Source organism: Crassostrea angulata, chromosome 10 (assembly GCF_025612915.1).
Source record: "Crassostrea angulata isolate pt1a10 chromosome 10, ASM2561291v2, whole genome shotgun sequence".
NCBI lineage: Eukaryota > Metazoa > Mollusca > Bivalvia > Ostreida > Ostreidae > Magallana > Magallana angulata.
The window spans coordinates 15,565,434-15,685,498 of NC_069120.1; the positions used below are offsets into that span (position 1 = coordinate 15,565,434).

At 33.9% G+C, this 120,065-nt stretch overlaps 12 protein-coding genes across 16 annotated transcripts; 8 read left to right on the top strand and 4 right to left on the bottom strand.

Annotated features, from left to right (window-relative positions):
• Positions 1–3,170: 3,170 nt before the first annotated feature.
• Positions 3,171–9,512, top strand: LOC128165871 (ras-related protein Rab-10-like). Its single transcript, XM_052830783.1, has 6 exons — positions 3,171–3,537; positions 4,545–4,605; positions 5,578–5,716; positions 6,078–6,167; positions 6,706–6,807; positions 6,995–9,512. The coding sequence occupies exons 1-6, from the start codon at positions 3,411–3,413 to the stop codon at positions 7,073–7,075; spliced, it is 600 nt and encodes a 199-aa protein (XP_052686743.1). The 5' UTR covers positions 3,171–3,410; the 3' UTR covers positions 7,076–9,512.
• Positions 9,513–10,476: 964 nt separating this feature from the next.
• LOC128165870 (uncharacterized) lies at positions 10,477–16,094 on the top strand. Its single transcript, XM_052830782.1, has 10 exons — positions 10,477–10,832; positions 11,162–11,270; positions 11,388–11,549; positions 11,656–11,826; positions 12,903–12,976; positions 13,097–13,294; positions 13,933–14,026; positions 14,402–14,535; positions 14,799–14,942; positions 15,067–16,094. The coding sequence occupies exons 1-10, from the start codon at positions 10,608–10,610 to the stop codon at positions 15,187–15,189; spliced, it is 1,434 nt and encodes a 477-aa protein (XP_052686742.1). The 5' UTR covers positions 10,477–10,607; the 3' UTR covers positions 15,190–16,094.
• A 7,143-nt stretch (positions 16,095–23,237) lies between these two features.
• On the bottom strand, positions 23,238–28,821 carry LOC128167390 (uncharacterized). The gene is made up of 10 exons (XM_052833091.1): positions 28,690–28,821; positions 28,495–28,591; positions 27,944–27,999; positions 25,649–25,859; positions 25,097–25,392; positions 24,821–24,967; positions 24,608–24,707; positions 24,211–24,303; positions 23,871–24,016; positions 23,238–23,630 (listed from the first exon to the last, which is right to left on the bottom strand). Exons 1-10 carry the CDS (start codon positions 28,819–28,821, stop codon positions 23,295–23,297), a joined length of 1,614 nt encoding a protein of 537 aa, XP_052689051.1. The 3' UTR covers positions 23,238–23,294.
• A 220-nt stretch (positions 28,822–29,041) lies between these two features.
• LOC128166807 (1-acyl-sn-glycerol-3-phosphate acyltransferase epsilon-like) lies at positions 29,042–34,055 on the top strand. The gene is made up of 8 exons (XM_052832192.1): positions 29,042–29,326; positions 30,293–30,371; positions 30,841–30,956; positions 31,143–31,229; positions 31,418–31,508; positions 32,446–32,607; positions 32,806–32,929; positions 33,174–34,055. Exons 1-8 carry the CDS (start codon positions 29,111–29,113, stop codon positions 33,400–33,402), a joined length of 1,104 nt encoding a protein of 367 aa, XP_052688152.1. The 5' UTR covers positions 29,042–29,110; the 3' UTR covers positions 33,403–34,055.
• Positions 34,056–35,312: 1,257 nt separating this feature from the next.
• Positions 35,313–37,894, bottom strand: LOC128166808 (E3 ubiquitin-protein ligase rnf146-like). The gene is made up of 2 exons (XM_052832193.1): positions 37,730–37,894; positions 35,313–37,262 (listed from the first exon to the last, which is right to left on the bottom strand). The coding sequence occupies exons 1-2, from the start codon at positions 37,794–37,796 to the stop codon at positions 36,340–36,342; spliced, it is 990 nt and encodes a 329-aa protein (XP_052688153.1). The 5' UTR covers positions 37,797–37,894; the 3' UTR covers positions 35,313–36,339.
• Positions 37,895–38,096: 202 nt separating this feature from the next.
• On the top strand, positions 38,097–45,102 carry LOC128168158 (eukaryotic translation initiation factor 3 subunit E-like). Its single transcript, XM_052834271.1, has 13 exons — positions 38,097–38,230; positions 40,058–40,175; positions 40,981–41,098; positions 41,187–41,229; positions 41,358–41,462; positions 41,833–41,958; positions 42,213–42,337; positions 42,546–42,666; positions 43,253–43,354; positions 43,631–43,740; positions 44,060–44,162; positions 44,356–44,487; positions 44,886–45,102. Exons 1-13 carry the CDS (start codon positions 38,141–38,143, stop codon positions 44,907–44,909), a joined length of 1,317 nt encoding a protein of 438 aa, XP_052690231.1. The 5' UTR covers positions 38,097–38,140; the 3' UTR covers positions 44,910–45,102.
• A 3,028-nt stretch (positions 45,103–48,130) lies between these two features.
• Positions 48,131–66,445, top strand: LOC128168107 (R-spondin-2-like). The gene is made up of 5 exons (XM_052834212.1): positions 48,131–48,537; positions 58,481–58,663; positions 61,033–61,182; positions 63,035–63,220; positions 65,781–66,445. The coding sequence occupies exons 1-5, from the start codon at positions 48,447–48,449 to the stop codon at positions 66,059–66,061; spliced, it is 891 nt and encodes a 296-aa protein (XP_052690172.1). The 5' UTR covers positions 48,131–48,446; the 3' UTR covers positions 66,062–66,445.
• Positions 66,446–67,304: 859 nt separating this feature from the next.
• Positions 67,305–73,445, bottom strand: LOC128167863 (IQ motif and ankyrin repeat domain-containing protein 1-like). 2 transcript variants are annotated; one of them, XM_052833809.1, is made up of 15 exons: positions 73,344–73,445; positions 73,071–73,192; positions 72,411–72,616; positions 70,830–70,994; positions 70,591–70,720; positions 70,261–70,385; positions 70,078–70,140; positions 69,610–69,749; positions 69,333–69,387; positions 69,023–69,115; positions 68,603–68,717; positions 68,411–68,507; positions 68,174–68,308; positions 67,830–67,958; positions 67,305–67,712 (listed from the first exon to the last, which is right to left on the bottom strand). In XM_052833809.1, the coding sequence occupies exons 2-15, from the start codon at positions 73,189–73,191 to the stop codon at positions 67,547–67,549; spliced, it is 1,740 nt and encodes a 579-aa protein (XP_052689769.1). In that variant the 5' UTR covers position 73,192; positions 73,344–73,445; the 3' UTR covers positions 67,305–67,546. The 2 variants fall into 2 exon arrangements, with proteins under 2 accessions (XP_052689769.1, XP_052689768.1); XM_052833808.1 differs by having other exon boundaries at positions 73,326–73,360.
• A 935-nt stretch (positions 73,446–74,380) lies between these two features.
• On the top strand, positions 74,381–78,286 carry LOC128166595 (IQ motif and ankyrin repeat domain-containing protein 1-like). The gene is made up of 5 exons (XM_052831868.1): positions 74,381–74,681; positions 75,194–75,296; positions 75,813–75,950; positions 76,470–76,598; positions 77,918–78,286. Exons 1-5 carry the CDS (start codon positions 74,546–74,548, stop codon positions 78,069–78,071), a joined length of 660 nt encoding a protein of 219 aa, XP_052687828.1. The 5' UTR covers positions 74,381–74,545; the 3' UTR covers positions 78,072–78,286.
• A 6,251-nt stretch (positions 78,287–84,537) lies between these two features.
• Positions 84,538–87,868, top strand: LOC128165397 (uncharacterized). Of its 3 annotated transcripts, none has more exons than XM_052829904.1 (2): positions 84,538–84,691; positions 85,896–87,868. In XM_052829904.1, the coding sequence occupies exon 2, from the start codon at positions 85,968–85,970 to the stop codon at positions 87,630–87,632; it is 1,665 nt and encodes a 554-aa protein (XP_052685864.1). In that variant the 5' UTR covers positions 84,538–84,691; positions 85,896–85,967; the 3' UTR covers positions 87,633–87,868. The 3 variants fall into 3 exon arrangements, with proteins under 3 accessions (XP_052685864.1, XP_052685863.1, XP_052685865.1); XM_052829903.1 differs by lacking the exon at positions 84,538–84,691 and adding an exon at positions 84,923–85,101; XM_052829905.1 differs by lacking the exon at positions 84,538–84,691 and adding an exon at positions 85,604–85,727.
• A 471-nt stretch (positions 87,869–88,339) lies between these two features.
• On the bottom strand, positions 88,340–94,719 carry LOC128165398 (RAB7A-interacting MON1-CCZ1 complex subunit 1-like). The gene is made up of 6 exons (XM_052829906.1): positions 94,590–94,719; positions 94,117–94,308; positions 93,281–93,342; positions 92,699–92,833; positions 90,984–91,092; positions 88,340–89,677 (listed from the first exon to the last, which is right to left on the bottom strand). Exons 1-6 carry the CDS (start codon positions 94,654–94,656, stop codon positions 89,439–89,441), a joined length of 804 nt encoding a protein of 267 aa, XP_052685866.1. The 5' UTR covers positions 94,657–94,719; the 3' UTR covers positions 88,340–89,438.
• Positions 92,753–115,913, top strand: LOC128165396 (TBC1 domain family member 2B-like). 2 transcript variants are annotated; one of them, XM_052829902.1, is made up of 19 exons: positions 92,753–92,885; positions 96,929–97,055; positions 101,472–101,721; positions 101,905–102,122; positions 102,445–102,572; positions 102,854–102,985; positions 103,207–103,423; positions 103,772–103,878; positions 103,969–104,054; positions 104,139–104,238; positions 104,529–104,655; positions 104,841–104,986; positions 106,311–106,419; positions 106,862–106,993; positions 109,020–109,157; positions 109,783–109,959; positions 112,650–112,784; positions 113,290–113,367; positions 113,847–115,912. In XM_052829902.1, exons 2-19 carry the CDS (start codon positions 96,975–96,977, stop codon positions 113,946–113,948), a joined length of 2,463 nt encoding a protein of 820 aa, XP_052685862.1. In that variant the 5' UTR covers positions 92,753–92,885; positions 96,929–96,974; the 3' UTR covers positions 113,949–115,912. The 2 variants fall into 2 exon arrangements, with proteins under 2 accessions (XP_052685862.1, XP_052685861.1); XM_052829901.1 differs by lacking the exon at positions 92,753–92,885 and adding an exon at positions 94,849–95,465 and having other exon boundaries at positions 113,847–115,913.
• Positions 115,914–120,065: the final 4,152 nt, after the last annotated feature.

The window sequence follows — 120,065 nt, forward strand, 5'->3', positions numbered from 1 at the left end:
AAAGTTTAACATAGAAAGATATATTGAAAATGTTTTTAAAAAGTTTTTCTCGAGAACTATAATGCTACAGTTTGTGAGATTATTATGCAAGGATCCTCAAATTGTGTAAACTCTAATGTAGTGGAACCAAGAGTTATCTTTCTTGATGTTCTGTACAGTCTGAGAGTTATTTCTCTTGAAGTGGAACTCTGCTACGTTCAGTTTTTCAGGTTGTGTACGTGCGGTCCTACCGCAGTGCTACACATTTTCATTCCTATGTTACTGTTTATGTTGTTCAAGCCAACCATAAACCTCGGACCATAACTGGGTCCCCAGAAAGGGGTTCAATGTTTAAAATAGAAAAAGCATATGCTACGAAATGTAATGTTACAAGGAACTGCTGTTCAGGTGAGCGATGTGGCCCATGGGCCTCTTGTTTAAAAGCACATCAGTTACACAATGAAGGCAGAGACGATCACGACACGGTCACCACAAAAGAAAGTGACATCAGTCCTTCATGCTGCACTAAGGATTAATACTTACATGTAATTTAAAGTCGGCGATCGGGTGATTAAAATTTTGACAAAGTCACAATACATTGTGATAAACTTGATCAAAAATTTGTCATTTAGGTAGGTATTTTACGGTTTGAATAATAGACCTGTTTCAAAACGCCTATTATCTTTAGTCACATGCAGTTGGTTTCCGCTGGGGTATCAGTGTTTCATATATAATTACACATTCTTTTAAAATTCAACATTTTCCTTACACATACAGTATGTAAAATTGTAAGAGCATCGGGAGTCTTGAAATTTTAAAGAAAATATTCGAAGAGTACCAGGTAAATAATGTTTGTCTCGGAATTCAGCAACTTTTGTTCATATTTATTGGAATCATAATACTTAAAATATATCATATTTTTAAGGCTGTTTTGTCATTCAAATAACATAAAATCCAGGGGCTTCAGGGGGCTTCGCCCCCCGGGCCCCCACCAGGGCTCTGCCCTGGACCTACTGGGGGCCTCAAGGCGGCCCCCAGACCCCTTACCTTTTTTGAATACAGCAAATTAAAAGGTAACTACGCCACTGTAGGGTACTCCATTTCACTGGATGCGTTAAGTAGTGTTTATCAATTCAGGGTTGACATGGATTATAGATACAGTTCACATAAAAGAAAACCCTGTTTGCTGTCACATTGACAGCTTTTTACCTGTTTAAAGTTTTTTGGAATGGTAATTACAGTTCTTCAACAGTAACGGGTCACTTTTCTAACAAAGATTTATGTACATAATTTACTATGAGCAGAGTCGCACTCGTGTATAGTTATTTGCACAAAAATATTTGTTTATTCTCAACAATTTTTCACAAAATTTATATGCATAACTATGAAACGTTTTTTGGTATACACAGTTGTAAAACATAGATGAAAAAAGGGACGTATTGTATTGGTGCTAGCTGCTTGTTCGGAAGAAAAGTCGGGAAATAGTTATACAGAAGGTACATGTATATTTTTGAAATATTAACTTTCACCTACAAGTATTTAGATTTACGAATACTTGCTGCAAATAAATGTTGTGAGTTTAAAAAAACAATATGTGTACTGTTTATTTGAAACATTATATTGGAGTTTATTCTTCATTTGGGTTAGTTGAATTATTTTCACGCGTTTAAAATGAGGCATGATTTAATACTCATGATTTTCAATGTTGGGTCCACGATTATTCAGTAGCATTCCAATAATCGAGCTATAAAGTGAACTTTTCATCTAATGTTTTGTCCGACCGTCTGTCTATCTGTAAACTGTTTACATTTTAGTTCTTCTACAGAGCCCTCAAATTCAACCAAAGCTGGCATAAAACATCCTTTGGTGAAGACACCTGTAAAGGAGAAATTATAAGGAAATGTTACAGGAGAAATAGGGTATTAAAGGTGTTATAAATTATATCTTAGAACCCAATCGCCAATAATGTAAATTATATGGACTTCCTTATAAATGATACATTGAATTTAAATTCATGCATAAACTATCAAGGAACTCTTTTGAAGATATTGTGAAAATGGATTTGAACAGTGCAAACTATAATGATTTTTTAACAAAACCTCTGGATTAGAAATAATCAAAATCCCGTTCAAACCTTTACCCAGAGTGGTTCAACAAAATCTTGATATATGTATAAATATAACAACTCTGATAAATATGTTGTAAATAAATCAAATTGAGAAATAAAAAATGATTCAAGCTCTTGTAGTAAAAGTTGCATGTGTGTGTCAAGGATATAAATAAATGTACATGTATGGTTAATAACAAAAAATCAAGTCTTTTCATAATTGTTATCGATAACACATATTTACATGTACTTAAAGTGTAAAAAAAAATTCAAAGACTTATTATAAATCCTTGCCTCCAAAACTTCCCTATATAAGAGAGTTTAATCGTATGGATTTTTTCCTTCATGACTCTGGACGGCAGTAGACTTTTTTTGTTTTGTTTTTTCTTGGGGGGGGGGGGGCATACTTTTAATTTTTGTACCTTTCGTTGCATTATAGTATAATGTTTCGCGTATAATAGTCCTGCTTGCAGGCTATATATGATATAATAATTAATATCATCACAGCGTACCTATAATTTCTTCATATAACATAAATTTCACTGTTATTTTTCTCCCTTTCAATTCCATTTTCATATGCTCCTAAACTGCCAAATAAGTGGGGGCCAACTCCATGTTGATTTACCTTTTTATATGTCAATTCTTAAAGAAAATGTTTGCTGCGAGAAAAAGTGGGGAGTATTTTCAGTTTAGATTGAAAAGCCATGTTTGCGGCGGTGTGTGCAAAAATCGTGAGGCTAGATTTTTTCTTTATTCCAAATATAAACATTTCTTATTTCAAAGAACAACATATTAATTTAGAAAAATCAGAGACAATAACTAAGAAAATATATAAATGTTATTTATGTCTCTGGAAAAATTGTATAACAGTTACTGAGTCAGACTGTGTAACGTTACCCTACTGTATGAAAATTAAATCATGATATTTATTGACTAAATTATTCTAAAAAATAAATAAGTTTGAAATGATTAAAAAAAAAATTTCGACCATGACTAATGAACTAATGCGTTGTTACATATGTCGAGGTCGTACCACCCCACCCATTTGTAATTCGGAATTATTTGGTTTTTATAATACGTTTTACCGGAAGTGACGCCATTTCAATCCTTTGCCATCACTGTTATCCTTATTGATCATTTAATGGCTAATAATAGGCAAAGTTTTAATGTTTAGATCAACACCTATTCATGGACATGATTCTTGAGAAGAAAATAACTTTCTGATTTGAATTGGGAGTGAAATTGATATTTACTACGATTAATTAGAAGGTCGATCCGCCATCTTTTGACAAATATTTCGGGAGTTGAATGAGGAAAGATCAAGATGGCGAAAAAAACATACGATTTGTTATTTAAATTGCTTCTTATTGGTGACTCTGGTGTTGGGAAAACGTGTCTCTTATTCAGATTCTCCGACGACGCTTTCAACACAACTTTTATTTCCACCATTGGTAAGTTGATGATGTTGGGTGCTACCAGTTTACCCACTTCCTTTTCTGGACGGCTGCAGTAATATGATATTGTGTAGATCAAATGATCCAGCATTCAAATCATGAACTGTCTATTGGGATGTTGCTGGGTGTCTGTTTTCAATAGAAAACAAATTGTATTGTGTATAATCAATGTACTTCATGGGAATTTAAATTAAAACTATCAGAGGTTAATAGCTGTAGGCTAGGATTAATAGACTACAGATTGAATAAATTGCTTTTGTTACAACTTTTTAAAAAAAATATGATCATGAATTTTATCTACATACTTTCCTACGCAGTTAGGTGTATTAAGTATTATTAGTAACAATATTCGAGTCTGACTACCCAAATAATGAAATTGATAGAAATTCTTTAGCCTGGCTGTCAAAATTATAAAAGAATATTAGGTTCAATAGTTACTGGAATGTGAAGCTAAACAAGATATTTCCTCCATTTTTAGTTTAATAAAGGGTCATTTGGCTTTTAAATCTAGCTCTCAATCAAGTTTAATAATTAAGAGTAACAGCATATATGTTGTATTCAATTCCCACTTTACCATATGTTCTTTTAAGTCAGTCTCAGTGGTAAAGAAATGAGATAGGACACTTAAAAATTGTATGACAAAAGAGTCAGTGTAACTGAGACAAAAACAGCATCTGCTTGGGGTTTTGAATCTAGATAATACAGCCTACAGAACTGTTGATCCACCACCTGCATAGGGTTTTGAATCTAGATAATACAGCCTACAGAACTGTTGATCCACCACCTGCATAGCTAGTGGTAGATACAAGTTTGGCAGGAGTACATATCATAAAACTTATCAATAAACATATCTGTTGTTTGTCAATTTGTTTTAAACCTCAAGAATATTGCTTAACTTATGTTTAAACAGAACTGATATAAGGTTTTTACTGTTAATTTATGTAAATAATCATGATATATGGAAGTATTTAAAGGATTTTTAATTTTCATGTTTTTCTTTGTAGGAATAGATTTTAAAATCAAAACAGTTGAACTTGGTGGAAAGAAAATAAAGTTACAGATATGGTAAGATTTCTTTGAGAGTTTAAGGTAAGGTTTGTGGTTACAGGGAGATAACTCACACATTTTCATTGTGACGTAACACCAACTACCCTTTATTTCAGTTATGACGTCAAAATTTATATGACGTCATAATTGATTTCAGGTTTTTTTATTTCGCGGGGTTTTTTAGTTTCAATGAAAAAATAGGAGGACACAAGCATTTTATCAATTTCTACGAAAACAAAATCCTCATCATATGGTTTTGAATAGTGTTTTAGAAACATCAGATTACACATATTCTAAGATACGTTTTTCCTGAAATTGGTGGACTTCGAAAGGTTTCAAATAAGATGTTTTCGTTTACATAATAGTAGTCCAAAATTAAGACTTTCGTTGCATTTTATTCTATTTTTAGATAGTTCATCAGAAATTAATAAAAGTGAATCATGATATTAATAGTGATATTATTTTCAAACATTTTAAGCATAAATAACCCCCATAATAGTCACATAATAGTCACATATTAAATGTACAAATTTTCACGAAATTGTTTACATTTCATCAAAATGAAAATTGGAAACCATGAACTTTGACCTTTTGTAGTTATAAAACGGGACCGAAACGGGTTTCATTTGAATTTCATGATAAAAAAAGACTTTAGCATGGTGAACAAAATGTTATGTAACTTTGGTACAACCTCTAAAAAATGCAAGCCGCAAACCTTTACCTTAAGTTGTTTAATATGTTCAAACAATCTTAATGGTTGGTTCTCCATTGTTTCCTTTCCTAGCAATTGCATTTTTTATGAAATTCGTTCATTGATCTAAAGTGATCAAGTAAATCAATGATATGGTTTATCATCTGTCTGTGCAGTGACAGGTTGTAAACTTGTTTTAGTACTTAATAAAAAATGATTTCACAATTATTATTTCTATATATGGATTGCTTTCAATTGCTACTTTGTTGCTCATCAAAGTCCTTTTGATCTGTGAATAGGGATACAGCAGGACAGGAGAGATTCCACACCATCACCACCTCTTACTACAGAGGTGCCATGGGCATCATGCTGGTGTATGACATCACCAATCCCAAAACCTTTGAAAACATCTCCAAGTGGCTACGGAATATTGATGAGGTGAGGCCAATGTTTTGTTGTTGTTTAAGTTAGTGGACCAAAACAAGAACTCATATTTTGTCAGATTCTTACCATGATTTAGTTACTGTGTATTATTTTGATTACTTATGCAGTGTCTGCATGTTAAAAAAAAATGTGACAAATGACTGCATGATTAATGATGATTGATGAGATCAATTATTTTCATTTTCTCAATTTTAATGCATAGATAACCATATTTTAATACAAGTACATTGTATTACATGTTCTTCATAACATCTCATGAACTGCAGATCACAGGGGATCATAATCAGTTTTGAAGTATGTATGCCTCATATCATAGTCATCTTCATCAGCTACTTACATGTCTCTTATTTTACAGCATGCTAATGAGGATGTAGAAAAGATGATTTTGGGAAACAAATGTGACATGGAGAACAAACGACAGGTGTCCAAAGACCGTGGAGAGGCGGTGAGTGTACACATGTGTAGATGTACACTATCTGTGTGTCACATCTGTACCACTTAGAGTGTATAGGAAATTGAAATAATGGTGCTTGTCAGCTTCTCATGCATATGGCTGTAAAATAGATTTTGATAGATTGGAGTTTAGTGAAAATCAGTAGTATTTACCAGGACTGGAAATACCGGTATTTACTACGTTGATTGAGTATAAATTTTAAAGCCTTTGGTTTCATGCACATGGTTGGAATATATCAGTAATGAGATGAGATAGGATAGGTCATGCTCAGCTGGACAGCTTTAAATGGTTCTTGATAATATAATTTGTATAGTTTAAGAAGAGTACATACATACACCTAACCCCTGACTGACAGTACATGTGTATATAATTACTGTAAGGTTGATTGGGATAAAAAGAATTTTCTTCATTCAATAGAAATAAAGCAGGAGTTTTGAAGTAAAAAGAAATATGGACCTGGCAACTTTATCTATTTCAGATAGTTCTTTTAGACTGTATTGAAAGGAATTGTTTCTATTTTGTCTTGTAGATTGCCAAAGAACATGAAATTCCATTCCTAGAAACAAGTGCAAAAGCCAATATTAATGTAGAGAAAGCCTTCATGGATTTAGCACAAGCAATATTGAATAAGGTATATTCAATTTAACTTCTTATTCCTTCATAAGTATTTTAATGATATGAGTTCTCTATTGAATTTTTGTATTGTTGCAATTCTTTTTCTGTATTTTACGTAGAGTTAAAGTATTTTTTCATTTATTTGAGTGTTATAATTTGCCTAATATAACTGTGTTGGATTTTATTGAACATTTTGGTTTCAGTCACCATCTAGGGATACAAGACCAGAAGGACAAGTGATAAATGGAGGGAGCCGGCCTAACCACTCCAGTAAATGTTGTTAAAAGACTTCTGTATCTGTATTTATGGGGACATCACTGTTTTTGTCATGTGAATAAAAACAAAGCTTAAGTAGCCACATGGTTCTGGAGATTCTGTTCTGGAGCTTCAGGAGTCGGGAATCTTATCCCCTTCACAGCCGGGTCTCCCATTATTTAATTAAACACAATAATCCACAGCAGGTATCTAATAAAATGTACTGGTAGTCAAGCATTAATATATAAGAATGCTATGAACTTAATAAATCATATAACTAATAAAATAAGTAAAATATGAGAAGTGGCTGGTAACACAATGTGATAAAGTAAAATTAATTGCTGATACATTGTACCGTTTACTTCTAGCTTTTGCAAGAAGTCTATAAAGATAGTTGGTCAGAATTTATTTTTGTTCATGTTTTCAACTAAATCAAATTTAATGATTTATTTAAAAAGTACCGTTTAATTTGTCTCTTAACTGCACACTAATTTTGGGGTACTTGCCTGCAATAATATAATACATTATTTGATGAAAAAATAATTAAACTTCAGCAACACTAGAAAAAAAAGCTGGATAATCTAATTATGTCCCAAATGTTTCTGCAATTATTAAAATTATTTTTTTTTAAATATAAGAGTGAATATTAAAAGACTGTGGAAGTTGCAAAAACAATCTTTCAGAAATGGAACAACATGATGTTTGAATGTTTTACTGATATGAAAGATATTTTATGCCTCTTGTTGGTTTTAGAGAACGAAAGATGTAAGGAAGAATATTATCTTATTGGTGATTCATTTCACTATGCCTTGCTTGCACAGAATTGTTATGATTTGGTGTTGCTGTTTCACACAAGCGTATTTGTTAAATTGTTAGAGGTAGGGGTGAGAGGGGAGGAGGTATATGGACTTGATAAGGTTTCCTGTATCTATTTCCCAAACACTTTACTTAATTGTGTTAATAAAAGTACAAGAAATTGATATGAAGATTTTTTTAATACTAAGGTTTGGTCTATTTCCTGCTATAAATTTATAGCTTTATCAAATATATAAGAAAGATATGATTTGTTATTTAATTTACAATTTTTGACCTCTGTGGATTATAAAAGAAATGTTATTTGTTCTTAAAAGTAAGTAGCTGAAATCTGTATAAAAACAGCCAACAATGCTATTTGCAGTATTGGGCTATGTGTACAAGTTATGTAAATTAAGTTTCGATAAGAATAAGTTTAGTGATTTTGAAAACTGCTGCTTAATATGCAAGTTGTAACCTGTATTGAAAATGCAGTACATTGTGTTTGTGTTCATATATTTTGATTTCATGTGAATGGTATTTGTTTAATCTCGACTTTAGAGTCATTCAGATACGTGTATACACATACCTTGTATTTCAATCTACAAAGATTACAAATATGGATATTGGAGACAAGAACAATATCCATGCTGAAGGGAACCATTTTGTTAATTTGTTCACTAATTTGTAAATAATTATTTTAATATGGCAAAATTTTTGTTTTTCATTCATGCAATGTTTATTTTTGTCATTGAAATGAAATTGATGGACGCTTTGTACTTTGACACACACTTTGATTTCATGGTATCTAATGATATCTCTGTTGGTGCCTAGTCTTTTGTTTTAGACTGTGTTGTCAGTTTTTATTTGGTGTGAGGTGAGGTTTACATGACTGTTACATTGGTGTGTGGTATACGTTGATGAGAGGTATACATTGAGGTATACGTTGATGAGAGGTATACATTGAGGTATATTCTGAGAGGTATACACTGAGGTATACACTAATGAAGAGTATGGAAGGCCAAATGTGATTAGGGCGGTATGAGTGGGGAGATTGAGGGATACACTTCAACATTTTTCTTCATCTGGATTTCAACTTTTGTTTCAACTTTCTTTATAAAAATGGATAACAGAATCTATATACATGTATATTGAATGTGTGTCTTTATTTTAAAAAAAACCCAGAATCATTAGTGCGTGCAATCAGATTGGACCATTCTGAAGATTGTCAAAGAAATTGTTCATTCAAATATGTACAAGAATAGGCCTGTAAATACAACCAGTAACTTAGTCCAATCCAAGTATGTGTGCTTCTGTGGCTGTCATCAGTGTTCAGTGTGTGTGAAGATTCTGTTTAGTAATAAAGCAGCTTTTGATGTGGACCAGAGGGCTAAGTACATGTAGTATAATTAACTCTGTGGCAAAACGTCTTCCCTGTTTTGGCGAATCGGAGGTCTTGCCACAATATGGTGATTTAGTATTCAGAAGTCAAAGAATGGTGTCAGAGTTGACCATTTCATTTTGTGTACATATACATGTATCTCAGTGTTAAGTTACCAGCCTACCGTTTTGTATTTGATTATATAGACTTGTTCTCAATCTAGGCTATTCATTTTGCTTCTGATATCCACTCCTAATTTTATTCTGAAATAAACTTTGAAAGATAAAGTTAAACGTGTGTCATTGTTCCTTGATATACGGATTTGCATGCAGGGCCGATACTCCATATTAGGGTAATTGTAGATGCCTCATTAGTTTACGTCACCATAATGAGTCGTGGACTCGCCAGCCGGCTCTCAAAGACGTCAATTTGAGACGGACGTCAGCAAAGCTGGATCCGGTGGGTCAAAGTTACATGCGAAAGAAATTTGACTTTTTACATGTATCCGTGTTGAATTCGAAACATTGTGGATGATTAATTAATCATTCTTTTATATACTAGTAAATGTATACTGTTTGCAAGGACTTTATAGCACTTTTAGAATTATTCTAAGCATATTCTTGAAAATGATCGACCTTCAGAATCGCTGTTGCAATTTTTTGTTGTTCAGATTTGAGGATGAATCTACAATCTATAACTTGAAATGAAAGAAATAAGAGTTACTTGTATATAAATATATTTTCAATATTGTTATAAACGTAAGTAAAAAATCTAGAGCAATGCTGAAAAATTTAATAGGTCGTATGTATTCTAACTTAGTAAGCTATTCAGAATATAGTCAATCAGTAAAGTTGCGGATGCGTATGATTTCATTATTAAAAATATTATATATATTACATGTATATTATTAAAGTTCACCCCGATAATCGAATGCAGACTGTCCTTTTTTAGCTACATGCTTTGTTTAAGATGTCGATGGTTCGTACAATGTAGTTTAATAAATTTTCTAAACAATACCATAAGGCTATTGTTTTTTTGATTTTCAAGGCTTTTATTTCCCTGTTAGTACGGCCTGTAACAGAAATGTAACAAAATTCAAAATACATGAGAAACATTCGGGATTAATTATATTTTTATTTTATTGACTTCTAAAATATTTATTTGTTAATCATGACAGATGAATCCCCCCTATCTCAATCTTTTTATAAATTTTAACGGGAAACAAACCACTTCCGCGTTGTCGGGAAGGACCAAGTTATTGACACGTTGTACAACAGGAGTTGTCCCGCTTAGTTTAGTCTTCCGTATTGTCGGTGTTTGTTTACCATCTCATTATGGAATGACAATTACTGTCGGTTTGTTGGCCGCAATTTAGAACAAGCTAGAGAATGGAACTAAAAGGACAGGTGGTAGTATACTCCATTGTGGGGTGCCCTCATTGCATGAAGGCAAAAAATACTCTACAAGAAAAGGGAATTCCCTACACCGACATCAGCTTGGATAAATTCCCCAAGTGTAGGGAGGAACTCATCTCAAAAACCGGCAAGAAGACCGTTCCTCAGATATTCTTTAATGCTACTCATGTCGGAGGAAACGATGACCTGCAATCGCTGGTAAGTTTAATGTGGCTTAAAATTGTGGGGGTGGGGGTGGGTTATGAAATGTAAATTTTTAGGAAAAATTAAGGAAAAATATTTTGGCAGGATGAGGAATCGAATCCAGGACCTGTTTTGGAATATTTCTATAGTCATGTGCTCTGTTACTGAGCTGTCAAAGCTGATATCAAGTTAAACATTGATTTTAGTAATTTTAACACATTCAAGTTTGAAAACAAATTTATAGGCTAAATTAAACCACTAATAATATTAAACAAAAACAAAAACCCAGTTTCTTGAACATTCAATTCGTTGTTTCCTGAACATTCAATTTGTGTGTTGTATAGATCAATGACAAGGAGAGATTTGATGCATTGCTTAATGATGTCATCACTAATGAAGCTCCTCCAGATGCCCCCCAAATTCCAGATCCGGATACTGCAGTTCCAGATTCAGGTACAGCGCTTTACTTTCAAGTTTCAAGCAAGCTAGGATTTCAACATTTAGTTCAGAAACAGAAGAGATTCTTCAGTCTGGGTACATTGATTATTGCTCCCAGTGATTTGTTTACAGATGTGGGAGATTTCACCTGTGAGCCGGACGAGTATGCAGTCCTGGTAAAGAATCTCAGAGCCAGTGGCCTGATCAAGGACCACCGGAGATTTTTGTTGGTCCAGAAGAACACCTTTGTGGGGAAAGAGTTTGTAGACTGGATCGTCAAAACCAAGGGACTAGGTAAACTGTTATTGGGACACATCTGATCCATGTGAAGAAAACCCACATTTCATCCAGATCTATGGTATGAATACATGTATTCGTTAATTGTGAACTCTTCTCATAGACAGATCTGTAGCAGTAGAGATGGGACAGAAGCTGATTGATCAACATTTTGGACACAACCTAAAATCCAATCAGATGTTTGAGGACTCGGACACTCTGTACAGGCTGATGGATGATGATGAGTCTACGGCTCTAAATGCTGGGGAGATGTCAACATGTGAACCAAGACCAGGTAAGATGTCATTCTGTGAACGAGGACCAGGTCAGATGTCATTCTGTGAACCAGGACCAAGTAGTAAGATGTCATTCTGTGAACCAGGACCAGGTAAGATGTCATTCTGTGAACCAGGACAAGGTATGATGTCATTCTGTGAACCAGGACCAGGTATGATGTCATTCTGTCAACTAAAACCAGGTAAGATGTCATTCTATGAACCAGGACAAGGTAAGGTGTCATTCTGTGAACCAGGACCAGGTAAGATGTCATTTTGTGAACCAGGACAAGGTAAACAGTCATTCTGTGAACCAGGACCAGGTAAGATTTCATTCTTTGAACCAGGACCAGGTATGATGTCATTTTGTCAACCAAGACCAGGTAAGATGTCATTCTGTGCACCAGGACAAGGTAAAATGTCATTCTGTGAATCAGGACCAGGTAAGATGTCATTCTGTGAACCAGGACAAGGTAAGGTGTTATTCTGTGAATCAGGACCAGGTAAGATGTCGTTCTGTGAACCAGGACCAGGTATGATGTCATTCTGTCAACCAAGACCAGGTAAGATGTCATTCTGTGAACCAGGACAAGGTAAGGTGTCATTCTGTGAATCAGGACCAGGTAAGATGTCGTTCTGTGAACCAGGACCAGGTATGATGTCATTCTGTGAACCATGACCAGGTATGATGTCATTCTGTCAACCAAGACCAGGTATGATGTCATTCTGTGAATCAGGACCAGGTAATATGTCAGAGCCATGTAAGCTATAATTTTATGAACCAAAGACCAGGTAGATATGCACCAATTTTAGTAAGCTAGGGACACTGTATGAAACAAAAACAGGAAAAGATGTTACTAATCGAACCAAGACCAGATTGAATGTCACTGTGATTCAGTATCAGGTAAGTCATCCTGGCCATCAAAGCTGGGTAATATGTCAAATTATTTACAAATATAGTTAGAGAATGCAAATTTTCTCTGTGTGAAGAAAGATCAGATAGGATGTCAATTTGTACAGAACAATATAATTCATGATTGAGATGCTTCTTGCTTATTTATGTTTTTAATACTTTTCTACTTGTCTTATGTTTCAGCTGGTGAGTTGGGAGAAGATATCAGAAAGCTTATATTAAAGATATACGCAGCCTTCTTGTCGTCTGATGGTAAGGTAAGTACTAATTCATACAAGAATTCACAGCTGCAGCAAGTAGAACTTTGAGATGATTTTTATAAAGAAAATCTGTCGTTAAAAAAATTGTAATTCTAGTTTTACTATTATCTCTGACAGAAAGTGAACTACAAAGGAATTGCTGGCAGTGATGAATTTAAGAAGTATGTACGTCTTACCAAAGAGTTGCAGCGAGTGAATGTCGTTGATGCCAGCGGGAATGAGAAAGTGGCCTTCTTCATCAATATCTACAATGCTCTTGTCATTCATGCTAATGTTGCCTTTGGACCTCCTGTAAATCTGTGGCAGCGATACAAGGTAAGGGAGTAAATAGATATAAGTACTCAATACATGTATAGAAATTGTCAGGTACACATACCATACATACTCAATATACATACAGTTACTATTGTACTACATGTATTTTAAAAATGTAGACTTTGAGGTGGTAAAATATAAACAGGGGCTGTAAAATCAGTGATTTTAATTATCATCCCAAATATATCAAAAGCATGGCTCTAGGATGAAAGATTCTTATGTAGACGTGCAGGGCTCCATTGGTCATGTATTGAAAATGCATAAAAACTTCAGGTATAGATAATCTTATCTACTAATGTGAATCTAGCAGACAAACTATGTAGAAGATAATGATGAACAAGAGTGTTTCTAGTACAGATGTGAAATTCCTGTCCCCAGGGTCAGGGGCTCTGGTTTAGGATGAGATTCTATTAGTAGTACATTCATAATTGCATTGAATCTAGAAAAATCTTCATCTAATAATATCAGACACCAAGAAGAAAAACTGAATGCAAGATATTAAACCAAGGAAAATGATGAGATTCAGTTTTGGTATTTAGATTTTAAATCAATTATAGGTATACATGTATTTGATGTGTTATCACCCTGCCCCCACACCTTGATGATTCTCTATATATCCGATTCTTTAAATTTTGCAGTTTTTCAATACTGTCCGTTATATCATTGGTGGACATGCTTACTCACTGCAAGATATAGAGAATGGAGTATTGCGAGCAAATAGAAAAGGAGTGGGTAAGTTTTGAGAGAGAGAGAGAGAGAGAGAGAGAGAGAGAGAGAGAGAGAGAGAGAGAGAGAGAGAGAGAGAGCTTCTTTACTTAATGACACCAGGAAAGAAAACAAATGTTTTTAATTTAAATGTGCATATACATCTGTAAGTACAGTAAAGGGAAGTTAAAAAATGATGCTCACTGAAATGATAAAATGATTGGTATTCATTTAAGTAATACCAACTTGACTGCATAAAAACAGGTGTTTGCACAACAGTGAAGCCAATGTAGGAAGTGTTTTTTGATTTGAGGCCCAGGTGTCCTTCGAGGCAGTATTTTGTTCACAAGAAGAATATAAATTACAGAAAGTGCAAAGTCCAAGGACACGGTTTTGTTGTAGGAATGCTGTTTCGTCCTTTCTCCCAGTCTGATCCACGCCTGAAGGTCGCCTTAGAAGAGCCGGAGCCTTTCATTCACTTTGCTCTTGTGTGTGGAGCCAAAAGCTGTCCCCCCATCAAAACATACTCCACTGATGTAAGAAATAGATTGGTCTGATGCATACAATGTACATCCTACAAAAGTCTGATTCCATCTTTAAACTGTTTTACCAAGCAGTCATAATTTTTTTATTATATAACTTTGCAAAATGTTTTACATATTAAAAAGCATTTCTTAAATATCTGAACCATCCAATAGATATATACATATTACTTTGTATACCTTACTGATATAATGGGATGTGCATGATTATTATTTCATTATGTGATTAAGATTGATTTATTATTTATGCTTATTAGGGGTTAGAGGATCAACTGAAACTGGCCGCTGAAGCTTTCTTGGACAGTGAAGATGGCCTCACCATTGACATGAACAAAAAACAAATCTTTCTCACCAAAATTCTCAGCTGGTATCAAGAAGATTTTGGGAAAAACAAAGAAGAGGTCAATTCATTTCGTTTTCTAATTATTTTCTCAGAACTTTCCAATTAAAAAAGTAGAATAAAAAAAAGCCTGACTTCGAATAATTGTTTGAATTAAGAATTTAATATTGAATGGTTTGTTACAGGTTTTACAGTGGATTCTAGCCAATCTGTCCGATGGGGAGAGGAAATCTCAGTTGAAAGAGCTATTGGATGGAAAGTCGTACAAAGTGGGATACAAGCATTATGACTGGGGACTCAATTCATAATCCAGAAACTCCCGACTCTCTCAATGTTTACCGATTGATATCTCCTTGTGTGTTCTCTTACCATATGTTGTAACTGTGTTTTTTGGTCATATTTTACCCTGCATACATACCAAGTTCTTTGGGGTTTTTCATTCTATTTATTTTTTCAAATTGTATTACATTACATTTTCAATGCCACAAATCACATTTGCAATATCTGATGCCATCCTTTAAACCATGATTTTTTTTAAAACTAGGAATTTATATAACATGCAACCATATCTACTGCAATATTAATTCAATATGTTCTGTGATGTTGCTGATTTGTTACATGTACAACTAACCAAACTGTTTTGTAATCCTACATGTAATAAAATGCATGAAAACAGAGTTTCAGCCAATGAAATCTTATGGATATTGACAATTTTATATTTTGTGTGCCTGTATATATTGTACCAGGTGCAGTTCCGTTAAGTGGATGTGTTGGTTGTTGAACATTGTTGTGTATTTGTTTTGTCTGTTTATAAAAGCAAGTATATTTTTTTAAACCAAAGTACTCGATGCTGTTGATTCCATTGAAAGCTGGGGATACCAGTTCACTTATCAGGATCTGTAACCATATCCAGCATAATATACAGGTGAACAAGATAGCAACCATATTATTATTTCAAGTATCATTCCTGTCAATATCATTATGTATGTACAATGATTTTGTGATTGTTCCATGACAAGTGCTTATTTATACATTTAGTGATTTGTACATGTCCATTTGTGAATTCAGTTTTAGTAATATGATAAGTTATAGAATATTTTCCTTAAAAATTACCAAATTATATTCTTTTATTCATTTATTTTTTTCTAATAAAGTTGTGAGTGAAGATGTATCAAAGTGATTGTTCTGAAAAGTGAATAGAGAAAAATACATAAAAAAGCTACTCAACAACATCCTGTTCAGTAATTTATTGTTTACAACAATGACTCCTGCACACTCTACTTTCTGTTCAGTAAAGCCCAGAGTCCAATATAACTATACTTGAGACGAGTCAAGAGCAGAAAGGAGGGGTTGATGAAATAACAAGTGTTTGCATGTCAGATTATTTTTTACCCGACATCCCCCTTAAAAAATGGAAGGGGCTAAATTATTGCAGCTAAGTGCAAGTGTGTTTCTATGAATTGGAACTAATGACTCATATTAATTATTACATGGCACTTTTTATATCGCATCCTTTATTAGCCTGAGATCGCTTACAGCTTTTAATTTAAAATTCAGACATGTAGCATCGTTTCTGAGAGGGGGCAGACTCATCCAAAAAATCTTGACTAACAAAAAAAAAATGAATTAAAAAAAAGACAACTTCCCCAAATCATGAAAATCCTATTCCGTTTGGGGTGTGTGTGTGTGTGTGTGTGTGTGTGTGTGTGTGTGTTGGGGGGGGGGGTTAGCGTAGTATACTTATAACTTCCAACTTCACTCAAAATTTTCTTATTTTTTTCTTCAATTTTTAACATACTCCCAAAGAAGTGGAGGAGGGGGGCACTCAATGATAATTCAATTTTTATATGTAAATCTAAAAAAAATTTTGCTGCGAGAAAAAGTTTATGGGGGGGGGGGGGGGGGTTTACATACCTGAAGTTATAACACTCCCAAGGTTTATATTACACGTGTAGGGAAAATATCGGTTGACTTGTTCAAGGACATTGTATCATATTAACAAATCAAATAACACAGTATATGTTTTGTTACAATATCGTGTTTACATACTTATATTTCAAACCAGAGGAATACACGCGCGTTTCCCTCACAAGCAACTTGTGCCAACAACTGATCAAAATATTATAAAATCGTAATATGACGAATTTCTTTTCTTCGTTCAATTCGTTTCAGTTCATTTATATTTTTTCATAAAACCATATAAATGGTACAAGAGCTACAATATTTATTACATACATGTATTAACAAACAGTTTGTATGACGAAGAGCAAGGTAGATTTGGGGGGTTGAGGAGAACATGCAGACAATCTCAGATATTTTGGTTTTAAAACGACAAAGCTTTCCAAGACCAAGAAATACAAAATTGGTTTTTATCATCCAGTTACACAATTTTATAGCATTTGTTTAACGTATTAGCGTCTTTTTGAATTGAAGACGTTGCGTTATAACGAAACAAGTAATGAACGATCGAGCTCATTCTCGAGTTGAATTTTCATTCCTTTGTTGTAAGGCTTGTTCTGAATTTGGAACGGATGATTATTTGTGTCTTGGAGTTGTTCCGTTTGGTTCAGTATAACTGTCATTGACAAATGATAATATACCCTCCACATACAATATGCAATGGTCTCAATAGTGCTCTTTAATTTTCATCGAATTAAAAATTTGTAAAAATTCAATTCCGCGTGACAATGCTTCTCTTGTTCTCGTGAGTATTCGCTGTATTGTAGAGCATGTAATTATCAGACTGAGAGGATGTACTAAATATTGTGACAAATATATAGAACGAGTGCACTGAAATCACTGTGTATGCCTTAATGTTTCTATATTCAATGTACCTGCTACGTCCCTCAAAAAAGTCTTTAATTTTTTTTTTCATTGGTAGTCCATGAACATGTTACTAAATCTGTATATTACGTAAAAGTTACTGTAAAATAAATTCAGCAACAAAGCATGCACATGTTAAGTGTGGGACGATATGCACTGATAACGTTCAACCTCTCTACATGCCGACAAAATCTAGTTTTGAACTGAAGCTGACTAAGCCAGCGTAAGTTATTTACTTTCACAACAACCTAATTCCGTTCATCTTAACTTTGTTTAAAAAACTTAGTGCACTTTAAAAAATGAACACATTTCTATGGTGTTTCTGTTTCCCTGATATAAACACCGTTTCCTGTACTCAATCAATAATTGACTAACTAATACATCCTAATGAAGGTGATCATCGCTTTCCTGTCATATTAGACACTATACAGTCGTAACCGTTTCATCTATCGCTAATTACGATATGTGAATATTGACGACACTAAATAACGTCGAAACATATTTGATAGATTATTTGATAGATTTGTGAAAATCTACAATGTATCTAAATTAATGTAAGAGAGTTTTGTGGTAGAGAAAACCAGTGCACTATGCAGTGTTATCATTTTGCACAATAATTATTAATGCATATGTACATCTTGATGAACAGTTTTGAAGAGTTTATATTTGCATTTTTATAAATAATCGACCGAGTCCACCATAAAACATGCTTCATTATACCTGCTTGAATTGACTAAAATGGTGTTTTAATTCACTACATAATCATTGTACATTCCAAAATAAAATCTTTTTATTTTCATATATTTACATTTTCAACTGTCTTTGTCTGTGATAACATCAATTTTGAACCCGAAAACCCAACTTCATAAAACATGAGTGACACAAAATTGGCGTGTCTTATAGCATCTTATAGCATAACCGACCGCTACTCTCACCCGTTAAAAAATATCCAAAACAAAAAATTACTCTGCATATTTTCTATAAACCAATAGAAGTACTTACAAATTTCAGCATATAAATATGTGCATTAAACCCTCTTGATTTTTTATTAGAAATTAATGTGCATAAAACCCTATACTGTTTCCTTATTAGAAATTAATGTTCATCTAACATACTATTATGACAATATTTCACCACGGTCTGAATTCGATAATTTCGCCGGGTCGGTAAACAAGAGACTACAACAAAAGAGTACACACACATCTTAATCCGTATAAGGGGATCACGATGACAAACCTTTAAAAATAATAGACATTCTAAAAAGTTAGATAAAAGGCAAAAACTTTGTGGAAATTCTACACGAGGGTTCACAAAGCAGTGATACCATCAGCTCATCAGCGGGTTTTTTCAGTCTGACCTACTCTTTTTATTTTTACAGCGTCCGTTGTTTGAGGCACGAAAACTGAATTATTTTCAGTATGTTCAAGCTAAGTTTCTGAAATTGGTCGCCGTGTAAAGATCGACTGACCTCCGGTGACAGTTACATGTAGCTGTTCCATTGTCTGTTGAAAGTTTGGGGGCTTCAGAAACAGAATTCCTGTTTTGCAGTTGATATATTATATATAACTGTATATCGGTAGATTTTTGGACGTTATACTGGTATTCTTTATTTGTCTGTTTTCATTGAATATTAGATCTACATGAATGTTTTGTTGTTGTTGTTTCTTCATGTTACGCTTTGGCGATGTCACAACATATCTGCTGGCACTGGCCATTAAAAAGCAAAATTATCCAAAGGAATTCTTGATTTTATTCTTTTACTTCACAAATTGAAAAATGAATTATCATTCATCACTCATGGAGCAAAGATTGTCAAAGGAACACAGGCACACATAGTTTGAGCAAACTTAGGGCCTTGTGGGTGTAAAGCAGTTTCAGAGGAATCAAGTTTCATGAGACAATGCAAAAGAAATTAATGGGTTTTTTTTGTGTTCTGAAAAGGTTTTTAGTTTAAAGATGTAGAAATTATGTAAAGTTATCAAGAAGTGAAAAACCGCCCTATAACCATATTACTGAAGACTCTCGGGAAATAGAGACACAGTCTTTGTAAGCATATACCGGTATATGCATCGTGGCAATATTTTTATCAGACAATTGAAATAGTTAATGTGACGAAAGTACACGTAGAATCTGCCTCTATATTTCTTCGGAATTATTATTAAATACATACATGTACATGCAGAATGCCCGTTGTGAATAGCTGCTGAATGGTTAGCCCCGTTTTAACGTGTACTATTGAATTAAGTTCGAGATCTAAATTCGAGGTTTTGGAGGTACGAATATTGATGTCTAAAAAATAACTACAGACTTTGAAAAATGTTTAAAAACATGCATCAAAGGCAAAGTTATAAATATATTTTGCCCAAATATTCAAAAGTAATGTTTTCATCACCTGAACGTCATATAGCTCGATGTTACGCAATCAGCAAATAAAATTCATGACACGAAAATTGGCCTCCTCGAATTCAAATGTTTTCACAGTATACACAGATCACATTTAGTTTTCCGTCGGTTCTCTTTTAATCACGTGAGTGAAGGTGTCCATATGTAAGGCTGCAGCAATGACCTCTAGGGCTCGTTTATCCAGGTCTTTGGTGTCCAGTTCACGGCTTCCGCCGGTGTCCACGCTGTATTCCGGTTCATTGACGATCTCTGTAGCGTGTTCTATCGCCTCTTTTTCCGATCTGCTGAAGGATGAACACTGCTGGATCAGTATTTTCTCGTCGTGGTGAAAACTGCCTATTTTGGCCAGTTCTAATGCTTCCTCCAAAAATCCAACAGAAATTTTGTAGTTTTTCTGATGGTTATGGTATTTTGCTCTGGCTCGATAGAAATGCATGCGTCTGCGAATGTCCATCACTGAATCGAGTTGCTCGGCTTCTTGTAAACAATCCTTGGCCCTATCCAGATCCTCCTCACTAACAACGGCACCTTCGATAGGTTTGCCATCACTGTTCAGTCCTAGGTAACAACACGTTTTCTTATCTAAATAAATACAACGCCAATTATTTCGAGTATCCTCGTTTTCGTTCTCGAAATATCGAATCCCTAACTCAACGGAATCGAGAATCTCCTTTTTTAACTCGTCATCCGGATTTTGGGCATACAGTTCAAGTTTGATATTCACAAGAGCAAATAAAATATTCCCAATATCTTTACCAGACAGAAATAAGTTTGCATCACCTAATGCTGATGAAATATACTGCAATCCTTTATCGGTTTCACCTCCTTGAAATAAAGACACACCGTAGCGACTTTGGTAACGAATCCGTGTCAGTGATGGGTGCGCTGTTTTAGAGATGAGATACTCCATGTTTTTAAACTCTTTCTTACCAAACACGGACTGCCGATCCAGACTGTGTGTACGATACAGAACAACTAATGCATCAAGCAACACAAAACAACAGTCTGCATATTTGCGCTCCTCGCTCAGACTCAAGCTTCCACGTTGGATGGCTTTCAGCAAAGTCTCGCTCCAAACATCGAACTTTGTTATACAGTCTTTAGCTTCAGCGTTATGGATTTTCATTTTCACACGATCTGAAAAGTTCTCGATGAGTTTCTGACTGTCTAAATAAAGACCACAGGCGGGCGGTGTTGCGTACATCTTGTGTTTCTGTACAGGAATTGAACCGCTTTCCATGTCATTGCAAAGCTCTTCATGACCTGAGTCCTTTAAGCATTGAAACATTATCCCTGGGTTACAAATCTTGTACAGTTTTAACAACAGTTTTGCACAATCCTCTCTGGTGTTCTTCTGTAGCAAGACATTGTAATCATCACGTTTGATGACACCTCTGTCTACGAGCACCTTGCCGAAAGACGACAGCCGAATGTTCTCTGCAAGATGGGAATGATATTTTAACGAAATTGTTTTACTTTGATCAACCATCTCGTACATCCATATGCATTTAAAAGGAGTGGCACACGTCTCTTTTTTTAAAATAATTTATAACAACACGTTTATAACACACGGAATCTCTTGTCTGTAACTTAAACGTAAAGAGGTTTATATAGTAAGAGCATTTTTCTCGTTGGCTCTTGCATGTCACAACAGAAGAAAACACTTGAACGTCTTTGCACACTTGTAAATCAACACGACTGCTTATTGGGCTTATATTGAGATCCCTGAAATACGGCAGGCATTGTAAAATGTGTCCTTAATTGATATTATTACGTACAGTTTCACAAACGTTCAGTTTTAACCCATGCAGAAACAAAACTTCCGCAAAGGTCCTCGTCACATGACTGGAAATAATTGAATGAATGAAGAGACCAGCCACTGTGAACCCTTTCTTTCACGGCGCCGCTTGACTGGTTGACCTTAGCCAAGGGTATCCCGGTGTACATATGATATCATATATACCCAGATGTATAGAATGTGCCGCAACTTTTGCAGCCAATGGTGTGGCCAGAGCCTATACTTTCACAAATTAATTTTAAAAAGGACAAACACGATCATAGCAAACGTAGAATTTGTTTTAGAACGAGTTTAATCACAGGCCTCTGAATTTCTATCAATAAGCTGTTAATGTATGAAGAGAGATATATATACCATATCTATATATAAATACGGATATATAAGTACACCTGATGTATTTATATATAGATATGGTATATATATATATATATCTCATCCCATACATTTAACAGCTTATTGATAGAAATTCAGAGGCCTGTGATTTAATGGATGGAGATTGATTAAATTTCCTGGTAAAAATTTCCCTTACAACCAGTAAAACAAACAGTCACACCTGATGGTTAAATATTTTTGTTAAATGTAAGCCATTGGAGCAATTCATACATGTGGATTTCAATACCCAACATGCAGCTAGTTCATGCATGGCAACACGTCTTTGGAGATGAAACGGTGCTTAGTGTCAGGATCATTGAGATGTTAAGTTACAGTCCTTGGATTTATGGCTTTGACTTTCATCTCGATATTTAAATGCAAATTCAAACAAGATGTCACACTTCAAAACAATCTGTTGATTGTAATGGTTCTCAAATAAAGGCGTTTCACGATGTACACCATATCGCTATTTATGATTCGGTCCATATACCGGTTTTAGAAAGAATATTATGAAGAATGCATTAATAAGCAAGAAGCGTTTAAAATTTATCTGGGTTTTCTTATTTTAAGAGAGCTGTGTTCAGCACCGTGGCGGGGTAATGACATTCACAACACACACCTTTTCTTCTCATAGTGTACCCAGGGAGAGCCTTTCTCTTGTAGTGTGTGTGTCACATGTGAAGCTCAAAACTCATTAGCCTTGGAATACATACACAAAAATGTCCTAATTGCAAACAACCACTTTGTAGGACTTTTCCATAAGAAAGAAGAAAGAGGACATTTTAATACGCTTTTAACATCATTAATTCCAATCAGTTTCATGTTTTCTTATTAATGTGCCATTATGTGTGTTCTTCATACACATTGAAGTCTTTAATAAAAAAAATAAACATTGCCCATATTTGCATATCTTTTATTTTATCTCCCCAGCTGTCTTGTGAGTGAAAGTTAAAAAAAAATACAGAAATTATATCACTTTAATACAAAATATAACTTAAATTTACTCCCGCAGATTTGTTAATTCAGACTGGATGCACACCGTAGTTCAGCATCCGGTGTGGAAAGGTTTCGAACCAAGTTTGGACTGCCGCACGATCTGGGAGACCATATTGTCTGGTGATTCATGGGAAGGATCCTGCGCCTGTTGTACACACACGGGCCCGGCATCCAAGGACACACCACGAATGCTTCCTCTTCTTTGTGGGGAGAGTAGGCTCGATACACGGTGCGGAAATTCTCAAGCATTTTTTTGGGACGGATGGTATCAGCGTAAAGCTTTTCCCAGTGTTCCAGGGAATGCACAACGCATGCCTTTTGCATGTTGTGATAGAACTCACCCATTGCTTTTCGGGCCTATATGAATGAAAAAAAATACAGTTCCTTTTTAATCTGAAATTTATTAGATTAATTAACACATATAAATACTGATATCACATAATACATATGTACCAATTGAATCTTTGTACACGAGAATTCCTGATTAGCATACATGACAGATGACTATGCAATTAATGACTTGATAAGAAATATTCTATTAAGTATCAAGTAATAGGGGATATCTCGCTGTCGAGGAAAACAGTAAGTCTGGCTGACCTGTTCTCTTATGTTGGGAAGATCATCAATGGTGGGGCGATTTTTGGGGTACTTTATTTTCAAAACAGGGAGAGGGACAAAGACTTGTTCAATCTTTGGAACGGTCCAGCCACAGTGAGAATGGGTCTTCTTCCTACTTCCATTCGCTAAAAGGTAAAAATGTCTAGAATACTAAATGTTCCATATAGATAAAAATATATTTTCGTGGAAAATTCCTGTTTAGTAAAAAAAAAAAAAATAGAATATAGCCAAACTTAATCTGTCGTAAATCTCTTTTCTCTAATTCATATTAAAAAAAGAGAATAGAATAGAAAAATAAATAAGAAATCTATTTGCCTACCCTTTGGTTGTTTCTCCACTTTAGCATTTTCAATAGGGGAAGGTCTGATTCCTAGGGCTAGATTTAACTGCTTTGAAGTAATGGCTTTATTCACTGCAAAGAGTTTAAGGCATACGAAATAACGTATTTATATTAGAAATATTTTGAATGGCAATTAAAATATATCATTCTAAAATGTAATTACTATAACATATAGAACATGGAATCATTGATATTTTCCATTAAAAAACAATATCATTTAGTATTAGGTTAATTAAAATGATACGCTATCAAATAACTTCAAAATCATGAAATGTTCTCGCAAAGAAGAACTCGAATTTATCAAATCAACGATAAAAATTATGTAAATGATTTAACCCCGCCCCCTCCTCACGTCGCCCTGTAATCACTGACTTACTGATCTGTGTCTTGATCTTGTTGATTAAATCCCCGCCAGGAAGTTTATTAACGATGCTCTCCCGCATTATTCTGGTTGGGAACGATTTTAAAGGTATCTCCTGAAAAATTGAAATTCCTTATGTAACAAGAGTGTTGGTATTTATAGAGACATGTGACTGATAATAGTGAAAATGCTTTAACATCAATATAAAGATTGTTTTATATTTTGTACTTTTTCCGTGCGCACTGAATCGGCATTCACTGGCCCGGGGTGTATTGGTCCGGGGTGCGGGTGCTCTGGTTTAGACCTTGTGGGAAGGACAGCGGAGACAGGGGCCGTATTCAGCTTGTACTTACTGCTGAAGTCCTTGTTCCGATACTGAAAAAGAATCAATTCATAACTCTATACAAACATTCCAAAAAGCCAATTAAAGAAATTACAAAATGCAATGGGAAATTAAAGAAAATGAAATAAGATTTTACTTTTCCGAACAATATACATATGTACCTGGCCTGGTCTGTGCATGGTTTTCATGCCAGAAGTCTGAGAGACAAACTGCAGAGGCTTCGCATACGGTGAATCAGTGTTGGCGGACTTTTCCTGCATCTTCTTCATTTGGAGCGCCAGCTGGCGATCAGTCAGACCTATGAGGCGCAGGCCCGCGGTGTAGTGGCTCAGTACGTGCGGTTGACGCTTGGTGATGTACCGGAAGTCCTCTCCAAGGCTTCTCTTCAAGGAGAACTGGGTTATGGCCGTGAAGAACAATCTTTGGCGACGGGAAAAGGTCCCCTTCCTTTTCTTTTCTGGGTTTTAAGAAATTGAGAACATCTGATTTCAACTGTATTATATGATGTATCAATTTGCTCTTATACGTACTGTCAAAACAGTGCGCGAACCATTGCTTTCATACTACGTTTATTGCAATACTTCCAATATTGAATTTCTACCGATTTTCACCATAAATATCCGGCTAGGTTTTTGTACATACTGAGAAACTGTACATATCTCTCGGAGATTACACAGAATCGCCGTTTTGAGGCACCAGAAATCCATACTTACCATCCCCTCCCAGACCCTCCAGCAGGTCCCCCTGGGTCATGTGGAACAGGAACTCATCGAAGTTAATCTCGCCGTTGCCGTCCTTGTCCAGCTTCTTGAGCGCGGCCTCCACCTCTTCCCGCGTGATCTCGCTGTCCACGCGCCTCAGGCCCTCGTACAGATCGTCCGCATTCAGGGTGCCGGTGTGGGCGGCATCCAGCATGTCAAACAGCTGGGGGAGGGAGCATGATATATGCATAGGCGTCGGAACCGGGGGGCTAGGGGGGGCTTAGCCCCCCCCCCCCCCACTTTTTTTGCAAAGTTATACCTAACCATTAGAAACATAGCATGATAGAGGGTTCAGCCCCCCCCCCCACTTTTTCTCGCAGGAAAGATTAATGTTCCTAAATTTACTTTGAAAGATTGAGAAGTTGGATTCAGAAGCATACTAGCCCCCCCCCCCCCCCCCCCCCCCCCCCCCCCCCCGCACGGATTAGGAATTTCATGATTTTGGGAAAAAATAATTTGGGTTAGTAATTTTTTTTTTCTTATGGAAGTATAGCCCCCCCCCCCCCCACGGATTAGGATTTCCATGATTTTGGGAATTACTTTTTTCTTACCCCCCCCCCCCCCCACTTTCAATTTGCTTCCGACGCCAGTGATATGTGTTGTATATCGTATACTTAAGGAGTTGAACAGTGTTATATAAAATATTACAGGAGATGGGCAGTTTATATATTAAATTACATAGGAGATCATCAGATGGACATGCAGTGGTATATAACAAATATCACAGGAGATGGACAGTAATATATATCACACAGGAGGAACCTCTGTCATTCAGTCAACTGGAAGGTAACTGAAAGGTGACTGAATGGCATAGCTATGACATTCAGTCACCTTTCCAGACCATTTAGTTACATTCAGTTGACTGAATGGCAGAGCTTCATTCTGTGTCATGACATACATGTATATAGAAGTGGAAGGCATCGGGAGGGAGGGGGGAGGGTACTTACTTTAATAGAGGTATAATATGTTAGCTGTAGGTCTGTAGCTCCCTGTCTGAAAAAAAATTGGATTAGTCGTCCATCCGAATTTTTTCAGACCGGGAGCTACAGACATGTATACAAAGAAGAGAGATATTCGAGATGACTTGTTTTGGCAATTGATGTCTGTATTTTTTATTGTGTAATACCTTGCAATCAGTTGTGTGTTTTTAGTTTTATATAGTGTTACAATACCATAATTATAGTTTAGATACAAGTAACAAGTGTAAACACTTGATGAACTATTCCTTTTTATTAAGAACGTTAATCGATAGCAAACGACACTAACTATATCGCTGTATTGGATTTCCGCTTCCGTTTTTTTTTTTATATTGAATGTATTATTTTTGCGCAAAAATTAATTAACTAGACACAAATAAGACTTAGCAGGAAATTAATTGATCAACAGCGCGACACAGAAAATCCTCAAGATGGGAAGTTATTTAACAGTGTATAATATATAGGGAAAGAGAAAAGCTGTTGGTGAGATAGATTTACGGTAGTGTGAATTTTGTCACGACCTTTCGTAATCTGCCAGGTATGAAACCATAAACAGGAATTCGTCTTTATCTAATTAAAGTTTTTATTGCAGGAAATAGAAATTCCTTAGAAGAAAAGCATATACGTTTATTCAAATTCATGCCCTGAAGACGAAACTGATATTAAAACCAAACGCCGAAAAATTTCAACTACAGAAATTGGCGGTCAGTATAAAAACAAATTTAGATTATTGTAAAATACAAATTGGTATCTTATTTGGTCTAATTGTTATCATATAACTGTATATATTTTCCTGCTTCAGAAGTTAATCAAATTAATTTTGTCTAGTATTTATCATTAGACACCAATTATGCCTTCATGCCATATCTGTATACATGTATATTGTTATATAATTATATATGTGCAATTGTGCATGACATTATATACTTGTATTTCTGTAACAAATTTTCCTCGGACATTATTTGTTACACTGTATACTGTTCTGAACCTCAAAAACCATCTTTAGTATCGTCTGAGAGAATAAACTGAGCTTGAACTTGAACCAATAGACACAAATAAAAGACATGGTTTTTTTTTTCCAAACTGACCAATTTGACTTGAGCGAGTAACGATAAAAAAGCAAAATATTAATGATAATAATAATAAGAAGAAACCAATATTTTATTTTTTCTTTGTGGTGGAAATGATGTAGAATAGAATCTTTGTAACTTAATTCTATAAACTTCATCGGGATCAACTCTGCCAGACGGAGAAGTTTAAATGTACTTACATCTTTGAAGGCGGACACATTATCATCGGTCAGATCCTCGAACCATTCCGGCAAGTCTACATGAATTAAAAAAATACGAGAACAAGTGTACATTAATTTGCCTTACACACTCTAAATTTTAGAAAGGAATGACAAATGCATACTGAAGATTGTAGTAATCAACTCTTTTCCATCTTTTCTTTTTTATTTTGTTTCTTTTTAAATCTTTTTAAAATGATCATATAATTTACAGTAATACAAAATATTTCATGCGCGTAAATGTAAAAATCTTCAATATCATATTATATTTATATCCATGAATTAAATTAATAAAGTTAGGCGAAGAAAGGCAAACATGTCACAAAACAGATTACATGTATTTACCGATAAACAGACATCTTAGATTTTCATTGCATAAAAATTGCGTTTTCAAAGGGTGTCCATAATTTATGTATAAATTTAAATATATATTAATGCAAACTCAATACTTCAATTTCTACACATTGAAATATCCTATCGCATGATGCATGGGATCAATGATGATTGAAAACACATCTATTATAATATTATACCTCCATTGTAACAGGACATTGTGGATGGTGCCTGATTCTGAAGGCACCATCGCGAGACACCAACCTGGGTTCCTGACGTCTCATGATCGTCAAAAACCTAAAAAAAAAAAATATGACAAAAAAATATTCAACAGAACAAATCATGGAATGATAGTACACGATTAAACCATAAAAGTCCTAATAGGGTAAACAAACCGTTTTGCTTTTGGCAGTGTTGGTCAACTTGCGAAGCAAACCGATGGGATCGACATCGTCTACTTTCTCTTTTCTGACTTTTTTGGATTTGGATTTCCTTTTATTAGATCTTACTGGTTGTTCCTTAGCCATGATTATGTTTCTAATCTGTACAGCTATGACGTCATCCTATTATGACGTTCAACTAATTTTATTTTTTAATTCCGAACGGCTATAAGTTTACGCAACTATTTCTCCAAAAACTGCAATGATTGTCTATATTTAAAATTTTGATTAATTGATTTGAAATAATCTTAACATAGAACTTTCCTTATATCGTATTTTAAGAATGATTCAGTGTTAAACTTATCTATACGCTTTCATACCGGAAGTAGCACATGTTATAACCCTAAACAAACTCGAAGTTGGATGGGGAAATGCGATGTTGTCAATATTGGTTCATGCACAATCTGTACGATGGCTTTTTCCCGCGGCTGCAATGCTCAGTGCAGCTCCCATACATATCACAGTTTGGACCGCCGTGCGGTTGCTGACTTTGCCGTTACCCCGGAGGGTTTATAGAGCTTTGGATGATTCCCTATACTCTACTTACCAAAGATATGTCTTGTTCTTTATGCGTTGTTATACTGGTGCAGAGGTAATTAATTTCTCCAGAAAGGGAAAAAATGTTTAAAAAAATTTAATAAATGTTTTAAATGACTCGGTTTTTTTTAGCTAGTCTATATTTTAGCGGTAGTTTTTTTGCACGACCTTACAAATGATCAACATTGTCATTCCGTTTATTACATCACCATGCAACGTATTAGTTTTTGTTTCAATTCCAAGACATATTCCAGTATTGAATAATCGGCCAGATGTATATACTTACAGGGTTTAACTCGGGGGGTGGGGGGGGGGGGGGGGGGGGGGGGTGGGGGTTGTTCTTTGCCTTTTGTTTTTTAACAGATTAGGGGGATGTCTACAGGAGACTCAACTACAAACCCCTTAGTTTTAAAAACAATGCTTTACCGACTGAGCTGAAGGGCTAACTCACTAGTTAATGCCAGTAGGGATGTGGCTGATTGAGTCTTTATTATATACCTAATATACACAATCTTTATTTTTTTTCCTCTTGTTACTGAGGATGTGTTTCAAATAAATTTTGAATTATACACAGTTAATAGATTTCAATAAAAGCAACAACAAAAAAATAAATAAATAAAAAATTTGAAAAAAAAGATAAATAAACAGCTGATATATTGCAAAAAAATGTTGATTTTTTTTTTAAGATAGTATTTTTTTTAGATAGTATATTAAAGATTTTGTTCTGATGTAATTGATGACATTACATGTACCAATATATGTGATGGAAATTATAATTCACCAATGAGATCCCACATCTTGAGATATTGCTAGACTTGCACTTAAAAATTGCAAACCCTCTTAGTATATTGTCTCTGAATTTGAAAAATTAAAGATAAATTTAAAACATCTTAACTCTTAAGTTAACTCACTTAGATTGTTAAATATTGATTGTGGGGTTTTTTTGTTTGATAATAGATGCACATCTTAAGAGAATTTTATTAAATATTGAATTTAAGTATTTTTCAATTTTACTCTTTAGATATACACTTATGGTGATACAGATGATGCAGCTGATCACAAAGAAAATGCAGTTTTCATCTGCAATCACCAGTCAACCAGTAAGAAATCATGTTGCACATAACATATTTATGACTTATATTCTACTACCATTCTTCTACTTAGATTCTCTTTCTAGTTTTCATCAAAGCATCCTCTTAACCATTGTCCAGAGTCTGTCTAAAGCTTCTAAATGTACTACTGACTATTTGATCACATAAAGCATCATATATTTTTTACTTTGAATATGTAACTTGTTACATGATGTCATTTTAAACCTGTTTAATTAATAGATGTCAGTAATGTATTTGCTTTAAAGTTTTATTATGGATATGGAATTATGGATAACTTTCAATATTATATTCAATTAAATTGTACTAGTAAATGGATATTTTCCTCTATTAAATAAATGCAACAATGACCAGATATGAGAGGATCATAAGCTTTTATTTGGTTTGGATTGTGATCATGCTATTGTAATGTACTGTAGATGCATCATGTACATTAATTTTTTTTTTCTTGTTCACTCAGTGGATTGGGTGGTTGCCAACATGGTTGCCTTACAACACAAATCTCTTGGACATGTTAGATATGTGATAAAAGATGGACTGAAATATTTCCCACTCTATGGGTTTTATTTTAAGCAAGTAAGTTCGTTGGGAATAAACATGAAATAAAATATGTGTACCAGTTTATCACAGAGGTCTGGAGTGATTGTGTTTGAAATACATGAAATTAATTTTTCATTCCATACATACGAGAGTGTCAGACCATTTACAGAGTTTTGATGGTATCTTTGTTGTCCTCCGACATGGTAAATCTTCTATTTTCAGCATGATTGTATATTTGTTAGAAGAGGGAATTTTAGTAAAGAATCCATGGAGAAACAGGTGAAGAGGATAGCAAAGAGAAAGGAACCGGTGAGTTGTGTGTGATTATCAAAGAGAAAGGAACCGGTGAGTTGTGTGTGATTAACAAAGAGAAAGGAACCGGTGAGTTGTGTGTGATTATCAAGCCAGAAACCAGGAAATAATTTGAAATGAGCGTAGTTCTAATATTTTGTGATGTTATTTACATTTGTTTTGATACGTTTTAAATTTTAATCAAGGTATGGATGATAATTTTCCCTGAAGGAACAAGGTTTAACCCAATGAACAAAGAATCCATAAAGAAGTCGAGAACATTGGCAGAAAAGAAAGGTACACAATGATGATCAGAAATACTGGTTCTGGTCTCACTAAATAAGTGTAAGGATTGGTAAGGGGTTGATAATCCTTCTATCCTCTGTACAACATTTGTATGTAGCCGTTTCCATTTCCTATAAGCCCTTGTTTCACCAAACTCCCACAGAGCAAGAAATTGATACTGACAGCCAGCACAGAATAACCAAGACTCCACAGAATAACAGAATAATCAAGACTCCATATTGTAGTTGAACAGTAACAAATGTATGACTTTCTAAGTCAGCTCTTAAATAGTGTGAAATTTCAACCTCTGAATTTAACACTGATGAAAGCATTGTATTTTGATTAATACTATTTACTTGTAAATAGATTTCACTGTTTTGATTTAATATTTAATACTGGAAAGTACCGGTATATAAATTTTTGGTGTGGTTTTTTTTTATCAGATTTTTATAGAACCAGCAAAAAATCAGTGATAGTAGTTATACTGAAAATTATAAGCATTTTTAGATGCATAAATAGTTATGCTGAGATCCATGTCTGATGTATTCTATAAATACAGAGACAGATTGGCATATATATTCTATAAATGCAGAGACAGATTGGCATATATATACTCTATAAATGCAGAGACAGATTGGCATATATACTCTATAAATACAGAGACAGATTGGCATATATACTCTATAAATACAGAGACAGATTGGCATATATACTCTATAAATACAGAGACTGATTGGCATATATACTCTATAAATACAGAGACAGATTGGCATATATACTCTATAAGTACAGAGACAGATTGGCATATATACTCTATAAATACAGAGACAGAGTGGCATATATACTCTATAAATACAGAGACAGAGTGGCATACATATTCTACCAGACAAAAGGAACACCATCAGTGAATGTTTGTTATACTCGTTTTCTCATTAATTAATCCTTGCAGGTGTGGTTCCAATGGAGCATGTCCTTCCACCAAAGATGGGAGCAATGCATGTTTGTCTAGAACAGCTGAGGGGTCATGCTACAGTTATCTATGATGTCACGATTGCCTTCAGTAACACCACGACGGGGTCAGGACAGAGGACAGAGTCCCCCGGGATGCCAGGTAGGATAATATTAGCAAGCGGATTGTTAATATCTCTATAGAGCTGTTTCTTGTAGATTTTATTATGGCCTTCAATGTATGGGTTTTGTTTTATAAAGTGTAACAAATTTTTTTATAGTAAATTGTGCATTAATATTATTTTTATAGTGTGTACTTGTCAGAAAATATATTGTTTCATACTATAAGATTTGTTTTCAGAATTTCTGATGCAAGCTTCCCCTGAGATCCATCTGAATGTAGAGAAAATAAAGATAACAGATGTCCCGACTGACGGGGACCAGTTACAGGCCTGGTTAGATCAACAATTCCAGAAGAAAGACAGGTATGGGTTGAGTCTGGCAATACAGCTAGTGATTTATCGTTTCGTAGCCCAAAGATAAAAGAAAGAGAGACATAACATACTAAAAAAGTGGTAATAGTCTTTATTGATGGAAATACTGGTATCTTTGTGAGTGTGAAGGCCAGTAGGCGTATTAATGGGTGTAAAAATTATTTTGTTTTCATTCTTACAATGCTGATCGGCTTGCATACCGATATTTTAATAAATGTCATATTGAATTTATCAGATTGCTGTCTCATTTCTACTCTTTGGACAAAGACAAAGCTGGCAAGTTTCCAGGAAAGAAGAATCATCTGCAGATCACCCTTGCACAGACTGTGCCAGCAGCCATCTTTTATAATGGCTGCCTGTGCTTGATGCTGACAACTCCCGCGACTCGTTCATTATACTGGAAAATCTCCCTGTTTGGAACTGTGTTAGGATGTGTCTGGATGTCATTCAGATCCCAAGCATAGACTTTGTCGAGTGTGTGTAAAAGCAGATGTGTGATATTTACTTTTTCCTGATTAACTCCCATCGATTTGCTACAAGTTTTATTTGGAATGAATGTGTTTTTTAAAGTATGATTTTTTACAAAGTATATTTGTCATAACGTTTGCTGTAAACTTGAAGATACTTTTTTTCTTAATATGATCAGCAACTTACAAAATATATTGCAACTGCTTGTGTTCAGTTAAAGTGATATTAAGGTTTATTTTGGAAATTTGAAGAAATTTTATTCTACTACCTCTTTCTTCACTATGATCTGTTTTTGGCCTTGTTATAAATCTGTAACATCTTCCAGACATTTGGACTGCTTCTTTTGTGTTTTGCTGTGTTTGCCTGCGCTAGATTTACACCATTTGCATTTTTATTCTGTGAAACAGACTAACAGTACATGTTTTTGTTATGTATTTTTAAAATTTTTATATCCGTCTGGTTAGGATTCATACATGCAGCTTTTGATTTAAAATAGGCTTTAATTTTGTATCAGATACATTTAGTGAATACATAGAAATGAAAGTAGTAATTTGATTATCACTTACTGTGATAACCAGTAAAAGATTTGCTATGTATGTTTTTTCTTTGTATGGAGTTTACAAAAGATAAAGATCTTGTTTAATTCATATGTATGAGTTGTCGTTTTTCAGTTATATCTTCAACTATGCAAATTTTTGTTCTTTGAAAGCCAAACTATATGGCTACAATGTGTGTCACAAACACTTTTCCCAGGTTCATGCTGGTATGTATGCGATATGAGATGAAGCATTATTACTGAAGGTATTCATTCTAAACCTATACCTTGTATTCAAAAGGCATTCATTCAAAACCTATACATTGTATTCTGGGTAATATCTTGACCTTTACTTTTCAAATTCTGTTCATGTCTCTTTCACTTTGCAATTTAAAATAATATGGGAAAAAATTATCTTATGCGCACCACATATAATCTTGCGTGCATAACATATTATCTCGCCGACATGACATATTATCTTATATATATACGACATATATCTCATGGGCATGACATCATCTCATGTTCATGACTAATTAATTATCTACAGTAGTATGCACAGCATATTATCTCGTACACACAACATATTATCTTGTGTGCACAATATATTATCTCATGTGCAAAACATGATCAAATGACATTTAGAAAATAAATGTTATAAGTACCGGTATACCAAATTACAGTTATTTAAAAGTTTTAATTTCTCCTCGTTTATAAGTACATTTTGCGCTTAGTTATAGTTAAAAGAAATTAAAAAGAAATTGTAGTGACTTCTGATAAGGAATTTTTCTCCATTTCAAAATGAGTATCGTAAATACCTAATGTTACACGGAATGAAACAAGACAATTCATATGCTTTAAAATCCAGTTAAAAGTATTTCATAATGATCTCTTTCCTTCTACATATACATACTTCATTGATATTCGACAAAGTATTTGATAATATCACAATCATAAGTTGTGCACACAAGATATGCTCTTTGCATGGGATGTGTTGTGCGCACAAGATAATATATTGTGCTAATGAGACAATAATGGTATGTTGTGGGAATGAGAGAAAATTGTGCATATGTGATAGTACAGTAAAACCTTGGTATCTTTAAAAAGATGAGATTGGGACTTACAAATCACATATCCACATGATATTGATATTCTAGATACCGAAGTTCAACTGTATGTCCTGCACACAAGTTATTAATGTTGTGCAAGAGATATTATGTCATGCACAAAAGATAATACTGTAGGTTGTGCAAAGGGCAACTGAAATAAATTCTTGCACACAAGATGAATAAGGAATAAATTTGTTTTTTTATGCCTGAAGAACAAAGAGAAATTGAGGGATGGAACTGAAAGAAAAGGAAAACACTCAAAGAAATTAAACAAGCACTTTTTTAATCACTTGAACTTTGTATCACACACAGAGAAATAGTTCATGTATACATATCCTCTACATAAATAATGCATTTCATGCCAATAAACCAACTACACAGCTTTTGTAAATAAAATATTCTAAGGGAAAATAAACATTTGAACAAATAAACACAATAAAATCTGCACTATATGACACACTGATATTACAACAGTGGTGTGAACATGTAATTTCTTATATGAAGATAAATTTTGTCTGATACAGAAAACAACACTGAATATTGGGGTCACAAAAGTACAAAAACTAATTTTAAGAAGCACTTTTGTTTCCATTCATTTTTAAAAAATAAACACCTGGAATGGAATAAGAATTGTACAGTTAAAAGAAATTCTGATATAATCTTTTTTAAAAATGCCCCTGTAATTAATGGTACTGGTGACTTAAACGATTGCAGATGCAATATATATGTACACAATTTCAGCCAAACAAAACTTAAACAAGAGCTCTAGTTGCATGCAGGTGTAGGAACAAAAAATAACAATAAATTAATGGTATAGGGTTTGCTCAAACTTTCATGTCAATATAAATAGGTGTAACAATACTGAGACATGAAATTCGGTACAAATAAATATGCCCTAATAAACCATGATTTACAAAACTATTAAAAAAAATTGTTTTAATTTAGGAAAATCAAATCAAAGAGATTTCCAATGCTAATGATGGAATGGTAAACTAAAGAAATAAATCTACAAAATATCTAAAGAACTTCTCTATATGCTACTGTATAATACATGTACCAACAAAACACTGTGACTGATAAGGCTTCTTATAGATCAACATAAAGATCAATATTTTGTCTACAAAGTATTTTCTATTGCAACTATTTAGTGAACCACAGTCTACAAAATGAATAATACAGGTAATTAATTTTCCCCGAAAACGAGAAAATATTACCTTTTTTTTTTTTCCTATTATGGCAAAGTTTACAATATATATCTTCCACTAACTCACAACATGAATTCTAAGGTTTCACACAATATCTTCATCACTGGAATCAGAATCACTGTACTGTTCATTCTGATCGCTCCTATTACTCCTTGGGTTTGTTGGACGGACTGTGTCATGACTCCGGGTTCTAGACGACGGAGGGCTATTTTCATTACTTCCTGTTGGGACATGCCTCACCATTGCCACATCATTCGTGTCAGAGTCATCACTTTGCAGGTTAAGATTTTGTAGCTGACTGGTGAGATCTTGTTGGGAGGACTGAACACTGCTGGGTGGACTGTCTACAGGAGTATTAGGGGTCTGTGGGGTGTTACTGGGGGTGCGGGGCACAGAGGGCTGACCATGAGAAATGCGGGGTTGACGATTTTGAGTCAAAGTTCTGGATGTTTGATTTTGGTTAGGATTACCAGGATTGGTTTGATGAGACTGCTCGTTGCCATCTCCGACAGGTCTACCATGGGAGGGGGAGGCAGACTTTGAATATTTCAATCCTGCGACACCCTTAACCCCAGGAATAGATACAAGATCGCGACGAATTTTCCTTTTCCTTGATCTGTCATTGCGTCTCACCTGTACCATATTCTCAAAGTCAATTATGTAAAGGAATCCTGCAATTAAGATTTCAAAAACCTTTTCTCCATTTTTGTGTTTGGATTCCAATTCTTGACTTGTTCTATCATCATATTGCCACCAACCATTTCCACCTTGATAAAACCACTGGTACTGATTGTCATATTTTTTGGTCTGTTCTAAATCTTCATACCGTAACAGTGTTGGATTATCAAAGAATTCTGACTCTATATCCTGACGACACAAAGCACATCTCTTGCTTCGGTGAGCAGCTCCTTTGACACAAAGGAAGCAGAAAATGTGTTTACAGGGCAACTGGACAGGATGGATACAAGGTTGAAGACAAACAGCACATTCCACTGGGCAAACTGGTTCTAAAATGTAATAACACAATTTTGATCTTCCAATAAACAAAATTAATGTTGTATATAACTGGAGGCCTGTTCAACAGAGCAAGTGAATAGGGAATTTTGTCAAGCGCTCGCTCTGTTGAACACGCCTTTTAATCAATCGGACATTATTTTACACAGAACTTTTACAACTTTTTAAATGGATTATTTTGTTGTTTACATGACATTAAATATGCACTAGGCCTACAATTTAGTATCATGTTTACATGAACAATGATTAAAATTTGTTTTTTAAAAGGGTGGTCAGTACTTATAGAAATCAAATCTAATGAGCTTAACTTATATTAAATGCATTTGTTAATTTACCTTACTATAAAATATTAACTGAACGTGATAAAACAATTGAAAAACATATTGATCGGAGTATATGAAAACTACTGAATACACAAATACTGAAAACAGATTCAATTCCCATATTGATTATTGTTTACCTTCTTTTGAACCACATTTCTCATGTAATTGCACCCTATTCTCAACTTCGATCTCTGTATCCTCCATTGTCCACTAAATACAAAGTCAGTGCCGTCAAATACCCGCCATTCTTGTTCTTGTTACTTCTGCATTTTTCTGAAGAAATGTAGTTTTGACCATGACCTTCCTTGGAGAATGTAAATTTTATAGATAAGTCGTACATGTACGTACATCTATAACAATGTCTTTGTGCAAAAATTTGTTGTTGTTGTATTTTTCGGTTTTTCATTTTGAAACATCAATAGACAATAGACTATAAAATATTTCTGTGAATTCTTATTAAGAATTTTATTGAAATTAAAACATTTTTCCGAATCCGGATCATTTGTATCCACGGAAATTTTTTCTCCTTTATCTTCCTTTCAGGCAAGATGGCGGAATTCGACTTGACCACGCGTATGGGCCAATACTTAGATCGGCACTTAGTTTTTCCTTTATTAGAATTTTTATCTGTTAAAGAGGTAACTATAGCTTTCGTTACGTAGATAATGTTTGAATATATACCAGTGGATTTAAATAATATTGAAATCAGATTGCCGGTGTGACAACATATGACACCCAAATTCACAGTACCGGTACTTGTTATTATGACCCAGAGTGTATAAAATTAAGCAATGGGTACAAATCAAACCAAGACCTCGTCATATCGAAACTTTACGGAAAAGTCAAATAGAAACTTGATTACTTCAACCACAGGCACCTGAATTTTTATCAATCAGTCGCTCAATAAGCCAAATATAAAAAAAATTATACCCCATACTATATATATAGTAGCAATTAGTAGGGGTAGAATTTTTCGATATTTGACTTATTAAGCGTCTGATTGATAAAAATTCAGGTGCCTGGGCATCGACACTTAATACAATTTATTGTTGGCCACTTTCTTGATGGGTTCTCTGTTGTTATTTGCGGCTCCCCACATCTTAAACTAGATACCTATGACTCCAAATTCTCAATATTTCAATCTTTACAAGGTACATGTAAATTTCAGATCAATTATGTTTGCTGCAAGAAAAAGTGGGGGGGGGAGCCTAACCCTCTATTGTGCTAGGGCTAAGCCCCCCCCCCCACCACATCACAGGACAGTCCTTTAATTTGTTTTACGGTGAATTACTTGAAATTGAAATCTTGGATTGTTTTTAAACGCGTTTAGGGGCGATATATCTGTACATTTAAAAGATTCAATCAGTTAGAGATCGAGTTGTCTTTGTCAAACAAAATATGGCCAATATGACGCTCATGAGCTGGAAGAAAATTTATAAGCTGATACTGTATGGTGGTTTCCTATTATTAAACAAGAGGAAGTACTCGGTACAACTCGCTTTTATTTTTGGATTTAAGGAGGCCGATTTGGGTTTTTTTGCGGAAAAACTACAATAGCATAACTCTTTATTTTTTAACCATATGTAATTTAAACCAACTCTAGTTTATTCGCGAAGGTTCATGAAAATCGACCGTCTGGTTCTTTTTAGGGACCATCTCAAAATCGAGGTACATTTACTATAGGAATATATAGGAAACTGTCATTTTCCGCAAATCAATGCAGCTTTAAAAAATACTACAATAGCTTTTTTTCTCATATTGTTATATATGATTAATAATATCATTTCCTACCTTATATGTAAAAAACACAAAATTCTACCGTCTGGTTTTTAATTGGGGGCTATCTCAAAATATTAAAATGCACCAAATTTTGCTATATATTTGGATCATCACGAATGATGATTGGTGTAATGGATTCATTCCAAAAATGAGGAAAATGCTCTCGAGGATATCATCATTCTGTATATAAAATTTCAACAGCGTACAATTTTTACTTTTTCTTTTATGTTATTTCTTATAACGTACTCCTACACAGCTTCATTTTATCATAACGTCATAAAAGGGCAATGGCAATGCTCCCCTACCGCACAACGTAAAAATCGTGTTAAAAATAAAAAATTCCTTTAAAAATCTAAATATTTTTATCTGTATTTTGTTAATTGTGTTCAATTTTATAAATGATATCGAAAAAAATTCATAAGAAGTATATATCAACTGTATTATATTAGAATGCGCAAAAACATGCGCAATGCAAACTAAAGTCGGCCTCCTTAAATGAGACAGGAGGCAATTCCAAACAAACAAACATTTTATTTTGCCCAGTCTTATCTCAGTCACTGAAATGATCAAAGTACTTAATGTACTTGTAATGCCCCACCTTTGGCTCTCCTCTTAATCATAGAATCTTTTTACAGATTTTTTTTCTGTTGGTAATTTTTTTTCATTATTCATACATTGTTTTTTAGCTCTATGATGAGAAAGAAATGTTAAAAGGCAAACTAGATTTGCTTAGCAACACTAATATGGTTGACTTTGCTATGGATGTTCATAAAAATCTGTATCCAGATCAAGATGTACCAAACAGTAAGTACTCATTTTTATCTTAAGATGTTATATAGCAGGTTTTAATTCTACATAACAACTATAATTCATTGCCATGAAAGTATTGTTGTATAAGTTAACTTTTTATCCTGATCAGTGATGCATATGCCTTTACTTTTCGCAAAGGAGGAAAAACATCCCTACTGTGTATATATGGGTGACATGTTATGTGTATGTTAGTGTTTAAAAGCCTGTGAGCAAGATTAGCAATGTAACACATTTATAGAATGAGTCAACATTATGGTACAGAACATTATTCAAGGATATACTGAAATTCACAGTTTATGTTTTGGTTCATCTTTTTTATCTTATACCTCTATGTTCTAAAGTTCTAATTAAAAATTGATTTAGTTCATTTAACAATGTACAAAATAAAATGGACATTTAAGGTGGTATGGGACATCTGTCGATATTAATGTGGATTAAAGTACATTATAATTGAAATACTTTCACCGGTTTAGAATTTTCAAATTTAACAATATCTAACCAAAAAATAGCTTTTAAAAAATATTTTGAAAGGTAAAAGTTGTAAAACCCACAGTGGGATTCGAAATCATGACTTACAGATTCGTAGTAAACCCTCTAACTCACTGCGCTACGCTGTTAGATGACAATACATGTATTGGGAAAGAAACTACTTACATAACTGCACTTAATTTTATTGTTTATTTCGATAAACAATACGTCACAACATGGAAGTGTCCCATACCACCTTAATATTCAATATAGGGACAAGCAAGTGAAAATCAAATTTTAAACCAGTGTTGTTTTTTTTTATTATTTTAAGGTCTTAAAGGCAAAAGACAAGATGTTGTGGCACAATTGAAAAGTTTACAGGCAGAAACTGAACTGATAACCAAAATCTTTGAAGATCCAGAAGTCGTTCGGCAAATGCAGAGTTCAAGGTACACATGTTAACATCAAGGATATCGTAATTTATTTGGTTTATGTTTTTAGTACCAGGTTAATTAATTTGATTCATGTTATTTTCAGAGATGGCAGGCAGTTGTATGAGTTTTTAAACAAGGAACATGGAGTAAGTATATTTTCTATATTCAGTATTAGTATTTACTTAGTTACTGGTACATGTATCTGAACATTATGATAATCATAATGTTCTTTTATCACCTGCACATAAATTTTTAACCTTATTTATACCTTTAGTTTGAAGCCAGTATGGTGGACACCCTGTACACCTATGCTAAGTTTCAGTATGAGTGTGGAAACTATTCAGGAGCAGCGGAATACCTGTACTTTGTCAGAGTTCTGGTCAGTAAAACTAAACAACGGGAAGAAATACAGAAACTGATTGCATGAAGAATTTGATCATGAAAATAAAACGTTGTTAGCCAGTTTATTGTTTAAACCAAGCAGACATGCTTATCAAGCCTGTGCTTAAATTTATTTCGTAAAGTTTGATTGTTGTGTTTCATGCTGACTATCATTAGTTGTGTTTGCTCAGAGCATTGGTTTTTTTGGGGTTCATCAACTGTTCACATTTGAACAATAAAATTTATACCAGTATTAAATCAAAATCTAGTCTATAAATCTCACATAAACAGTAATTTGAATATGAGTAAATAGTCATTTTTTACACAAGTGGTATACAGCTGATGAACATTGGTTTCTCTTCTGTCAGCTGCCATCCACAGACAGTCACTTCCTGGATGCCATGTGGGGTAAACTGGCCTCAGAAATCCTGATGCAGAACTGGGAGACAGCCCTGGATGATCTGCAGAAACTGAAAGACATTATTGACAGCAATGTAAGTCCTGTCAATCAGCTCCAATCACATGTTGGGAGTTTTAATATTTATTACCTACAATATATACCATAGTTGTTACTGTGTTTAGATAGTCTCAAAAACCATCTATTTGAATTTTATGTTTACAATCAATGTTAAAATTAAAAATTAAATCATTAAAATCAATGTTACTATGATATGTGTTCATTATTATTATGTGTTAATAAACCCATTGTTTTGTCTCAAATTTCTGAGTGTGCATTTCTTGATTATAGCCCTTTGGATCAGCTCTACAAAACCTACAACAGAGAACCTGGCTAATTCATTGGAGTTTGTTTGTCTTCTTCAATCACCCTAAAGGCCGAGATCTGATCATAGACATGTTTATATACCAGCCTTTGTAAGTATACCATTAGTAAGATTGAAATGTAAGAAAATCACAAAATGTTAATGTATAGTTCCCAGTAAATGGATGTGTTTATCTCTCTTTTAAAATGTTTCTGGTTTGTTTTTGGGTCTTTTTTTTTTAGTAAGAAATTATGGTACATGTAGCTTCCGCATTTCATTTTAAATTTGCTGAGTGTAATTCTGAAGTAAATTTGCCCCAGGTATCTGAATGCGATCCAGACAACCTGCTCCCATATCTTGAGATACCTGACCACAGCCGTCATAACCAACAAGAGTCGACGACGGACCGTCATGAAGGACCTGGTTAAGGTCATCCAACAGGTATACACGATACAAATAAAGATAATGATATAAAACTATGGATTGATACAGAGATCAATTAACAAAAAAGAATGTTTGCTTAGTATGTAAGTGTATATCAAGAATTGATCATTCCTCTGCGTTCCATTTGCAGCTGCAATAGCTGTTCAGTTCAGTTTTCCTGAACTACCCAGATTTTAAAAAAAAAGGTCATAAATTTTGTTTCTGTTTTTCCAGTTTGTATGCATATCATTATCACTCAGAAATGAATTGGACAGCTACAGTACCAAGCTTATAAGAATATAATCTTAGCTTTATTAAATTATAAAATAGATTTAGTGAAGGCCTTCACCGTTTCAACCTGGTTTATATTCATAATAAAGTAGCTACTTGTTACTTCAAATCATCATGATATAGGAAATAATTAGGTTATGCATGTAATAATGTTTAAGAAAAATACTGGAACTGTAAGATAATTACCGGTAAAGTGACATATGATAAGCTTGAAGCTTTAAGTTGGTCTTTCATTCAAAATGAAAAAAAAATCTTTCAGTAGATGAAAAAAAGAGTAGCTTCCCTTACATTGCTTTTCAATTTGTTGATGCAGGAGAGTTACAAATACAAAGACCCTATAACAGAGTTTGTGGAGTGTCTTTATGTCAACTTTGACTTCGATGGAGCTCAGCAGAAATTAAGAGAATGTGAAGAGGTAAGTTTTTAATAGTCAATTAAACTTTTCTTTTTCATAGACTACGGGTATTGACTGTATTCATTGCAATGTAAAAGAAAAAATTAACAAAGAAATTGATATAAAACAAATTCCTATGACATTGATATATGGAAAAATTCACAAAAATAAAATGCAAAGGTATAAGCAGGGATTTTTCCATTAAAATGGCTAAATTTTAATTCAAGAAAAAATGTACCCTAAATAAGATTGATCTTTATCCAGAATAGACATTTATCATGCAATCCTGTTATGTAGGTGTTGGTGAATGATTTCTTTTTGGTGGCGTGTTTGGATGACTTCATTGAGAATGCTAGACTGCTGATCTTTGAGACTTTCTGTAGGATTCATGAGTGTATCAGCATCAAGTAAGTGTTATTGGGAGTGCTATCTGATAAGCAAAATTCTTAACTGTTAAAAAGAGCATATTCTAACCCAATAGTAACCCACTCAGATATTCCAAAATTGCAGTTCAAATTATTAATGCTATACAAAATATCTGAAGCTATGTAATTTTGGAGGAGGAATTTATCAATCTGTTCCATATTGAGACTCTTCTGATGGAGAATAAAAATTGGAATCCAGAGAGGGCGTGATTTGCAATATTGCTGTCTGTAAGTAAATTGTGCCATTGACCTTCTTTTTAGACACAAATTTACAATTGTTGTTGTACCCGGTATATTACAGTATGCTGGCTGAGAAACTCAATATGACAGAAGAGGATGCCGAGAGATGGATCGTTAATCTAATCCGTAATGCTCGTCTGGATGCCAAGATTGACTCAAAACTTGTATGTTATTAAGCCTATTCTTTTTCATCAGTTTTCAAGCTACATTTAACCTTTTTAATTAAATTTATTTATTTTTTTTTTACAAATGAACAGCTTATTTTTGTCTGTTTCTCCATTTTATGTGTATATCTGCTGTCAAAGATAATTTGAATTATTTAATTTAGTATTTTAATGTCCATTTAATGTTTCATAGGGTCATGTAGTCATGGGAGCCCAGGCTGTATCCCCATACCAGCAGGTGATTGAGAAAACCAAGGGCCTGGCATTCAGATCACAGATGCTTGCCATGAATATTGAGAAGAAGCTTGGAATCAAGACAGGAGATGTGAGTCTTGTGTATTTAGATACTACACTTTCAAGGGATTTAACTCTTGTAACTCATTTTTTTAATTAACTAAATGGTAAGCTGAAGAGCCAGTTTGGAAATGGTCCGTTTGAGTCAAACAGCATTTTTCACTATGGACCATCATTAGTCTACTTGTTTTGATGATAAACTAGAAAGATACATCATACATAAAGTCCACAGTCTATTAACATAGCCCTAGATATAAGAAAAGTCTGAAATATTAATTGAATAGTATGTTGCACATTACCTATTAATCTTTTCAAAAATTCAAAAAGGGTTTTAGTTGACAGCAAAATTTATTATATTTAAGAATTGTGAATCTTTTTTTAACAGAGGTTTGAAAAAAGTTTAAAACATTCAATCTATGTGTTTTACAGCTACCACAGTGGGGTCAGGAGTAGTTGTATCAACCATTTCCATTTCTGTCGAATTTGCCGCCATCCTGTCGTGAAATATTACAGAGTGCTAATTATTGTGTGCCTCCAAGGAAGCAGCAATGACAATTAGGGTCGAATACAATAGACTGTTTATTAACTTATTACAAAATATGACTTGGAAAATCAAGCGGAAAAAATAAAACATCAAATTAATGTATTTATAGTCTTTGGGTTTTTCTTCTTCTTTTTTTTTTAATACATAGTCTCAAATCCCGAAAACAATCCAGCTGGTTAAAGAACAGATCTAAGTTACTGATGTCATTGGTGTTACCAACTATGGTATTCATATCATACTTTGTGATTTGAATTGATGAGAAAAATTTTTATTGTACATATAGAAAATACATATATAAATGGTTAGGATATATTATACTGTATAAATAATCTCCCTGTAAATTCTGTTCATAAGGAGAACCAAACTTTCGAGCCATAAATGGAAATAAAGAAAATGCCTTTGCCTTTAAAGCAATATGAGCTACAATTTTCATGTTGAAATTTTTTTTGAAGAAAATGTTTTTTTCTACTAAAATGACAAAAAATATCATGGTTTTTAAATTTCTGTTAGCTCTGTTTTTGTGGGAAAAGCCATTAAGAAGCCTTAATTGGAGCAAAATTGAATTATTGTCGTCCTGTACAAAAATTGATCTGCTATATATTTCTTATAAGTGAAATCTTTCTCCTGACAAAAATTAACGATTTTTTCAAATCTTATTTATCATAAAAATTTAAGTTACAAGCAGACTTATCATACTAGCAGGTTTTTGCAGCAAAATAAAATTCTAAAAAATACAACTCATATTGCTTTAAAATAATGTGAAGCTAGCATACATAATGATCCCATTGTATTGTTAATCGGTCCATTGGTATGTCGTCGGAGATATCGCAATTGCTGTCCATTGGTATGTCGCCGGGGACACATTGCATATAATTGTAGTTCATTTTATGTCGCCGAAGACATATCGCATATTGTTATACATTTGCACGTGTATGTCGCCGGAAACAAATCGCATATTGTCTATTTGTATGTCGCCAGGGATATATCGCACATTGTTGTTCATATTATGTCGCCGGGGACATACAAATGGACGATAATACTGTGGAATAATTTTCTTTCGAGGGGCCAATCTTCATGAATTGTGGGATTTTTGCTTATTCGTGGGGATGCATTTTCGTGGATGCGTAGGTTTTCAGTTTTAATAGGAAAACTTTATCTTTTATAATTGGTTTTTGTGGAGGGTGTAAATTCTTTGGTGAGGGCTACCCGAGAAAAATTGAGCCACCTCGTATTACAATGATTCCACAGTATGCGGTATGTCTCCGGCGACATACATGTACAAATGGACAACAATTTGCGATACTTTCGACTCGTCCATTTGTATATCGCCGGAGACATATCTCATATTACAAATGTCGCCGGAGACATCATATGTCGTAGATATCAACAGGCGTTGATACATTGTATATCGCATATCTCCGTCCATCGGTCGCCTGCGATGGGATGAGATGAAGAGTAAGCTACAAAATGAACCAACATTGACGCTGGCGACAACATGTGCCACGAACATTTGCACATTTTATAAAATGGTGCGTCAAAGAATGCAATTTTACCGTTAATTCCCTCACTGTGTTTCCTGAATCATGACAATATGCGTAGAAATTAATTTTGTCTTTTAATCAACATACTGATTTAAATTAAAGATATAGTAAAACTCTAATCCAAACAGTTGAGCTATATTATACACAGGATGGGAACATTTTGCAGCCGAAGACAATGAGTACCGAGAGTCGACAAAGGTTACCAGTATATAGTGTCGCCAAAGACTGTGTGTAGGAGATATCCCGGAGCAAAAATACAAGTTGTAGCTCAGTTTACGATAATTTTAAACGCGGAAATAGGACTTATCGGATCCCCAAAAACTGTAACTTCTCGGAATTCGATCACGTTTTCCCCCGCAGATTGTAATTAATGCTACTTCGTGCAATAACCACAGTCTTGATGTTGAAAGCTCCAGCTTGTTGTTGGTTCATGTTTTGGTTAATTGAAATATGACACCATGAATGCCGTTCCCAGGCCTTTGAAATGAAAGTACAGTCTTGTAAGCGCTAATTAAGATGTTTTTTAATTACATCGGACACCTGGCGGCAAGGACGAAGCGAGCATGCCGCAATATAACGAGGTGTGGAGTGGAGATATCTGATTTTCATTTCATATTTGATTATTCATAAATTTGTATTTTGAAATAGATTATTAAATGTCCAAACACTGTGCACATTAGATTGCAGATTTGCTCGCATTGTCACTTATTGTTAAGCATAAATAATCGTCGAATAATGCGAAGACCCGTTTTTTGTAGGTTGAATAATGGTACTGAAAATTAGCAAGCGAACAACGTTTTGGTGTAAGTGGGCTGGTATTGTGTCAATTTTAGAGTATTTGTCAAAAATAAGAAAACGATGTAAATTGGACCGCGGACCATTGAAAGTTTCCAAAGTTTAAAATCTTCTCTGTTTGTAATTACTTGATTGAATATATGAGGATTTATTTAAAATCATTGTGGGGTACATTTAAAAGGCAACAGTCGTGTAAGATAGCCAGCTAAATGCCTCCCTTTTAAAATGATATGATCTCTTTCCTTTTCTGGCCTGACCTCTGTGTCTCAGTCATAAAAATAATACCGATTTGCATGTTATAATTTTATCGGAATGCATCTTTATTTTCCTTGGGGGTGTGTCAATTTCTCCTCTTGGATGGGCCTCAAATGGGCTCGACCTCCTTAGAGTGAATAGATTCAAAGACAGACGCTATGGAGGGCATTTTTATTGATGCCTTCAAATTCTAAAATGAATCAATTTGAGAAATCAAACGAAAAAGAGAGAAGATTAAGTTCATTTTTTGAGCAAAGAACTAAAGAACCACTCGATTTGAGCAATATTATTTTCTTTCCGCTTTTGTGTTCATCAGTGGCAAAGTCTCTTCATCGTTTAATATGAATTTTTAGAATATCAGTGCTAAAAAAAAACCTAAATTGAATTCTCAGGCTAAGCCATCTTACATGATTTACTTTATGAGAATTATAATTAGCGAAGTAAAATTTATCCTTGTTCAGATTAAATATGCATCTTTTTAAACATTTATGCACCAAATCACGCGGTAGCGGCAGGGGGCGGGGTTTTCTATATGACCGACAGCTATAGTTTTCAGGTGCCAAAAGTTGGAAACTCAGAGAATAGGTACAATACTGTAATACCCTCAAATATTCTTTAGTGTTCGGAATCAGATTCAGAATATACTATGAGGAATTGGGTTGTTTTGTCGGAATATTCTTGAGAAAAATCGGAACATCTGTAGCCATGGGTTGACATCAAAATCTTATATCTCCCGAACACGTGTTTCTAAATGGTTATTACAGCGTGAAACGATTGTGTATATTTCTGATTCCAAATTGTTTGGATTAATATAATATCAATGTTGGATTTCACTTTCCACCTAAATAATGTAGGATGAGTTGTGTGCGACTGGTGCTTTTTCTGTTCTGTGTAGCAACGGATCTGCATGTTGGAAGAGCGCGGATGGAGAATCGACAAATGCGATGTGAGTTTAACTAGCTTTTGCATCAAGGCCTTTTTCTAATGTAACATATGCAACAAGATATTTTCTCTACACCTCCTCGTAGAATAGCAGGGGAAAATTGCACTCTTGACGAAAATACGTCCCCCCCCCCCTTGATATATATATTTGTGAAATATATTTTTTACGTACTTTGCGTGATAAAAAAAACTAAATTCCTACTTATGTTTCAAAAATATCAGAACATGGGGTCTGTTTTTGTAAAACGGATAAAGCGATTTGTTTGTGTTGGTTGAAGAAAAATTGGAGAGTTTGGGAATTATTGTTATTGTTCACATAGCAAAAATTAGTCATCTTTAACTCCAAACCTTTGTACTCCGAACAAAGACAGGGACAGCGGTGGAATTTTAAGCAGAAAGAATAATTTGAGCTGCGAGATAGATAGAGATGTAATTATGCTGTCTAGATGGAAACCCAAACCTTGCACTATAGAAGTGGTATTAATTAACACCCTTCAAACGTGGCAATTTGCGGGTAAAGGCGGTTCTGCAAAAGTGAATAGTCTATTTACCCAAAGATCCAAACCTGCAAATCCAAACTTGTTTCCAACACGTGATAACTTTGTTAATTACACATCAATCGGAAGGAAATTTACAGGGAAAAGATCTAGACCCCAAACTTAGGGAATTATCTTTTATATTCAAGGCTTGTTGTTTATTGCAGAGAATTATAGGGTACATATCCGTACACATCAGCCTGTCAAGAAATTCACGCGGTCGTGACGCGCTATGCTCAGACCTTTCATGTAAAATCTATCGTGTACATATGTACACCAACCAAAAAAAACCTAGAAAGCTGACCCCCTGTATATTGCCATGTTTCTAATTAATTCATGTTCACTCCCTTCTGCTATTTGATGTCTCTAATAGCAAGTTGTATCTATTAATCCGACTTTATTTCAATGCACATGGCTTGAGCTAATGTACACGTTGTCCAATGTTAGCGCTCTAACGGAGCACTATTATAGGCTTTGAGTCGAAATCTTATCAAAGGTATTTATATCAGTTGCATCGGTTTCGAACTTCCTTTCCAAAAAGATCTCCCAGGGAATTTCCGACTGTACAGGCCAACGCGTTGATTTTGGTACAAAACACCCCCTCTTTAAAAATCACCAGTTCACGCAATAATCTAAAAAAAAAAATGAATTAGAATTTTTTTTAAAAAAAGTGAAAGGACAAAATTGCTCATTAAAAGTGTTGAGCATCATGTGAAAATGAGCTTTTACATACTTTTCCCCTGCACAAGTTTGTGGTCATGAACTTCATACATATTTTCTAGACGCTATAGGGGATAATAAACGCTGTATATATTAAAGTTCAAATGTATGTCAGCATAGGCAGTGTTGAGCAGTATCCCCTAGGAAGAACAGAAGAAAAAGGAATTCATTACCAAATCTTTGACAAAATAATAATAACGAAGTTTGTATGAAGATTTTCCTATTTCATTGCCCATTACACGGATTTTAAAAACCAGAGTAAATGATTCAATTTGGTTTACCATTGAAACAAACCTAAACATCTTAGGGGCATTTTCTCTAATTCTTTTCTGATTCTGTCTTCGTCTTTTCCTTGGGACTTTAATCCTCGTAAAGAGGACGATCTGTTTGTCTATACTCGGTCCATGCATTCTTTCTCTCATGGTGGCCCTTATTTTCTTTGACTTGAAAAACATATTTAGATTTTAATCACTTGATCTGAACCAATTTTAAAATGGGACAGTGTGAATATAGCTTGGTCCATACAAAAGATTATTTTTATTGATTTGGTCAGGTGTATATAACGTATCATATAAATAAAAAAGTTACAGATTGTTTAAATAATTTGGTCAAGAAATGTAATGTATTAATTACTAGTAGCGAAGTTAATAGTTATGCGAGTTTCGATTTAAAAAAGACCCCTTCTTGGGTACGTTTAAAGAAATGTTCACTTTAGAATGTTGAAATCGAAAATTAAATCATATTGATTTCGCCTCATCGGGAAAAATTGCTATCATTTTGTGATATATTTTATCTATATAAAGACAAATAACACTTAGGAAATTTTTATAGGACAATTTTTCCAGACTACCACAAGAGCTCTTTTCTTTGATATTTCTTTGCCTCTTAATATTCTTTATGTTACAGTTTTTCATAATCTCCCAAAGTCGTCCACACTTTTTATTCCTTAACACAATGACAGTTTTTTTAATCAATTTCTTTGAACTGGTTTTTCACGTTTAAGTCTACTAAAACATAGGCATAGATAGTAAAATGGCGTTACTTTCCTTCATTTTGTCGTTCAGTATACATGTACACATGTATCAGCATTCCTAGATCTCCATTGTGGTCGTAACAGAGAAATATGCCAGAAATTAGTCACTTTTTGCCCACTCTCACGGCACACCTGCAGAGATTACTCGCCTTAATAAAAATCTTCAGAGAAAAATATCTCTATACCATCTGATTCCCGACATAGGCCAATTATATTTCTTTGAGAGCAAATCCATTTGTTGGTTGGATTAAACGATTATCCTCATTTTTTGAGGTTATTTTTTCCTAGTCCTCTCAGTTTTGATTTTAGTTTGTGGTAAGTTACACGCAGAGATTTCTTGTAAATATAACATTATTAAATGCGGGAAATCAACTAATTTTTGGTAAAAAAAAAAAAAAAGAAACAGTTTTTCAAGATACCGCGATAACTGTATATTTGAATCACGTTTTCGTGATTCCTTCATTTTTACATATTGTTAAAACAAAATGAAAAAAATCAAAAAAAAATCACTTAGATCGGGAGTTCCCCCGGAAACATAAAACATATACCCTAAATTCATATAATAGTGTACATGTTTTAAATTTCTGTTTTCAAATTATATATATTGGAGACGTAGCAATTTTCTATTCTGGAGTATTTTAATCTTGGAAATATCAATAAATGATGCAAGTTATTTTTCTGCCATCTGAGTCACCATAGTACCTCACCATCAATTAATTTGAAAACATCTTTTTACACTTCTAAAGCAATGTGTCACGCGCATATTGCGACTTGTGCATGTAGCAAGAACCCACACGAACATGCTATTCCTGGGTTTTTTGGTGACAGAATAAGGAATGGTGCTTTTACGTATTAAGGTTTCACTCAGCATCATACAATAATGATAGCTAAGAAAATATCAGTAAATGGGTTTATTAGAAAAAATGATGCTATCGCTCGAAACCGTGAGCAGTTAAAACAAGTTATTGACACTTGCGGCTCATTTTGTTTTTTATTAGGCGACCGTAATTGACAATTCCAGACGTTTCTGACACATACAAGTCCCGTTGATTCAGATTTGTACTGAATGAATCTCCATTGGGCTTTATCTAAAAAATATAACCAAGAAATTCTAAAAAACTTCTAAAATCCCAAATTTGTTAAGAAATTCTTTATACATTAGTATAATGTAATAACAGCGATTAAATTAAGACTAAAATAGATTGATAGATATACTTTTAATTAATAACTAAATTTGATCGCACATCATAGGATGTATATCAAAGCAATGTGCGCAATGCAAACCCATTAATTACATTCTGTTCATAGAAAAAAAATCTTAAACAAAAAAGAATAATGTCTATTTCTCCTATCTGAAATTTTACAATCAATTTGTGATATTCCTCTGTATCTTCTTTTAAACGGATTATAAAAAAAACAAAAACAAAAAACCCAAACAACCCACCAATGTAAATAATCGCTCAGATCTGTATTCTGTGAATAAATATAAATACATGTATACGTATATGATAATTTTTTATATATATATATATATATATATATATATATATATATATATATATATATATATATATATATATATATATATATATATATATATATATATATATATATATATATATATATAATAACCTCATATATTTGAAAAATAGTAAATGAATGATTCTTGAGAACAAAATGTTTGACGGAGGGAAATTCAACTATGTACAATAACATATACTAGTCCCTTTCATGTCAAAGAATTGACCAATCAATTAATCAATCAATCGATAAGCAAATCAATAAACCAATCAATAAATCTATCCCATCAATTATTTAAATGACAACGATACTTGTTTGACATGTAATGATGTTATCTGAAAAAAAAAGGAAACAGAAACAAGAGTAAAGAAATAATTTCAGATTAAATCCTATTTAATGCTATAGTAATACGGTTATGGTTAACTTCCATTAAGCCTCGTCTTCTTTAATACAACCATCCGGGCCCTAACCACCAATATTGATAAAGCACTCTTCAAATGATTATTTGGTATAATTGCCACTAGAAAACTCATAATTTGAAGTACCATTTTTGAAGATTGATGCTTAACTCGATTTTTTAACCGAATACATATGTATTCTTAAACATTTCTATTTTAAAAACGATTAAAAGGCCAGGTGGCCGTGGCCATTTTTAGGCTATATTTATCTCTTTGAATCGAAGACCTCCATATGAAAATAAAGGTAAATGTTCAAATTTTAAACTTTAAATATCTGTATTTTTTCTTATCTAAATAATTAATAAAGTTTACACCTAAACTCATATCGAAAGTTTTAAGGTATAGACGTTGAGCAGCCTCCTCAACTAAATTTGTTCATGAATAAGAAACAGACAGAGACGCGATGCACCTGAGCCGTGTTCGAGCCGTCTTCCCGATACACACGGCGAGTAATCAGCATCTCCGTGAATTACGTTTGACACACATAATTACAAATGTGAAAGACTCTTGAATGCCGATAGAAGAATGGTATGGTCGAGGGGAGAGGTATGTCGAACCGAACTCTTCTAGCGAGATCAGTCGTAGCATACCCATTTGTTTTAAGAGATTTCATACTGAACACACACATACACGTGTACGCACAGACATTTGATAAGTGACACAATGTTAGTTTTAGTTGGCAGATTTTGTCTAGACGTACACATCAAAGAGAGTTGGGATTCCACTGGTGTTTGTGTCAAATATCACCCTCAATGTTCCTCCTTTCCAGCCTCTGATGTTTTGAATGAGCTTGGGCGATTTCCATATTATCTGTACGCGGTGATGATAGTAAAAGATTCCGTCATCTATATTCTAATGGAAAAAGATACTTTAATTGTTTGTAGCCTCATTTGATCGAGTACAGTAGTTTATTGAGAGGAAAATAAAGGATCTATTTCTGGTGGTTCTCTACCCAATCATATCGAATTAGATTAACGAGGGAACAATCCATAACTTTTCCACTTTCATCAATTACATCTCCGGAGCCATAGAGTTTTGGTGGTCTATTCATGAACCAAAGAGGTTCGTTACTAAAACTAAGAGTTTGAAGATTATACCTTGATTGCACTAAAATTAATACCGAGTTTTTAAAGCCAATTTTGTGGTTCGTGATTAGTCAAATTCAGGACTATATGTTTATCTTTATACCAATTTGCCCCCTACCCCTTTCTTGCGACGAATCTTAATTAATTAGTATTTAAAAACGTGTTCTCGACACCCAAGGAAAGTTTTGTTGATGCATGTTACATAGGAGCTGTGATGCAATAGATGTAAGCCGACTTTGTCAACAAGCTGTATTTTGGCAGAGTAAGATGCTGTTTGTCTCTGAAGCTTCAACAAGTGCTCCTCGGATGAATCCAGTCGTAACGCTCTGCACGGGAAATTAAACAGATTATCAAATTGTCTTAGAAGAAGTCGAATTGCCGCAGAAAGTGAACTCCGCACCTACGAATAATAGGTTTATTAAAAAGTGTCCTTTTTTTGCTTTAAATCAGGGAGTCGTAGAACTTTTCATTTCATTACACACAACGTGTGTTTCGATTACAAGTATTTATTTATTTTTTGATTGTTAAATATTTTGATGAAGTATCATACCGAGTTTCCTTGGTTTTTTGTCATCGAGATAAAAATAGGAACACAAGTTATTTTCATAAATGTATAAAGGTTTATTTTTGTTAAGTTTGAAAAAAGAACTTCTCTGATAAGCGAGTATTTCGACGTTTTGAATTTAGTGATAAGTATCAAAACTGTGTCTTATCTCAAACATAACGACTCAACATCTATTTGGGTTTTTTTCACACACGTGTTTAATGACGCAATATCTATAAGTTATAATAAAGTCTACAATTGTTCTGCAATAACCCAATAAAATGGACATAAATATTGAGTTTCCCGTACCCACACCTTATGTGAATGAAGACCACACCGGGATTCCAACTCTATAATTGCTTCATTTCTAATCTTCTCCTAGCAATTACAGGAGATATGACGCTTAAATTGGTGGCCAACTGCAGATAACATTTCTAAAATTAAACTTTTTTTTAAACTGTAAACCACAAACAACAATTATGACCCCCACCTTCAATTAGTTTCCTAATTTATTAAACATTCTTGTTTTAATCAATGCATAGCGTTCAATATAATTAAAAAGTAGTGTTTTTCTTGGATATTTTTATATTGCCCATTGACTGTTCGGATGAAATAAGCGTTGTTTTTCAATGAACAAAACGCTATGATCATTTCCACTATGCGTTTTGGGCTAGCGCATCATAGCTACTAACTACGTGTGTGCATACACCAGTATAGCAATAATGTCATATTCGCTAAAATATATGTTTTTATTTATTTATCTGTATAACTAGTGTTATATACAGGGCTAAGGTCCAGTGGGTAAAGACATTGGATTTTGAACATCCATTTTTACGACACCTCAAAACTAGAAAGCGACATATCTTGCCAAGTCATCTGTTTGCTGATGGGCAAAAAAGAAACATGGAGAAAGCAACAGACAAAACGTTGAATATAATTTCTTCACTCTCTCTATCTTTCCGTCTGTCTCTCTTTCCTTGTGTGCAGGTTAGGCAAATTATCCCGAGATAAAGTGATATAGGGAGTCGTATCAGAATACATTTAATCAACAGCAATTTGCTGATTTTTGAGAGAGCAATTGGAGCTGATCCTAATGAGAGAAAAACCTTTGCATATACGGAAGGGTTCAGAGGTTATCAATTGTGAACGTTTATTGAGCATGTCAGCGTCTACCTCCAATACACACACGGTAATGAAATTGAAAGTTAATAGAAAAAAGTCGAAATTGGCGGCTGATCTGCTGATTTAGCAGACTTTTTGTTTTGCAGTGAGGCGCACCCACTGCATGCATGTTCCTGGCTTTATCCATATCTCTCGTCATTCTCAATATTCAAGTGTTTGGTTTTTAAATTTCATCTTTTGATGCTCAAGGTTGATTTGAGTTTATATCAGAAAAAGTGAGCATCGTAGTCAAAAATTTCAGTTGTTTTTACTGAAAAATGATGTAACCATTTTATAAGAAGAGTTCTTATCATGAAACAAAATGAGCACATTATCCTCTGTGTGATAAATCTTTATCCTCAATACTTTAGAATTTCATTGAGTTAAGTTTTGTTTTTTTTTTTCTCTTTTTCTAAAGTTCATAATGTTACTGGATAGGCTATATAAATGGATGGACTTATCAAAAACTGGAAAAAGTCAACAAGCCACTGACCAGATATGGAGACGTGTCAAGGTCAAATTGCACTGGCTCTCCAATCTATTTAACATACTGGTTAATGATACTTTCACTTATTTTCTATGAATTCAAAGAGATACAAGTGCCCATTTTCGTCATTCCTGTATTAAATGTATTAGCCATCAAAGGAAGCATTTTATTGTTTGAATAATTCTATAGATTAATCAAATCGGAATGAAGTGTTCGTTATAATGCGTAATCAATCGATTACAAAAACAAACATGTACAGTTCTCAAAAGATGTCTCTGTTGTCCAATTTGAAATACGTTACTTTACATTCCAAGATATCTGGCATTGCTGGTTTTAAAAAATCAACGTCAGTATTTGTCATCATCCTTCTTTTTTATTTCATACAAATCTACAAAATAAATTGAAATTTTATTGAAATTGGACATCTTTATTTTTTTAACCCCATCGAACACTTGTATTGTTACTCTTTTATAAATAGTTTATGTTTTCCCTTGGAATGGTTTTTCTAATAAACTTTTTTTATCTGAGTTAATAAAAAGGAGAAAAGTCTTATAAAATACTAGTAAAATAAGTTTTGAAACATAACAAAGAAGCTTTAAAACCAAGAACACAAAGTAGCCAAAGCAAAGCAGGATATGTAGACACTATTTTGGGAGAGAGAGGATAGGTGCTTGATGTATTTTGATGACTATGACTTTGCTCATCACTGCAAAATCTGTTAACTTAGTTGCAACCTTTTAAACAAAGTCATATAACTATCTTGAAGCCATGTTGCAGTTTTATGATGGAAATATGACATCAGCTTTTTCTGTTCGTGACGCCGAGTTTTACGGGGGCCCTTTGGTCTGTGTCCAACAGGTGCCCCCTTTGAATCCGCGGCCCCCGTCTGTATCCAGATCAATGGTCCTTTGTGTGATCACACTAAAGTAACGGCGCTTCCACAGTAAGCGTTACTCGCCGCTCTCCTCCGTTGGTTTACTTTCTTCAAAGGAAAAATAATGTAGTTAATGAGACCACCTCGAACCCACAGAAATAACCTTGACCTTTTTTATTTTTTACTTTTATTCAATTGGAGAAGAATATGTTAAATAAATAATACAATTATGGTGCATTCGAAGTAAAATTAAGGCAGTGGATATGTTTGAGGGGCTATTTATTTTTATCTGTAAATAAATAAGCTAAATGGGAAAGCCATGTTGCCGATTATTGCATTTTAATTTGGGGAGAGCCTTAATAGTCATTTCAACATTTGTTAGTTGAATTATATAGCCTACCGTGAATATACACGACTTAATGCACATAAAATACATGTACATGTATATACCACTATGCATTTTGTGAATGATACGGTAAAAAAGCATTTAAAGTTCATTTAAACACTACCAATGCTTATTCAATATTTGTTGCATTATATGAATTATAACGCAAAAATGGGGGGGGGGCGAAAATATATCAATATCATTTATTATTTTCAATAAAATATTATCATTGCGTGTACGATCTATTTAACAGCGAGCAACAAAAGAAACCACGTTAAGGATGCGATATTGGCGCGCTACAGCGATTTTCATTGCTCTCTCTCTGTGCGGGTTATGTCAGGGCGTCAAACAACAGGCTCTAAGCTTTTGCAATATACAAAGTAGTTCTATGTAAACGCTGAGAGACATGTTGTTACAGCGCCTAATAAAATCAAGACATTTCACCAAGATAACGAGCTTCTATTGATAGAAGATTCCCTTCCTTGTTCAATCTGGCAAGCGCTCAGATGATGAGGGTGCGAATCACTTTAAAGCTTGAAAAGTTATTGGAACGTACAGTCTAAATTTTAGCTAAGCATTGGGTCTTTGGCAGATTAATTTATTCTATTGTTACCCAAATCTAGGGACATCGGAACTGCATTGTTTGGATTCCTCACAAAAATTTAATTATAAGCCTAGTCGGTAGACTGCAAGATTGTCTTGCAGCAGATGTGCGGAGCAAAAAATAAATAATGAAAAAGCAAAGAACAACGTCCTATCATCATCCTCTTTTTAAGTGAAACAAAACAAAGATCAAAAAGCGTATTCATTATTTTATTGTAGGTAATCTTATAGCATTCTCCATTAATTACAGAACTACATGAACGGAAATGGGAAATGTTGCTTTAAAACACGAGATTTTCTTTTAGACACAAGTGTTAAGAAGATGCAAGTTCATTGGCAAGTTGTGAGTGCTATGCTTTTTAATTACAACAAGTGTCACCGGTTCAATTGTAACATAGATTACGTTATATAATTGGCACGCATATCGCATATCTTGCCGAGTATGCCCGGAATCTATTGTGGTATGTTTTTTGTTAATTACGTTAGATTCCAGTAATTATTAGGATTCCTTCAAGTTAACTATGATTTCCTCTTTTTCAGCATATCGACAGCTTTGCCCACCCGGTTGCACTTCTTGCTCTGCCATTAACGGATGCATCACGTGTCAACCCAACCTCTTCCTGTTCCTTGCGCGGTCCGGTATGCGCCAACAAGGCATCTGTACACACAGCTGTCCAACCGGTTATTACGGCGTCAGACGTCATAACTACAGTATTTGTTATAGTGAGTCTATACCCTTTAACGGAAACTCACTGCCAGTCTCGCATACGCTGCAAAACTGGTCGAGAGTGTCGACGATTGTACATATTTATATACATTTTCTCCCATTGTCTTTGTCTATGATAACACTGCCAATCGATTTTGTAATGTATGACCCAATACATTTCATCAATGACTTTTTCAATATTAAATCGTACAAATGCTAAAAATCATATAAATACAGGCATAAGGAATCATTTTTGGGGTATTATGAGGTGATCAAACACGGTCAGGTGATCTAATCCAGCAAATCCCGAAGGGCTTTATGATAGATTTGATGATCTCATAAAATTCAAAAAATTATTCTTTATTCCTTTAAAAATATAACATAGTTCCATAGAGACCCTTGTAGACAAATTACTCTTACACGGGGTTGTAAAACAGACCTAAAGCTTTGAGCTATAGCACAATCCGAGTATTTAGATTGCTTTCACTCATTACTTAATTCACACACCAGCTTGACAAATAGTTTGCTGCATTAGTACAGAACTGGTGTAACTTCTAGGAATTCTGAAACAGTTAAGATAATTGACAGGCATCTACTGTCGGTTCACAACGTTTGATCGGGGAAGCGCATCATCTGCTCAAAAAGAGACATTTCACACGCTGAAGACAGTTTGTTAATTTAATTTGACGTAAAACTATCAGAGATACAAATTCACAAACTATAACAATAAGTCCTGCTGCCGGATTCAATATTGCAGAGATAGCGATGTTACTAGTTTGACTTAATTGTATCAATAATTTAATGTTTCACAGAACAAATGAATTACAACAACTTTTTAAACAGCATACAAGCAAAATATTTTTCGTACAAGAGTCTGAGTGTTGGTTTTTTTGTACTTTTATTTCGCAAAACTGCATACCGGTATCTAAACGATTTTGAAACTTTATAATTTTCCTTATCAAAAATTCACGTTATTAAAAAGAAAGAGTTCTGCATCCAGCTGAGATAATTTGTGAAGAATTTAAGATGGGCCATAGAGATTGTCACAAAACATTGGATGTACAAACTTGTATGTAATGTGTCTTTTTGTTGGGAATGCTTTTCGATTATTAACAGAACAGGATAAGGTACACTTAATTTTATTTTTGAAATACGTGATGATGTAAATGATTTTCTTCGAAAGACCAATTATCCATCGGATATGCTTATTATAAAAACTACGGTTTCTACATTCATAACACTCATTTTACCGTAAACTAACACCTTACAATGTATTAATTTGAATTTCGAAAAAATGTGTATTATTTGAAAGTTACAACAATTGAATACCCTTCAGAAATATTATAAGCAAAGAACGTTCTGTCATAGTTTTTTTTTATTGATATTTCGTAACTTCCACACTTAAAATAAGTGTTTTACATAATTTGGTTTTTAAAAGTGTTTACGTAATTCGAATTAAAAAAAATAACACTATCGTTTTAAAAGCAAATTAACACATGACTTAATTTTAAAAAGTTTTGTACTACCGAAAAATATTACTGTTATCACACTCATGTCAGCTACTTTACCAAGCTTTTAGTCGAATTATCTGGGGGAACACCGGGCCCAGTGACAGGGTACAATCGTACTACAATGAGGTGGGTCGGCCCCGGTTTCGGAGTTCGCTCTCGCTAATGAGATATTTGAAAGCGTGCATCGCGTTTGATCTTGTATCAGTTTAAATAAAGAGAGAATGTGGAACCATAAGTTCTTCAACCGCTGACTGCAATAAGGATCAAGGAAGTATAAACAGGCCATGTTGATTGTTTTCAGCAAGTTCCCCTCTCCTGTTTATAACGGCCTGAAATGTAAACTGACCACCGCGTAATGCTGGGCTACACATTTAGTTTTGTCTTGGAGGGAGGGGTAACAAATATTGCGCTTAGATATCGTACATATAATTTGGGATTTTAAATCGCTTTTATGAATTGTATCATTGTCATTGATGTTCAATGTGATTCCTGACAAAACAACCTAAGGGATTCCCTACAAAACAAAGTTAAAATCTCTATCGATAAAGCTTTTTTTTTTCTCTTTTGCTCTAGTAATTGACAGCAAAGTAAAAAATTAATACAATGTTTCTTTTTTATTGTTTTAATCATTACTAATATGTATTTAATCGATGTTTGTCCGTTTGCTTGTTTTTGTTTGTTTGTTCGGGTTTTTTTTTATTCAACTTATACATATTTTGATAGATTGAAGACTTCTTATCTCGAGCTCCCCTTTTCAATATTCAATCATAAAATCAGGATTTGTGTGACTGAGCTAACGCCTCATTTCGCTTTTAAACTATCTTCTATGAATTAGCAATTATAGATGAATAACTTTGTTGACTCTCATTTTACAGAATGTCAAATCGAGAATTGTGAGACGTGTTTTGGTCAGAGTTTCTGCACGCGATGCAGGGAGCCCTTCCTGTCCTATAGGGGACAGTGTATAGACAGGTGCCCGGAGGGCATGCACTACGCCAACTATTCCAAAGACTGTAGACCCACAGGTAGGTTCATTTATTGAACAAAATACCATTACTAAAGAAAGCACATACAGTTGTATAGTATGCTATTTTTGCTATGCTGACTACGCTATACTATTCCATACCTTTACTGTACTGCACTATACTGATTTTACTATACTATACACCTATACTATACTTTACTATATAATACTATACTACACTACACTACATTACACTTCACAACACTAGCCTGCCGTGGCACTACACACTATATCGTACAACAGATTTTACAATATAATGTTGTCTTACCAGTATATGGAGAACACTTTTAAATGGAAATTAATTGATTAATTGGTAGAAAATCAAATTACACGAATAAGTTTTATTAAGAACATAATACTCTTATTTTAAATTGATTCATGTGTATGCTAAATTGTTTCACTAGAATACTATACGTTTACGTATAAATATCAAGGCGAGAATTTTTAAGGACAGTAACAATTTCAGAACGTCCCATAATGTAGAGGCTTGTATTCTGACTAATTAAAACCTAATCAATTTCCCCATCTTCCGTTTCATTGTTCTTTGTCAATAGGACAGTTTTGATAAAATCTTCTAAAAGTATACTTTCTAGCAGAGAACTGAACGCACGGAATGTTGATAGTTATCTATAGCTGATGGCATATGGGAGGCTATTTCTCCACTAACACATGTTCTCGCTTTAATACATATGAATATATACACCAAGTGACGATTTATTCGAACGCTTCCACCTAATTATACAAATCCCATCACCATCCCATACAAACCAAGCCGAAATTACCTTAAAGTATGTTTATACAATTTTCACGAATTTTATTGTCATGCACTGCTTGGGGTGTTTGCGGGAAATCTGGCCCTGAATAACTTTCTAGGCATGGGACATCGAACATAGGTGTAAAAAGCTTATCAGACAAACAACTTTAAGAGAAATTAAGGTTTAAAAAATCAATTAAATCAAAATAAGATTCAATGGTTTGTGGAAAAAATGACATAAGATAAATGAAGAAGTAACTTCTTGATGTTTGCCATTATGATAAATAAAAAGTTGAAAATTAAAGAATTCTGAACTTATCAATAACAAATGTGGGCATGCTGGCGTAAAAGAACAGTTTCAGTCATATTTTGCCCTGTTTCAAAGTGATGTTTAAAATATTTTTAAAAATATCACAAAAAATAGAAACGTAGGATTTATTTGCAAAAGACTAAATAAATATTGAATATCTATACATACTAGTAATTAGACTTTCGTCAGGGTAATCACAACGTCAAAGAAGTGCATTTTCACATATTTTTCTCCGTCAAAACTTAACAGAGGACACCAATTCTTCAGTAGTTTTTTTGAAAGGAAACTTAAATCGCAGCCGTCGCCCACTATGAAATTCACTTAATTATGCGATATCACGTAAAATATACCAATTTTGTTGTGGGCGACGGCTGCGAACACTTTCCTGCATGTTCAAAAACTATGAGAAAATGTGCCATTTTTCATCGTTTTTGACTACATCTTAGGAAAATGACATATTGTTGAAGTCATTGCATCCCCTTTTAAAAGTAGAATTAAAGTGCATATCAAACTTAGTATTTAATAACTACAAGTGTTTAAGATGGTTTATATGTATTTTTATGAGGTTAGAACAACTTTTGAATTAGGGTATGTTTTGGAAGGAACTGTACCTTCTTCTCATCAAATATATCGACAGCTATATAATATTTTATCACCGATTAAATTTACATATACATGTTTTTCAATTATTTACAATGTCTGATTAATGATATTATCATATAATCTCAAACTTTTGATATAACCTTTAAATGACCTTGACCTTTTTTCTAACGATCAGTCCTGTTTCAGTGGACTGTATGGCCGGTCCCTGGGCGCTGTGGAGCCCGTGTACACGGAACGGTCAGAACTGTGGGTACCGCTACGGTATGATAACCCGGACCCGCGAGGTCCTGGAGAGCCCCTCCCCCAACGGGGTGCGGTGCCCCAGTCTGATAGAAACTCGATGTTGCCTCATGGAGATGAGGCGATGTGTCGGTGAGTGGTTTATAATGTTGATTTCAGTATTAAATGACTCCATGAACGCGCAATTGGGCATCACATGTATTTCTTGTAGAAATTATTTTAAAAGTGAAATACATGTGAAAAGAGAACGCGAATTTCACGTGAAAATAACACTTACGCAAAAATAAAATAAGAAATTTGTGTGTAAAATAAATGGGTTATGTTTTTCAGTTTACCAGAAAACGTATATTTTACAAGAAATTCATCTGTATGCCCTTTTCGTGTGAAATTTTCGTAATTCAAATACAATTGACCGGTCAATTTCTGAGGTTTTTGTCGCTACAAAAAAGTATGAACTTTAAAGATTGATATCTGAGTAAATTTTGTTTCATGAATTAGCAGCACATTCTCATAATTTGTATCCATAAGCTGGTTTTAACATATATTTCATTCACAAACATTTGTGTATAAATGCATGTATATACTAGTTTATTGTTGTTATACAAAAATATCCTCAAACCAATAATTTTTTTAATGCATTTTATTAATGATATGCCAATAATGAAAACAATTTAGTATATGTCTAGTGTTAAATGTTGTACATTTTTCATTTTATTTTGTATATTTGACTATTCATTTGTATTATGTATAATATAGATAGTTATCAGAATTGTGTCAGATCTCTGTAGGAAAAGGTTCAATTTTTAAAAAAAAATTAAAATTCCCTATTTCAAACAACAGTAATAATACAAAAACAAAATAGTAGATAACATTATCGAGTTCATAAAGAAAAAATATTTTGTGTGTGTTTCTTCCTAAAATTTTCATACAAGTTAATGCATGTACTGTATTTGAGGTTTTAAATATCTATTTGAACAAATCCTGTATAGCATTATCTCCAATGATCAATTTGAGCTTCATTTCTCACAGATCTGACAGAATTTCAATTTTACATGTTACTAATAATTAATAACTGAAAAAACAATACGATGGACGTCATTTCCTGTCATATTATGAATGAATTCTCAGCCAAATTTTACTATTTGACAAATGAATTCTCGTGTTTTCTTTTAAGTACAATATCGTTTTTGGATTCAACATTTTTTTCCCCTATTTTATATTTCATGAACTTTTTCCCCGATGACCAGTCTTTGTTGCATGATATTTGTGTAGATTTGTTTAATTTGATTTTTCTCGGTTGCTGTTCAAGTTATAACAGTGGTGTTATTCTGTGGTTAAAGGAGAAAACAAGACATTTGGTTTCACTTTTGTGGTAATTTCAGCGCGTGGTCTATTGCTAAAATAGAACGGATGGTGGTTATGATATAAAGTTCCAGAGATGAAGATAAAAGTATTTTGAGACGTTTTTTGAAGTGGAACATAAAATTAGATCACTCTAAATACCATGCTTCAAAGCTGGTCACGGTGATTTGAAAATTGAGTCTTAGCATTCCAGAAATCGCATGCCTGTTACAGTATATTAATCTACGACTTTAGTCACACCTTTCTTTTCTTTTTATAGAGTAAGACTAAGGATTAGCCAATCTTTGAATACGATTTCAAATAGTCTCTCTAATTAAGATCTTGCTTATCCTTTTCTTCAGTTACCCATTCAGGGAGTTGTAGATTTTTCCTCAATCAATTTCAGAGCAATTTGCAACGTATATTACACATCCGATCAATTTGCATCCTAGACATTGTTACGTCATTTGAGCGCAAAGTGTGCATGTTCGGCCTCGAATGAATTTCAAGTGCGCGCTCTCATCTTCTATAAATCCCTCATCTGATAAAAATGAGATTCGGATTAACGAACCTTGGAAGGTTCTGATCGAACAATTACTTACCAATTGGCCATTAATCTCCGGTCTGATGCATGTTTCAGATGTAGCACACGCTTTGCATTTCGCTTGGTTATGTTACTCTGTGGTATGGAATAATTCAAACAGCTTTCAGTGATGAATTCCACATGCATGGCTTGAATATCCATTGGTCTTTTAAAGAATAAGAATTTTAATTTACAGTACGTTCGATCTTTTCACACCATGCTCATATTGGAATTTTTATTTTTTGTTGTTGAAAACTTTCATTTTCGAAATCAGATTCCTCGTACGTTTACTATAAAAAGAGAAAAAAAATGGAAAATTTATATATATTTTACTTTGAAAATATGGTGGATGTTCTTCGTAAGCACAATCTTTTCTTTTAATAAATCAATATGTGTTATAAACAAAGGTTAATGTTTAAAATGTAGATGAGATCGAACTCCTGTGTGGAATCGGCGACATATTGATACCCAGAAGTTGTTAAGATCTTTAAAATCATGCATGCTACTACTGTTTAGCAATGACCTTGATGTTTTAGCAGTTAACAAGTATTAAAGTAGACTAGATGTAGACGAGATAGTCCAAACTCTGGCGCTACTTCAACGCTTTCTCTAGTGATCCCCGATTTACCCCCGAAAAGAGGTCGGCAATAAAGTAGTCAAGTAGTCTCCCTTAGATTCTAGCCTGCCGCATGTTTCTTCGTGTGTGCTTCTCTCCAGTTCGGCGCGTGAGCTGTCAGTCCCTCACCCACTTCCTGTCTATACTTCCAGATCTAACTTACAATAATTCTGATCTCATCCCCGAGAAAAAGAAAAATCGTCTGCAAAAACACAAGAAAAAGAGACGAAAAAAGAAACGCAGGAGGCATAGGAAAAGAAACAAGAAAAGGAGGCGACGACCCAAAGATAGAAGGAAAAAGCGCAAAAAGTTTAGAAAGCGTAAAAAGTCTAGACTTAATATTCGTAAAAAGAAACTGCGGATTTACAAAGAAGCTTGGAAGCAGTTTTGCCAAAAGGACGTTGTATATATTCATGTTAATAGCATTCTGTAGCGCAGGGAATGATCAAAGCAGGGCTAGTGATGTCCCAATTATTATTATTATATATTACGCAGGTTCAGATTTTACCACATCCATCATTGACAACATGGAATCTTCCGAAAATGTTTCGAACACACTTCTCCAGTGTTCTAACGAGCACAACTAAGGGGGACAACCACTGAACCAGTGCAAAAGTAGCTTATTGGCTGAATCAAGTCATGTGACATAATTTCGCAGTGTTTGACACTTGAAGGACAATGACTTTAAAAACACGAAAAAGAAAGTTCTTTGATGGTGAAGAATTTACAAAACCATTTTCCATTGTAAATAATTGTTTTTGGGGTTTTGTATGTTTTGTATATATACATGTTTGATAATAAATTTGTTTTACTTTAATGTTTTATTGGAATAAAGAAGTCAGGTGAAGGTAAGGTACTGGAGAATTAAAAAATAAGATTCCTGACCCTGCAATTTCCCGAAACAAGTCAAGAGGTAAACCAGGCTGATAATTCCATTACAAGTTGCAGATATTTATCCGATTGACGAAGATAGTGCACTAAGTCGACACAATACAGAATTACACCATCTCAAGGACAAAAAGTATTTCCAAAGAATGCATGAAAATCACACCAGGTTCCTCTTTATTGGTGGATATTTAAAAAAAATTAATATAATATTCCCCATCTCATAGTTTCTTCATAATTTATTTCCGACTTGGAGTATTTTGATGGCGTAATTAACTTTTCAACCATCTTATAAACAGAAAATAATGACAATATATACTTCGTTTGCAGTCATTTAATCACAAAACCTAATGATGTCCTTCCTTTAAAATATAAAATTTAGCTTGAACCTATCATCATTTTCAAAATGAGCAGACAAGGAGAAGACAGATTGATGAACACTTTAGTGAGATAGTTGATTACACGCCCCCCAAAACAATGTGTGCAAAAACCTTAATTGTACACGTAATAGAAAAAGACATCTGCTCTTCTCTAAACAGTGGTTAGATCTAATTCGTTAGATATACATGTAACACTGCAACATACGCCATGGTGATCTATGATTTGATAGTCTTATTAAGTTTAATGGTTTGCACTGGAGAAAGATATTGTGACAAGATACAGTCAAACAGCCATGTTCGTTACTTGTAAACCCAAGGATTGGGCATCCTAAAGTGTAACGCTGTTTCAGAAAGAACATGCAAGTTTCTTGTTAAAGAAGTAAAGGTTTAAGGAGAAATTAAAAAAAAAAATTAATTCTGATTTTATTCTTGAACAGTAATATACACAAGTACATGTATACAAGCATGCTAAAAATTCACAATCTGAAGCCAATCACTCATCAATATTATCACAGGGAGGCAATTATCACAGTTCAAAGGAATAAATACATGTATAAATATGATAAATCAAATGCTGGTTCAATCAGTGGGATTCTGACAAACTGGAAGATATTCTGATTAGATACTCCATACACAGACTGTACTCCTCATTGTTACGTTGGCACATAGATTCTGATTGTGTAACACCTGTCTAACAGGTAATCTGGGGGGTAGGGGTTCTTGGTGATGATCCAGAACTTAAAGTTTTGAGTCCGGTAGGAAGTGAATTTGTTTTTCTCATATTCTGGTCCATCTCCTTCTTTTATCAGTTTCAAGTAACTGAAGAAAAAACATTGTAAAAGAAAATGATTATGAAAAAATGTCAGAAAGCTTAATAAATTTACCAATATAACAGCTAAACTTGTGAAAAAATTGGCCTAAAACAAGTAGACTTACTTTTCCTCCTGCATGATACTTTTGTCCATAATTTGGTCCATTAAACCTTTTTCAATTTCACCGAATCTGTCACTGACTGTATGAAACATGTCGACTTCCATCATATCTAGAACCAGTGGTTTTCCAAATCTACAGGCAAAATCACAATTCTTATGCTTCTTATTATGTAACAAATAATAAATGTTGACAGCGCAAAAATGCAGCCAGAATAGAACCACCAGCCTGAAGGGGAATTGTTGAAACAAGATACAATATTTCAAGAACAATACAAGATAAACCAAAACGTTGCACTGTTGGAACATGCATAAGAATTTTGAATGAACGCATGCAAAAATCTTATTTACCTGATTGCTCCCAGAAGAGAGAGCCTCACTTTGTTGGGCTCCATTTCCTTCGTGTTTAAGGTATTGAGGTAATTTGTGTCCCTGTACCTCAAGAAAGTAGCTGCTTGTGAACTTCTGTCGATAATGAGAGGCCATCTACAGCAAGAGAGGTAACTCATGGTAAGTAACGGTATGCAATCATGACAATTTTCAATTACATTTATATTATGTACTTCATGATTAAACAAGTACACATACTTCCCCGAGTCTTTGATTTTATCGCCAACATCTCTAAGAAGTACATCATCCAGTTCTTTGATAAGAATTTGCATTCCAGGAAGATTTTCATTTGTTTCTAATGGAAAAGAATAGAATGATTAAACATAAAGTATGTACAATATAATTTTTACGTAAATTTGATTCATTTAGCTTGCTCTTTAGTTTCCATACCTAAACCTTCATTCAGTTGTTCTCGCAGCTTTAGCTTGGCATTTGCAAGGTCCTCTCGCGCTTTGTCACACTTGGACTTCAGTATTTCAACTTCATCCTCTTGGTCATGTATAGCCTAGAAATACGATCAAATAACATGTGTATATGAATAAATTGTATGATTAGCACATGTTTATACATGTATATCTTTACAAAAATAAACTTGATTATTTAATATCTTATCTTAAGATCCTAAAAATATAAATTTGGAAATTATATACTTCTGAAACGGCAATTAACTTTAAAAGAGTACAAGAAACAAAAATAATTTATAATGGGTTAAATAGGATCACATGTATTTATACATACACTGTAAAGCAAATCGACTATATAAAGAGAAAGGTGAATTTATCAGAGACTTATTCATTGAAAACAAAATACCTGCAGCGTAAGCTCTGGTCTGTCAAAGCCCGACCCAACGGCTGTATCATGTTCGGTGATTCTCTTGTTCATTTCACAATAAGCATGTGACAACTGTAAACAAAGAATAAACTGGTAGCTCATCAATGCATTTTACACCAACCAGACATAGGTAGAGGCAAAGTTTGCTATGAAAGTTAAATTTTTAAAATTTTTTTTTTAACGAATGAATTAAATTCATAGAGAGAGAGAGAGAGAGAGGGGGGGGGGGGGGGGAGAGAAACTAAATAAAAAGAGATTTTTTCATATTGTAAAGTTTATTTCTACAAACCTGCTTCTGAATCCTGTCATATTCCTCTTGAGCTGCTTGTACAGATCCTTCCAATCTAAGTAAAAAAATTACAGAAACATTCAGTTTTTCCATACACAAGTTGGTATTGTGTATAGTTTAAAAGTTTTATAAATCAAATTGAATATCATTGAATGCCAGCAAGAATTTTCTTTTATATACATGTATCAATTATTGATCAACATTCAACTCAATATATTTAAAAAAAAGAAAATTTTAAATTGGTACAAAAGTCTTAAAATGAAAATCCAATTTTTACTTGGAAGTTTCAGCATCTCTTCTCATTTGCTGTTCTTCTTTCCTCTTCTGTTTCTCTGCTTCCAGTTTCTGAAGTAATTTGTCAGTCTCCGCTACGTCCCATTCAGCTAGAACTTCCTTCACTGCCTCCACTGACGCTATCTAATACAGGAAACATTCAAATAAGTTATCATTTTTCATATCATGATATAGATATCTAATCATAATATATCATGTCTTAAATAAATTCAAAAACTTATTATTTTAAAACCTGTAATTGAAGTTTTAAAGACTAGAGGAAGAACGATTATAAAAGCATACATTAAAATGAATTCAATCTTGGCATTTACATATATTGTTAAAAGAATGAAATATATGTATATGCATGTAATGTAAAAATAAAAACAAATAATATTATATGACATGGCTTGATCTACTACTGTACTGTAGATGTATCTATCTTTGATGTATTTGATATAATTTAAATCACCTGTTCTGGATTCTGTCCATCATCTGCATATAGACGAGGATCAGCACCATTTTGAAGTAACGCCTGACAAAGGTAACACATTATAATATATACCGTAGTAACAATTATAACTCATCCAAAAATCTACTATAAAGTAATGAAAGAAGAAATCATGTGAACAGATGAAGCTCTGCAGCTGCTTACCTGGACAGCCTCTAAGTGACCGGCAAATGCTGCCCGGTATAAAGGAGTCCGCTTAAACTGCCCCTTGCTGTTTGGATCTGCACCTTTGTCTAGAAAAAGCTGAACTGTCTTTGGATCTCCTCCATCTTAAATTGAACAAAAAATATTAATGACATAATCAGTATCTAGCTGGGATAATGTATTCCTGTTATTTTTCTTTTTCTGATGTTTTCCTTCCCCCCCCCCCCCCAGAAAAATAAAGATGGTGTGCAAGGTTACAACATTGCAGCTACTGTAGGAATGAAGTAGTGTATATTAAGTAACATTGATGCACCAAGCTATGTAACTTACTGGCTGCCTCTGAAAGAGGAGTGTTATCATTTGCATCCTCACATTCAATTACATTCATCAGGTGCTTATTACGTATTGCTAATCCTATTGCATCTGTGCCCACTCCCTTTTGGTCGTCCAATGCTTTTACCTATCAAGTAAAAAAAGGAAAACACTAGATAGGGTACTATTCCTTCTTAATTCATGAAATCAGGTTTACAAAATTTGAAATTGTGAAGAAAAAAAATGTGTAAACTTACTTCTTTCAGAATATTTTCTATTTCCTCAATATCTCCTTCAAAAGCTGCCTCCAACATTCTTTTCTTTCTTTTTACTTCTTCTCTCTTTCTTCTTCTTTCTTCCTCTTCTTTCTGTCTTTCTTTTTCTGCTTTTTCTTGTTCCATTTTGACAAGTTGTAAGAATGCCTTTAAATCACAAAAATGTTAAATTTAAATATGATTTTAAAAATTGGCCAGAGTATGTATTCATTATGACCATTAAATTATCATTAAGTACATATATGGGTTTTTTTTTTTTAATGTTAGGCGATCATAATTTGATTTTTAGTTTTACGGATTTTTTTCCAAGAAAAGTCAAGTCGGAGGACGAAAAAAAAAAAAAAAAAAAAAAAAGACATGTCAGCTGCTGACCCGGGTACTCAGAGGCAACTCTTGCTGCCACATATCACTACCACCTCCGATTGTGAGGACTCCAACTGCGCGCATTGCATGCAGACACTAGGTCTGAGGGTCTGTTGTTTTGCATTGGATGAATTGGTTTGCAAGTGTAGTTTCACTGCAGGGACCAACCTAGAGCAAAATTTTTGGGAGACTTCAATTCTCTCTAACAGAAAAATAGAGAGAAGTTTGAGAAATCAGGGAGACTTCCATTACTTGACAATGGAATAACGCTAATGATGATATACACAGATTCAACCTTTTAATAATTTAAATTAGATTAGAAGTAAGTCAATAAAAAAAAAACTTTAAATAATTATGAAAAAAATTACCAATTTATTAATTTAATTTATTTGAGGCATTCATACATTAAAAAGATGAAATGTGTTGTAATTGTCTTAAATGACAAATAACAGTGACAGTTTCTGTATATCTGTGTATTTTGGGGGTATTAGTACAACCCTTTGACCCAATTACAACCGTTATGTAGAGGGTTTATTTTTTTTTTTTAAGATAACTGTAAACAAAGGGTTTTATGATTATTTAAGCATTAATTTGGTAGAGTTATTAGCCAATTACAAGTTGCCACCTAATTGTAGCATCAACACTAAAAGAAATAAACATCGGTTGCACAGTATGTGGTTGCATCATCCGTATATTAGGCCTAACCCTAAAGATAAGACAGTCTCAGTAATTATCCTAATCACAACAGGGGTTAACTGAGGCTGTGAAAATGTCTTTAGAATAAGTTAAGTATCATTTTATTGCCTTTTGGGTTAATTTAGACGATTGTGAACTCATAATACAGGGCGACTTCCAACTTCTCTTTTGGAGGAAATTCCGGCGAAGTTACCGACCAAAAAGCGACTATTTCGTCCAAGTCGCCCCATTTGAACACAACGAAACCAATCCAACAATGTTCTGCAACACCTTGACCTTCCTCAATCATTCTGCAAGCGTTTTTACATCCAGATTTAAATGTCTCAGTGATTTCCTATTATAAAACACGGGTTTGACTCGAGCAGCCTGAACTGAGCTTGAAAATTTTCGATTTTTTTTTTTTTTTAAAATGCAAATTTTTAGAGTCGGCGGATCCGTAAAACTAAAAATCAAATTATGATCGCCTTACATATTTAAAAGCTCTCTACTATGTGTTGTACTTACCTCCTTCTCCAATTTATCCATAAGATCCTCATACTCTTGCTTCTCTTTCTTCTTTTTATCAAGTGCTTTCTTTGCCCGGAATTGCCTGTATTTGGTCTGTATTTTAAGAGCTGCATCATCTTTTTCTGTCCACACCTTTGCCTTTGGTTTTGCTGGTTCAGCTGGTTTACCTTTACCTGCTGTTGGAGCAGCTCCTTTCTTAGCACCTTAAAATCAGAAAATCCATTCCTTGGATTAATTTAGAAACTACCATACAAACACAATAAAAACCACTGAATATTTTTTGAAAATGTAAATGTGCTACACAAATAATAGGTTTGGAGAAAAAATATGTCTATTATATGTGTGAAGTTCATTAAGCATTAAAAATCGAATCGTGCCATAAACATCATATATTCTAAAGCAAATAATAAATCATTTCTCAATTCTAAAAGAACTAAATAACTATCAGCTTCCTAACCCTTGTGGTCAATATATAAATAAAGTGAACACTAAATGGTTTACAAAACAATTCTATTTCAAATCTTTCGTCATGCAAGCCACTCATGCAACCTTGTATCGTCAAAGTGGCCCCAATATTTATCGACGTGTATCCGACTCTTTATTTTGTACAGCATTTGACAGTACGTACTGTTCGTATTGTAAAAATAAAGTTTATACCTGGTGCGACCGCTCCTTTCTTTGCAGCAGGGGTTGTCCCTCTTCCAGCCGCAGGTCTTGGTGCAGGTTTTGCTGCAGCTTTGACGGGTGCTTTAGCTGCCACTGGCTTTTTGGGCGGCATTCTGAAAAGGAGTGTAAGAAAACTTCTCTAAAATCGTCTTACATTCTACAGCTCTCCATTTGTAAACATCACAGGGGCGCACTTGGCGATCTCAAAAAAGAAACAATTTCATTGGTTAAAATAAAAATACTAACGAACTTATTATCTCGTACATTAACTTGTTCTTGTAAATTAAATTAGACGAAGTAAAATCTATGCTGACTTCTAGTTTCTTCTTATTTTTGACGAGATATTTTCAAATTATGTAGATACAGTCGGTACATGTACATTTAAGAAAGGTAAAGAGGGGGAAATCCAAGTACATGTGATTCATTAGGGAAAAACACGTAGATCGGAAATCCCAGCCCCGTTATTTATAAAGTATGAATGTGTTACTTATATGATTGAATTTAATAAATTGAAAATTTTAAAGTATAATATACCTTAATTAGAAATGATAAGTACAAAATTTAACACTTCATAATTTGGAGATAATTTGAAAATAAAGTGTAAACTATTGTAAAAAGTTGGGTTTTTTTTTTATTAATTTGATGGCCGGGGGGGGGGGGGGGTATTGCAAAATTACATGTAATTGAGGCAAGTGATTCATTAAAGGACTATATATAGCTACGTATGCTAAGGATCCCCCTTCCTCGTTTCCCAGTTGCTACTGACTGATATTTCTTTGTACTATGATATGATTCATGAAAATTTGCATTAATGAAATTGATAATCAATTCATGATCATAAATTTGCACAATTTATGATAAATAAATTGGTTATGTGATCTTTTTTCTAAACCTTCTATATCACAACTTTCGAAAATGGATATATAAAGCAAAATCAATAGAAATGTATCGAAATACAATTCCAAAGTGGCGAAAATACTTCGAGCACACGCATCTATCAGGAAGCTATAAACGGGGACCAAGGTTGAGTTCGATCATTTGTTGATTTTCCTTTCCCTAGTCTCTCCTTGATGAATTGATATCAAGTATTTCATTCTGTGAATGCACACAGGCGTGTATTGATAATTTTGCATCATTTTTTTAGTTCATTGATTGGCTTTGCCGCTCAGGAACTGTATGTGTACAGATTTCATAATTAAACAGTTAATGTGATAAAAACCAATAAAGTCAATACCAAATGACAACCCCAGTTGCAGAAGAGGATAATTAATGAAGGATATGTGATATTTTGAAATTATTTGGCCACACACTGGTCCCCGTTGGTTTAGCGTGCGTCACTGGAAAATTTGGACTTTTAATCGTTACTCATATAGTCAATGATCGGTCCAATATTTTTAGTTCTTTAAAGCAATCCGGGGGTATTTAAAAGCGAAGAAGTGGAACAATTTTCAGACTACAACAGAAGAATGCCACCTAAACCCGCAGGAAAAACGGTCAAAACAACCGCCAGTAAAGGTGGTACTGCGGCCAAACCAGCTAAAGCGGCGGCTCCTAAAAGTACCACCAAAACACCGGCCAAACCTGCCGCCACCGCAAAACCAGGTCAGTGCTGATGTCCTATTTATTCACAACGGTCCTCAATTTCTCTGTAATATGTATTTTTATTTTTCATTATTTATTCTTTTTTCTTTGTTTTGTTCAGTGCATATCCACTTTTGAAATCGGGTATTAGGGGTGTCAAAGATTTTCGTGCTGTCCTTGCACATCAAATAACTCAAACAAAGTCTGATTTTGAAGTGCTTCTTTTTAAAGGGTATTTCCAAATAATTGATTTTCTTACAGGTAGCGACAAGAGTTGGTCGTCCGCTCTTAGTTGTTTTTCTTGGTACGGCTCTACATCGGAATATCGATTTTTTTTATCTTATTGCATATATTAAGTTTCCGGTCCACACCGGCAAAACATAGTTAATACATATATTTGAGATATATTCGATTTATTTAGTTTTGTTGTAAATGCAGCTTTATTTATTTAAAGGTAAGATAAATAATGATGTTCATGTCCAGTCATATTTACAGCGACCTTGAGCTTCATGCACGTTTTTGGGTCTTTACAGCTGAAGCAGCCCCCGCCAAACCCCCAGAACACAAAATCACTGTCAAGGAGCTGGCCGCGTTTGTGCTCCAAGACGCGGACAACATCGTGAAAAATTCCAAATGGTCAGTAAACGACAATTCAATGTATATTTTTACGTGGATTGGTTTACACAGAGAGATTGTCAATTGGTGGAATGAATTACAGTTCAATCTTTCCAATATAAACACATGTACACCGAAAAAATATTTTGTATGGATTATTTGGGATGGCTTTTGTTTTAATAAAGACATTAAAAAATATACGGATATTCACAAGCAAAATACACATCTTTGATTTGAATATATATTATTTTGCCTTTCTAATAAAAAAAAATAATTAAAATGTACCCGAAATTCTAAAGGATTATGACAGAATTTAAAAGAAATACGCAAGCTTTTTTTTTTTCTCGTGTTCTCAATTTTAACAAGCATCACCCACCAATGAATATACCGGGTATATATACATGTTTTCTTTTCTTTCTTTTTTTTACCATGGATCTCACATGAGGGCGATCTTTGGATTTCAAAGTATTCACTGTCTTTAGCTTCGATTTTGGTCATTTCTGCGAGTGACCACATCATTCTGTTATCATATTATAGGTTTCCAATGATGATCGATCCGAGCGAGATATCCGGGAGATTCCTACAGTACCGGGAGTGTACATTCATCAACGGTCTAGACCACGAATTCATCAACTCTCCTGACAGGATTCGAATAGCGACTCTCGCTGCTCTCAGGTCAGTTAAACCACTGGGTACAATACATAATATTTACATTTTTCAGTGTCTTTGCCTGTGATAACACTACGTATCGATTTTGTAATATAAAGCCCAATAGCTTCAAATGACGTATAATTGGTGCGCCAGCGGTGTTTGCTTATTTATATTTGAACATTTAATCGTACAATGGCTGAAAATTATATAAATATAAGTAATAAGGAATCATATGATGTGATCATTTCGATCGGGGCATGGTCAAATCTATCATAAAGCCCTTCATTGGATTTGATCACGCCCCGACCGAAATTATCACCTCATAATACTCAGAATGATTCCTTATTCCTTAATTAAATGAAGTTGCCAAGGACTGAGAACATACGACAACCTTATGAACATACAAGCGGAGTTAAAATTTTCTATTGCATTTGTCAAATAGAATTGATAGAAGAACCTGTACCAATATTTATCATCACACAAATAATTTCACATTAACCAAATGTTTTTATCTGCAATTTTATTGAATACTTGTTTTTGCAGGCATGGAAAGAAGTTGGTCATTGACATGATGGGAGTTGACCTTTATGAACCGATCTACAGCGTGATGGAGAAGATTGAACCGGGCCTCCTTAAGATGATTCTGGACAAAAGCATTATGGAGGACGATAAGTATGTGGAGAGAGAGAGAGAGAGAGAGAGAGAGAGAGAGAGAGAGAGAGAGAGAGAGAGAGAGAGAGAGAGAGATTTGTCTATTTGTGTTCCAAAATTACAATCCCTATGTATGTTTACGTAAAAACAACGATTTAACGAGTGTGCTTATATAGGTTTATATTCACAGGACTCATATTGTGAATTGTTATGATAGATACACGTTTTTACATACAAGCATTTTAGATGTTAAACAGATATTTTTACATTTTCCAGTGGCTTTCTATGATAACAATACGAATCGATTTGTAACGTGTAGTCCAATTCATTTCATGAATAATATCTAACCGTACATTTGCTGAAAATTATATAAATATAAGTAACAAGCAGTCTGAGAGTATTGCATAAGCAATACACGTCCCCTACCGGTTTGTATTATTCGATGCAAGCTTCCAAGCACACAACTATTTCAGAGCTATTGTAAACGAGATGTCATGCTTTAATCAGAGATAAAAGAACAGAGGAAATTAAAACTATATAGTTGATATAGAAATTAAACACAAAATAGGTAAAATAATACTCTTTATTTCATCTCCTGTAATTTCGCCAAGTCTATTCTGTATTCGCTGGTAAAAATTGTGAAAACAATGCACTGTTATGCACAATATCATTTCTTACCGTCTTCTGTACCCCGAATCAAACCAAACAGTTAAACAGCCCAACCCGACAACGAACCCGATTGTAATAATACCAAAAAAAACCATGCCGATTACAACACAATGCTTGACACTATTTTACAGAATTTATTTGTTTGTTAGAAATGATAAAAGGAATGGTACAAGTAACGCACGATATTATTACTGACTACATACTGGCCTCGTTTATTCAATACACACCGAATCCTATAACGAACCCGAACATTAAAAAATTGGAATATAAAAAATTAATTTTCTCGAAAATATGTCAATCAGACGCTACAAAAGTGTAAACTTGATCTGTAGTTTGACATTTTGAAGCTGTTCAGTAAGTTTCATATTATTCCTCAAATGCATAAAGAAAAAAAGTGTGGAAAACTGAAGTGGGACAGACAGACGGACGAACGGACGGACAGACAACTATATAGTTTTAATTTCCTCTGTTCTTTTATCTCTGATTAAAGCATGATATCTCGTTTACAATAGCTCTGAAATAGTTGTGTGCTTGGAAGCTTTCATAGAATAATACAAACCGGTAGGGGACGTGTATTGCTTATGCAATACTCTCAGAATGCTTGTTCCTTAAAACATTTTGCCCATTCAGTAGATCAGTATAATAAAAATTTATTTTTCATCATATTTTAGCATCAAGAAACTAATGCGCCCAACAGATGACGACTTATACAGTAATATCCTGCAGTTCGGGATGAAGGACGACTTTGGTTTTGTAATCATTACAAAGAATGAAGATACCAACGGGTTTACGGACAAAATGATGACCGTACGTGTAGAATCGTAACCATGGAGAACTGTTACCATGGTGATGAATACCACTAACTCTAGTCTCTTTATATCATTGGTTTCAATGCAATATATTGTGAACTGGTTCTCGTGTTTATTCTGTTGGTTGTATGCATATTGTTATTTGTTCCATGCGATTTTTCAGGGCGAATTTGTATACCATATGTATTATTAATCCTAATAAATTTTTATGAACGGTTTATAAATATAATATGTTAATGTCTTTGTGTAATTAAAGAGTATACAATCAAAGTACTGAAAGTACTGTTAGACGGTGGCGTCGTTTAAATGCATGGGGCATATTACATGTATGATGATTATTTTAATATTCCTACATGTATATGGGAATTTGAGTCTGACATCATCATGGTTATTTGTGTACGGAGGGTAATCGTGCTAAAAAAAATCCAGACATGAAAACTTGTAAATCCAATATGCGATCGTGTTGGTGTGTCAGTCTGAATTTGAATACTAGTATGTGTAAATCTGATCGTGTAACTTGTAAAACTCGACCATAAACACTCTAGAGTTGACTCTGCAGGCTTTCAATCTAATTATGATATTTTTATCCAATTATAGCTATATTACATGAAGACGACACTATACTGTTAGCAGAATCTCCCGAAGAACTGCATAGACAGATAGATTGCTTTCATACTTGTTGGATAAAATGGAACCTAAAAATGAACATTGATAAATCTAAGATAATTAAATCTAGCAAAGATAGGCGGAAAGAAAACATACAGAAAAAAAATATAACGGTAAACTTAATGGCTGAATTTAACTATTTGGGAATTGTATTTCGCAGAACAGGATCTTTTAAAAAGCCACAAAAGCAGTTCACAAAAACAAAAAATTAATATAGATTTATTAGCTCACCTGAGCTGAAAGCTCAAGTTAGCTTTTCTGATCAGTTTTTTTTCCGGCGTCCATATGCAAACTTTTTACATTTTTGACTTCTTCTCCTGCAGAACTATATGTACTGGGCCAATTTCAACCAAACGTTGTACAAAACATCCTTGGGTGAAGGACATGCATGTTTGTTAAAATAAAGGGTCACGCTCTCTTTCAAATGGAAGATAAGTCAGAATTATTAAAATTTTGTTGGTATCTGAGAAAAATCTTCTTATCAAAAACCAATTGGCCAAAAAAGCTGCAACTTGTGTGAAAGCATTCTCAGGTAGTATATATTCAAGTGTGTAAAAAAAATCATGATCCCCGGGGGTAGGGTAAGGCCACCATGGGTGTCGAATTTTTACCTAAGAATATGTAGAGAAAAATCTTTTAGAAGTCGTCTTCTCAAAATCCAATTGGCCTGACGAGCTGTAGCTTGTGTGGAAACACTATAAGGTATAGTAAATTCAAATTTGTTTTAATTGTGATCCTCAGGGGTAAAGTGGGGCAACAATGGGGGTGGGGGTCTAGTTTAACATAGGAATATACTCAGTATATAGAAAATCTTTAAAAATCCTTCTTCTCAAAAACCATTTGGCTAGACAAGCTGTAACTTGTGTGGAAGCATCCTTAGGTAGTGTAGATTCCAGTTCGTTCAAATCATGATATCTTGCGAAGAATGAGGCCACAATTTGGTGAGCTGGGGTTTGAATTTATACATAGAAAATAAGGACATAAATTTGTTTATTCTCAAAAACTAAAATGTTATAGTAAGTGGTATTACCTATATGCATGCATTTTGACATTTGTTGATTGTCAATTGTTAGACTGTGCCCCTTGGACAATTCCGAGAATTCAAAGTTTGATGTATGTTTTTATTTATATGAATATCAATAGTTGGTCTTCTTGATCTCCTTGGTCTTGGCCTTCTTGAGAATGATACGGCTAATAATATATCGACGCTAAATGAAAGAATTGTATCGTTAGGCGTCACAGATGCACAACAGCCTTAATGAAACAAGCAACAAAGATGATATTACAGACATGCACAAGAGCGATGGGATTAGGTAAAGCAGGAATACAAGAGTCGGGAGTCGGGGGAGTTATCTCGCATGCAACCAGATGTGCATTCTTCTTCGATAAATAGAATACAATTTCTAAAGATTTTTAAATAATCATTCTTAGGTAAAATTTCCATTTCTTTGGTGGCCCCACCCGATCCCGGGAATCATGATTTGAACAAACTTGACTATATACTACCCGAGGGTGCTTTCACACAAGTTACAGCTTTTCTGGCCAATTGGATTCTAAAAAGAAGATAATGAAAGATTTTTCACTATATACAATCCTATGTAAAAAGTCGAATCCCAATGGTGACCCCATCATACCTCCAGGGATCATTGTTTGAACAAACTTGAAAGTCTACACTACCCAAGGGTGCTTCCACACCAGTAATAGCTTTCATGTCCATTCGATTTTTTAAAAGAAGATTTTTCAAAGATACCAACAAATCGTAAATAACTATTAATTATCTCCCTTTGACAGAGAGCGTGGCCAATCATTTTATCAAACTTTCACTCTCTTCATCTAAAGATGTTTTGTGCAAAGTTTGGTTGAAATAGGCCTAGTAGTTCTGAAGAAAAACTAAAATGTATAAAGTTGACGTTTACAGATGGACGGAAAAACAGACAGACGGACGCCGGACAAAAACCAATCAGAAACTCAAAAGCTCACTTAAGCTTTCAGCTCAAGTGAGCTAATAAAATTATTATCGTTTTGCAGTGCAATTTTACATGTACGCAAGATGTAGATATTACTTTTTTATTTTGGTTTTTGTGAAATGCCAGCTAATAATGCAATTGCAACTCGTAATGATATTTATATCATTTGCGGCGTTGTATCACCATAATGACAGCAGTTACAGCTCATTAGGCAAGTAACAAATTTTATCACATGCAATTACCCCTAAAAGCTTCATAATGTCAAGGTTTATTTGTTCGTTCCTCATGGCAACCTGCATTACTGTAACGAACGAAATATTAAAAGTCTTTGTCATTATCATGATGAGAAAGCTTTTCTATGAGATTTATGGATGCATCACTTGTTTTAATGCACGATCAACGGATGTCCTAGATGTCAAGGTTAGACTCTCCTTCAACGGTTGACTGTCTGCGATTTAGCACAAAACGTCTGAACACAACGGTTCGTACAGAGTCACTCAGCAAGCAAGATGCCCCCAGAAGTTCCCGGCAAAGCGGCTTCTCCTGGAGATACAACTCTCTCACCCACAGAGCCAACACCCGAAGAGGAGGAAAAGAGAGGTAGCATATCTACTGTTATTTAGTTTGATGCACAATGAGAATGGAAATTAAATGAGATTGAATGAATTGATATTTGATGAATAATTTTTAAAACCCACAAATTTCAAATTTTAATACCAATTTATGGTGTTGACTATTATTGATTTAATTCAAATATCTTACTGAACGTTTCCTTTCTCAGTATGCCCGTGTCATATTAAAAAGTAATCACAAACTTCCTTTGATTAGTTGTTACACACTGTAAGTTATATAAGCAGTTAACATCTAATAAAACTTCAAGTGCAATGTTTAAGCAGTTCTTGGTACGATAATGTATAAACAAGGTTGGAGAAAACTATTGTCAACCACAACGCGAAGCGGAGGTTGACAATGGTTTTCGAGGGGTGTAAATTTCAACTCTTACCCTCCTAAACGGGCACTATTTATTTTATTATACTGAATGTCTTAATTTTAAAGAAAACTTTACTAATTTAATATATGAATGACGTGAATTTTTTGGCGAACCGTACGAGCATAGTTTACGCGCATGTAACAATTCGTTGTGTTACCCGTTGCTAAGTGTGTTGCTAACGCTGAGGTAATAGAACGGATTAACAACTGCGTCTAAACCAAACAGATTTCAGTATTTAACATGAAAGTATAATAATAAACCATATTAACTGTTTTACTGTTCATAACTTTAGGTGTAAAGAAAATGTGTTATCTGCGGCGAAAGTCTGAAAGATAGAAACATACGTAGAAAAAACCCAAATATGATATTATAACACCTAGACTACGTATATATATATGTGTGCATTTTTGTGACTACACTAAACGAATGTATTTTAAAGAGTTTTAATTGGATGCTGTATCGGGCAATTTAATGTTTACGGACATCATCGCTATGATTTATTTCGCTTTGGGGCCTCATTTCAGCATATAGTATGGTTGTAGTCTTTACCAACATATCATTTCAGCATATAGTATGGTTGAAGTCTTTACCAACATATCATTTCAGCATATAGTATGGTTGAAGTTTTTACCAACATATCATTTCAGCATATAGTATGGTTGAAGTCTTTACCAACATATCATTTCAGCATATAGTATGGTTGAAGTCTTTACCAACATATTTACATGTATATATTGATTTGCATTGTTTTAAAATATACATATACTTATTTGCAGCTGACACTAAACCCAAGGAGAAGTAGCAACATATGGGTGATGGTTCGGATGTCTCAGTGATTTACAGATACATGTAATTGTTTTATGTAAAACTATCGCCAATAAAGGCTGCATCTCTTGTTTTCTGCTTACTTTTAAATCTTATAAAATATAAATAACAATATCGTTATTTACTCAAAGAAAAAGTTTTTCCTTGTGCCCCAGATTGTGGATAGTTGCCGGATGAATGTAAATATTCAAATGAGCTATAATTAAACTAAATGCACCTACATCTTTTCCTTGCGGTTTAACCATCTTAATATATCTTAGTTTAGATATAATTAATCAAAAATACAATGCATACCAAAGAGATAAACCATGCTGTGCCTTTCATTTATTCCATTAATCTTGTCTTCTGGTATTGATGAACCTTCCCGACAGAATAAAGCGACGTCTTAGAAACTAAATAAATTCGCTATTTCGTTATCTGACGTTTCCTGGCTTTTTAACGATTTTGATATTTTGAAAATACATGCATGTTACCAGTAAATGTTCTTTGCTCAAAGTTACGCATGAGAAATAGAATACCAAAACCGTTAAAAAAACAAAACAGGGAAACATCCGATATTTTGACTACCATCGTGTCTCTGCTTATTACGTGATGCAGCAAATGTCCAAACAATAAAGATACCTACAATAATAAGCAAATATTTACCTGATGATACCATTTTCATATATTTTCAATTATGCCGTCAAATACACGTGCGGATTCCGGGGCACCTCACATTTAGATGCAATGATGTAGAACTCTCTCCCAGTTTTTTATTTATTTTTTTTGGGGGGGTTGGGGTTGGGGGTGTCAGATAACAAAAAAATAGGGCAGGGCTACATTATTGCAGTCCCCTTACATTGTTATCACCTCTCTCTCTCTCTCTCTCTCTCTCTCTCTCTCTCTCTCTCTCTCTCTCTCTCTCTGTTATATCCTTGATTTTAAATGAAAAAATATAAGAATAAAGATTTCTTCTTATGTTGAGGATGTTTGATTCGATAGTGTAAAAGTTTCGTTTGCATAAAGGACATAATTTTGCTTATTTATAAAATGGTTTATGTGGTATACTTATTACGATATAATTGATAATTTGCAAAATGAGAGAATTATGTGATGAGATTTAAAGGATATTTATACAAATTATAGTTGAATGTGGGAAAAATGGGACTGGTTTGATTTTTCTTGAGGAAAAGATTATGCAGTAGAGAATTTTTTTTCTAACATTGGTATTATTTGCATTACATGTATCTATAAACGCACAAGGTATAAAGATTCATTTTGTCGTAATACTATACTAGTAAGTATATTTATGAACAAACGATAGAAAACAGGTGGAAACAAAATCTATCTTCAGTATGTTGGATGAAAAGAAATATTCTCACAGGTAAGTGCATGCAGATAAGAATTAACATAGATAGATATGGTCCAACAGGGGACGTGGAATTTTGCACGTGAGTGGAAAATCTCTTGAATGTCTCCTGACAAAGTGAAAGATAACCGCTCCATGTTTGACACAATGCCATGAAGCTCTGAAATTATGAAGGGGGGGGGGGGGGGTTCAAGTCTTGGAGGTACCTGTGTAAAAAATTGATAAAATACGTTGTCTCGAGTTATCTAGCGATAAATTAAACTTTACATTTTTGACTTACAATTCTATATTATAAAACAACTGGTGGAAAAATTACAAAAGGTTACAAGCCACCATCCTAAACACTTTGCCTATAAAAAAAAATAGAAAACTGAGCTAACTTTTTCTTACATCTTCTGACCTTGGGTTTAAATTAAAGAAATATTTATTACATTTTTCAGCTCGAAATCAGGGAGCGAGAAGATCAAATGGGGATTTCCTTTTTCATTAATTGAACGCACCACTTAGAAAGAACAGGCAACTATATGTTACTTTAAAAGTTCATTAAACTACCGAAGGAAATGACTTCAAGTTTAATCATATTAATACCAAATGTATCATAAAAACTAACATTATTTTTGTAACTCTTGAATGTATTTGCATGGAACGAGAGTTTATTCAGAATGATTTGTTAAGCAATTACCAGTACGAAGTGCCAACATTCTCAGTTATATAGTATCTGCAGATAAGGCTGTCCATTTAAATCCCTTGCCTGATTGAAGAAGTGATAGACTGAACCCCAACTCTTGACGACATAAAAGGTCTGACAGAACAAAGGGCCCGCTAGTAACGGGATATAGGTAAGAAAAGTTTATCTATGTCTGTTTTGTTTGTTTATTCAAGTTGGGAGAAAATGTAACAACATATACCATGAAACTGTCACAAACAACCAAACAAAAAACGGACCGTCCTTTATTCGAAAATATACATACATAATCTGATTCCCACCGTGTACCCACCCCCTATTTTTCTCTATTTAAAAATAAAAAAGGAACATATAATCCTATGTAAGTAGGTATTTGTTTGAAGCGAAGTTTAAAGCTCCAATACTTGTTTACGATCCCGATCCAATCAAAGATTTTCTAAATTGACGGAAAACAGAGAGTTATAACAAAGGGCTGGAGTTAAATGATTGATACCACTGAGCGGTGGCCGCCTACCCAGGTGATTGTTGTAGGGGAAACTTTAACATTGAAGTGAAATCAAACAGGTAAGTTAGTTTAAAAAAAAGTAAAAGTTAATTTTTTTCGTGTACATCAAGTGTTTTGCTAACTAGTACTTAGAATTTTGGGCAGTTCAAGACTTTCGGTGTACTTAAGAAAAGTTCCAACGAGTGGAGGCTAGGAGTTATTCGATGCGCTTTCATAATTCATTACTGTTATCTTGAAATCAATACTACAATATTAAGAAATAGTTTCCCCATTTATATTATTGCTTTGATATCGCTTTCAATTGAATTGATCAAAAATGTTTGCTTTCATCACAATAATCACTATGGCACCTGGCAAATAAAATTCTCGAATAATTGAGAAGTGTGCGGATCCACACAGGACTGATTAATATAAATGATTTCAATTCGTATTTACTTAGATTCAAGTCGTGAATAGAACGTAATGATAAGTAGAAAAGTCGTTTGTTGAAAAGGCAGCTTTGCTGATTAAATCCAAACGCTTATAAAGGCACGGTGAACAATAGATGATTTTCTAGAGAAAGGGCCCAAGCTTTAACACTCTGATAAGCAATAATCAGGAGTATATATTAATTCCACACAAATGCAGACCCCATTGCGATAGAACTTAGATTACCATCAAGGTTATGAATTCTGTTTATGCCAATGTAAGTTTGGATTTAAAATCGAATTCATTTACGAATATTAATAATTTTCGATTCATATTTCCGTATCATTTCAAGACATTCCAGGTGCTCACGGTTCGCCAGACTGTCTACAAAAAGTCATTTCTTCCACGGAAATATTTAAATCAACGTTTTAAATATTCTTTTCAGATGTGAATTTTCTCCACAAGATGTTCCCAGCTCACCAGACGCCCATATATGACAGAACATAAATGACAGAGCATGGCGGGTGCCGTACCCTCGACCAGTGGACCCTACGTGTTCTCAAACCCGATGGACCAGCTACGCATCGGTGTCCCTAAGCCCGGGGCCAGGAACAGGTACATCACCGTTGCTAAGACCCAAGTACCGTTATTCTGTTACTCGGAGAAACATAAGCGCATCCTGTCCCGATTTCCTATGGACAAAGATGACGATTTTCCTCCTCTCCCTCACCGAATGTCAACTATCCCCGAGGTAAAGAAATCTCAGTTTAAGTCTAATGGTCTGAGAAAGCCCGGAGTTCTGAGAATGCATACTTTTTCGGAATTTAGTTCAAGAGGAGGGGGAGGGGTAGAGAAAACGGATATCAGTGGGCTTCAAATAAGTAAACCGTCTGAAATAAATGAGTTGAATGAGAGTTCTGATGGAGAGGCGACAAAACGATTGGGAAACGCGCCTAGAAAACAGGAATATTTCGTGTCTAAAATTCAGATTCAGGAGAGAGAGTCTACTATGCTGTCTTTAGACGGAATGTCTACAAGTTTAACGCAGAGGAACAAGGAGGTCGCCAACGTTGAAACGGCCGTCAAACAAGCAATCAAACGTTATATGTCAACTATTGACCGACAGCCGAAAATACAATACAGACACAACCAGGACGAAAGTGTAGTCAGAAAACACTACAAAGAAGAAAGTGTCACCGAAAATGACGAAGAGATTTCAAAACCCAGTCCAAACACGCATAAAAACGGATCAAAGCATTCCTCAAAGAAGGAAACGTCAAAAAACAATAATCAATACGCCAAGCTAGTGAAACCAATTCTGTCAAAGATTATCACCAACACACCAGCCTGTATGTTTAAACTGTTCGGTCCCATTCTACTCAGCGCTCCGCATGGGATCAAACTTTGGCGGGGTGGAACCGAAGGACGCAGACGACGTATTCATTATCGCGAGATCCACGTCACCGAGATCTTACTGAAGGTGGCAAACGAAATCAATCGGATTGCCGGAATTCCGCCGAGTTTCATCATATGGGACCGGCGGATGGCAATGCCAGCGGACTTCAAGAACTTAGACCCAAACTACCTTACCGAGAAACAGTTTCCACAATCGCCATTCCACGAGGCATTAGAGTATTTCAAGCAATTTGGACGAGATAACAAGCTGCCCTTACTACATATTGATATGCATGGCAAGAAAAATCGCAAAACAAATATGGATCTCGACGTCGGATTTAAAGCCATGGAAACTCACTGGAAAGACCAGAGTTTCGCCAAGTGGCTAAAAAATGAAACCGAGTGCGTGTTCACAAAGATGTTCAGTGACCCTAAATATGTCTACGAGAAAAATAACATGAGGTTTACGGTCAATGTGAACCCGAGTTTATGTGGGGACTGGGGTGGGGATCTGTACACTATGACCTGTCAGTCCGTTGTCATGGGAACTCCCGCCTTCCAGCTAGAAATTCCGCGTGCTATACGGAACCAGTTGATAGTGGATGATGAACTAGTCACAAAACTTGCCCAGAGTATAGTTGACATTTATTCTACGTGCCTGAACCGTACTAATCCCCTTCACATTAAGATTCCGAAGCGAGAACAGGCCGCCTACTCAGAACTCATAGAGAAAACGCTAAATGATCATTTGAAAATTGAAAAGACATTTCAGGAGAAACAGATCTGATGAAATAGAGACTAACAAATTGTAGCTAATAACCAAATAATTAAGGAACAATAGACTTATATTAGACATCTCAGGAATAACGAGAAAATAAATGGTGAATGTTCATTTTCACACCAGGTTTTCTGTAAGATGTTGAAACGTTTACACCTTATTTCTTCCTATGGAGGGTGCATGAATATTGACGTCCATATTTTACTTGTATGAGATCAAATGTTCAAAATGAAACAAAAAATTTATTTGTTTTTGTAGCCTCTGATTTAACAAAGTCTGGAATCATGTGGTTCTTTAATTTCCACACTTCATTGATCCCCAATGTCAAACCAGTGTCAAAATTAGTTTTATATGGCTAGAAAGTATTGAAATTTTAAAATAATCTTTAATCAGTGCCTTAAAATATTTAATACGATCAGGCATTGCTAAAATTATGAAAAGGAAGCTATATTATCTGGCTATGCAAACTTGAACAAAACCGTTAAAACTGTCAAGTTTAATTTATGTAAATATATATCCAAGCTGAGAGAAGTTCACCCTTGTATGGTGAAAAAAAAATAATATGCAGAAAATAAAAACTTATCATGTTGAGAATTCTCAAAGGCAATTTGCTTATGATAATCATCAGTGACCTAGAAGATCTCAATATTAAAAAATTGAAAAATATTAAATTTTTTCTAAATATACCATTTATAAGGACCAGATTTAAAAGTGAACAAAAGCCATTAGAATTTTATTTTATAACTGAACACAAGTATCAATGTTTACAACATATCTTTCACATTCGAGAATCAAAAGAAAATAATATATATGTCGAATTATAAAATCATTTCACCTGGTTGTGTAACGATACAAGATAGAAATGAGAACCTTCCAACCACAACAGTCTACACAATATATTAAGTAATTGCCTACTCTCTTCACAAAGCAAACAGCTCAGACAGTTGAGTATTTATTGCTACTTCAGACTGCAAATGCTTTATACTGAAGCAGGTATATACACAAAAGCATCCAGTGCATTTAAATATCTTCACAAGAAACCTCTTTACCATTAAAACAAAATTATCTATGGCAAAATCTCAGAGCCAAAAAATGCTTTCATAAAAAAAAATATTTGCAAGCATATTTTCTCAATTGTTTGATGTCAAAGTACTGAATGCATTAACAATATGTGTATTTCCCCTCTCCAGTTTGAATTTAATTAATACAATAATTTTATATACAGGTACATCTAATGATATTTATCTAAAAAATATATATATGCACACACTTTTGTACATAAAGATATAAATGTGCATTGAATCTAGTAGATTGAACATTAAGTAAAAAAAAAAGCTTAAACATTGTTTAGTTTTCTCCACAATTATCTGTAGATAGAGTAAACTGATTTTGATCAACTACAAATTTGGAAATAGAGGATATTAAAACAAGGGTTACTCTTCTATGTAATATAATGTAAGCCCTTAAATCTATAAAAATACAAACCCAACCCTTAAACTCATAGCATAATGGGCCCCAACTCATGCATAAACATGTAAGTAACACGATTACTTAAATCTTTATAATCTGTTAGTATTTTTAAAACATGAAACCCAACTTAGTATTATTCAGTACAACTTCATAATCTATTCTGATCATCAAGCCAATGAATTTCCTTAAAACATAAAACAGGTAATTGTATTTCAAGTTTATCAAAGCTTATCATTTACATTTTTGATAAGATATCAATCAAAGATTTAATATCTTAGTGCATGTACTAGTTTAAAGAGTCTTTCATATCTGGTCCGATTACATGTGCACTGTAGATGATCTATATTAAGAAGCCCCCTTTTGTAGGTAATCCAGTAGTTGCTCAGCTCTCTCTGTAGACCATCCTTGTACAGATAATGGCCCTTTAACTGCTTTTAAATAGTCTTGCAAATATTTGATGCCAATTCTTTTCTCGTCCACAGCTGGTGTGGGATTAATCTTGTGGTTGTGTTTAAGCTGTGCATACCAGTAACACAGCTCACCTGTGTACATCATGGCCAATAAATGTGTGTCACTGTATATACCTAGAAGTAAAAATACATATGTGTGCAGCTTTAGAGAAGTACTGGTATATGAACTGAAGTGGAGAACTTAATAAAAATATAAACCTTCCTAACAATAAAATTCCATTAAAAATTATTACTGGCCATAAAGATATTCAGGATAAATTGCATGTATACAATTTTAAACCCTAGACAAACACTTGATAAACAAATATTTGTCCTCCGATCAAATGAAATATATCACTCTGTAAATGTCATCTCAAAACCAGACAGTTAAAACATATTTCCATCTTGAAAAGAAAAGTTATAACAGTCATGTCCTTGATCCATCCATCAATCATATTTGATATTAAGTTTTCCACTAACACAGGACTAGCAAACCAAATGTTTGAAGATCTATGAAACAGAACTTCAAAGCTGTAAGATACATACTTGCATGAAAAACTTGAGAAAATAACCAACAGAGCACTATAGAAACAAAGGATTTCTTCAAGGAAACCAAAAATAAATTTGTCTTCTTAATCTATATCCATGTTTTTCCCATGCATTCCATTCCTCCAATATTTTCTTAATACATGTACATACCCTTCCTATGATGATTTCTCCATAATTACCCCCTGTCTCATGTTATCTCCATTAGACCTCTTCTTTTCTCCTTACCTACCCTCTCTCCAATACATATATTTTCTCCAAACATACCCTCTCTCCAATGTTTTCTCCAAACACACCCTCTCTCCCATGTTTTCTCCAAAACATACATTCTCTTCCATGCTTCCTCCTAACATACCCTCTCTCAAATGTTTTAATGTTTTCTCCAAGCATTCCCTCTCTTCCACATTTTCTACATACATATTCTTTCTCATGTTTCCTTCGTACATACTCTCTCTTCCATTTCTTCTCCAAACATACTCTCTCTCAAATGTTTTCTTCAAACATACCATTACTTATGTTTTCTCCAAACATACCCTTTCTAAAATGTTTCTCCAAACATACCCTCTCTTCAATGTTTTCTCCATACAAACCCTTTCTACAGTGTTTCTCCAAACATCCAAACATACTCTCTCTTGCATGTGTTCTCCAAACATACCCTGGGGAGGGCCCCCCCCCCCCCTCCCGGTTCTGACGCATATGCTACATACTCTCTCTCTCTCTCATGTTTTCTATTTACATACCCTTTCTCTAATGTTTTCTTTAAACATACCATCTCTTCCATGGTTTTTCTCCAAACATACCCTCTCTCTCCAATGTTTTCTCCAGCCTTTCCCTCTTTCCTATGTTTTCTCCATACATTTCCCCTCTCCCATGTTATCTACATGTACATACTTACCCAATCTTAGAAGTGTTTCCACATCTCTCTCTTTGCTGTCCTGCTCAACTTCTAGAGGACTTCTTACCATCAACATCTTCTGAAGAAGGTCAATGCCACATTCTATTTGCTGCAATAAAATTTGATAAAAACTATTTTTGTCACTCTGCTATCATAATTAGTCTTATCAACAAATTATCTATACCTTAATCCTATATGTGAGTAATGACTGCTATGAATTAAAGGTAATTCAGTCAAACCCTGTTTTACAAATGATCTCATATTAGTTTTGTCCATGGTTTTTTTTTTTTACAGCATGGATTGCTCAGCGCAATGCCAACTTTTTTCATAGAATTTCAATTTTCACAAATATTTCCCTGTGACATCATTATATAGCATGTACTTATCTCACAGACCTAATTAATCCTTGCAATGCCTGTAAATACATGTACTGCTTTCTCATGTTTCTACTTTTGAAAATCATCGTGAAATGGAAAAAGAAATTTATGTTGTTATATTTCAAAGAATGTCTACAGTGAAACTTTCTTTGAAAAATCCTTATCATTAATGTTTGAAAAATAACTCTTTAAATACCAATATGATATATCAACCGGCTGAAAGATTAAATTAGTTTTGATGAAATGAATTTTTAGGAGAAATTGTGGTCTTTTTGTTTCTGATAATCAAAAATAAAACATCTTATAATATAATAATTATTTGTAAATGTGTGTCCTTTCTTCTTATCTCAGTGTATTTCAGTTTATCTTGCATCTTAGATTCATCAAATGATACTAGTGTCAAACTACATTGGCGATTGCTCTGAATCCCCCCCCCCCCCCCCCCCCCCCCCCCCCCCCCCAACCAGGAACAAACAAACTCTTAGAGAAAATAATTTAACGGCGCCTGTAATATTCATATATATTATCACTGAAAGAGTTTTTGGTTCATATGAAGGGGAAATAGATTTATTACACAGCCTATTTTCAGTTACTCTTTAACATAAATTGAAGTGTTCTTAGCCTTGTGTCCAAGTTATCTCTCTTTGTTTTGCAGAATCAAGAAAATAAATGACAATGCTCATTTGAGAAATTAGACATCCACAATCTTGGTACACAGAAAGTGTGTTGTTCTTCTGCTGATATAAAGAGGTCATTTTTCACAGTTTCCCTTAAATTCTGTACATTATCAAATATATTCAATAAACATGTAACATTCAAGGATTAAGGAATCATTCTTTGAGAATTATGAGGTGATAATTTTGGTCGGGCGTGATTAAATCCAATAAAGGCCGAAGGATTTTATGATAAATTTGACCACGCTCTGACCGAAATTATCACCTCATAATATTCAAACAATGATTCTTTATTTCTCACATTTCTATAATTTCCAGCAATTGTACGATAAAGTATTTTAATATAAATAATCAAACGCCACTTAAGCCCCAATTATACATTATTTCAATTTATTGGACTGTACTGAGTATAGTATAATATCGATACGTAGTGTCATCACAGGCAAAAACCTTAAAAAAATGAAAATGTTAACTATCAAATGCCTGGTCCTACTGTTTGTGTAAATGCATGAATAGATGAATAGATGGGCATGAATAGATACATGTATTAACACATGTTGATACTGGTATTACATTATCTTCCTTAAAAAATACTGGTATATGGTATTAAAAAACAGATATACCACAACATGTGATTGAGCTCTATTTCATGATAAAGCATCACCTCAGCATGGCACTGTGGATCTTCCTTAATCCTGTCCTTATCTTCTTCCTGAATAGTGGCACAGTACATGTACATCAGGGCCCCTTTCCTCCAGGCCATGCACTCCACAATCTCTGGGCCCAGCACATCAACCATCTATCAAATCAATCAATATTGGATTTATCACAAGGAAGTCAGGCTAAAAAGGGTAAATTTTTTATTATTTCAGTAAGATATAAGAAGCTAGGATACAGCAGTGTACAGGTTTTCCTCTATCGGTATCTTCCTGTTAAACTTAGTTATTACTAGATTATATCATGATTTAATATGTGTTTGTCATGGGTTATTTAACTCGCTAAAAGATATGTTACAACTAAATAATAATAGTTTATATTCAAAGTACAGGCTGGTATATCATTCATTTTGATGTCTGGAAGATTTCACTTGTTTTAAAAAGGTTCAAAGTACAAAATTTAAATGGTTTTGTCTTTTATAAAAGATGTTTGATGCTAGAGAGAGAGAGAGAGAAAGAGAGAGAGAGAGAAAGAGAGAGAGTGTGTGTGTGTGTGAATATTTTAATTTTTGTGGAAAAGGCTGCTGTACCTCTACATTTTCTTTCTCTGGGTTGAGTCTCTTTACTACAGCTTGTATACCATCAATGTCATCTGCAATTGTAGAAAAAAAAATTTCTTATAAGTTCTGAAGGAAAACACTAGCTGCAGGTCTGTAGCTCCCGATCTGGAAAAATTCGGATAAACGACCTGGGAGCTACAGTTCCTCCGAAAGTTAAAAACTGTAATTAACGGCACACAAAAAATTGCACTAGTTTTGTACTGATTAATCTTATTTCCGGACACATTCCGTACAAATATTAAAATTAAAATTAAAAAATTTTTTAAAAATTTCCAACATTGCCTCTAATATTCTTTCAAACACCATCACCAGCCTGTAAAGTGAAGTGGTGCAATTTGTTTACATGTAAATATGGCGACTCTCGATCTTGACATGAATTTAACATACTTCATTATCCGAGGTTGGTGAGCTTGTTTCGAAGAAAGTATGAGGCAAGTAAAGAGACAATATCTTTTATCAATTTGATTCAATTCAACATTTCTTTCATAGATATTGTTAAAAGAAATATTGTGACCATTCAGAGTAGTAAATTGCATGAAGAATTTAATGGTACTAATTTTTTCCACAGAACCTTTGTGTAAATAAGGTTAATCAGTTCAAAACTTGCGCAATTTTTGTGGGCTGTAAATTAAAGTTTTATACTCTAAGAGGCACTGTATCTCCAAGGTCGTCCATCCAAATTTTTTCTGATTGGGAGCTTCAGACATGCAGCTAGAAAAGCATGGACCGACTGATAAACCTTTTCACCAAATGCAAAATCTTTATACAGCTGTACTATCTTTATGACTCTTCAACCAAAATCTTACTGAAGATGGACAGAATTCTTTGCTTCCAGCTGTCCCTGGGGAAGTTCTCATCTACCAACAAACCCTCATCAATGAAGGTGTAGTCCAGCACTGCTTTAGCATACTCTTGACAGGCTTCTATAGGAGTGGGCTCTTTAGTGGAGAGGTACTTCTTACAAGTCTGTACTACACTCTCCAACAAAGGCCTCTTCTCTGCAAAACAATGGATCTTTTATTTATTCATTATGATACACTGCAAAGAAAACACCCACCAAATTATATATTTACATCTACCGAGTATTATTCCTTTTAGTTCTTACAGAATCTTATTGCAATTCATAGCTCTGTAGAAACTGACAGGACTGACGCACTGTTTATCAATTGGTCGAAACCTACAGCGACCTAATAAAATCAAGCACCAAATATAAATGACATATACATGTCTCTGTGAGAAGATTCTTGAATGAAGGAACTGCTATGTGTATTTTGATTACCTTTGGGTGTTTTCTTCTCTACTTCTTTGGCTTCTTTTAGTAGCTCTGTAAATTCGTCGTTCAACATGTTTTTGTAAACATTGTCTTTTGAATAACGATCCCGATCTAAATATAAATCATCGTTAGATGTTATGTCATTCATTTGTTTTACTTTGTTATTCATTCATTTGTAATCATTATAATTCTGTCTTTATTTCTGTGTTTCATTATTATGCAATTCTTTCTCTGAAATTTAAAAAAAAAATTAATTAGCGTCGGGATCAAGAAATTGAATATACAGTCAGACACTTGATATTTTATTTCCCTTTCTGTATTTTCAAGAGATGAAATATTATTCCCCGGTTTGTCATAGGCATTTTTGTAATTCACACGTTTGTGGTATGTATTTCCGTAAAGAATTTTGTGCTTAGAATACCTAACTTTTCTTTTAACCATGGATGAAGAAGAGGGCGGGGACAAAATGAAAGTAGGAGTACAAGGTACTTCAGCCGATATTGGCGATAACAATATAAACACTGATTGTGACGATCCCATGAGCACAGGTGACATATCAGTCCAAATGGAACATGTAGAAACCTTGAATTCGAAAATCGACGACAATCAACAAACTGATGGATCCGGGGTTACCAAAAAAACCAGTGCTGCACTTCCTCATTCCAAAGACAGTAAACTCTGTGGGTGGCTTCATATAACGACCAACAAAGGCCCTCTGAAAATCAATCGACTGAGGTGGTTTGCTTACAGTGACACAAATAGTAGACTGTATTTTTATAGAAATCCCCATGACTTTCTACCTCTCGGTGAAATAGACATTTCTCATGCGACTTTTTATTTTGATCCCAGTAAAACTGATAAACCTGGAGGATTTGAAATCAGGTCAGTATAAAAGAAATAAAGTGAAAATGAAACCAAATGATGTGGAAATAAATTGCATGATTTTGTTATCTTGAATCTGAATCCAAGAACATGATTGATTAAATTTAAATCTAACTATATCTACACCAATTAATATATATTCATATGTTGATAGCAACATTTTATATTTCATACAGCATAATATTAGCCAATTATAATTATGTTAGAATTGTTATCTTGGCCAATTCAAATAATGTATATTATTACTAAAATTTTTCTCTCTTAGTCCTTCAATTATTTAACATTTCATATTGATATGTTCATTAATTAATAAGTGTGGTTGTTGAATGAACCATATCATCAGAATAAATGTGGTTGTGTTAGGTACTGTAAATTCCTAATTAAACGTGAGTAATTTATATCCACGTGAAATTGCGAGAATCACCCATCGCAGATTTTAAAATCTCTTCTATATTTTCTTAATGTTGGGAACTATATATGGGAAATATGGATAAATGTTCCGCGTTCGCTATTTTATATTGTCGCGATTTGATACAAAACAGCGGGATGGCGGAATTAAGTACTAGCTCTCTTAAAATAAGGAATTTACAGTATATGGCATTCCTTCAAGCTTCTAGGTCAATCGGTAGAGTGCTTGATTTGTATGCCAGAAGACCCTGTGGTTCAAACCCCAGCAGAGACAATTTTTAAATCGATTTTCCAAAGAAAAAATCCTGTTATTGAAAGATGGCAGGCGTGCGAGCGGGATGCTGCCAAAAGAGTATACCCTTATTGTACTCCTCCTACAGTTTTCAAGATACAAAGTTGTTAAAATTGTTTTGCTGATCAATTGTACATATATCAGAGATGTGCATATTCCATGAATTTTGATTTTTGATAATCTATGAAAAAATACCAGCTGTTCAACTATGTTAATTTTTTCGAATAGTATTGCTTATATGGGCCAGTACCCATATTGTATGGATATTTCCTTTTACAGGTTTTAAGTTAGGAAGTTGTTGTTTTGCAGATGAATTGTACATATATCAGAGATGTGTATATTACTTGGATTTTGATAATTCATGGGGAGAAAATACCAGCTGTTGAACTTAGTTATTTTTTGGCAAAATATTAAATATAGCTAGAGTACCCCATTTCTCAGAACATGTCGTGTTTGTCAATTCAAGGTTGACAAATGACAAATGTTCACATAAAAGAAAACCTGGTTTGCTGCTACATTGACAGCTTTTCTCTTGTTGTTTCTGTTACATAATTAGAATTCTTTTTTTTTGGATAAATTAATTGCATGATTGACAGAAATCAATGTATGACCTGAGGAAAAGGTAAATTCAAGAATTAGGTGTTAAATATTCATTGGCCATACATCATCAACCATGCTGTTTAACTTTAAACAAGAAATATTAGAGTTACATTAAAGCACCTAAAGTTTTTAACCTTTTTAATCTCATGTAATGTTTTTTTAGATCAGAGAACAAAGACTACTATTTGGAGGCGCCTGATCGCGCTGTGATGATGTTTTGGCTGCAGGAACTACAGAAAAGGAGAAGAAGTCATGCCACCCAGAGGAACTCTGATTTTCTTCCATACAAAGTATGGATTGATATTTATAAACTGTACTATAGCTCTTTAGTTTTAGTTTAAACAATATTTTATTGATAATTTACAATAGCAGGTACATGTATTTGGCATAAAGTACAATAAGATTGGGAAACAAGCCAAAAGGCTTATACAAATCCCTCTCTTAGATAAGAAAAAATATGAGAGGTGCAAATTACATGTATGTATGATTAAATAAAGAATATGAGAGCTTATATAAAAGAGGAGATAAAGACATCCAATATATGTATCAATCAAGACTAGACATTTTGACATATGCATGAGTTTGAGAGTTGGAATTACAAGTGCATTTATTTTTAAACTAGTGAGCTAATCGACCCACGAACGTATAACTTCATGTTATACTATAAGGAAAACAATACAATTATGTTCATAACAATTTGAAGTAAAACACCAAAGGAAATACATGTATGAAATACATCCCTGTATAAATATATCCTAGATGCGTTTTCATATTTAGAGAATATAATTAAGTAAAAAAAAGTGTCGAGGTTACACTAGGTACCCTGAAATCGTTTACTGTCGATGATAAATTTTTGGACCATATAAAAAATGTATTTATTATCATTATCGCTAAGATTGGGAGACCCAAAGAGTAATATGTTTACATTTGTTGGATCTCGAAGTTTGTTAATTGTTTCACTACGTATTACATTATAATTTGGGCAATATAAAAGATAGTGGTCATTACTTTCAATTGAACCACATGTGCATAAGGGGGAGGGGCAGAGGTTTCTGCGGAACATATAAAGTTTCAGGGCGCTGCACTCTAATCTTAACTGGGAATGTAGAATTTGTCCTTTTCTGGATCCAAAATTATAATAATCGGGAATGTTTATGTTGCTACGATTTAAATATTTTTTGAAATTGTTTAAAGAAGGGTTGTTTTGTATTTCATTAGGTAGTGTATTCCAGAGCCTTATTGTACTTGGAAAGAATGACTCATAATATAGCTTTGTTCGTGCGAAAATTTCCCGTATGGAATTATTACTTCTGGTATTATGTGTTCCATCTTTAGAAGTTTGTATTTCTAAAATATTAGAAAGGTATTCTGGAGTTTTGCAATGGAACATTTTAAAGAACTGAACGAGTCGATGGTTTTCCCTACGCTTTGAAAGTAACACCCAGCCTGTTTCTCTGTATAAAAATGCAATGGACGCCATTCTATTACCCCCCGTCACTATTCGTGCCGCTTCTAACTGAATATTTTCTATTTTTCGACTAAGATATTCCGGTAAATTATCCCATATTATATCTGCGTATTCTAAGGCTGGTCTAATAAAAGAGAAGTATATTTTTTGTAAGCAGTTTCTATCTAGTAAAAATTTAACTTTGCGCATTTGTCCCAATCTTGCATAAGCCTTGGATATCATTTCGTCTATATGTTGGTTCCACGATAAGTTACTACTAAAAATTACACCAAGGTGTTTATGCGATTCAACTTCTTTGAGGTGGACATCATCAAATATGAGTGAGGGATGAAAAGGCTTCTTAATTTTATTGGAAATGGTCATGCATTCAGTTTTGGAAGGGTTGAAGGATACAAGCCATTTTTTAGACCAGTCGTTAATTTTCTCAAGATCAGAGTTAAGTAGAGCTGCAGAGCTGAACGGGTTTTCAACTGTTATGTAAATTGACGTATCATCAGCAAACAGTTTAATATTACAATCGATATTGACCACTAGGTCGTTTATGTAGATAAGAAAAAGGAGTGGACCTAAAATACTTCCTTGCGGAACACCAGCTTGCACGTTTTTCAGGTATGATTTGGTACCGTTAATAACGACACATTGTTTTCTATTGTGAAGGTAACTATGGAACCATTTTAATAAATTGCCACGTATTCCCAAATTACTAAGTTTATGTAGGAGACCTTTATGCCATACCTTGTCGAACGCTTTGCTTATATCAAAAAACACTACCCTTATCTCTTTGCCTTGATCAATAGCTCGATAAAAGTCACTAGATATACTAAGCAGTTGATTGACAGTAGAATCATTAGGACGGAAGCCGGATTGAGATGGAGTTAATATGTTATTGGAGTGGAGAAAATTGTATAGGTATTTAAAAATACATCTTTCCATACACTTCCCAAGAACACTAAGCAGGGATATTGGTCTATAGTTGCTCACTGTGTTTGCTGAGCCTTTCTTGTATACAGGAGTTACATTTGCGATTTTCCATTGATTAGGAACAGTAGAACTTTGCAGAGAAAGATTGAATAGTTTAGTTAGAGGATAAGCAAGTTCTGATGAAGCTTGTTTGAGGAGCATAGGATTTAAATTATCAGGACCAGTAGCTTTATTAGTATTTAGGATTTGCAAGTTGTCTTTTACATCTTGAACAGAAATAATAATATTGTCTAGGTTACAATACGGGTCATTATTATCGTAGTTTACGGGTAAATCGATATTGTCATCATCTACTTGCGATTGTTGACAGAAGTAGTCATTGAATATATTTGCTTTCTCAAAGTTTTCGTTCACAAGTGTGCTGTTATCATTTAATTTAATTGGGGGATAAGTAGATTTATTACATTTTTTTAAATTTGTAACTTTTTTCAACAATGACCACCATTCCTTTTGTGATAAATTGTTTGATTTTAGTTGATTAGCTAGTTTTAAGTAGTACGTTTGCTTTGCATTCCTTACTTTATTTACGCATTCATTTCTTGCCTTTCGATAATTAGCCCAGTCCACTGAGGATTGGGATTTTTTAGCCTTCGAGTGCAGACGTTTGCGTTGCCTTATAGCTCGGCGGACCGCATTATGCATCCAAGGGGGATCATTAGGTCGAGAAGTGATGACCTTGTTTGGTATATTTTTGGTGGCAGTGTCTAATATTATATTTGTAATTTCGTTACAAGCTTGATTGATTTCATTATAGATTTGCATATCTAGATTTTGTTTACGTAGGCAAATTTTATAATCATAAAAGTTGGTTTCCGAAAATGACCAAATTTTTCTAGTGAAAGTTCGAGCGTATAATTTGGGCAATTTTAGGACGCAGTAGATGGGACAGTGGTAGCGTGTGTTACTTGGAAGTATGTTGTCGCCCACCCCAGAAAAATCGATGTTTTCTATAGTGTTTACTATTAACAAATCTAGTAATGTTTCAGAGTTTTCCGTAAAATGCGTAGCGTCTGTGATAAGTTGTGTCATTCCTAGATCTTTAATGATATCATTGATTTTGGAAGTTCTTAAATTGTTAAGGTTGTCATTGAAATCCCCTGTAATAATAATATTTGATATGTTTGTATCTTTAGCCTTCTCCATAGAATACGCTATTAAGTTCCATTTTTCTGTTTCAGAATTAGGAGGGCGGTAGAACTATAGCTCTTTAGCATATACATGTATATGAAATCAGATATTTAACATTACAACTAAAATTCTTTCATCTGGGGGTCTTGTAAAAATTACCTTTCCATTGGAAAGTGAAACACTTCCTTGCAGCCTATTTCAATGCATGAATTTTGATGAGATTCATACATGACCGTTTGTGGATAGAAAATCAATTGACATATCTCATCATAGTGTATTGGGGATTGTTTATCTATTACATGTTTAATATGAATTATTATGATTAAATCTTTTAGAAGCAATATTTCCTGATACATTTCAACACAGTCTGATTAAAACCACCCTCCTTCTCCTAGGATCATCATTGTAGGAAAGGGGGGGGGGGTGGTTTATTCAGACTGATCAATGATCATGATATGGACAGTACTGCAGTGCAAAATTTCTTGTGATATTGTCACAGTATACATGTACTGGTAAATGTCTAAATTTTATTTTATTGAGGATCTAGGATTATCTACCTCATAATGAATTAAATTAAGGCAAACTTAATGTGATGAAATATTTCAGTACAAATTATATGATTATATTACTTATGATGAAAGTCTGTATGATCATTTTATTGTCATTACGTGATATATTAAAGATATTTATATACATTACATATGAACTTAAATAAGATTCAGAGTTAAAAATTCCTAGTCCACTAAAAATAAATTTCTTACGTCTGTTACATTAAGCTTCCTCTTCATTGGCCTTTCTAAAGTATCATTGTCAAAATGTTTGGTTTATCATATAATAAAGACAATTAGACCATTATGTGTTGATATTAACAATTTTACGTACAACAAGTCCTTCCTACTTCATTATAATCACATGTAACATCAATTAAATCATGGATTGTGTCTTCATATTATGGTTTAATAAAGAAAAGTTTTGTATTTTATTAGGCTTATTTTCTATTCGCTTTGAAATAAATTATTCAAACAGGACTGGCCTCAAAGCATATGCTTTTATTCAGATATTGGCTCTATACATATTCACCTATCAGGTTTATACATGCAATACTAATAGAAATTTGATTTTATTGCAGTCACAGAGACCAAGTTCTATTGGAGGATTATCACAAGCCAAATCCAGAGCAGGAGCCCCTGATCAATGTGAGCCAAAGAAAGACAATTCAGAAATCCCCGATATTCCTACCTCAGAAAATATGGGGGTCAGGCGAGCTTCACTGGATGAATGGAGGTCATCGTCAGGGAAACCCTCTTTGTTGACACAATCAAGTCTCAAGTCGGACATTCAAGATGTCATGAGCAACATCAAGAAACAATCAAATCAAGGTTAAACAAATATTGCAAACAACGTGTGTTAAAAATTGAACTTTTTTTTTTTAAGAATGTGAAGATTTTGTTCAATGTGCATCATGCATCCTGTTGCAGATAAAATAAATTACAGATCTTTGCAATCATCAATACAATTTAATGCTTGGGGCCTTGTTTTTAAAACTTAATTTTCTTGAACAGGTAGAAGGTCAGTTATTTCCTCTTCACCTTCACCTTCAGCAGAGGATTGGACATTATTAGACCAACCCTCCAGACAAAGGTCATCTGGTGACCTTTCACCCCCAATTAGGTCGGGGAAAATAGTCACAGCATTTAACAAATTGAAAGTAGGTGTTCGACGTTCCAAACAGATTGATGAACCAGTGTGTCAACCAGGAGTTTGCTTTAAGTGTAAACAGGTAAAAGTTAAAAGTTATTTCATTGGTAGCAAATTTTTTAGTGCATTTATAATGATTTTATTGGAAAAAACAGTCACAAATATATTACCATAAAGAACGACACACTTTTCTTTATGAATGACATAGATGGCTTTGTTTTAGCATATCTAACATTGGTACATACTTGTATGAACTTTTATCAGGTGCAAGAATGTTAAGTTATCATTAGAGGATGCCACATATTAAATATAATGGAGAAAATCATTGAACAGCAACTATTTTCTTTCAAGATAACCATACAGGTATGTAGAAGACATATGCAGGTGTTTAATTGTTGTTACAGCTTCAGAATGAGGTTTGCGTCCTACAAGAGGAACAGTCCAGCACAGAAGATGAACTGCTGGCCCACAGGGAAATAATCCGACTGCATCAAAAAGAAGTAGATTATCTAAGAAGAGAACTCCAAACCAGGTACAATAGTAGCTAAGGTAGCAGGTAGAGGCGATGATGATGATGATGATGATGATGATGATGATGATGATGATGATGATGATGATGATGATGATGATGATGATGATAATGATGGTTTATGTGGTAGTGATAATGGGGATAATGTTGAATAAAGTATTGATGATGATGATGATGATGATGATGATGATGATGATGATGATGATGATGATGATGATGATGATGATGATGATGATGATTTCAGTGCACTTATTTCTGTTCACTTTTGAATGTGTATGGTGAAGGTTTGCTGAGACTGAGCAGTCTGAAGATGGACTTCATCAAATGCTGAAAGAGAGAGATAAGCACATTGTGGAACTGGAATATTGCTTAACTTCAGCTAATGAAGAAAAAGCACATGCTTTTCAGAAACAGAGGTTTGTTCTGGACTACAACATAATGCAAAATCTGTCATAAATAACAGTAACAGATAATAAATTATGTTTTGACTTTAGTTGATAAGATATATGTCTTACGAGTTGTAAAAATTTCTGATAACTTTACAAAGCTTTAGTGGAAAATTTGGGTTTACAACTCAATTTTAACCACTGAACAACACTTCTGCAACTCTTATAAGTATTGAGTGCTTGATTAACAGAATGTTGGAAGAAGAGGTCAAGTCACTAAAGGATCAGGTGACCATGCTCCAACATATGCTGCAGGCCAAAGATGAGGTCATTGTGAAGCTGACCAATGACATGTATGAGCTGGAGAAGAATAACAACGACCCCCACTCCTCCCCCAAACCCTCCAGCCCCACCATCAGGAAATCTGTCGTGTTTGACACCGACACAAGGGAGCTAGAAAAACTTAGGGTAATTCAATTTAAATTGTTAATTCAGTTTAAAAAATAAGGTAAATCCTTAATGTTCCAGTATTTGTTGTGACAGGTGTTTCATGTCAGTGTGAAGAGAATTATTTATGTAAGTTTAGGCGTGTTCAGCAGAGCGGCTGTTTTCAATGCTTACTAAAAGTTTCAAATCAAATTTTGGAGAGCAGTTGTGAGCACCCTCTCTGCTGAACATGCCTCTAATTAACACTAGATGACAGAAAAATAAATAGTAAAATCAATTTTTTTTATTGACAATGTAATTCTTCTTCATCCTTATAGATTCTCATTTACCATTTGCTAGTTTTAACATTAATTTGTAATTTATTGTCAGGATATGTGCAGTGCATATGAACTTCAGCACAAATTTTTAACCAAGGAAATTCTTGAGCTGAATGAATTGAGACAAAGAGACAATGAACAACACAAGCATCTCTCAATGTAAGGACATGCTAAGTGTTATTTGTTGCATGAATCAGCAAAGTCAGCCATATCTGTACGCTAATTTGATAATCTTGTGGTAATTTCCAGGGAGAATGCAAAACTAGAAGCCAAGTATCTGCAGACCAAAAGTAAATACCTCTATCTACTTCAAGAGATGAAACAGCCTGTCAGAGGTATGTATTGAAAGATTAAATTCTAAATGTTAAATTGTAATTAAAGAACATATATGTTTGCATTAAGGCATTTTTATTGTTTAGATGGAGAGAGTAGTTCACAGACCATCATCTCCCAGCTGTTGACAGATGCCATTCAATCAGATGATGACTTGGATGAACACGAACATTTCTTAACATCAAGGTTGGAGAAATTTTTCTATGTACAGTAAAACACAATTTAAATTGGGCAACCAGGGAATTGTGATTTTGATTCTTTATTAACGCAATTTGTTGTATCCAATAAGTTACAAATTCTTAGATTAAAGGAAAGAAATGGAATTCTCTTTTAAGTGTGAATTTGTTTTAAGTCTGATTGCAATAACCATGTTTTACTGTATTTTTATTAATTCACTGTTGTAAACTATTTGTTGGATTTGCAGAATTATGCTGAGGGTATTTATAACTATTCTGTATACATGTATAATGTTGTAGTGGACAAGAATATGATATATATGGTTTTGTGAAGAAGTATGACTTTGAGAGTGGAGAATTTGACCCAGTGACACTGGAAGCTCAGAAATTAGAAAGAAAGTCAACAGAAATGAGCGATAAAGCCAAGGTAAATTTAAAACAGTACCAGGCTTTAAATGCACTGGACATCACAGACTAAAACTCTTGTAGTTTAGAGGAACAAGCCTAGAGTGCAAAAATTGTATTATTTTAATTTGAACTAAACAGATACATTGGTTTACCACTTTCTAGCCGTTGACCATGTTTAATAAAAAGTTACTTGTTATGTGATAGAGACAGGATGAGGAATTGTCCCACCAAGTAAAGTGGGAGAATTACATGATGGCCCAGGCAGGGAAACCTTTGGTGCGCTCACAGGAACTCAAAGCCATGATCCGATCAGGGGTCCCACATGAGTACAAAGAGGTTGTTTGGAAAGAGTAAGTCCATGCATCTACAAACTTTGGAATAGGAAACTATAGCAAAATTAGGATAAAATCATTCTTATATCTATTAAATCTCTCAAGTCAATAATTAATTGGCTTGCAGAGGTGTATTTTTATTGTTATATATTTTACATTAGGCTATTAGTTTTTTTCAAAATTAAACGACACTGATTTTCAACAATCTGGAATAAAAGTAAAATTTGGTGTATGGATTCAGGTGAATGAATTTAGCCAAACTATCATATTCACTAGAAAAAGCAGAATAAATATAACAAGATTTGAACAAGTTTGAAAAGATGGAATTTTTGGGATTGGTTCTCAGTCTTTTTTAGTTTAAGGTGGAGTAGGGGGTTGGTATTGTCCCAATTTCTGATCTTAAAAAAACAAACAATAAAAATGTAATAATTTAACCTTTAGAAAATTTTATTTCACTTTTCGGTCCAGGAAATTTTTTTTAGAACAGATGTATGATTATATATTAACAAATTACACAGGATGTTCCGTATACAAAGTGTTTAATATGATATGAATTGAAATTAATTGGCAGTTTATAATTCGCCCTTCAATTCTTGAATGTTTATACTTAAAGCTGACAAAATGTCATCAAAATGAGGAAGCTACGTATTATTATGCACAAAATTTCTCATTCTCCCCCTCTGATTTATGAAAGGTACATTTTATGAAATATGTTTTTGTTACCAGTACATTTTATGAAATATGTTACTCGAATGACACCTCTTCATCTTAAGTACTGGCCGGAAGTCATTTTAAAAAGACACCGGAGAGCCTAGCTTCAATTTGATTCAATCAGATCTTTGATCTTGGTCCACTCCAACATATTCAATGTCACTATGCGATAAGTGGCTTCCTGAAAATCTGAGTTGGTTGATCTTGAAAAACAACTAGGAAAGAAAAATATATTACAATAAAAAAAGACCTTTGCATTACCAGAAGTGAATTTTTTGAAGTGGGTCAAATGTAGCGACAATGAATTTGTCGAAGCAGATCAGAGATCTTATTTTAGTCAGATTTGCCTATCTCTAGCCTATACATTATCATTTATTTTGAAGTTCTCTGTAGCATTTGTATAATCATACATGTATTCCAATACAAAAATGGGTTTCAAGTGACAGTAATTTTGTTTTCACTAATTAAATCAAATTATATAGTAAGCCTCTTTTTATGGAGAATATTCTATCTTTAGATCCAGGGAGCTAGAAACTATATAAATGTTTTTGTTTACAACTGAGTGCTAGGTTTTAAAAGCATACATTGCATAACCTGCTACTGATTGAAATGTCTGTGTCATTTATTAAAGGTGTTCAAATTTTCACATTGGAGCTGACCGGGACAAACTGGGACCACATTACTATAAACAACTAGTGTCCAAATCCAATTCCTCTTCACATGATCCTTCGTCAAAACAAGTAATGATTTTACATATTTGATTGACACTTATTGGCGATATGTAGTGCCTGATGTTCAATCATTATCTTTCCTTATATTCCATATTCAGTCTAACATCACAGATGTAGCTTTTTACTTCCTGTTATAACTGTTAACACTTCCTTATTCCTTCCTGTTTCCCACTTGACCCCTTCCTTCCTGTCTATGATCCCCAATCTAACAGGCCAAAAGGCTCGTAAGCTACATAGCTAGCCTGTATCAGTGTATAAGATATTACACAAGCAATGATATAAAAGCAAATAATTGATAAACATCCCAAATGATAATGAATAACTCATTGATACAGCTCCTCTATTTTGAAATGCTGTTAAACTTTTTGCATGTAATTTTACATGAAACATCTTTTAAATTTGTACATTTCAAAATGAAATTGTTATATGTATGGTATTTGTGTTGCATCAGATTGAGCTGGATCTGTTACGTACACTCCCCAACAATCGACACTACGCCACAGTCGACTCCCCGGGAATTTGCAAGTTGAGGAACGTTCTGTTGGCATACAGCTGGCACAACCCTTCCATAGGATATTGTCAGGTAGGTGTGGCCTTGATACTGGATACTCTGGTCAAAGTCTTAAGACAGCTATTCTGATTATTTGTCTTAGTCCTCCTTTACTTGTTTGCCAAATTCAGTAGTTACATGCAATATGTCCCTCATCCCATTTCAACTCAATTTGACAAAAATACACAAGGTTTGATAAATGAGTCCATAGTGTTTCAGTTTATCTGTTTTACTTCTCTAGATAACTTCTGAAGCATGTGTATAGTCTTGTCTTAATAGTACATGTAGTAAGTTTTATTTTCATGGACATTCTTTATCAATTGGTGGGGTTTTATGCTTGGAAATACAAATATACATAAGAAGGTGATTTCAGGTCTCAGTAGGGAATGTTTCCAATTTATGGTAAGGATATTACTTAACTTACCATAGTCCATTCTCTAGTTTAATGCTTGATTCAACTGCATTGTATATCCAGGTTGTGTTATGGGAACAGCTAAATCTTGGTGTCTCTTTTGTGTAATCTACCAGAATCTGTTTTTCTACATACATGTATCTCTCTACATCAGTAACAGTAGAAAATTACTTTCATATACCGGTACATGTTTACTTCATGAACTTCATATATAAATTATTACATGTATTAATTAGGTTTGTATAAGTTTTGTGACTGATTGTCTATCGAAATATATGCTGGATTGTTTAAGTTCATAGAAGGCGAGGCGAATTTGACATATAAACCTAATAAATGTTTTGTTTTGTCAAGGACCAAAAGGTTTTGTATGAAAATACATGTAAATTCAAGAAAGAAATAAAATCAAAATGATGTAACTACCATATGATAGATTGATGTTTCTATCTGTAATTGTTACTTGTCGACCCTATCCTGTCACATTTTCATGCACTATGTAATTTATGCAATGTAAATGATTGATCACATTTCATGATGTGGAGATTTCTTGTGGACCTGGGAAAAAGACTCTACAGTGCCTCTGTACCCACCGAATTTTGGTTGATAGATGGTTATCACATGACACAAAATAAAATGACCTTTTGTTTTGCAGATTGCTGATTAAGAGATTATTAAGATATAAGTTTATCTAGAATGGTATTTTACATAATATGTATATTATAAAAACAGTGTATTTTGAGGAGTTGCACGGGTACAGTTAAAATGATATATAAGATATTCTTTGAATTCACTTTACATTTCTGTAGTTAGCTGTATTTTGTAGATCTCTTTCTACTCAAAAAAATTCTTATGTATCCCAACATTAATATTGTAGTGAGAATCTATAGATATATATATATACAGCATAAACCTCCTCTTGTTATTAAAGGAATAAGAAATCATTCTTTGAGTATTATGAGGTGATTATTTTGGAGAGGGCATGATCCAATCCAAGAAAGCCTGAAGGGCTTTATTATAGATTTGATAACACATACCCAACCAAAATTATGACCTCATAATTAATATTCAAAGAATGATTCCTTATTACTTATATGTATAAAATTTTTCAGCAACTGTACGATGAAATATTTGAATATAAATAAGCAAACCCTGCTTGCACCCCAGTAATACATCATTTGAATTTATTGGACTGTATCAGGATTGTCTTTAAGACCCGGGAGGCGGGGAATTTCCCCGCCTAAAGTGACGTAATTACCCGGCTATTATTGCATTTCAAACTCAATCTAGCTATAAGGTAGACCTCCAGATCCCCTTCTACTTTTTTATTTGTCCCTTCTACTTCAATTTTTAGAGACAACCCTGGACTGTATAGAACAAAAATGACATGTAGTGTTATCACACAAAGACAGTGAAAAATGTAAATATATTGGATTTGAATCCATGCTAGGGAATGTATCTAAAAAGATGTAAAAAAAAAAAATTAAATAATACCTTTCCAAAAATATCTTCTTTCTAAATGTAAATAAAACCCATATAAAAAAAAATAACGAAAGCCACAAGAATAACATTTATAAAATTTGCGATTTCATTAATATTACAGACACAATTAACAGATAAAATATTGAAAGAAATGACCTGGTTTATTGACAGGGCATGAACCGTATAGCCGCCATCATCCTGCTGTTTCTGAGTGAGGAGGAGGCGTTCTGGTGTCTGGTGGCCATCATCGACTATATCATGCCTGCAGACTACTACAGCAAGACCATGCTGGCAGCGCAGGCTGATCAGGTCAAAACCGATGGCTCAACATCTTAAATTGAACAAATCAGAAGTGTCTTTCACGTTGTCTCCTTTTTTCATGCAGCTTTGGTGAATAAATATTTAAGCACAGAAAATTTTTTTTCAAGGGGGTCCAAGGGATAATCGTGTTTCCTGGGGGGGGTTCAGAGGTTAGTTTTCAGTAATTTGACTATGAGATGATAAGTTGGAATTTTCCAAAAAGACCAAAGATCCAAAGATCCAGTCATTGTTTACTAGTATTTGCATCATTCCGTTTTATTTTTGCCCCTTTGCCCTCGTTGTCAGCGGCGAATTATATGACTGGGCATACACCAATGTGTCATATATCATTTCTCTTTAAATACAACTGTGTCTGGGTGAATTCAGGGGCAAAATTGTTTGCAAGTGTAGAAGAGCGAAAATTACACGGGGCGAAAAAAACCCTTTATTCAGAAGAAATATACACATTTTCCAACATAGAAGCTTTAAAAAATATTATGCGAACAAATAATTACCTGATGTAAGTGTTACAACTTCAAAATAAGAAAATATATACCACACTTATTATTAAATTTTTTGTATACTAAAATGTTTGTTGCCTAAAGAAGGCATGTGGCTTTTTTAACTTTTACAGCGGGTTTTGAAAGACCTGATCCAGGAGAAACTCCCGCGGGTGGCCTCTCATCTTGAGCAGTATTCAGTTGACCTTTCCTTGTTCACATTTAACTGGTTCCTGACTGTTTTTGTTGACAACATTCCAATAGAGACATTCCTTAGGATCTGGGATGCATTTCTTTTTGAGGGAAGCAAGGTAAAATCAAGAAACATAAATTAGGATCATGTAGGTTCTAGCTAGGGGAAAAAAATCTTTAGGAAAATTTTAAAACAAATTTTTAAAAAGTTTTAAACTATTTTTTAAAATTCTTCTTTTTCATACCCAATGCAAGGAGTTGGTGTGATTTCATCTGTTCATCAGTACTGTTTTGCCACTTTGAAAGTTTGGCCAAAATTAAAGATACTAAAGAAAGATTGTCAGTGCAACTTGTAAAAAGCCATTTGACAGATTTTCAAAAAAACTTTGTAGTTATGAAGGAAAATTTGCCTATTCTCAGAAAATCCGGTCTCAATAATTTTTGGTAGAAGTTATGCTCTACCTTTTGAAAGCAGAAGTTTAGCAAAAAATCACTCAATATAATATTATTGATGTAAATTGTCAGCCCAACAGTTAAATAGAATTTTATTAAACTTTTTATCTACATGTATAAAGGACATTTCTTGTATATTTGCATATACATATCTCATAAATTTCAAAAATTTATGATAGAGATCTTCGTCTTCCCTTAAATGGGCATGGTCACAATTTTGGTCAAAGGACTATATATGGTATGGGCCTAAAATGGCCCCCTAAAAGGAATATAATTATTTTACTGTAATTCTTTGTTTTCTTTGTACAGATATATATGTGATTTTTAAACTTAATGTTCATTTTGATTCAAGTGCCCACAATTTAGAAGTACGGCATTGTAAAGACAACCTTTTCCCGCCATTTCTGCATTTTAGCATAAAAAAGCTTGTTTTCAAGCAGTTTTTCTTTCAGGAAACATACAGCGCATGCTTGAGCCAACAAAATATTTTAATCAGAGATGTGTCTAGTCAAGTCTAATAAGTGACAAAAAATTTGTCCTGGTTCAAGCATGCGCTCTATATTTCCCATTCGTAAAAAGATAAGAAAAATGTCAATTTTCGACTAATTTTGATTGAATTATAGAAATAGCGTCACTTCTGACGTCATATACTGCAAGTGAGTGCAAATAAATCAAACAAATATGTAAAAAATATATTTTATATCAACTCTTCTAAAACATAATATAACATTTTATCTTACCCGAAACACTTTAAAAAATGGTGAATTATGGGGGCCAAATTTAACTCTTATCATATATAGTTCTTTTATTTTTCTGTTTTTAATGTTCACAGTGCTTCAGTAAGGCATTTCTAATAGTAAACCAAAATTTGAGTGTCATTCGTTGACTTATAAGTGAGATACAGAGTTCACAATTCTTTTTAATGTAAACAAAGCTCAAGTCATTTTTTGTTAACATTTTAAATTTTCCAGGTTTAGACCTAAAATGAATGCAACAAATGCTAGGAACTGTTAATTTATGTTCATAACTATAATCAGCAGATAGAAAAATCAGATTGAAAAAACTTTTTCCAGTATTTTGAACCAATGTAAACAAAAACATGGCAAGAGTCTTGTTTAAAAAATGTGACAGTCAGACTTGTTGAAATACCGATACCAGATAACTCAACTGGTAGAGCGCCTGACTTAGAGATTCAGGGGGCCCGGGTTCAAACCCTGGCCCGGTCCATCGTTATTTCTCCCATCCAGTTACATTTGGTGCCATGACCAACCCCTGGAACTGACAGCTAGGTGAATTCAGACTGTCAGAGGCTGGATTGATCTCCGAGGTCGAAGATCCTTTAAGGGGGAGGAATGTGACGTCAGACCTGTTTGAATACTGGCGCCAGGTAGCTCAGTAGAGCACCTGACTAGAGATTCAGGGGGCGGTACATGTTTGCATGATGAAAGTTTTGTGTCTTATTTACAGAATACATCAATTATTCTACCTTACATTGTATGTGGAAATCTCAACTCTCCAGATTCATTGCTTTTCATACAAGAGAGATAACTCTCATTTGGATAAATGTTTATGAATCCTTTTTGAAGTTAAAAAGCAATTGCAATGTGTGTCCTACAGTTTATGTTACTGGTATATGTTTAGCACATTGCAACTAGAATCATCATCAGTAAATAATCTAAAATTAATTATTATGTACATGTATTGTAGAGTACTTTGCATATGCTCATTTTGGTCTGTATCTTAATACATCCCATCTTTGCTAGCCAAGGGTCTCGGTCCACTCAGTGCTTCCCATAAACCCTTGGCAGAGTGGAGTGAACCGAAAACCCTTGGCTAGGGAAGATGAATCTATCCAAAAGCACATACATAGGTCTGATAGGAATATTTTATATATACTGTAATAGCTAGAAAGGAGGAATATATATTGAAAACATATGGCTGGACCGGAGATCGAACCCGGGACCCCTGCAACTCTAGTCAGGAGCTCTACCACTGAGCTATCCAGGCCGATATCCACGATCCATATAGCCCCAACTACTACATTCTTCCCTCCTTAAATGATCTTCGCCCTCGAAGATCACCCCAGGTTCTTCCCCTGGCAGGAGTTAACCTGTCAGTTCCAGGGGCAGGTCACAGCACCAAATGTAATAGGAAAGGAGGAATATATATTGAAAACATATGGCTGGACCGGGAATCGAACCCAGGACCCCTGCAACTCTAGTCAGGAGCTCTACCACTGAACTATCCAGGCCGATATCCACGGTCCATATAGCCCCAACTACTACAATACAAAAGATATCACGGTACATATTTGCCTTTTTCAATATCCAGGTCTTTTTTTTTATGTGCTTTATAGGTGCTGTTTAGATTTGCTGTGGCATTCTTTAAATATGTAGAAGAGGATATAATGAGAAAGAAAAACACATTAGAACTGAATCACTTTATGAGGATCATGGGGGAGAAAATTACAGATGTGCAGCGAGTAGCCCAAGTGAGCAAACATTCTACATAAGTCATAACTTATACATCCTCAGTAATCTAGAGTCCTGAGTTAAGCGATTGCTTAATTCCTCTGTTTTCTATCAAATGGTATGAATATAAAAACACAATTATCTGATATATAAAAACGTGATTTTAAAATCAACGAGGACTTCCTCTCAGGATTTTACCTGGATTCCTCGCATTTGATTAGGAATCCAATGAAATTACAAACTGAATCCAATGAAATATACTGATATATGTACCATTCTAAAGGCAATAATTAACTCTTATGATTTGGTTAAAATGAGTATTAGGTAATTTTTTGCAGATACTTGTACATTTTACAATATTACTATTTTGTTTAAATTCACTTATGAGAAAGAATGTAAGAAGAGGAATGTTGGTTGCTGTAGAGTGTAGAAGTTTAATTACTCCTGTAAATTTTATTTAATAAAAATTTTAATATTGTTGGTTCAATGTAGAAAATTTTAAAAAATTTCATGATTTGTTTACAGATTGCATTCCACACAGTGAATCCATTCCCAATGAGAGGCATTGCCAGTAAACGACAGTTCTATCTACTTCAGGTCAAGGTCAGTTGAGTTACTTGGATAATTTTAAAGTGAAAATCCAGTCTTGTACTGAATGGAAGAAAAGTTTGGATTCTATTAAGTTCATGTGTGAACCTGTATAAGGGTAATTGATATTACCTATTAGTAATACCTCTACAACATATACTTATAATATATGTACCCGGTAGATCTAGTATTATTACTAATTAGGTTTGTTACTGATTGTTTATGGAAATAAATCAGGTTGACAGATCAATCTCATAGACAGTGAGGCAAATCTGATACATCTACATGTATCAGATTGGTCAACCCAATAAATCTACAAAGTCCTGAAACAAAAGTTGAAATGCAATGTAAAATTAATATTAAAATTTACTAATATATGTAATATTAACGTTGGTTTTATTCAGGTATTAAATTATACGTATACTTTGCTTTCCCATGACATTATATCCAACATCTTAATGGGCATTTCTCATAATTTTTTTTTTTTATTGCAGGGAGAACTTGCAGAACTAGATAAAATTCGGAAAGATTTATATTCCAAACATTCACTGACCAAAACTCATGAAGACTTCAGTGATGATGATCTGCTAGATTAAAGCAGTGGCTTATAGGTGAACAGTAAAACTCAGTTATAGTGAAGTTCTAGGGACCTGTGGATTTACTTGGTTATGTATCAGCAATTCATTTTTTGCATTTAATGAATTAAAAAATATGACTGTATACAATATTAACAAATGGTTTCAATCTTGTGATCACTGAATAACTAGTTGAAGTACATGCCTGTATAAAATTCAAACCCTACCTTGGAGAACTGAAGTTTTTTGAATAGTAAATAAATGACAGTACAAGTTAAAAATATTAACAAAATCTGTATGAATTATATATGTCAAATTAATGTCAGGTTATTATATTTAGGTTTTATTGGAACTGTCAAAAATTTGCTATAAATGGTGATATTTTCATTGTTTATGGCTCCGAATGAAAAGATATTTGGAAATTCTTGCTGTATCCTGGAATTCGCTATATCAGTGTTCCTTTTATATGAGTTGTACTGTATGTTGATATCCATGCTGTTCAGTCCTCTGATTATGATTTTAAAAGACAGATTTTTATGCGCCCTTGGATCTCTATATTCTGTCATATTGCCATTCCTCAGAGAAGATTTCCCTCCAATGATGCATCAACTTTGTATATGGTTTAAACTCTTGCATCATAAATACCCAGAGTAACTTACTGATATACATACAACTAAAGAATATAAAGCTAGAAAGAGCTGGTTTGACTATCTTATAATTTTCGGACTAGTTTTGAAATATGGTTTTGTTGCATATCCTATATATTATACATGTGCCAAAGTCTCAATCTTTTCTATGTCTTGAATGCAACATCCATTCCAAGAGTCATCAACTCTGATCAATTGAAAAATTATTTTATACAGTTTTATTTTATACATATTACATTTCAAATTTATTATCATCCCCCCCCCCCCCCACCAAAAAAAAAAACACACAAAAAAACAACAAAAAAATCTAAAGACAACATGTGAAAAAGAAATATTTTTTCACATTTGATCATACATGTATACTGATTTTGGTTGTTTTTGTTGTATAAAATATTGTACATGTATTGTCAATATATCAGCTATCTAGTCATTAAGATCAGAACATGTATTCTATGTTGAAATTAAAACATGTATTCTATGTTGAAGTTAAAACATGCAAGTTTTTCTACAATATTTAGATTTTTAAAAATTTGGTGCTTTACTGATATACATCTATGCATTTCAAGATATCAATGGTATTGTGCAATATTTTTGGTTTTTACAAACCATATTCCGAAGAAATAAGTGCTATAAAGTTCAATGTAACATTGTACAGTAAGTTATTATTTCATTGAATGTCTTGATTTTCATTAATTGTTAAAAAATATGTTCTCATTAAATCCCAGTATACATAACAAAAAGGGTACGGCAAGGTGTTGCTACTTAAATGAATTTTTCTAAAATTATTTGCTTGTTTAATAGCAAATACATGTATTTATTTTAGATATAAAAGTACTTATATTGTAGGATGGTTTAAAAATCATGTAAATGTGAGTTTAAAGAGCCTCCATTGAACAAAGCTTTAAAGTTGACACCTCTATGAAAATATTTTGATTTTACATGATAGTTAGAAATAAGTGAGGGGAGAATATGATTTATATCACAACTATCAACTTATTGTTTTATTCAACATGGCAGTTGAACAGCATTGACACTAAATGGTTGAAATCAAATTATGTAGGAATTAATCATATGTATAATTATACTCTATTAATATTATAAAGTTTTATATGTTGACAAATTTTAGAATCTATGCAACACATGCAATGTACAAATGACTTTGTATAGTTTATTTGTTGTTTATGAATTTATTTATCATGTTTATACACCTTTATACTCATGTTAGTGGAATGCCTCATGATTCATTTTGATATCTTAAAATAAAAGATAATTATGTAATATGAAATTTCTGTTATCTGATAAGCTGCAGTGCTAAAAGAAATAATGATTAAAGATTGGATGAATGAAAGAAAGAAAATAATGTAGAATAATCAGGGTATTACAACTTTGTTGAGATGGTGTTGTTCCTGATTGTACAGTGTTGTATGTATTTTGTGTGGTTGACTCAGAAGTTGGGGGTTGAATATTGAATATTAACATTGGAATAAATAGTGAAAAATCTGTAGAAATTATTTGGTCAGAAAAGCTGAAATTTGTGTGGAAGCTTCCTCGGATAGTAAAGATCCCTGAGGTTAGGATGGGGTCCTGATGGGGCTGGGGGATTAAATATTGCGTACTAATAAATATTGGAAAATCTTTAAAAAGCTTCTTTTCAAAAACCATTTGGCCATAAAAGCTGCGACTTGCTGGTAGGTATTATTAGGTAGTGTAGATTCAAGTTTGTTCAAATCATGATTCCTAGGGAATAGGATAGGGTCACAATGGGGGTTTAATTTTTTAACATGGGAATAGAGAATTTTTGTTTAATCTTCTTAAAATCCATGTGGCCCAAAAAGCTGTAACTTGTGTGGAAGTACCTTCGGAAAGTGTTAACTCAAGTTTGTTTAAATCATGCTCCCCAGGGTAGGGCCCACAATTGGGAATGATGATGGTAAACTTTAACGTAGTATTAAATAGAGAGATAATCTACGAAAATCTTTTTTTTTCCATCAAGAGGGTTAATGTTTAACATGAGAGTATGTGCAGAAAAAATTGAAGATTTTTTTCAACAAGAACAACTCTTTTAAATTGTCAAGATATTTTGTTCTGTTACCTTGAAGTTGATTTGATCAGAGTTATGGCTGTGGTTGCTCAGGTGAACGATGTGGCCCATGGCCGTCTTGTTCATGAATATTTCTTAATTTAACCGCAGATAGTGTCAGCTGTACATATTCACCTTTAAAAAAAAATTCCAATTAAAACAGTTGATTTTATGTGTTAATTATTTAATTAAAATGAACAGCTGATAAACTTAAAAGAAACAACGTGGCTAGGAACAGCTTAGAAAAAATATTCACAAATTATAAACAAAAATGTATCAACTGGTTCATATACATGCATCGCATAAAATCATATGTATGTCTTTTTATTACATATTTTTATAAAAGGCCAAATAACGAAAAAAAATCACAACATACACTTTATATTATTAGGAAAATTGAAATCAATTACAGAGCTTTTGTATCAATAATTAACATTAATAATTGTAGGGTCTTGGAGTATGAGCAGTGTTTGCCATGAAGTCGGCCTTGAAATCGGGAGTAAAATAGCTGAATTTGAAATATTAATTTCATTGCCCTGGGGGACCATTCTGATTTTACTTGCAACAAATGCATAATGTGCAAGTAGATATATGCGACACGGAAATCCGTGCAATAAACAGAGTAATAAACTTCTAATGGTAACAGGTATTTTGCATTGATGTTTGTATACATGTCTTGACTTAATTTTCGATGCCATTGCTTATGTAACATTCCAAGCAATCGATGCCACATGCCATGCACATAGTGCCAAATTCACAAAAAATAAATAAATAAACAAAAAAAAAACCAAAACAAACAAATTGAGCTGAACATGGTTTCACAGTCGAAAATTAAACTAGGTTTATTGAGTTTACTCTAAATTTCACATCTGTATGTCGTAGATAACGCAATAATCTATGTTGTTTTAGAAGTGTAAACTCTAATTTTAACATTGAAAACACTGACCATTTGCGATTTCAAAACATAGCTTATCTGATTAATATAGTTTCAAGAATGTAAAACTATGATTAACAACTTTTAATTTCATGTTTTGTTAACGAATGTAAATATATAGTTTTGGGTTACAGACGTAAATCTATATTTATCAGCATTATCTATTGTTAGCGTTCATTTATGATCAGATTAACTTCGATTAGCATTCAAAAAATATAGTTTACTATCGTTAAATATGGTTTTCCATATGAAAACTATATGGCACGCCAAATTCACAAAAATATGAGCTAAAAAGAGTTTCACGCCGTACAAAGATTTATACTTAAGAGTAAAAGATTCAGCACCATAATTTCACGTAGAATGTTGTACAATAATATGATACCTTTTTTTCAATTGCTTGTTTATCTTATTCCCACAACTAATATTCTAATATTCAAGGAATGATTCCTTATTACTTACATGTATATCTATATAATTTTCAATAATTGCACGATTAAACATTAAAATAGTAATAGATGACAAAGACACTGGAAAATATCAAAAAAATATATCTTAATAAATTCGATTGTTTTATATTGAGGGATGCAAAAGTTTTACTTAATAATTAATCTTCCTCAGAAAAACTGCTTTGAGCAAAAGCAGCAACAGTGTGTTCAATCAATTTGACAGATAAGATACTATAAAATTAAAATATGAACAAATCTCATAACATCGATTTATAACCTTTAAATATGTTAAATATGTGGAACAGGTTGATTTAAACTGGCGTATGCGTGTCAAAACCTCCAAATATTGTCGTTTTTAAAACTTCAATGCCTTTTCTTTTATAGAGTGGGTCTAGGCTCCATTTTTTTTTCATAGTCTATATAAGGTTTAAAGAATACCAAACCGATTTCAATCAACAAAAAAACATGGAGAGATGACCCACTATACTTTAAAAATGTTATTTTGTATCCAAACAATTGAACGTTTTAGAGAAATACTACAAGTCCGTATATATTCGTGGTTGAAGTTGCATTTCGCATTTAACAATTAAGTGACTGAAATGGCTAAGTGGTTAAAGCACCAGACATTTGGTAACTTTAGAGAGCTAGGGTTTTTAGGTTGTGGGTTCGATACCACCAAAAGAAAGTGAGCGCACAAGATTGTAAGTTTGCAGGAATCATCGACACTAATCAATTGGGATTTAATTATTAACATCTACCAAGTATTATTCCCTCTATTTCTTACGAAAACTTATAGTTAATTCATAGCTCTATAGAAACAGCCAGACTGAAATATACATGCCCCGTTTATCGATTGGTCGAAATCTACAGCGGCTGAAACTGAGAAGATATTGACAGGTCTGAAATTGACACGCCCTGTTTATCGATTGGTCTAAACCTTCAGCGACCTACAAAATATCACGGACTGCACGAAGTAATCATGATGATGTCAGACTCAAAGTCTCACAGGATACGATTTGGCTGTTTCTTCTAACTAACGTACTAATGTACATTAACAGTAATTTAGTGATTTTTACTTATTTTTCATAATCAATTTATTAATTAGTTAAAAGAGAGATGTTAATTTAAACAATAAAATGCTTTCTTTGATGATTCATGCGGGTTATGAAGGTAGCGATCATTGCAGGAAAAAATTACATAACCCGCTAACGCGGGTTATGTATTTTTTCTGCAATGTCGCTACCTTCATATCCCGAATGAATCCCCAAAGAAAGCATTTTATTGTTTAAATATATGTCTATAACCTCGAAAGGCTATGTACATATATATATTAAATTGAGAGTCGAAGTTCATGGCTATTCCGGTTATTAAAAACACACAAGCTTTTAAAAAATGGCAATGAGAGTTAAACCGATAACTAGTTGGAAATGTTAATGCAAACATATTTTAATGAAGTTATATTGTGTATATCCTAAAAAAAACTAATAATAAGAAAAGAAAGAAAATAATGTTCATACGGCAGATTTAGAAATCAATAACAACAAATTAAAATATACCGGTATATTATAATACAACATCATGGTATAATAACAAACATTTAAAACAAAAAAATTGAATTAAAAAAAAACAAAAACCACCAGTTGGATTTGAACTCAAAAGATTGTATGTTTGTATTCACTAATCCAGGATGAAACCACTGAGCCATGTGAGACTTGTCAATATATGCTCTATAAAGTACTGTTTGAAACAACATTGTCATATAAATGGACTTTGTTTTTTATCCTTCAAAAAATAATTTGAAAAAGTACATAATTAGTCATCTCTGGGTCATCTCTCCATCTTTTTTTAAAAAGCGACATTTTCAATGTTGAAATATGTTTTCTTTACACGTTTCAAATTTGTGGAGAGAAGACCCAGAGACAACAAACTCATTTAAAAACAGCTGTAAATAAGTAGGATTTTGCATGAATTGCATCGTGTTGCTATATTTAGACCCATATTATGATAAACTCTTTGCATTTCAAATATTTT

What these genes read in the sequence shown, in the direction of transcription:
- LOC128167863 (XM_052833808.1), bottom strand. Translation starts at nt 73,345, where the DNA reads ATGTACGAGATAATAAGTTC. An exon ending in GAAAGGAGCGGTCGCACCAG is followed by an intron (nt 72,617 to 73,070) that starts GTATAAACTTTA and finishes TCTGATTTTAAG; the next exon opens with GTGCTAAGAAAGGAGCTGCT. An exon ending in ATGACAGGATTCAGAAGCAG is followed by an intron (nt 69,116 to 69,332) that starts GTTTGTAGAAAT and finishes CTTTGTTTACAG; the next exon opens with TTGTCACATGCTTATTGTGA.
- LOC128168158 (XM_052834271.1), top strand. Translation starts at nt 38,141, where the DNA reads ATGGCGGAATTCGACTTGACCACGCGTATGGGCCAATACTTAGATCGG. An exon ending in AATTTTTATCTGTTAAAGAG is followed by an intron (nt 38,231 to 40,057) that starts GTAACTATAGCT and finishes ATTGTTTTTTAG; the next exon opens with CTCTATGATGAGAAAGAAAT. An exon ending in TTGGAATCAAGACAGGAGAT is followed by an intron (nt 44,488 to 44,885) that starts GTGAGTCTTGTG and finishes TGTGTTTTACAG; the next exon opens with CTACCACAGTGGGGTCAGGA.
- LOC128165398 (XM_052829906.1), bottom strand. Translation starts at nt 94,656, where the DNA reads ATGTTGAACGACGAATTTACAGAGCTACTAAAAGAAGCCAAAGAAGTA. An exon ending in ATCCACAGTGCCATGCTGAG is followed by an intron (nt 91,093 to 92,698) that starts GTGATGCTTTAT and finishes ATTTTATTGCAG; the next exon opens with CAAATAGAATGTGGCATTGA. An exon ending in GGAAACACTTCTAAGATTGG is followed by an intron (nt 89,678 to 90,983) that starts GTAAGTATGTAC and finishes TTTTACTTCTAG; the next exon opens with GTATATACAGTGACACACAT.
- LOC128165396 (XM_052829901.1), top strand. Translation starts at nt 95,023, where the DNA reads ATGGATGAAGAAGAGGGCGGGGACAAAATGAAAGTAGGAGTACAAGGT. An exon ending in CAAGAAACAATCAAATCAAG is followed by an intron (nt 101,722 to 101,904) that starts GTTAAACAAATA and finishes TTTCTTGAACAG; the next exon opens with GTAGAAGGTCAGTTATTTCC. An exon ending in TCTATCTACTTCAGGTCAAG is followed by an intron (nt 113,368 to 113,846) that starts GTCAGTTGAGTT and finishes TTTTTATTGCAG; the next exon opens with GGAGAACTTGCAGAACTAGA.
- LOC128166807 (XM_052832192.1), top strand. Translation starts at nt 29,111, where the DNA reads ATGTTGTCAATATTGGTTCATGCACAATCTGTACGATGGCTTTTTCCC. An exon ending in CTGCAATCACCAGTCAACCA is followed by an intron (nt 30,372 to 30,840) that starts GTAAGAAATCAT and finishes TTGTTCACTCAG; the next exon opens with TGGATTGGGTGGTTGCCAAC. An exon ending in AGAGTCCCCCGGGATGCCAG is followed by an intron (nt 32,608 to 32,805) that starts GTAGGATAATAT and finishes ATTTGTTTTCAG; the next exon opens with AATTTCTGATGCAAGCTTCC.
- LOC128168107 (XM_052834212.1), top strand. Translation starts at nt 48,447, where the DNA reads ATGAGTTGTGTGCGACTGGTGCTTTTTCTGTTCTGTGTAGCAACGGAT. An exon ending in TAACTACAGTATTTGTTATA is followed by an intron (nt 58,664 to 61,032) that starts GTGAGTCTATAC and finishes CTCATTTTACAG; the next exon opens with AATGTCAAATCGAGAATTGT. An exon ending in CAAAGACTGTAGACCCACAG is followed by an intron (nt 61,183 to 63,034) that starts GTAGGTTCATTT and finishes GTCCTGTTTCAG; the next exon opens with TGGACTGTATGGCCGGTCCC.
- LOC128165397 (XM_052829904.1), top strand. Translation starts at nt 85,968, where the DNA reads ATGGCGGGTGCCGTACCCTCGACCAGTGGACCCTACGTGTTCTCAAAC.
- LOC128165871 (XM_052830783.1), top strand. Translation starts at nt 3,411, where the DNA reads ATGGCGAAAAAAACATACGATTTGTTATTTAAATTGCTTCTTATTGGT. An exon ending in AACTTTTATTTCCACCATTG is followed by an intron (nt 3,538 to 4,544) that starts GTAAGTTGATGA and finishes TTTTCTTTGTAG; the next exon opens with GAATAGATTTTAAAATCAAA. An exon ending in AAAATAAAGTTACAGATATG is followed by an intron (nt 4,606 to 5,577) that starts GTAAGATTTCTT and finishes ATCTGTGAATAG; the next exon opens with GGATACAGCAGGACAGGAGA.
- LOC128166595 (XM_052831868.1), top strand. Translation starts at nt 74,546, where the DNA reads ATGCCACCTAAACCCGCAGGAAAAACGGTCAAAACAACCGCCAGTAAA. An exon ending in TGCCGCCACCGCAAAACCAG is followed by an intron (nt 74,682 to 75,193) that starts GTCAGTGCTGAT and finishes GGGTCTTTACAG; the next exon opens with CTGAAGCAGCCCCCGCCAAA. An exon ending in GCGACTCTCGCTGCTCTCAG is followed by an intron (nt 75,951 to 76,469) that starts GTCAGTTAAACC and finishes TTGTTTTTGCAG; the next exon opens with GCATGGAAAGAAGTTGGTCA.
- LOC128167390 (XM_052833091.1), bottom strand. Translation starts at nt 28,821, where the DNA reads ATGGCTAAGGAACAACCAGTAAGATCTAATAAAAGGAAATCCAAATCC. An exon ending in ACACTGCCAAAAGCAAAACG is followed by an intron (nt 28,592 to 28,689) that starts GTTTGTTTACCC and finishes TTTTTTTTTTAG; the next exon opens with GTTTTTGACGATCATGAGAC. An exon ending in TTCCCAACATAAGAGAACAG is followed by an intron (nt 23,631 to 23,870) that starts GTCAGCCAGACT and finishes TCATTCATATAG; the next exon opens with GCCCGAAAAGCAATGGGTGA.
- LOC128166808 (XM_052832193.1), bottom strand. Translation starts at nt 37,796, where the DNA reads ATGGAGGATACAGAGATCGAAGTTGAGAATAGGGTGCAATTACATGAG. An exon ending in GAAATGTGGTTCAAAAGAAG is followed by an intron (nt 37,263 to 37,729) that starts GTAAACAATAAT and finishes ATTACATTTTAG; the next exon opens with AACCAGTTTGCCCAGTGGAA.
- LOC128165870 (XM_052830782.1), top strand. Translation starts at nt 10,608, where the DNA reads ATGGAACTAAAAGGACAGGTGGTAGTATACTCCATTGTGGGGTGCCCT. An exon ending in TACTGCAGTTCCAGATTCAG is followed by an intron (nt 11,271 to 11,387) that starts GTACAGCGCTTT and finishes ATTTGTTTACAG; the next exon opens with ATGTGGGAGATTTCACCTGT. An exon ending in TCAAAACATACTCCACTGAT is followed by an intron (nt 14,536 to 14,798) that starts GTAAGAAATAGA and finishes TATGCTTATTAG; the next exon opens with GGGTTAGAGGATCAACTGAA.